This window comes from Brachionichthys hirsutus, chromosome 12 (assembly GCF_040956055.1).
Source record: "Brachionichthys hirsutus isolate HB-005 chromosome 12, CSIRO-AGI_Bhir_v1, whole genome shotgun sequence".
NCBI lineage: Eukaryota > Metazoa > Chordata > Actinopteri > Lophiiformes > Brachionichthyidae > Brachionichthys > Brachionichthys hirsutus.
In genome coordinates, this window is record NC_090908.1 from 5,975,572 (window position 1) to 6,119,750 (window position 144,179).

Below are 144,179 nucleotides of genomic sequence, written 5' to 3' on the forward strand. Positions count from 1 at the left end.
TCCAATGCAGACAGTCTATTACCTGCACTCTAATAAAGCTGTCAACGTTTTTTTCTCCAGAGATATATTTTACGCAACATATTCCAATGAAGGCTGAAGGTTGAAAGACACTCACTGGAATATTTTGCCACAGTACTATAATGGCTTCCATTTATTCCTTTTTAGCAACATCTACTGCTTTTTGTGAGAAGTACATGCTCTCTTCCTGATGCTAGTTACCCTCGCAATTGGGTCTGTTTGTCTGTTTTTACACAAGCAAGGTTCTGTCTGTGGCTCGGTCCTCCCCGAGAATTGTGTTGATCCGGATCTGGATCCAGATTCTAGAATTTTGTAAAGGATTCTTTAACATTGCGAGATAGGGCACTTTTTGAAATCTTTCTTAATTTCTTCAAAACGCATTGGCGGTATGGATCTGAAAAAAATCACACATAAGTACCCCTTAAAGGTCTATGACCATGACTAATTTCGGCCGGATGCGGATCACAATCCGGATCTGAGAGCTAATTTTCATTCTAAAATCTGCATTTTTCAGGAGTCCATCCTGACCTCAATTTTTGAGCTAGAGACTTCAAATTTGGTGTGCACACTCATAGTTCATTCTAGTTTCATATATGTTACAATTGTAGTTGTATCTTTTCCTGTTCCGGAGCAGCAAGCTAGCGCAGGTTTGGCCCCTCTGATCTGGAAGCCCTGTTTACTGTCTCACAACATCAAATAGTCTATTGGAGGCGAGGGTCTGCAATCTCTGATTGTCTCTTGTTGAACTAATGTTTTAGTTGTTCAGACATTTGTGGACAATGCCAAACTGTGTGCAACAAAGTCCCGTAGTTCATCAGTGAAACATACACAATCAGTAAATTTGTGTGTTTTCAGTAAATTCATGCCTTAAAACCTTACAGATGACAGTTCCTTCACACAAGACATTTTAAAAAGGTAAAGCCAACTTGGGTATAATAAATTAAATTAAATGAAGTTTTAATTTGCTCAAACTTACTGGATCAAATTATTAGATCAAAGAAAATATTATCAGTATCTGTTTTTTTTTCTGTTAATAAAAACTCTGTGAAACATCTTTTTGTGAATTTGTGATTTCTGCATCTGTTACACATTCTCTGGCCAAATAAAGGCTTTAAATTGGTTGTTTGTCTGTCTGTTAGCAAGATTACTTGAAAACTACTTGGCAGATCTTCCTGAAACATGGTGGGAGGATTGGACATGTGGCTGGGAAGAAGTCATTACAATTGAGACTAGATCCTAGCACAATGAATTGATTCTGGAATTACTCAGGTTTTTTTAAATGTTGCTAGCCTTTTTTTTTTTTTTAAATCTCTTTATAACAATTAATTAGATACTCCGTGGATTACCATGAAACTTCTGGAAGGAATAAGGGCAGATTCGTGTTTTTATTAACATTGAAAAACATAAAACACCATATATGTCTAATATTCTCATAATTACCTGTAGTATTTTGATAACTTTTTTAGACATACTATACAGCCCATTTCCTGTGAGCAACCATCGTAGGTGCTACAGAATTTGCGAGCCAGCCAGGAGCAGCAAACTGGAGAAAAGCCTGAAACTGTATAAACTACAATTTGATTCAAACTCTGAAATTGGCCATTTCCCGGCAGGAAAATGGACATTGTTGACAGACAGAAATTAAAAAATCCCAAACTCAGTCATCATTAGTGGCTTCACTAACGCAAGCCTTGATGAAGGTTTGGTTGATTTTCTGAATAGTTATGAGCGCATATCGAGAACCTTAAAAATTTATTATTTGCAGTCTCTATCATAACAATGCTATTGTAGCGTAAGAGAGTGGAGCTGCCTTCACAGCCATTGAACCCTTGCTGTCCTATATCCATATCAAAGCTCTTTATGGAAACAGTCACCAATAGTGCCACCTTCCGTTTCTTTTCTGAACTGCAGAAAAACTAACAGGCCAACCTTTTGAAGCAGTTTTGTGGTCAGGCCATCACAAATGACACTGATCAAACAGAAAATGAAGACTCTAACCAAGAATAAAAAGTCACAATACAACTGAAATTGAAAGTATGTGAAAAAATTACTGAAACCAATTCAAGAACAAATCAATCTGAACCAGACTGCTGACACCACAACCTCGATCATCCAACATTAGCCAGAGCTTCATACCTCATCCAGAGGTGCAAAAGGCTGTTGTTCAGCACATAGTCCGAAGTGAGTCCACTGTCTCGCAAATAAGTCCTTTCTTCCGTCTTCGACAATTTTCAGTCAGACTTCCTTGTCCAAGTCATGTGGTAGACTTTGACACATGGTGCAATAGTGTTGAGCTTGTACTCCAAGACCCTGACTTATCTGATCAAAGATCTGTCAAAGAACTAAAAGCGCGGATCGCTGAACTGCAGAGCCATCTTGCGAAACTCAAACCACCGAGTTTCTATGAAAAGAAAACTGACGCACCAAAAGAACTGAACAAACTCAATTGAACCCCCCAGTTGCTAAAAACAGGCCAAAGCCCTGGCACTGTTTCCAATGCGGTGAGGATGGTCATATCATGTCCACCTGCTCCAACGATCTAAATCCATCCTTGGTTGCTAAAAAAAGACAACAGTTAAATGTATTTTACAGTAAATCCTTTCAAAACACATTGAGTCATTCTTCAAGTGTGCAGCACTTACCACTGGTTATCCACTGCTTAGGAAGAGCCACACCCCAAAGACTGACAATGCCCAATACTTTGAGCCGCAAGTGGTCCTGGACAGAAGGAACTCAATTGAGAACCTCAATGTCCTGGTTTGCACGCTCCGTCTGGCCATTGGATTGGGGATGGTACCCTGACGTCAGCCCCTCCGCTCCGGCGAGGAAGGGCTACCCCAGGCTCCAGTCAAGTGGCTGCTGCCGCTGAAAGCGGGGCGGAAGGGGGTTAGTGAGTCATTCAGAAGAATCGGCGGACTGAATCAAGTTTAAATGAGTCACTCATCAGAGTGCTGATGCTATGTAATGGCAAAGTCAAAAAAGTCAAAACACCTTTATTGTCATTATTCTACAAACAACAAGACAGTAAAACACTGCGAGTTTCGACTCAGTGACTCGTACCTGAGTTCCGACTCAGTGATTCGTACAGGAGTACTTCCGACTCACTGACTCCTATGTGCTGAGGGAGGGAGGGGTGAACGACTCAGTGAATGATTCTCTTGTGTTGTGAGCAGAGCAGAACGGAGCTGAGTTGATGTTCGCTTACAAGTAACGAGTGTTTTCCTTCATTCACAGCTCATAGCAGGGGACGGTTTGCCAGGGGGAATGGGCAGTTTATTAAAAAACATGAAATGTTGCTTTTTTCACAATTATAATGATTAACTCGATATGTTTCTACAAGTTATGTTAGAACAGCAGTAATATACTGATTAGCTGTGCAGCTAACTAGCGGTAGCAGGGAGGAGTCAGTGAACGACTCAGTTGGGGATGAAGAATCATGACTCATGAGTCAGTAAAGTGAATCACAAGTATTGAACGATTTGTTCATGACTCGCACAACACTAATACAGATGTGTGCTGCAGAGGAGATGAGAAGTGAAGAACGAAACTAGAGGGAAAAGGAGTCTAAATTCGTATACATACTATTTTGGAAATCTGAAGAAGATGTATGGTGTTTTCTAACAAGTCGTTTTTTTGAATGGGACTTGGTGAGTGATAAACTTGCATTGTATTTCTGAAAGTTTCATTGTAAGTGCATATGCTCATTTTAATGTTATGTATGTTAGGCCAAATTAGTTGGGATGAAGATACGTCGAATTACCATTGGATTTGAAGATTTGAAGAGACTGTGTTTATGATCTGAGATGGCGAGCCTTCCCAAAGAACCTTGTGAGAACCAGTGACGAGTTAGGACGACACAGGAAAAAGAAGATCACTCCTCTGCTGAATATTGAACATTTTTTTCTGAACTGGTAGGATCCATCCACATATTGACCGGGGAAGTGGAGAAAGAATTGAACAGTGGAGGAAAATGAACTTTTGTTCTGTTATTGACAAAGTGTTCTGTCTTTTGCTGAGCGGATTTTGAGTACATTTTGTATTTTTGTTTTGATGACCATATACAACTTTGACTGTGAATTGTATCAAGAGCTGTACAGTTGCTTACTGTTGGTTTTATAAGTGAAAAGATATCCTACTGTGTTGTATGCTTAGACATACTATACAGCCCATTTCCTGTGAGCAATAGTCATAGGTGCTCAACAATACAAACCTTATTTCAGCATTTTCATCAATTACTTTTGGATTTTGTGTGAGAAGGAAAGTGTGTCATAGAAGGAAGCAATTCATTTTGAAGCAGAAAAAGGGGGTAACTCCATTAGTATTACTTTAATTTACTTTTGTCTTCTTTGACATTCGCCTTCCTATCAAGACATGCACAATCTGTAGTTTCACTTTATGGTCACTAGATGGTGGTGTGTAACATTAGTTTCCGTCGAGGACTTTCTTTTGAATAAACTGACATAAACAAATCTTGTCCGATGTACGTTTTAATAACTTTAACTTTTCGCAAAAAGGAGATTGCAATATTACATGACAATGTATGCGTGCAGCGTTATACAAATTGTAATAGTCCAAAATGATCTATACTGTACACCTGAAAAAAAGGAAATATTAAAACTTGATAAAATATGCCTGTATTGAGAAAAAACAAGTATTTTCTACTCATTAAAAATCTATGTGAAACGTATAATTTTAGACGTCAAATACAATAAATATGTTTTAGTCATAATTACGGTGGTTAGTCGCAGTCAGAGGATGTGATCACTATGTAACAGTCAAATAGTGACATGTTCCTTTAAGGAGGCGTCGCCTCTTATGACGTCACCCGGCTGCGCCTGGGTTGTTATGTTATTGTTATGTTTACCCTATGTTTTTCCGCTCCTCAAGCTGGTCGATATAACTTTAAATACAGATGTTTACTGTTACTTAATATTATTCCGTGGTGGTTTGGGTGCTGGCAACTATTTATTTCATGTTTGAGATGTTAGTAGCCGTACAACCGGGCTTAGTAAGGTTGGAGTTATTTTAATAAAAGACGAGCAGTTCGTGAAATCCCAGTACAAGTCTGGCTGTGAGTTTCTGCCTGCCGCCTTCCTCTCTTCACGGCTTCAACCGAGCGACACGCACCCAAAACCATTACAATTGGCGCCCGAACACTTTTTCCTTGGACTTTCAACGACGGCCAGTTTAAGTATTCAAAGTGGAACGAGTTTCGCCGGTTTTTTTTTTCCACCGTTATACTTAAGATTCAGGATCAGCCGCTCTTGTCGGCGACATCAAAGTGATTAGCAGAGCGAATGGCAGGAAGAGCAGTTTTGACTGGATTTTTCCGCCTTCTTTGGATTTACTTGAGTGCTACGTCACGGAGCTCCTCTGGCAGCTATAATGTCCAATAATTTGGACATTATTCATAACCTGCTGAGTTTTTTTTTTTCACTTGGTGTTTTCAAGAATTGTAAATGCAATTTCTTGATCATTTCTTGCCTTGAATTTTACTAAAGTGAGAATTTTCAGAAAAAATTAATATGGCAACTTATCCGGACTTGACTGATGTTGAAGAAGACACTGACTTTAACCCCCTCCCACCTCAAACTACTCTTTGTCAGCCGGCTGCTGACCTTAAATTAAAGGTGAAGATCCTGAAAACTGAGGTTGAGATGCTTCAGATGTGTCTGCGGGACTCTCTTGACCTACAGAAAAATATTTTGTCGGAATGGGACAAAAACACCAAGGCTAACCTTAGAACCCCCTCTGCTCAGCCTGCTAATCCTGTCCCAGTCGCTGCTTCAACACCCTATACACCCGACCCTTCCAGCAGGAGACCTCAATATCCTGATATGTGCTTACTCAATCACACTCCAATTTTTAAACACGCTTCACGCATTCAGTCGGAATCTCTTGAACTCAGCAATACTACAAGAATCCTTGCTGCTGCACTGCATCAAGCAAAAATTGAACCTCCTGTGTTTGCTGGAGATGGTGTGATTCAGCCAGAAGACTGGTTACAGTCTGTTAATACATACAGGTCTTCCCTTGACTTAATAGATAATCAAGTCCTCAGTGAGCTGCCACGCTTCCTAGCTAAGGAACCAAGGAAATGGTTCAGCGTGCTCAACTCTCATGTTCACACTTGGACTAACTTTTGTGAACTATTCAGGATAGTCTTCCTGCCTACTGACAATCAAGAGCGTATCATGAGAGGTATCCTGGACCGCATACAAGGACCTGGTGAACCCCTCCCCACATTTGTTGCACACATGCTCAGTGAATTCAAAAGACTTAAAAGTCCACCATCAGAGCATGAACAAATTGAACTCATCTGTAAGCATGCTCTTGAAAAGTACAGAGTTGCACTTAATGGCACATCTGTTGATTCAAGCATTGAGCTAATGCTGCGAGCACACGAACTTCACTCTGTTCTGGGACCTAACACTGCGCAGTCACCACAAGCAAAAGTAAAAAGTACGCCTGATAGAGAGACTTATTGTTTCAAATGCTCCATGCCAGGTTACACTTCCCGCCACTGCCCCAAGTGCTCTATAGCCCTCCAGGGTCCCCCACATCGACCTCGGTCCACTGTTGAGCTATCACATGCACAACCATCGGACCAAAGCCCCAACACAAATGCTGTGAGAGCTGAAAATTACAATGCTGTGGCGGAGACGGAACCATTCATTAGAAACCAGGGAAACTTCCAAGGGGGGATGACATTCCGCAGAGGCAACCCTCCCCCCAATCATTAACTCCGCCTCCCACTCCTTCACCCATCCCTAATAGACAGCCTGTTCTTGGTCATGCGGAAGATCTGATTTCAGAGTCAATATGGAACACCCCACTTAAAGAAAAAGTGTGCTTTAAAGGTGCAGCGATAGATGCAACGTTTGACACAGGTGCCACACTCTCAGCTGTGAGAGCAGACACAGTCCCCGAAAATATTAAGAACAAATCCTCAACCAAGACATGGTCAGGACCATCAATCCATCTTGCAACCCACTGGGGACCACCTGGTTGACCGTTGGTTTTATGGGCAAAGAATTCTATCACAGATTCGCTATAATCCCTGACCTCTCTTCTCCATTAATTATGGGAATGGACTTCATGAAACGTGCCTCAATCACGATTTATGTTCCTACCAGGACAGTACTTATGGGTCAAGAGTCAAACTACCTTGAAGAACTTGATGAAGACAGCCTGGACGCAATGTATCCAGAAAACAGAACTATGATGTGTCTCGACGCTTCACAACCTGCCCTTCATGATAAAGTGGAGCAAGCAAATTTGGATGGAAATGAAAAAGCAGAGCTATTAAATCTTCTGGATGATTACAGTGACCTGTTTGATGGACACCTTGGTCGAACCTCCCTCACAGAGCATGTCATAGTCACCGGAGATGCGAAGCCTGTCAACCTCCCCCCTTATCGCACTTCCCCTGCTAAGAAGCAAATAATTGAAGACCAAGTACAGAAGATGCTGCAGGATGACATCATCAAACCAGCATCAGGGCCCTGGGCTGCACCTGTGGTCATTGTGAAAAGGCCTCCTCGTGACCCAAGGTTCTGTGTAGACTTTCGGGGTCTCAACCAACTAACAGTGAAAGACTCCTATCCTCTGCCACGAGTTGATGAATCTCTTGACTTCCTGTCCAAGGGGAAGTTTCTCACCACCCTAGACCTTGCTCGAGGTTATTGGCAGGTTGCTGTTGCTGAGCAGTCAAGATCAAAAACTGCTTTCATTTCACACTGTGGCCTTTTCCAGTTCAAAGTCCTCCCCTTTGGCCTTTGCAATGCCCTGGCCACCTTTCAGAGGCTCATGAACTCAGTTCTTGCTGGCCTTATATACAAGTCATGTGCAGTTTATCTCGATGACATCGTCGTGGTCTCGCCCACCTTCGAACAACATCTGGCGGACCTAAGAGAAGTCCTTGACAGGCTGAAGTCAGCTGGTCTCTCTTTGAAACTGAGTAAGTGTCAGTTCTGCCTTAGTGAGCTGACCTTCCTTGGATACCGAGTGACCCCTTCGGGCATACGCCCAGACCCTGACAAAGTGAACGCTGTGACTGAGTTCAAAGTGCCGTCCACTGTATAGCAAGTGCGACAGTTTCTTGGCTTAACGGGTTACTACCGCCGCTTTGTACAAGACTACGCCAAACATGCTGAGCCACTCTTTGCCCTCACAAAAAAAGACGCCCCATTCAACTGGGACAGAAAATGCCAGACAGCTGTAGATCTTCTAAAAGGTAGCATAACTTCAGCGCCTGTGCTGAGATTCCCAGACTTTTCGCGTCCTTTCTTCATCCATACAGATGCATGTGACGCAGGCCTTGGAGCAGCGCTAATGCAAAGAGATGTGGAAAGCAGAGATGTTGCAGTGGCATATGCTAGCCGTGCACTTCATAAGTCTGAAAAACCATATTCAACTTCGGAGAAGGAGTGTTTGGCAGTCATATGGGCTTTGGAACACTTCAGGCCATATGTTGAAGGCCTCAATGTGACCGTGTTCACAGACCACAGAAGCCTCAAGTGGCTGATGACTCGTCCCAATCCTTCTGGCAGACTGGCCCGATGGTCTCTTTGCCTCCAGGACTTTGACTTCATTATAGTACATAAGCCTGGTGAGCGCAACAAAGTACCCGATGCCCTGTCCCGTAACCCTCTCCCCGCAACCGACACTCCCATGGACATTTTACCTGCTTATGCTGCGATTGGGAGCTTAGATCTCCGTGTGCTGCCCCCTGTGTTGCTGGCAGACCACTCACACATTCGGCAGCTACAGCTGGAGGATGAGGTAACTGGCGACCTGCTCCGTAGGTTGGATGATAACCAACAACACAGCGACTGTGTCCATGAGCACTCGCAGTATGCGACGCAGGATGGTCTCCTCTACTTTCTTGACCCCAAAACTAAATGCGGTCTACACCCGCTGAAGCAAACGAAGCTTTACGCCCCTACCGCCATTCGGGGATGTATTCTGAAGTATTATCATGATCGCCCCACAGCTGGTCACCTGGGCATTGCTAAGACTCTGGCGCGCCTGCGGCTCAGGTTCTTTTGGCCAAGCATGTCCTCTGATGTCAAGAATTACGTGGTCTCTTGTGGTGTCTGTCAAATGACCAAGCCAAGTCAAAGAAAACCAGCTGGTCTTATGGTCCCCATTCAACCACAGAGACCTTGGGAATACACCGGCGTGGACTATGTTGGCCCACTGCCTCGCACTCAAAGGGGAAATGCTTACATCATTGTCTTTGTAGACTACTTTTCCAAATGGATTGAAGTGAGCGCAGTGAGGGAAGCTAATGCTCAAATTGCATCTAACAAGTTCATTACTGACATTTTTGCCCGACATGGTGCCCCATCCTACCTCATATCAGACAGAGGAACGCCGTTTGTGAGTGAACTCTTGGAGCATGTTGTGTCCACACTGGGAACTGAGCACAGAATCACTACGGCCTATCATCCACAGACAAATGCAACAGAGCGTGTCAACCGTACTCTCAAAACAGCCATTCGTGCATATGTCGGAGACAAACACACGTCATGGGACAAATTCATTCCCCAGATCTGTTTTGCATTGAGCACAGCACCCCACGAAAGCACAGGTCTCAGTCCCTCCATGATGTTGTATGGAAGAGAACTAGACACTCCGCTTGACCTTGTCACTCAGCCCACCCCAGATGGTATGGATGACCCCGGCATCCCCTATCCAGAATGTTTGAAAGCTTCACTTCAAGAAGCACATGATCACGCTCGAGCAGTGCTATCCGAGAGTCACGATCGCCAGAAACGTTACTACGACCTAAGACGCCGTCAGGTCTCTTACAGGATTGGTGATCTTGTCAGAATAAAAACTCACCCAAAGTCGGATGCAATAACCAACTTCACAGCAAAGCTCGCCCCCCTGTATGCTGGACCATATCGCATCTCCCAGAGACTGTCTGACGTAAACTATAGTCTCACTAAAGTTGACACTGGAGAGGAGGCCGGAGTTTTTCATGTGGTGAATCTACAGCCATTCTACACGTGGACCACAGCTTCATCCAGTAAACGCAGTAAGAGCCCCGACAGACGATGCCCCAGCTTATCAGAGGAAAATCTTGTGCATGCTGATTATGTCCCTGACGCTGACTCTGAGCCCATTGACTTTACTCAGAACTCTGTTGACGAGACTGTTGGAATTACTCGAGACACTGAACCACAAGATATTGACCCACCTCTGACCGACTCTGTCCCTGACCCTACAAGTCACTACAGCCTAAGACACCGACAAAACCCCAGAGTCACCTCTGGTTGGTCGGACTGCAGGTGGACCAACCCATACCATACTGACAGATTGGATGTAAAGTAAATGTTTCCCGGTTCTTGTTAATATGTGTCAATGGAGTTTATTGCTTGACAGTGGTTTAAGTTCTTTATACTGCCTACTATAGATGAAGCATATTGTTTGTACACATTAAGGGGAACACTAAAGTTTATTTTTTTAAGAGTAATGTGATGTTCGTACTGTTAAAGGTTGGTTTTCGTTGTTTTAAAAAGAAAAAGGGGTTTCATACTGCAATTGTCTGTAGTGCCTAAGTTTATATTTTGTATGTTTTTGATGTCATTAAGGACTTTCGTATTATTTGGTACTGACATGTTACCTCATACTGTACTGTGCATTACCCTGTTTCCCTGTTCGGCCAACTTAACCGCATAGTCATGTGTGACGGTATATTAACCCTTATGTTATGTTAAGGGTCAATTTGACCCATTTCAGTTTTCGTGTTGACCAAAGTACTGGTTATCCTTTCTTTTTCGTCATACAATTTTGTGACTTTTCCTCATCTTGGGTCATGAACTTGTGTGTAAAATCTGGACACATTGATGTGGAGTATAATGTCTGTGCAGAGTTTGTATACAAATATGATGTTGGGGTCATTTTGACCCAGACACTTTACTGTGGGTAAGAAGCTGTTCAGATCCAAAATAAACATTGATGTCTTTGATGTCCTTTATTTAGATTGCCCAATTATTTGTATTTTGACTTCCTCTGAATAGCTATTTAGACACAGAGACCCAGGTGTGAGTAGAGGAGGAACTTTTTCTCCCTTGTCCTTGTCACTGTTCTCATGTCATCTCTTTGACAAACACACCAAAAATGAGCTCCAGTAGGTTTACAGTTGATGCTACTTTGGCACATATTTTGAACTGGGATAGTGATGCAGAAGAAGAGATTTCAGAGACCGAGGATTTTTCAGAGACCGAGGACAATGTTATTGATGATCTAGATTGTCAATTTTCCTCCAATGAGGAGGATTCAGAGGTCAAAATGACCCTAACATAAACAACGTAATTATTATTATTTATTTATTTTTTCTTGGGGGGGGCGACACCCATTTATTTCTGGCAGGATATAAAAATAGAATAAAATAAAATTAGCCCCAAAAGTCATCCAGCCCCAATCTATGAAACATACACAAAATCGACAAATATAACAGTAAAATATATAGTTAATCACAACATAGGATACAAATAAAGGCTAAAATGAAGATAAAAATAACTTTAAAATAGACGATGACAACAGATACTAAAATAGCCTACCTTCCTCAGCATGAGGCATTCATGAGAGGAAGCGGAAGGGGCGGGGCCCGAGTTTTTATAGCGGAGCCTCCAGATAACCAAAGAAGAAGGTCGGAGGACTAAACCAAAACCAGAGAAGAAGAGGGCGGAGGACTAAACCAAAATACAGGGCAATTAAATAAAATACAAATGCCAGGCAGCTAAATCAAATTACATAAATACATTTCGAAATATTTACAATACAATACAGAACAAAAACACAAAGCCTAAAACAACCAGTCTTTGTGACTGGTCTGTACGGCCAGTGACGTGCGGTGAGGTTCATGTCTGGTGAGGCACAGTCAGATTTACAAATAAATGAACCTACAGCTTGTTCATCATTTGATTGGCAACATTTAACGTGTTTTGTTTAAAAATTCGTACTATAATTTTTTACATATTGTCACAAACCTGGCTCATCAGTTTATGACAAAAAGGGGAGACCACACATAATCTCCGTATTTACAAGAGATTTAATAAAATTATTCAACTCTGCGTATCAGTGTGCGTGCCGACACGGAGCGAGTGAGTGGGTGAGAGAGAAAGAGAGAGAGAGAGAGAGAGAGAGAGCGCAGACCGACAGATATACGAGCGATATCGGAGGGAAAACTGGGCTTCATTTGACAGCTTATGTTCTCTAGAACGTTACAGAACACTCGTTCACATCTAATGGACTCTGTCAGGGCCAGTCCGCCGCGGTTCTGCTCGAATCGGTCCCGCAATTTGACTTTGAATACGCGCGGTCGCTGCTCGTGTTTGGAGGCTTCTCGGTAAATTCTTCATGTCGCAATATCCCATCTGAGTCCAGACATCGTCAGAAGTTGAGAAAAGAAGGCAAGAAAAGCAGAAAAGACGGGTTCTTGCTTGACGTCCAGACATCAAGACAGCCAGCGCTTCCGTGTTTACAAGCCCGTCTCGAACGAGTGGATCAGCTGATGAGTGCGCTGAATCACTCACGGGTCTCCTATGGGCTGCAGGCAGTATTACACATGGCCTCATTCTGCCGCTGAGCACAAGAATATGTGACGCACTAATTGTATTATTAAAAATGAAAAAATCATAAAATATATAATATAATATCACTGATGTTATATTATATATTATATGATTTTTATATTATTTTTAATAATACAAATACATGATTCTTATATGATTTTATATGATGACAGGTGAGGCTGTGCCTCACTTGCCTCCCCTGACTGCACGTCACTGTGTACGCCTGAGGACAGCCTTTGTCTTACTGGGGGGAATATGTAACAGTCAAATAGCGACATGTTCCTTTAAGGAGGCGTCGCCTCTTATGACGTCACCCGGCTGCGCCTGGGTTGTTATGGTTACCCTATGTTTTTCCGCTCCTCAAGCTGGTCGATATAACCTTAAATACAGATGTTTACTGTTACTTAATATTATTCCGTGGTGGTTTGGGTGCCGGCAACTATTTATTTCATGTTTGAGGTGTTAGTAGCCGTACAACCGGGCTTAGTAAGGTTGGAGTTATTTTAATAAAAGACGAGCAGTTCGTGAAATCCCAGTACAAGTCTGGCTGTGAGTTTCTGCCTGCCGCCTTCTTCTCTTCACGGCTTCAACCGAGCGACACGCACCCAAAACCATTACAACACGGTGGAATCTGAAGCCTGCAGAGTGAGTAAGCTGCAGCTGCGCTCTGCGGCTGATTCCTGATTGGGCAGAGTGAGTCACGTTTTCCGCGGAGCTGTCAGTCTGATGCTGCACCATTGTTCCCTGAGCAGCCGGGGGGAGAGCTTGTTAAAGCTATATGCTGCAAATTGAACCGGTTCATTCATTCATTGGTGCTGGGATTTAGTGTTCACACAGCGGTGGAGAGCTTCAGCGGAGGACACCCGTGACATGGCGTAAAATCAGCAGAAGTCCATTGCGAAAGGGCATCATTGACTGGCTGGATGATAGTGACCAAATGACCGGTGAGTAATCCTAATGAGACAGCCCTGCATTATGACACGTGCATGTTTACCAGGCAGAAAAATACAAACACGTGACGTTCGTTTTTGTTGCATCGATCAGTGGGTCCTAATACGGTAAGTTGTTTTGTTACGTGAATATGTTGGGACCATCCCTGCATGTTCTATGTCACCAGTCACCTCTGGACCACATTTTCTTTGTTCCTTTCAACCATTTGAATGTACAAAATTCACGTGTCTGAAAAAAGAGACAGTTGAAGTCTTAAGCCAGGGGTCGGCAACCCAAAATGTTCAAAGAGCCATATTGGACCAAAAAAAACAAAAAACAAATATGTCTGGAGCTGCAAAAAATTAAAAGCCTTATATAAGCCCTATAATCAAGGCAACACATGCTGTATCTATCTATATTAGCTATATTAGCCTACTATCAAAATTATTAAGTTGGTTACGAATACATAATGAGCCTTCATGATTAAATGTTTATTTTCCCTGCAGCGCATCCTGTGGAGAATGACGCACCACGTGACTACTCTGTTGTAGGACGCCGCCTGAAGTTTAACTTCAGTACAATATTATTATCTCCCGGGTTGCAACAAAACTTGCAGCAGTAGTGGAGTTTGGAGATGCAATCCACCTTATAAATCTATTTAAATCTATCAGCCTCAATTTGAGATTTTAAAGGTACAGTACACGCTGCAGGAGTCAATCAGCATGATCCATGCAGTGATGCAATCGCACTTTTTCTCTAACTCCCAACTGGCTACTCGGCTGCAAATGTAGCCTTTCCCTGGAAATGTCTTTCCACATGACTCTTTTTGTTATTTGACAACTTCTCGCTACGGAGCAAACATTCAGGCAATCCTTCCGCATTGGCAATGAATGCAAATGATTTGGTCCAAGAAACGTTGAATCCTCTGTTCTCCTCAGTTATTTTTCTCTTTTTACCTTTGGGGTCCATGGCCCATCACACACCCGCTGGTTTGTTTACAACAGCCACCTGCCTGGCATCCCGCCATGCTGATGTGTCGCAGGCGTTGACAGAAGTGTTGAAATTTTATATTTATTCTACACATTTTTACAGCATTGGAAAGCGTAAAGAATGTTTGTGTCATGTTTGTCCTCCTACAGAAACCATATATAAAAAATAATAATAATAATAATAATTTCAATTTCTTTTGAAAAAGCGCCAGGGAGCCACTAGGCGGCGCTAAAGAGCCGCATGCAGCTCCAGAGCTGCGGGTTGCCGACCCCTGCCTTAGGCTCCCTATGCTTTGACACATTGGCGACAGTTTACATGGAATTAACCTCTCTTTTCTGTTCTATTCACAGAACAGAGGTAGGTTGCTGCAGTATAATATCTTTCTCGGAAGGTAAGACCACATCTCCCTCTGCTGTCTAACAAAACCATGCTGCCAGTCTTCACAATACATTAACATATTGACTCCATTCCTGTGAGATGGTTCAAAGCTCGTGCAACTGTTGCTCCACCGCCAACAAAACACCCTCTAATAACAAGAGATGTGTGACACTGATGCAGAAGCTAGCGTTCACTCAAAAAAAGAGAGCAGCACTATTCCTGCTGGATGATACCAGGGATATGCCTGTGATATAAAAATGATGAAAATACTCCATATTATTTCGAGAGTGTGTTTTCTTCTTTATTTATTTTTTTGTCAATCAACCAGCAGAGCGCCAAAAAAAGAGAAATTACAAGCCTTGATGCATTTTGAAAACGGCATGTTTTTTTTAAACCGCTGTCTAACAAGGCTTGTAAATTTAATCAAATGGGAAATGTTTGCTTTCTTTACAGATTAGGTTGAATTTGACGGCATTATTGTTAACCCTTGCCTGATTTCTTTTTCCAGAAAGAGAAAGAAGCACCAATGTCAACATCTCAGTCAAACATGTTGCACATCATCAAACAATGATTGGTATATTTTTGATTGAGGTCTGGAGGTAACATAACATGGAGGGGTAGGTGCTGCATGTCTTTGGGGACTGGCGCTTCTTCTCTTGTGATTGTATTTTTATCTATATCCATCTGTCCATCAACATTCAGTCCTCAGAGGGGCAGAATTTTTTTAGTGTCACAGTACACTGAAACCTTAAGTAAATGTATTTACTTGTGAAAAACAGTATCATTAAGCCTTATTTGAATAAGTGATTCAGCCATGCTGACATTACATACTGTAGAACAGATGGCCAAAGCTTGATATCAGTGAAAGCGCTCCATTAATGATTTGCAGGAAAGGTGTTATGGCTCAACAGCACTGAGGAGTCTCTCTGCAACGGCACCTTTGCCGTTCAATCGTCTACCCAGGAAGGATCGCATGCACAGCTAAATCAATTTAGTAAATAAATATGCTGGAGTTATAATTGTTATTCTTCTATTACAAGTCCAGTGGGTTGTTTTCCACCTTGCTTGACCATGCCACCTCGGTAAGTGAGGAGAATACTGTTGACGAACATTGTGGAGTTTCTTCGTTTCATTTTTGCATTTCTCGTATTCATTGTAAAGTATCTTGACAAACAGAATGTAACTCAATAGAGCATTAATATGTTTTATCCTGTGAGAAATACATCCCTCTTTCATGCCACAAAAGGCTTTGACAATACACCAAATAAATCAATGGAGAAAATGATTACTCACACAGTAAATTGTGTTTTATATAATATAAAACATATATGATATAATTCAATTATTCTTAGATGACTGAACACGAAGGAGAAACCATAGTCACTCCTTTTTTTTGCATGACAAAAGAAAAATAACAAATTTTCCTAGATATCAGCAGAATTTACCCTTTTTTTTCTAAAATGTGATGCCCTTCAGGTTTTTATGTGATTAGATTATTTATTTTTAATTGTGAGGCTGGAGCTAACAGGCAGACAAAGAAAGGGAGTAACATTGTGCAATTGTTTGTTGAACAGTTGATGATGCAAACAATCACTGCCAGGCTCTGGCGCCCATGTTTTACATTAATTATCGCTGTAGATGATTTATTTGTTGTTTCTCTTCCCACATGCAAAATTAAAATTGCAAGCATCGGTGGGATATTCAGGTTTGTGGTGTGAACTAATATCAACCTTTTAGATTACAGAAGCACTATTGTGTGTCTCAGCAGGAATTGTGGTTCCAATTTAGAGGCCTTTGATATGACTCTTTTTATGTCTTCCTGCCTGAGCTCTGGGCTTTCCCAGTTTAAGATTGTGCTCTCTTGAGGTGTTGACATGACACCTTTTTGGAATCTCTTTTGTCAAAAACAGGCGGTTTTCTGGGTTTTATTTGTCAGTATAAATTCTTTATACAGTATGTTTGATTTATTTGTAAGTACATTCAGTTCAGATTATATATTTCCATTGATTGTTAAGGATGAGGAAATTAAGATTTGGATTAAGCCATTGTGCAGTCAGGCTCAGATTAGGTAATCTGGTACTTTGACCTTGAACTTAATCTGAAAATATTGCTGTGATGATGATGATGAATATATTTATTAGATAGAATGTTAGAGTACAAGTACAGTCAAACATCCCGTCTAGAGGAGCATTTCAAAAAAGCCCTTGCAGTCTTGATTCCGTTGAAAGTCCTTGGTACATAAATCATCGACATTTAACAATACCAATAAAATAAAAATAAATTACTCCACAGATGCAAAATAACAATAAATCAAAAAGACACATGATATGTACAATGTAGGTGGACAAAAGGGGGGGGGGATTGATCCGGAGAGAGTCGTGATGACTATCTCCGTTTTTTAATCCGTTTTTAGGGCCGTTTTGAATGAGGCCATTTTAGGCTAGCAAAATGTCTTGGAAGAAGGTGGGTCATGGGCCCCAGATTGAGAAGTAGCCGAATCAGTTTGTTTTGGGAAGTTTGGAGCTTGGTTTTCAAGGACATTTTGATGTTGGAATACCAGGAGGTGCTAGCGTAGTCAAAAAGGGGCTGAACGAGGGCTCCAGAAAGAGTCCGGAGAGCACTTTTGTTGACAAAAGCAGACATTCTGCCCAAAAATCTTGTTCTTTGATTGACTTTTTTGATCACCTTAGTTGCCATACTATCGCCAGACAGGTATTTGTCAAGAACACAGCCCAAATAGGTAATCTCTTCTTTGCTCGAGATTACTGTATTATCGACTGTGACCTTGAAATCATCAACATTTATCTCACTTAGGGTTAGGGTTAGGGTTAGGTGACCCAAAAAGAATAGATTCTGTTTTACCAAGACGTAGTGACAGTTTGTTATCGGTAAGCCAAATACGGATTTTGGTGACCTCAGAGCTGAGAGCTTCCTCAACCTGCACTTTGTCCTCTCCCGAAATTAGGAGTGCTAAGTCATCGGCAAACAGGAACAATTTGCAGTTACAGGCAGCACTCATGTCGTTAATGTATAGGAGGAACAGTGACGGCCCTAGAATGCTTCCTTGAGGAACCCCACAGCTCACCGGGAGGGACAAGGACATGGTTCCGTTTTTGTCCACCATTTGTTCTCGTCCCTCAAGATACGATTTCATCCAGTTTGTTGATGTGCTATCAAAACCAATCGCCCCTAGTTTATTCAATAGAATTGAATGGTTAATGGTGTCAAAGGCCTTTTGGAGGTCCAGCATGACCATGCCACAATATTTGCCCGAGTCTACTTCACGTTTGACGGAGTCGGTCAGGTATATGAGGCATGTGTCAGTGGGGTGGGATGTTCTGAAGCCCGATTGGAATTCATATCTTCACCTTCATTAAATGATTGACGGGGTCCAAAAGCTAATACATTTGACAGAAATGACACATGTACAGCTGCTGTCCAGACCTTTAAGCATTGTTTAACCAGATATGTGATTATTTAGTCTCTCATTTTAAAGGTGTACTGGTATTTAATAGCAATTCAAAGAAAAAAAGGTCATTAAAGAGAAACTATATTCTACTAAATTCAAAATTAATTCTGTTTTAAAAGTTTTCCTTTTTTATTGTGTCAGAATTGTTAATGTGGTGACGTTTAGAACAACTAGATACTAGAATAATTATTTCACAGCTACAATTAGAAACACAGAACATCTATAATAATAATAATAATACATTTTATTTATATAGTGCTTTTCTGAAAACTCAAAGACGCTTTACAGTGTACATAATATGAAAACAGTAAAGAAATACAGAAAATACAAACAATAAAAATGTGAACACAGATATAAAATCAATAAAATTTAAACAGTAAAATTATACATTAAAAATGAACACGGTTATAAAATCAATACAATTCCAACAGTAAAATTATACATTAAAAGCAATGTCAAAGAGATGAGTTTTGAGTTCAGGCTCATAGCGGTTTTGGTAACGTGTTCCAAAGTGTGGGGGCAGCAATGGAGAAGGCTCTGTCATCCCAGGTTCGGAGCTTGGTCCTACAGGGGAGGGAAAGGAGGTTGGCGTCTGCGGAGCCGAGGGAACGAGATGGGGTGTGGTGATGGAGCAGATCTGTGAGGTAGGGGGGGCAGATTATGGAGAGCTTTGAAAGTGATGAGGAGGACTTTGAACTGTATGCGTTGGGGGACCGGGAGCCAATGAAGGTTTTTAAGGACCGGGGTGATGTGTTCACGGGAGCGGGTGTGGGTGAGGAGGCGAGCAGCGGAGTTTTGAATGTATTGCAGATCAGTTCAGTTTCAGTTCAGTATCAGTTTTACATTCAGCTCAGGATGATTTTTTGTCACCTTTTTTTTTATATCACTCCAATTTCCTTTTACAATGACATGTAGAGCTGACCTACTTCCTGAATTTTCTCAGATAATAATAATAAAAAACAATAGGTTCCTTGAACTTCGTTCTCGGAACCTAATAATTTTGCATACAAACAATTATTCAAGATCTCAACATGATCTTGGCTATATATAAATGATAAGGCTTGTCTGCAGAATATGATCCCCACATCCCACTGCTTTCCCAGCCTGTGTGAGAGATGAAAGCAGCCCTGTTTCTGTGAAATGCTTTAGCAGCTCTGTTCCTGCCAGCCAAACGACTTTTACGAACTTTCAGGGGCATGGGAAAATACAGTCATAAATAAAATATAGAGCCTTGAATAATTAAGGTGAGCATTGTGATTGACATAAGGGTGAGAGTACCTGATTATGCCTCTGCACTGTGTAAATTGAATTGCAGCAAATCAAAACATCATTGTGAATGGAGAGCTCCCTCATTCACGCGTGTAGGCTAAGACATATTGTGATCACTGCTTGTACTAACAGAGACTGTCAGGATGCTGGTTGCCTTCTCAGAGTTTACATTTAAATTTAATTAAAATACTCATGCCGTCTGGTGTGAAAAAATTGAATCAAATCAGAGTAAAAAGACTTCACAAGCTCTCAACTAGAACAACAGCACAATGACCACAAAGACAGGCAGTTATTTCCAACTGTTCACCCCTTAATATGATTCTAAATCTCAAACAGCTGCAGCTGTACATGCAGTATTGGATTAATGGAGTCAGTATTCTCCTATTGTTCTATGAAGAGGAATAACAGATCAATGATTTCCAGCACTCGGCTGTACTGTAGCAGCAGGAGCGAGGCTGCAGCAGGAGGCATCACCGAGCTGCAGCTCCTCCGTGTGCTGAGCGCTTAGCAGTGGGCTCAGCCACCCCTCCTCATCCCCTCTTTCATGTATGTAGAGCAGATCCGTCTGTAGCCTCAGGCAAGTGTAAGTTAACAAATGTGCAGAGAACACATGAAGTCTTATTTGCATAAATGTGTGGATGCCACTGCGTGTCCTTAAATTGATTCCTTTGTGCTAAATTGTTGAATTTGACAATTAATGTTAATTGCTTGCAGAATTTATCCATCTGATCTTTACTGCAAATTAAGTTTTGTTTGGGTGTTATTTCACTGATTTTTAGATCTGTTACTTATTGATCACATTTGCACATGGATTTTTTCTGTTGAGAAAATAACAGCTTCCTAGTGCTTCCTTTTCAGGCTTGCACACTTTTATTAATACTCTCATAATATTAATCATCCATTGCATTTATTGATGTTTTCTGTGTGGTCTGTGTGGACAGGATGCAAATGACAATTTATTTAAGTATTTACTTCTTCCTACTCCCTTTCGCTCACGTAAATTGCATAGTTAGTGCATTATGGTTCTTATTTATTGTTTGAGTTATTGTTAATTAATATTACATGTGCTGCGTGTGTGTGTGAATATGTCTTTGCATATGTGTGTACAGTATATATGTGTATTTATGTTTATGTATATGTGTGCGCATGTATTTGGCATTGTTTTATCATTTTATTCTTGGTTGTTTACGTGGTCGAAATAAATAAATAAATAAATAAATAAATAAATTGTGTTATTCCTGAACATAATCGTATCTCACTCAGATTAAGGCAGGTGCTGGTCTATTCTCAGTGGCAAGGATCCTCCAGTGAAATTCATTTATAGCGTTATAATCATTCAGGCCAGAGACTCTCCTCAGGGGGACCAGCTGAGACCAAGCCACTTCCTCCATATCTATCTGTCTGGAATTCTCTCTTGTTCAAGGTTGCTGTGCATGGTGTGGTGTGACCAGGGCCGGCCCTAGCCATTTTGGTGCCCTAGGCGAGATTATGATTTTGCGCCCCCCCCCCCATAACGGCAAACATAATATATTTAAAACATTAATAACAACAGCCACATGACGGACCTTAAAAATTTAATTATTCTTCAAAACAACTAGCACACGCTATACAATACAAATAATAATTAAATAATAATAATAATAAAATAAAATAAAATAAAATAAATAAACAGAAATAAAACAGGGTTACTGTTCAGATTAAGAGGAAATTAAAAGTCCTGACAGCTTCCACACAAACAATGCAAAACAGATACATAGCAAATAATTTTGCCATGATAGCTTACATTTAAATTTTTACACATCTGAACTTGATGGTATCATCAAATTATACCTGTCTTGAAACCTCATGATTTATGCTTATTAAAGCAAGTCCATTGAGACGCTCTTGTGACATCGTGGATCTCAGGTAAGTTTTTATAAGCTTTAGTTTGGAGAAGCTCCTCTCTGCAGCAGCAACTGTCACTGGAATAGTGAGAGCAATTCTCACGGCCACCCACATGTTAGGATAAATCTCCTTCAGTTTCTTCTCCTGTATGAAACTGAGAAGTTCCAAGGAGGTAATTTTGGGTTTTGGCAAATCTGGGAATGATTGCAACTCCAGTGCCAGTTCCTGTTCATCCAGGTCGGACTACCCATTACAGCTCAGGGCACTGCTCAGGCTTTCACACGGCTTTTCCAGCTCTTCCTTGGGCAGCTGAGGGAAGTTGACAAGCACACTGAACCTTTTATCGACTTCACCCATTGTCTGTGATCTTTCCCTTAGTGACACAATGCAGACATCTACCACCATATTGAAAAAGCAAATCTCCATTTTCCTCAGTGCATCAGTCAGTTCCTCATCAGGAGCCTCATAGGAGAACTGTCTCTTAGTTTTGCGTCTCTTCTGCTTAACATCTCTTCAACGTTCATCTCCTCACACATTTCTTTGGCAGATGCTTGTGCAGAAGCAAATCCAGTGTCTCTGTGGTTGGTAAGAGAGGCTTCAGTTTTCTCCAGATCAACTGCAACATCCATCTGCATTGTCTCAGACTGCAATAACTTGTTGACATGCTGAATTTTTGTCAGGATGTCATCCCATATCACAGTACAGACAGAGAAACGGTATGATGCAACCTCTTCAGCTAAAGACTGTGCCTCAATTTTTATCACCGGATCTGTGGTGTGGTCTCTCACTTCCAAAAGTGCATCTCTGACTTTTGCAGCCTGGTATCTCACAGCCTGTACACTGTTGATCCGACTTTCCCACCTAGTATCTGACCAGGATTTCAGTGTTGTGTGGACATGTGTTTTTAAGATGGACCATCTCTGAGTGGAGGCAGAAAATAGTGTGAAAAGCTTCTGCAGGTAGCCAAAGTAACCACTGGCATCTGCAGAGCTTTTTGCCGCATCAGCTACCACCAGATTTACTGTGTGTGCACTGCGTGGCACAAACTAGAAAGACAATCAGAGATTGCAGACCCTCGCCTCCAAAAGACTATTGGATCTTGTGAGACAGTAAACAGGGCTTCCGGATCAGAGGGGCCAAACCTGCTCTAGCTTGCTGCTCCGGAACGTACTACAAGACTCCTTCTGGACTCTTTTTCCCATCATGCCATTCGTGTCCCTCCCTCTTAAAGTGGCAGTTTACAGCACAGGCACAATTCCAGATGAAAAATAAATCTAGAATCTGGATCCAGATCCGGATCAACGCCATTCTCGGGGAGGACCGAGCCACGGACAGAACCTTGCTTGTGTAAAATTCTCAAGTCGATTGGGTTACTAGTTTTTGAGTTATGCGCTCGGACAGACAAACAAACAAACAAGCAAACAAACAGACAAACAAACGGACCCAATTGCAATACCCTCGCCTCCCCTTCGGCGAGGGTAATAAAGCTCGATTTATTATGCTGTGTTCTTCTGGCATGTACGCACATCACTGAACAGAAAGAAGTAGAGAATATCTGTAAAGACAGATAAGCCACGGTATAATGGCGTTCTACCGTCGTATGGAGAGGGAAACTATTCCAGCTTCGACGCTGCACACGGAGATGACGCATTCAAAGGCGTCGGAGAACCATGGCGTGTTCACGAACATGGGACATGTGACAACTCACGTCAGAACGAACAATTATTGGCTGAAAACGCGTCTATGAGCCGTGCAACGCCAAACTAATAATATGGGCTTTCTAACATACGTTTATTAGTTTAATATTTTCCTTTTTTTTTATTTTTTATATATATATATATATGTTCGAGGCTTGGAGTGGCGCCCCCTCCAGCAGGTGGCGCCCTAGGCAATCGCCTAGCTCGCCTATGCCCGGTGTGACACCGGTGATGGATGTCCTTGAATACAATTTGAGATTGGCGAAATCACCCAGAATCTTTTGTTGTTTTGGGGTGTACTCTGTGATTCCATCAGTTGGTTTCACTAGGATACACCTTCTGTCACTCAGATGGGATCTGCTGCAAAAAGAAAAAATCTTAAATTATGAAAAGGAAATAATTAATTAATCTGCCGAGCCATCTGGGCTGTATAAATATGGCCTTCACCACTATCGAAAGCATTAGTAATCTGGTAGGCAGTCAGCCATATTGAATGACATATGCATTTGGCAGACATAGATAAAGAACAAGAAAGCAAATTTACCATCTATACCCACCCACCCTTGTTCCCACACACATACATTTGGCAGTCATTCAAAGAGTGTAATGTTTCCTCCTAGAAGAACTGTATTCCCTAAAAATATATTTATATGCAAATAAGACATTGATTAGTTATTTTTGCATATTCATTGGGAAAATCAAATACTACGGTAAGTGATGTTAATGTATATTAGAGAAGGGGAGACAAGGTTTCATTTTGACTATACTGAATACCAGAGTCGACCTTACATTTAAAGGTTAATTTGACAGTTTTTGACTATAACAGGGGTCGGGAACCTTTTTGACTAAGAGAGCCATGAAAGCAAAATATTTGGAAATTTATTTCAGTGAGAGCGATATAATATATTTTAAACGCGGATTCAACTAGTAATGAAACTAGTATAATAAGCCTCTGAACGTTACGGACTAACGTGAGCGGACCCCAGAAAGCAGAGAACAGAGATGGTGCGATGGTTGAATTTATCATTTACACCTGGAGCTGCACACAGGACGAGGGGCGGCTGGAGCCCAACGTAATAATACACAGCCGAGAGAAAAACCAAAAAGCAAGCGATGCCCTCTTGAAGCAAACGCAGGGCCCCGTCTTTTTCACACATTTATTCCAAAAGAAGGTCCCAGGTAAGAATACATTAAAATAGTAGTAATCTGGAATTAAGGTGGAGCCAAACAAAGTCCACTCTGCCACCGTGCACACAGCTGGCCATGCCCACCCCTAATGGCGGGATGACGGCCTACTTTTAAAGTGACAGCCCAGGCTCAGGGCGGAACCGTGACAGTGTGCTTCCACTCTTTGATTTTTCACAGCAAAATGCCAGCCGTGTAAAATGCCCCTGCAACACAAGCTCTACTAACAGACGGCGACTGGCTGGTGCCGCAAAGAAAACGGAACATAAGATCCAGACACAAGTGAACAAGTTACTTACAACAAAAAACACGACACACGACCTGGGCGCGCAAACCAGCTGCGGTCAGCACGGGCAAGGCGAGTAAAAAAAAATAAAAAAAAAAATATATATATATTTTTTTTATCTGAGCACGAGCCATGTGCGATCATCAAAAGAGCCATATATGGCTCGCGAGCCATAGGTTCCCGACCCCTGGACTATAGTGTGCAGAATGCATGTGAACTGATTCTGGTAATGATATTGATTAATTGATTTGGATTATCCATTTCCTAGCAAAACATTTTTTAAATATTTGTAATTTAGTGTTAATTTGCTAGATGCATAGCAGAACTAGAAAAAGACAATCAGAGATTGCAGACCCTCGCCTCCAATAGACTATTCGATCTTGTGAGACAGTAAACAGGGCTTCAGGATCAGAGGAGCCAAACCTGCGATAGCTTGCTGCTCCGGAACGGGAAAAGATACAACTACAACTGTAACATATATGACACTAGAATGAACTATGAGTGTGCACACCAAATTTGAAGTCTCTAGCTCCAAAATTGCCAAAAATGCAGATTTTCGAACGAAAATTAGCTCTCAGATCCGGATTGTGATCCGGATCCGGCCGAAATTAGTCATGGTCATAGATCTTTAAGGAGTACTTATGTGTGATTTTTTTCAGATCCGTACTGCCATGCGTTTTCAAGAAATTAAGAAAAATGTCAAAATGTGCCCTATCTTGCAATGTTAAAGAATCCTTTAGATAATTCTAGAATCTGGATCCAGATCCGGATCACCGCCATTCTCAGGGAGGACTGAGCCACAGACAGAACCTTGCTTGTGTAAAAATTTCAAGTCAATTGGGTTACTAGTTTTTGAGTTATGCACGCGGACAGACAAACAGACCCAATTGCAATACCCTCGCCTCCCCTTCGGCGAGGATAATGTGAAATAGTCATACTCAATACTCAGTTGTAGTTCACACATTCTACCAAACGTATCTTGTTTTGACCATGGATCCACAAATGCAACTGCAATGAGAATGCATTTCATAGAAAATGGTTCTGTTCTTTGTTTTAACCTTCTCAATCAATTCCACCTATTAGTCAGTAGATGTATGTTATAGTCAGACATTATATAAATGGCTATTGCATCTGAGCAGTCGTACACACTTATTTTCTGGTCTTAATTCTGTTGGGCTCTAAGGCTAAGATCCTCTATAAGGCAAAGTGACACTTGGTACATGTTCGGTGTGTCGGTGTGTGTGTTTTTTATTTTTATTTTATCTGCTATTGCTATTGCAGAAACGATTTTTGATAAGAAATACTGTCAATGTCAAAGTTAAAACAAAAGGCACACACTCTGATGATTCCTCTCCTGTTTCATCTTCGCTCATGCTCTGTAATCCAGGAAAAAGACAGGGTAATTTATTCAGTGTAATGCATTTGTTGTGGGAAGAGCATCTTATGTTTTACATTTTTATAAAATAAGATAATATGCTCATGAATGTTTAAAGCACAGGTGTCAAACTCGAGGCCCGGGGGCCAAATGTGGCCCGCCACGCCATTTCTTGTGGTGTGGCGTCCCTCTCAACTGTGAGATACCAGAGGAATGGAGGAGTGTGCTGGTGCCTATTTTCAAGAAGAAGGGAGACTTAAGGAGTTGTGGAAACTAAGGGGATAAAGGTAATGAGTCATACAATGAAGTTATGGGAAAAAGTGGTTTAGGTTAGACTAAAGTCAAAAGTAAGTATTTGTGACCACAGCAGGATGGCTTTATGCCAAGGAAGAGTACCACAGATGCAATGTTTACGTTGAGGCTAGCAATGGAGAAGTACAGGTCAGACGGAGCTGCATTGTGTCTTTGTAGATCTAGAGAAAGCCTATGACAGGGTGTCCAGAGAGGAACTGTGGTACTACATGAGGAAGTCTAGCGTGGCAGAGAAGTATGTCAGAGTAGTTCAGGACATGTATGACAGCAGTAAAGTGTGCAGTAGGTGTAATGGGAGTTTAGTGTAGAGGTGGGATTGGACCAGGGATCAGCTCTGAGCCCCTTTTTGTTTGGAATAGTGATGGATAGACTAACAGATGAGGTGAGACAAGAAGCTCCTTGGAATATGATGTTGGCAGATGACATTGTGATCTGCAGTGAGAGCAGGTAGAGGATAATTTAGAGAAGTGAAGGTCTGCTCTAGAAAAGAAAGGAATGAAGGTGAACAGGAGAAAAACAGAGTATATGTGTGTAAATGAGAAGGTTCCAGGAGGAACAGTGAAGTTACAAGGAATAGATGTAAAGAAGGTAGAGGACTTCAGGTACCTCGGGTCAACGGTGCAGAGTGACGGAGAATAGAAAGCCTTTATAGAATAGAATGTGGAAAGGAAGTGAAGAATCATGTGCAGGCAGGCAGGAACAGGTGGAGAAAAGTATCAGGTGTGCTCTGTGATAGGAGAGTGTCAGCGAGGATGAAAGGAAAGGTCTACAAGACAGTGGTGAGGCCAGCCATGATGTACAACTTAGAGACAGTGGCTCTGAGGAGATGAGGTCAGAGAGGAGAGACTTGGATGGTTTGGACATGTCAAGAGGAGAGATGGGGACTATATCGGTAGAAGGATGTTGAGGATGGAACTGCCAGGGAACAGAATATACATGGATGTAGTGAGAGAGGACATGAGAGTGGCTGGTGTTGGGGAGGACGATGCAAAGGACAGGATGAAGTGGAGAACATTGATTTGCTGTGGCGACATCTCACTGGAAAAGCCGAAAGGACAGTAGTAGTAGTAATTGTAATTCCTTAACAGAACAATCAGCATTCGTTAGCAGAATTATTTGTTTTTTGTTTTGTAAGTAGTGATTTGATTTTTTCATTTCACTTCTGATGTATAATAAATACTCAATATACAAATTAAAATACACGTAATTGTATAGAATAATTGTATTCATTCATTCTTAATTGTCGAAGACTCCTTAGACAGTTCCCTCCAAGAGAACTGCAGATGTTTTTGGCAAGTTAGAATTACTAGAGTGAACAAGCTGTCTGCAGAAGGGCTGTGATTGTAAGTTTTTCTCTGGAAGTGCAGGGCCCTTAATGTTGTCAAGCTGTCCTACTGAATTCAGAAATTATATAATGGCTCTCTGATCTCACAAGCTGAGGTCACATTAACACCATTGAGCAACTTTCTGGCATAGAAAATGTTGCGATCACTCTCTGTCCTCTCCAGTTCCACTCACTCTCACCCCCTCTCTTTTACTATTCCCCTATGAATCAATCCCCCTCCTCTCTGCATCTCTGTGGTCTCCCACCCACCCCCCTTTGTCACTGCCCTGCATCTCCCATATGCCCCCCATTCCATTTCTTTAACATTCGGTCTCTCTGACCCCCCCCCTTCCACTCTACCTCTGCCTCTCCCTCCCTTTCCCCTACTCATGTTGGTAAAAATATCTGCAGACAGCAGGAGCAGAGGCACGCCTGACTCTCTCTCTCTCTAGCAGACATCCCACCCATGTGATCTCACATGCTGCTTCTGCTCTGCTCCACTGTGTACCAGTCGGGCTCTTGCCTTTCAGCCGGCTACAGCTAATGAGCCTTTGTGTGGCCAAAGAGAGGGAGAGAAAGGGAGAAAGAGAGAGAGGAGCACAGTGACAGACAGAGAGTTCAAATGAGAAAGACTGTCATCTTGCAACATCAAACATACGGTACCGACAGTGCAGTCAGAGCTGGAAAATTACAATTCTCCCTGCACCCTTTTTTTCTGAAGCCCGTGGAGCTCAGGGCTGCAAGATAGTGGACTGAAACAAAATGGGAACCTCTTCATTCATTATGTTTCACCTTTTTTAAAGGTGGCTGTGAGAAGAGGTGAAAGGAGTCACAGAATTGCCACCGGATACAGGTCAGTTGTTCCTGCAAGGCCGGCAGCCACAAAGAAGTGCAGTCTGGTCATTGTAGGATTGATGTGTCATGACTTGCTCCAGATGCCATAGGCTTGTTGGCTTCACTTGGGATGAATGCTTTGAGCCTTGTGATGATATTAATTCTTTATAATTGTGGGAACCTTGTAAATGATGAGAGGGAATAGAATTGTATTCAGAATGCAAGTGTGCTTCTGTGCCTTGAGCGCTGTTGATTAAGGACAAGTGTTGGTTTCATCCTTTGATGAGTGCTAAGGAGGCGCTTTCTGAGCCAGCTTTTGCGACATTATTTTGTCTTACATTTTCTCCCATGTAGCACAGTGTTTGCTTCTCTGCTGAAATTAATGGTAAAGCAACTGCGGAAACAAAGAAAGAGGTATTAGAGAGGGGCAGGAATCTCTGGTTCTTTATTCAGCCTTGATGAAAGAGGTTCACTCTGGATTACACACAGCTCTCTTACGATTTATGCCAATGTTGTGTCGAGATTTTAAATTATAATTCTGTCTAACACTGATGCTTTCCTGAGGATGCCACACAGCAGACATGGTCATATGAGAAAGGGCTAGTTGAGGCAGTACATTAAAATCTCCATTTAGCGTCAAAGCCGAGCGCAGCATCAGCTGAAGGCTAAGCATACAACGAGGTTTCTAAAAATTAATTCATTAATTAATCATAAATCTAATTAGGACCCTCGCTAGGAAATTGACTAAAATTACAGTGGTGATTTCTGATGGAAATATCTGTTTGTTTTTCATCGAATGAACGCATGCACGCACGCACACCTACACACACACACAATATTTTTCACAAGACAAATGCATTTCAGTGCTTCATAATTGTAAGAGTATAGGAACTATTGGTTGTAGATTGATAGTTTCCTGTCATTGTTCTCAGGTGCTAACGTCTATAATTACTCTCATTCAGCATATAGCCTCTTGCACATTTCAACTACAATTGAATATAAATTATTTCTGAATATAACTCTTTACACTGAGGTTACCCTGACAGACTCTTCCCTGCAGTTTCTCCAAGATGGATGATGCCTCACATCCCTTAGTTGTAGGTAGAGTTGTTGACTCTAGAATTTCTCCAAATGGTAATTTCACTCAACAAACACATCCTCCTGTGGACAGTGCCCCTCTTGCTGACAGCGTTAGTCCTCTGTAGGTTGCACCTTTCTCTCAGGCAGAATTTGCATCTGTAATGACTCTGTCACAAAGCCCAGATGAAAAATTGTGGCTGTCTGTGAATGGAACGCACCCTCAAGCTGCACTGGCAGATTGACAGAGTGGGACTGGTTGAAGATGCATGCTGTCTTTACTGATTCCAATTTTCAAGAACAAAAGTGGTGAGGGAAAGCTGGCAGCCACAGTAACCTTTGCCATGCTACAGCAGCATTGCTTGATTTATTGGGATTATTTAGAAATTCTAGCTATTTCTCAAATGCTGCAACATTACAATGCATAACAAAATAATGAGGTTAAAGCTCTACTAATACAGAATGTACTGTATGTATATGGGGATGGGGCTCGGTGGGTTGGGAATGAGGTTGGGAAGCGGAGGGTCACCGGCTCAAGTCCCAGCCCAGACAGAAATACAGAGTGAGGACTGGTGACTGTTGAGGTGCCCTTGAGCAAGGCACCAACCGCTCTGGGTGCGCCGATCATGGCATGAGCCTCACCTTATCCCCTCTGCAAGCTATAACGGCATGCATGTTATGGCATGCCGTTCAGGAACTTATTATATATATATATCAAAAGTGAGGTCTGAGAATATGGACCGAACTCCGGAATATATATATGAAAACTTTGAGAATATGGACCGAACTCCGGAATATATATTTTGATATATATATTCAGACATTTCCATATATATATTCAGACATTTTCATATATATATTCAGACATTTTGATATATATATATTCAGACATTTTCATATATATATTCAGACATTTTGATATATGTATTCAGACATTTTCATATATATATTCAGACATTTCAATATATATATTCAGACATTTCGGCGCACGGGAGTACATATGAAAACCGCGGTGTAGTGGTTAGGGTTCCGTGCTCTCACCCCCGCGGTCTGGGGTTGATTCCTTTTTGGGGAGCTAGACCGGGTGTCTTGTGTCAGCTCTAAATCGAGTGCCCGCAATCCTCCATGAGGAGATATTGAACGCCCTGGTGAATGTGGACTGGTAACTGGATTCAATACTGTTCTACAGATGAAGAGCTCTTTCTAACCGTAGTAAAATCGACAACGAGCTAGAAGCTCATTTTAATCAGAACGAGTCGTCCTCAGGGTTGGACACATGACAGTGGTCTCTGTGCAGACAGCTGAGATTTAGGGACCGTCTACAAAGTGCAACGCTGTAAGGGGTTGCTCCAAACATATCCAATATAACTTCACTATTATACAGTATAGTGATACCAAAATCCCTTCACACATCAATGCTCATGTGCTACAACACTTATTTTGGAAAAATGTGCTTCTACATAAAAAAATAAAATTCAATTATATCCGTTTTAATGCGGGGTTGCACTTTGTAGACCCTGATCACTCTTCAATTGCATCTTAAGTATCACACGATGAAAAGAGAGAATCAACTCTTCATCTGTAGAACAGTACTGAATCCACTTACCAGTCCACATTCGCCAGGGCGTTCGTTATCTCCTCATGGAGGATTGCGGGCACTCGATTTAGAGCTGACTCTATTAATGACACAAGATCGATCTGGCCCCCGGACCGGGAATCGAACCCGGACCACGGGGGCGAGAGCGCGGAACCATACCCACTACACCGCGGTTTTCATATATATACTCCCGTGCACCGAAATGTCTGAATATATATATTGAAATGTCTGAATATATATATCAAAATATATATTCCGGAGTTCGGTCCATATTCTCATAGTTTTCATATATATATTACGGAGTTCGGTCTATATTCTCAGACTTCCATCCATCCATTGTCTTCCGCTTATCCGGGGCCGGGTCGCGGGGGCAGCAGCCTAAGCAGGGAAACCCAGACTTCCCTCTCCCCGGCCACTCTTCCGGGGGGATCCCGAGGCGTTCCCAGGCCAGCTGAGAGACATAGTCTCTCCAGCGTGTCCTGGGTCTTCCCCGTGGTCTCCTCCCGGAGGGACGTGCCCTGAAAAACTCACCAGGGAGGCATTCAGGAGGCATCCTAAATAGGTGCCCGAGCCACCTCATCTGGCCCCTCTCAACGCGGAGGAGCAGCGGCTCTACTCCGAGCTCCTCCCGGGTGACTGAGCTTCTCACCCTATCTCTAAGCCCAGCCACCCTACGGAGGAAGCTCATTTCAGCCGCTTGTACCCGCAATCTCGTTCTTTCGGTCACTACCCAAAGCTCGTGACCATAGGTGAGGGTAGGAACGAAGATCGACCGGTAAATCGAGAGCTTCGCCTTTCGACTCAGCTTTCTCTTCACCATGACGGATCTGTGCAGCGTCCGCATCACTGCAGACGCTGCACCGATCCGTCTGTCGATCTCTCACTCCATTCTTCCCTCACTCGTGAACAAGACCCCGAGGTACTTGAACTCTTCCACTTGGGGCAGGATCTCCTCCCCGACCTGGAGGGTGCACTCCACCCTTTTCCGGCTGAGAACCATGGCCTCGGACTTGGAGGTGCTGATTCTCATCCCGGCCGCTTCACATGCGGCTGCGAACTGATCCAGTGATAGCTGGAGGGCACGGACTGATGAAGCCAACAGGATCACATCGTCTGCAAAAAGAAGCGATCCAATCCTGAGGTCACCAAACCGAACCCCCTTAACGCCCTGGCTGCACCTAGAAATTATGTCCATAAAAGTTACGAACAGAATCGGTGACAAAGGGCAGCCCTGGCGGAGTTGAACCCGCACTGGAAATAGGTCCAACTTATTGCAAGCAACGCAGACCAAGCTCTGGCACCGGTCATATAGGGAGCGGACACCCCGTATGAGGGTGTCCGACACCCCATACTCCCGGAGCACTCCCCACAGGACTCCCCGAGTGACATGGTCGAATGCCTTCTCCTAATCCACAAAACACATGTGGACTGGTTGGGCAAACTCCCATGCACCCTCAAGGACCCTGCCGAGGGTGTAGAGCTGGTCCACAGTTACACGGCCAGGACGAAAACCACATTGCTCCTCCTGAATCCGAGGTTCGACTATCCGGCGGACCCTCCTCTCCAGTACCCCTGAATAGACCTTACCGGGGAGGCTGAGGAGTGTGATCCTTCTGTAGTTGGAACACACCCTCCGGTCCCCCTTCTTATAAAGAGGGACCACCACCCCGGTTTGCCAATCCAGAGGCACTGCCCCCGATGTCCATGCGATGTTGCAGAGTCGTGTCAACCATGACAGCCCTACAACATCCAGAGCCTTAAGGACTTCGGGCAGATCTCATCCACCCCTGGGGCCTTGCCACCGATGAGCTTTTTCACTACCTCGGCAACCTCAGTCCCAGAGGTGGAGGAGCCCACCCATGAGTCCCCATGCCCTGCTTCCTCACTGGAGGGCATGTTGGTGGGATTGAGGAGGTCTTCGAAGTAGTCCCTCCACCGATCTACGACGTCTCGAGTCGAGGTCAGCAGCGCACCATCCCCACCATACACAGTGTTGACCGTGCACTTCTTCCCCCTCCTGAGACGCCGGATGGTGGTCCAGAACCTCTTCGAAGCCGTCCGGAAGTCGTTTTCCATGGCCTCACCGAACTCCTCCCATGCCCGGGTTTTTGCCTCAGCAACTGCGGTAGCTGCGCCCCGCTTGGTCTGTCGGTACCTGTCAGCTGCTTCCGGAGTCCCACAGGCCAAAAGGGCCTGATAGGACTCCTTCTTCAGCTTGACAGCATCCCTCACCAACGGTGTCCACCAAGTGGTCTTGGGATTGCCGCCACGACAGGCACCGACCACCTTACGGCCACAGCACTGATCGGCCGCTTTAACAATGGAGGCACGAAACATGGTCCACTCAGACTCAATGTCCCCTGCCTCCCCCGGTACATGGTCGAAGCTCTCCCGGAGGTGGGAGTTAAAACTCCTTCTGACAGGAGATTCTGCCAGACATTCCCAACAGACCCTCACAATACGTTTGGGCCTGCCAGGTCTGTCCGGCATCCTCCCCCACCATCGGAGTTGGCTCACCACCAGGTGATGGTCGGTTGACAGCTCCGCCCCTCTCTTCAGTCCAAGACATGCGGCCGCAAGTCCGGTGAGACGACTACAAAGTCGATCATTTAACTGCGGCCTAGGGTGTCCTGGTGCCAAGTGCACATATGGACACCCTTATGCTTGAACATGGTGTTTGTTATGGACAAACTGTGACGAGCACAGAAGTCCAATAACAAAACACCACTCGGATTTCGATCAGGGGGGCCATTCCTCCCAATCACACCCCTCCAGGTCTCACTGTCATTGCCAACATGGGCATTGAATTCCCCCAACAGAACGAGGGAATCCCCAGAAGGAGCACTCTCCAGTACCCCCTCCAAGGACTCCAAAAACGGTGGATACTCTGAACTGCTGTTTGGACCATAGGCACAAACAACAGTCAGGATCCGTCCCCCCACCCGAAGGCGGAGGGAGGCTACCCTCTCGTTTATTGGAGTAAACTCCAACATACAGGCACTGAGCCGGGGGGCAATAAGTATTGCCACCCCTGCCCGGCGCCTCTCAGCAGTGGCAACTCCAGAGTGGAAGAGAGTCCAACCCCTCTCAAGAAGAGTGGTTCCGGAGCCCTTGCTGTGTGTCGAGGTGAGGCCAACTATATCCAGTCGGAACTTCTCAACCTCGCACACCAGCTCAGGCTCCTTCCCCGCCAGAGAGGTGAGAGGTGACGTCCCTAGAGCTAGTTTCTGGAGCCGAGGGTCGGACCGCCAAGGTCCCCGCCTTCGGCTGCCGCCCAGATCACATTGCACCCGACCCCTCTGGTCCCTCCTATGGGTGGTGAGCCCACGGGAAGAAGGTCCCACATTGCTTCTTCGGGCAATGCCCGACCGGGCTCCATGGGTGAAGACCCGGCCACCAGGCGCTCACCATCGTGCCCCGCCCCGAGGCCTGGCTCCAGGAGGGGGCCCCGGTGACCCGCGTCCGGGCGAGGGAAGCCCAGGACCATTATTCTCAGACTTTTCATATACCGTATTTTTTGGATTATACGTCGCTCCGGATTGTAGGTCGCACCAGCCAAAAAATGCATAATTAAGAAGAAAAAAACATATATAGGTCGCACTGGAGGATAAGTCGCATTTTTGGGGAAAATTTATTTGATAAAATCCAACACCAAACAACATATAGCACAAAGAACATGCTAACAAGTTTACCAAAATATCAGGTTTTACTCCGAATCACGAAATCCAAGGAAATCTTCATCCTCGGTGTCACTTTTGAACAACTCCCCCAACTCGGCAGGTAGACAAGACGCCGCTTCCTCTTCTACGTCGCTTACATCAGACTCGTCGTCAGTTGCAGTTCCAATTATTCCAGCCTTTCTGAATCCCGACAGGATGGTTACGGTTGTCACTGAAGCCCATGCTTTGTCGATCCATTCAATGACTTCCAGGAAAGTTGCATGGCGCATTCTCCCGGTTGCCGTGAAGCTGTGCTCTCCATCCGTCATCCACTGCTCCCACAGGTTACGCAAAACTGACTTAAAGCTCCTATTCACGGAGATATCAAGTGGCTGGAGTATTTTGGTTAAGCCTCCAGGGATGATGGCAGGTATGGAGTTGAAAACTTTTAATTTATTTTTTAACTGTGGTGTGATGTGCGCTCTCATGCTATCCATCACAAGCAGAGCTTTGCGTGCTCTAAAGAAGCCATCCGGTCGCTTATTGTAGCACTTTGTAAGCCACAAGTTCATCATTTCTTGATCAATCCACCCTTTCTCGTTCACGGCGACTTCAACTGAGGAGGATTGGATTTTTGGCATGGTTTTTTGTTTGAAAATGACCATCGGTGGCAGTTTTGATCCGTCTCCACAACATGCCAGCACCACTGTGAAGTGTGATCTCTCATGACCAGTTGTAACGATATTCACACTTTTTTGCCCTTTCTCTGCAACACTTCGGCCCATGGGGATGTCAAAAGTGAGGGCGACCTCGTCCATGTTAATAATATGATCCGGTGTCACGTTGTGATCACTTACATGCTTTTCAATGAACGCGCGGAAACTGTCAACCTTGGCTTGGAAGTCCGCTGGCAGTTTTTGGGACAGTGTCGTCCTTGCTCTGATAGAGAGGCGTTTGCGTTGCATGAAGCGGTAACACCAAGAAGGTCCTCCCGCAAAGCCGTTTATATTCACCTCCTTGGCAACCACCTGGGCGCGGAGACGCAACTGCACCGTTGACAAACCTCTCCCAGCAGCACGTTGTTCAAGCACCCATGCGTGAACTCGTTCCTCCAACTGCGGCCACCTAGCTTGTCGCCCGCGATTAGCTTTCTTTGTTTTCTTCATTTCAGTAAGCGTAACCTCCGCTTTTCGCCAGTCCCTTACAAGTTTTTCGCTCACTCCAAACTTTCTTTCTGCTGCTCGATTGCCGTTTTCGGCTCCATATTTCACTATCTGAAGCTTGTAAGCCGCGGAATATGACTTTCTTTTCGGCGACATTTTCATTCAGCCCTTCTAATTTGTGTTTTTAGATAACAGGTGTGACAGATAACTCTGAACCTCCAGAAACCGCGACAGATTCTGACGGGTCACAGAGTTCCCTGTAACACCTGTTATAGAAATGTGTAGGCTACTGTCTCTGCGCTCACAGATTTTGTAAAAAAAAGCATATATAAGTCGCTCCGATTTATAAGTCGCACCCCCGACCAAACTATGAAAAAAACCGCGACTTATAATCCGGAAAATACGGTATATATATATAGTGAGGTCCATATTCTCAGACCTCACTTTTGATATATATATATAATAAGTTCCTGAACGGCATGCCATAGCATGTATATATGCATGTATGAGTTGATTGTCAGAGGAGACGATAGTAAGGTGAAAAATAAAATGTATTTGTGTGTGTACCTGATATATTTCTTTCATATTTGGGTTTGACAGTCACAACGTAGTAGTTATTAGAGCTGTTTCCAATGCAATGGTGCTGCATTTTTCTGTAGCTGCCTGATTAGCTTGTTCTTTTTTATTTGTCTAATTGCATCATCAGTTAGGAAGAGCTAATGGCTTCTCTCAATTGACATTGAAGTGGTCCATAACACTTTTGACACAAAAAGCACGCACTATAGCCACAAACATTTAGCTGCACTTAAACAGTTACCAACAGAAGGGTGGTAGAGGCAAGCTATGGGCCCATTTTCACTATTATACTTGCAGTGTTATTAGGCCCGAGCGCCTATTCTAGGCGTAAGGGGCTATTGCTTTTGCAACGCAGAAGACGACAAGTTGAACCCTCGACAAAGTTGACGAGCACAGCTCGTCAACCCTCGGCATCCAACTTTGCCATGCTGTTGAGGACGACCAACACACCCACGCACACACACACCGACACTCAACAACACACACGCACACACACAGACATCGACAAACACAGTTGACGAGCGCAGCGAGTCAACTGTGTTTGTAACTGTCTTCCGATGGTTGACGAGCGCAGCGAGTCAACCATCGGGTGACCAACACACCCACGCCCACACCCACGACACTCAACAGCACACACACACACCCCGACACGAAACAACACACACATACAGACACACACAAACACGAGTTGACTCGCTGCGCTCGTCAACTCGTGTTTGTGTGTGTCTGTGTGCCCCCACAGACGCGTAGCCCTCGTCGAGACCATTCCGAAAATGTATTTTGTGTAAAAATCGCATACTCAGAAAAAAAGTTATATTGTTTTTGCAAAAATTCTTTCTTTTTCTTTTTCTTCTTTGTTCTGCTGTTTAAACGGCAATTTGACCCCCTGAACATGCTCGAAAACTCACCAAACTTTGAACCAAGCTCAGAACCGGCGAAAAATTAATTATTTTATGTGTTTTAAAATTGGGCATGAAAAAGTGGCGCGCTAGCGCCACCTACAAAAATCACAATGCATTGTGCCTATGGGGGGTCCGACGCCAACTTTGTCGGACAGCCACGAAATTCGGTACACACATGCGTCAAGTCAGGGCAAAAAAAAAAAAGTATTATGGCCACGCCCCCAGACACACAGGAAGGCGGCCATATTGGATATAATTTTAAAAACTGCTGAGTCAGCGTTTGCACACACACACACTCCAATCCAAACCAAATTTTAAACACTTATTGACCCTTCCTACCTGGACACTTTAAAAGGGAAACTTTGACAATCAGCCTTACAGCGCCCCCTAGAGAACGATAACAAAAATTGAATGGGAATTAAAAAAATACTTTGCCAGAAATGATTGAAACGTACCAGAAAAGTCCCTCATGTGGTCCCGATCAAAAAACACAATCGTAACCATGTTGTTGTTTTTACGCTGTTGCCATGGCGATGGCAACCCCTCCTATGGGGAGGGGTCCGACGCCAACTTTGTCGGACAGCCACGAAATTCGGTACAGACATGCGTCATGTCAGGGCAAAAAAAAAAAAGTATTATGGCCACGCCCCCAGACACACAGGAAGGCGGCCATATTGGATTGAAACTTAAAAACTCCTGATGGCCATATAATCCAAATAACGATTTGACTAAACTGTGAGCTACTAATGCAGCTAAAATCTAAACACTTGCGAAGCACTCAGGACAAAAGCGGCGTGCGTCGGCGGGTCAGCTCAACGGCCTGTCGGCCGGCGAGGGCCTACAACGCCGCTTGCGGCTTTAATTGTACTTGATTATTGAAGTAAGTCATAAGGTACATTATTTATGATGTCATAAATATAGATGTTTTGAAGTGACTGTAGCTACTTTCACCAGGGGCTTTCCTTTTCATTCTGAAGGAAGGGTCTGACCCAAAGAGGGTGTGTGTGTATGTGTGTGTAGATATACAGTATATATACAGTAGTCCCTCATTTTCCGCGGGGGTTACGTTCCAAAAACAACCCGCAATAAGTGAAATGCGCAATGTAGTAATTTTTATTTTTTTTACAATTATTATACATGTACATAAATGGTTTAAGGCTGTAAAACCCCTCACCACACACTTTATACACGTTTAACAGTCAGGCATTAATCTAAATAGATTGTTTCAGTATTATAGAATGAAACCAAAGATCAGAACCTGTTTTCAGAACTAAACATTTGTTGGAGAAATAAAAATATATAGTACGTACAGTAAACGTTTTCCTATTAATAATGTTAAGGCGTGCAGGTCGAGGAAAGAGCCGCTTGGAGTGCAAAAGAACAAATAATCTACTCGTGCTGTCTTTAGCCTCTCATGGGCTGCTTTATTGGATAGCTTAGCACAGCGGAACGGCAGCGCGGCTAGCCGGCTACATATATCAACAGGAAACGAAACCCAAAAGGGACGTGACGTTTATGCTCCTACAAAATAAAAGCCTCTTTTTACACAGAGAATAAGAGCGCTATGAAACAAACGCTTAACAAATAAACATGATAGCTTTTAGAAATAACGAATTTAATTTTAATGATCAACCTACGAGGTTGAACACATGAGAAATGATTAATAGCAACTCGCGCGTATTTCACAGTTCCTCCGACCGCGCCTCTTCGTCTTGCGCCGTTTCAAGGCGCGTTCAAGTGCAAAAAAAAAAACTGAAATTGCACTAAAAAACTCCGCAAAGCAGCGAAGTCGTAGAAAATGCACCGCATTATATCGAGGGACTACTGTATATATATGAGAGTCTTCCTTGCTGAGGGATATTGTTCTAGCTTGTGTTGGATGTGGATGCACATAGTTTCGTGGAAACCCATTTATTCGATGGTTGAGTTGACGAATGGACACTCTCTTGAGCTGCTGTTTTTGTGGTGGGTTCTGTATATGGTTTCTTTAACTTTAACTGTATTTCACCGCATGCCCTACAGCAGAGCGCTGTAGTTTGCATTTTATTGTCCGTTACTGTAGTAACGTCATAAATGAAGGAATCACTCCACGATATTCAGGTCGGGTTGGTTTATTCGTCACTCATCTCGACAGGCCAGTTACTCACTGCGTCATGGTTTTCTGCTTCCTGCATCCCAAACTCGTCCCCTTGGTCCACCACGCCCTCTGGTGGCGTGGGGTGTTGAAGCATGTAATTCACTATATTACAGTTACCTTTTCTTATTAAAAGTACTGAGAAAATGTGAGGCGTTAAACTGGCTTTTAAATCATGCGTGACCTCTCTGCTGTCTTTCTGTTTCAGGTGCAGGCTATGAGTGGAATACTGAAGAGGAAATTTGAGGAAGTGGAGATCTCCACCTCCCCATGCTCTTCCTTGCGGGAGTCTGATGATGAAGTCTCCTGCAGTGAAAGTGGGGATAGCAGCGACAGTGTCAACCCTGCCTCAAGCCCTTTCACTCGTGAGTATCTGTGCCTTTTACATTCATTCTCTTTGCTCAGTGTGTGCTATTGGCAGGATGATTAATGTCATCATTTCATCTCTAGGAAAACAAAGCTGAAGCACTGAAAGGAATTTAAATCAAGACGACAATAACAAAGACAGTCTGATTTATTTTCTTCTTCTTTTTGGCTCCAATGTAAGATGAATCCCAGAGAAAATGTATCCATTGAAAGGATCTGTGATTTAGATAGATGGATAGATTAATGTATTAATCCCCAAATGGGGAAATTAAAATGCCATGGACACCCAACATTCATTATACAGTACACACAACATTAATATGGACTCTGCTACAGCCCACTGGAGCATCGGTGCAACAGCTCATACCAATTAAAATAAGATTCACATTATAAAAACTATACATCTACATGAATAAAATAGCAACCAAATCAAATACTCATCATAAAAACCAAACTGGAACCATTTCAGATAACATTCTCATTGTAAAACCGTACAACAGCTGGAATAAAATAGTTCCTAAGATACTCAGTCGAACACCGGGGCATCACCATCCGCTCACTGAAGGAGCTTTTTAGTTCATTAAAGATGCTATGGATTGGATGGTCCTTTAAAGACAGACTTTTGTCCATAGTCATGTCGACTGAGTCCAGGCCTAGACTAACCACTGAACCAGCCTTTTTAATCAGTTTGTTGATTATGTTCCTGTTCTCCACGGCAGTGTTTCCCAACCTTTTTTGAGCCGCGGCACATTTTTAACATTTACAAAATCCTGCGGCACACCACCAAACAAAATGACACAAAATGACACTCTAGATTCAAGATTCAAGATTCAAGATACTTTATTGTCATTATGCGAACATAATAAAATCGTGAGAAGGCCCACGGCTTAAGGCACACATCATAACATAATCAAATCAATAACTAAATTCTCTCTATTTAAAGGAACAATATATATATATACAAAGAGAGTGTGAATCACAGGCAATGGTGCAAAATAGCAGCAGCAGCACCGCAGGACCGGCATAAAGCGTCCCAGATCGCTACAAGGGAACGACTGCTTTCACAGCCCGGGGGAAGAAGCTGTTCCTGAGCCTCATAGTGCTGCTTCTTATTGTCCTGAACCGCTTCCCTGATGGGAGCGGCACAAACAGTTTGTGGCCCGGGTGGGTGGGGTCTGTGGCGATGCGTCTGGCCCGCCTCTGGACTCTGGAGGTGTAAACAGAGTCCAAATCAGGCAGACGGTGACCCACAATCCCCTGAGCTGTCCTCACCACCCGGGATAGGTCCTTCCTGTCCTGCGCCGTGCAGCTGCCGTACGACACGGTCGACACAGGATGCTCTCTATCGTGGCCCGGTAAAAGTTTGCAAGCAGCACAGAGGAGAGTCCAGCCCGCTTCAGCTTCCTGAGGAAGAAGAGCCGTTGCATGGCCTTCTTCACCAGGTGTCTGGTGTTGAGTGTCCAGGAGAGGTCAGAGGAGATGTGGATGCCCAGGAATTTAATGTTCTCTACACGCTCCACTGCTTCCCCTCGTATGCACAGGGGGCGCGTTCAGTCTTCCTGGACCTCCTGTAGTCCACTATGACCTCCTTGGTCTTGCTGGTGTTCAGAACAAGGCTGTTACTCGAGCACCACAGCATCAGGTTCTGGACCTCCTCTCTGTAGTGGGTCTCATCGTTGTTGGAGATGTGACCCACCACAGTGGTGTCGTCCGCAAACTTCACAACCATGTTTGTGGAGTGGATGGCAGAGCAGTCGTGGGTGAAGAGGGTGAAGAGAGCAGGGCTGAGAACACAGCCCTGGGGGGTCCCAGTGTTCAAGATCAGAGAGGAGGATGTGGTGTCTCCTATCCTCAACACCTGGGGCCGGTTACTGAGGAAGTCTCTGACCCAGGAGCACAGCGGTGGAGACAGTCCCAGGCTGTGGAGCTTCAGAGCCAGCATGTCCGGTGGGACGGTGTTAAAAGCTGAACTGAAGTCCACAAACAGCATCCTGACGTAGGTGTTAGGCTGCTCCAGGTGAGTCAGGGCCGAATGAAGTGTCAGCGAGACGGCGTCCTCCGTGGAGCGGTTCCCCCTGTAGGTGAACTCCAGGCTGTCCAAGCCAGCAGGGACGGCATCCTTGATGTGTTTAAGGAGGATCCTCTCGAAGCACTTCATCACCACCGGAGTCAGAGCAACAGGGTGGTAATCGTTGCGGCAGGAGATGGATGATTTCTTGGGTACCGGCACAATGATGGAGGACTAAAGGCAGGCAGGGAGGGTGGACAGCTGCAGGGACAGGTTGAAGATGTCCAGGAAAACCCCTGCCAGTTGGTCAGCACACGTCTTCAGTGTCCGGCCTGACACGCCATCTGGTCCCGCAGCCTTGTTGATGTTGATCCTCGTCAGGGCTGAGGAGACCTGGTGCAGCTCCAGTACGAGTGGCTGATGCTGCACCTCAGGCTGGGGCAGATCCACAGACCTTCTGCTGCTCGGAGAGTTGAAGCGTGAGAAGAATCTGTTCAGGGTGTCAGGCGGGGTGGAGTCGTGGCTGGCGTGCTGTTCCCTGCGTTTGTAGTCCGTCACAGCCCTGATGCCTTTCCACATGTCACGTGGGTTATTGTTCTCAAAGTGCTCCTCAATGCGCTGCTTGTATCTGTGCTTTGCCTGCTTGATGCCTCTTTTTAGCTCACTTCGTGCCCAGCTATAGGCCAGCCGGTCTCCAGCTCTGTAGGCTGCACCCCGTGCTTTGAGCAGAAGCCGCACTGTGCTGTCCACCAACGGTTTCTGGTTCGGGAAAACCGTGATCATCTTTGTGGGAAGGACAGCATCAGTGCCGAAGTGAACATATGAAAGCACAGATGACGTGTTCTCCTCAAAATCTGCATTCATTCATTCATTGTCCCAACCACCTAATCCGTTATCGGGTCGCGGGCCAAGCTGGAGCCAATCCCAGCAGTCAATGGGCGAGAGGCAGGGGACACTCTGGACAAGCCGCCAGTTCATCGCAGGGCTCAAAATCTGCATCCTCTTTTAATACCTCCCAGTCCGTGTGCTCAAAACAGTCCTGCAGGGCTGAGGAAGCCTCCTCAGTCCAGACCTGCACGGTTCTGATGGTGGGTTTAGTCCTGCAGATCAGTGGTTTATATGCAGGGATCAGGTTCACTGAGATGTGGTCAGACATACCCAGGTGGGGGGCTGCTACAGCCTTGTAGGCCCCCGGGATGTTGCAGTAAACCTGATCCAGAATGTTTTTTTCTCTGGTGGGGAAGGTGATGAATTTGGGGGATTTGGGGAGCACAGCTTTCAGTTCCACGTGGTTAAAGTCTCCAGCTACAATCACAGCGGCCTCTGGATTAGCATCCATCTGGCTGCTAACCAGGCAGTACAGCTCCAGTAAAGCAGAGTACACCACAGCTTGGCAGCATCTGGAGGTGGGCATCATGGCAGGATGCACCATTTCCCCACTCGTCTTCACCATGGCCATGGAAGTCATTATCCGTGCATCTCGATGGGTGGTGGGAGGAGAGCGGCTAAAACCAGGCTTGCGCCTCCCTCCCATTAGGGCATACATGGATGATATGACCACTCTAACTTCAACCATTCCATGCACAAGACGGCTGCTGAGGACGTTGCAGGAGAACATCGAATGGGCCCGGATGAGGTTTAAACCGAGTAAGTCCAGGAGCTTATCTGTGGTGAAAGGGAAGCTATCAGACCAGCGCTTTAACATCGGCGAGGAACCCATACCAACTGTGTTAGAGAAGCCAATCAAGAGCCTCAGGCGTTGGTACGATGCAACCCTTAAGGATATGGTTCAAGTGGAGCAGCTTAGACGGGATGCCATCAGCGGTCTTCAGAGCATTGACAGGACCATGCTCCCTGGCAGGCTGAAGCTTTGGTGTCTTCAGTTTGGTCTCATACCTCGGCTGATGTGGCCTCTGACCATTTATGAGGTACCGTGCTCGAAGGTTGAGAAGCTGGAGAGGGTCATCAGCCCCTTTGCCAGGAAATGGCTTGGGCTTCCCAGGTGCCTTACCAACCTAGCACTGTATGGTAAAGGCATCCTGGAGCTTCCTCTATGTAGCCTCACAGAGGAATACAAGAGCAGCAAAGTCAGGCTGGAGATGATGCTGACAGATTCTCGAGACCCCTGTGTAGCTCAAACCGCTCCTGCAATTGCAACTGGGAGGAAGTGGACTCCAACTGTAGCTATACACCAGACTAAATCAGCCCTTAAGCACCGGGATATTGTCGGCCACGTGCAAATGGGAAGAGGAGGCATTGGCCGAGAGGAGAGTAAACCATCCTGGTGCAAGGCATCTCCAGCTCAGCAACGTGGGCTGGTGGTCGAGGAGGTTCGCCGAGAGGAGCAGGCTGCAAGGTGTGCAAAGGCTGTCTCACAAGGAAAGCAAGGTCAATGGATGCGTTGGGAAGATGTTGAGAAGCGCAAGCTCTCTTGGAGAGAGATGTGGGACATGGAAGCTTATCGAACCAGCTTCATCCTGCGAGCGACATATGATGTGCTACCATCACCACAGAACCTCAACCAATGGTACGGAGAAGATCCTACATGCCCCCTCTGTCCATCTCCAGCAAACTTGAAGCACATTCTAGTTGGCTGCAAGACAAGTCTTACACAAGGCCGTTACACCTGGCGGCACAATCAAGTCCTGAAGTGTCTGGCAGCTGCACTGGAGAATATAAAAATGGTCGTCAATGCCCTGCCCCCCCTTTTCTCCCATCTTACATCATTAGGACATTTTGTCCGTGAAGGGGAGAAACAACAAAAGAGATGTATTCCAAAATCACAGGTAGGACAGATGGGAGCAGCACGGGACTGGAGGCTCCTTGTTGATCTGGAGCAGAGACTCTGCTTTCCAGTGGAGATCGCCACGACCAACCTCAGGCCAGATCTTGTGTTGTGGTCTACCTCAATTCGAAGTGTTTACATCATAGAGCTCACAGTGCCATGGGAGGATAATATAGGCGAGGCCTTTGAGCGGAAGAAGCTTCGGTATGCTGAGCTGGCAGCGGATGCTGAACAACGGGGCTGGAAGACCACAGTCCTCCCTGTAGAAGTGGGCTGCAGTGGCTTTGTGGGCAGGACTGCTACTAGTCTCCTCAGGGGCATGGGAATCGGAGGCCAGGCCCAATGTCCTGTCCAGTGCTGCTGAACAAGCAAGCCAGTGGCTCTGGATCAGGAGGAGAGACAACAGCTGGGCTCCAAAATGACAGAGACAACATCAGGGGGTATAGAAGGGGGTAAGGCAGAGGGGGGCACACCCGGGACGCCAGGTGTTGCTGCTGAACCCTCTTGAGGTGTCGTGGGCCTGTTCAGTGAAACACTTATGATGGAGGGTGCCCACCTGATGACCCCAATGAAACCCTTAGCCCCTTCTATCCTGCCCTGTGATGACTATAATCCCTACCCATTTATCAAGGTAAAAAGGATTTTAACATCCAGTCCCACTCCGGTATGCAGTCAGACAAGTTTAGCTCAGGGATGAGGATGCCCCTGCTGTGCAGAGTCCAGTGCACTTTGGGTAATAACATCATATCCTGTGTTTGTATAACTCCAGCGCTAGCTTAGCATTAGCACGCGGTGGTATGTAGGCCGCTACGATCACAGCGGAGCTCAGTTCTCTAGCCAGTTTAAACGGTCTGCATTTCACTGCAAGATATTCCAGGTCGGGGGAGCAGAATGTTCCGATAACGTTCGTAGCAGTACACCACGAGTTGTGAATGTACAGCGCCAAACCTCCGCCTTTGGCCTTGCCTGAAGCTGCAGTCCGGTCGGCGCGGAACAGCGAGCGGCCCGCTAGCTCCACCGCTGCGTTGGGGATGTTGGCGTCCAGCCAGGTCTCGGTGAAGATCACCACGCAGCTATCGGTCCGCTTTGAGATGATCCTCAGCCGTATTTTGTCCATCTTGTTGACGAGCGACCTGGCGTTGGCGAGGAAAATGCTGGGTAGCGCCGGTCTGTGTGGGTTAGCACGTAGCTGAGCACGCACGCCGCCCCACTTACCCCTCTTTTGTTTACGGTATCTTCTTCGCCTCCTTGGCCACAGCGGTGGGATAGTGGGGGGTTCCGATGTTCGCTGGAGCTCGGGAAGGATAAAATCCAAAATAGACGGTATTCCAACCTGGTTTGTCCCCAATTCCCACAGTTCGGCCCTTCCATACTGAATGAGGGCCTGGATTCTCAGAATAGGCGAAAATATAAACATTACATATTAGATTAGATGAGCTTTATTATAATACATATAGTTAATAATATAGTTTTTAATGTATTTATACTTAGTGGGAAAGCTGGGGCTGTTTGGATGAACACAAAATGGATATCCTGGCAGTAATGGTAGAAAGACACACACAAAGCTCTTCCTCAACAGCTCTCAGTCTCTCTGTTTTTAGTTTTTATTGCCGTCGAGCTTGAGAAGCTCAGCTCACACAGATATGTGGTTGAAAACGGGAGAAATGTCAGAATAGCTTTGTTGGCTAGAATGGGGAACTCCTTGGCAACAGATAACCAGAAACTGTCCAAAGGAAGATTGGCAAAGTTTAGCTTTAAACCACGATCTTGTTTCAGTTCAATGTAGTGATTGGAATTCCGGCTCTTTTGGCTCCCAAGTGGCTCCTCAGATTTTTTTTTGTTGTTGGCTAAATTCATTTAATACCAAATCACGTGCATTGTGTAAAATTAGCTACTAATGTAAAAACATGCAATATATCAAATGTTGATTAAATGTCTTTATTTAAATCCTCTTTACATTGTTAGCTACAAAAAACATATAATATAAAATTCAAAACCAAACCAAACACACATCTCACAGAGAACAAGGTCAAATCTCTGCATGTAAATCTCTAACAACACAACAAGAAAACATAAATTTAAAAAGTGCAAAAGATAAAGCAGCATCCAGGTAACAGTTCTACTGTTTTACTAAAGAATGGTTAAAGAAAACCAAGCGGCTCAGCTTGGAGGGGCTGCTCCTGTTTCTCCTTTCTGTTATGATCTGTCCTGTTTTGGAGAAGCTTCTCTATGAGGGGACAGATGTTGCCACGATACAGTCTCCGTGTGTAAGACGTGGGTAGACTGAACACTAGGGGGTCTGCACTTCTTTGGATAAGCGGCTCCTCAAGATACGATCTTACTTTATTTTATTACCCTCGCCGAAGGGGAGGCGAGGGTATTGCAATTTGGTTCGTTTGTCTGTCTGTTTGCTTGTTTGCTTGTTTGTCTGTCCGCGCGCATAACTCAAAAACTAGTAACCCAATCGACATGACATTTTTACACAAGCAAGGTTCTGTCCGTGGCTCGGCCCTCCCCGAGAATGGCGTTGATCCAGATCTGGATACAGATTCTAGAATTTTTTAAAGGATTTTTGACATTTTTCTCAATTTCTTCAAAATGCATGGCGGTATGGATCTGAAAAAAATCACACATAAGTACTCCTTAAAGGTCTATAACCATGACTAATTTCAGCCGGATCCGGATCACAATCCAGATCTGAGAGCTAATTTTCATTCTAAGATCGGCATTTTTCAGGAGTCCATCCTGACCTCAATTTTGGAGCTAAAGACTTCAAATTTGGTGTGCACACTCATAGTTCATTCTAGTTTCATATATGTTACAGTTGTAGTTGTATCTTTCCCCGTTCCAGAGCAGCAAGCTAGCGCAGGTTTGGCCCCTCTGATCCGGAAGCCCTGTTTACTGTCTCACAAGATCGAATAGTCTATTGGAGGCGAGGGTCTGCAATCTCTGATCTCTTTTTCTAGTTTTGCCTTTGTGTCAGCTGCATTAAAATTTGTCCAGATTTTACTACATTTTCTATCGCTCGTTTTTTTCCTTACCCTTTCTAGCGCGTAGTTTGTCTCCAGTCTAAAGATCTCCTCTCTCCCTGCCTCCCTTTCGTTTCATCCACACGCTGTGCTGCGTGTGCGTAACCCCCCGCTGGTTGTTGACACGCAGACGCCCACACACATCTCGCCCAATCACGTTAGACTTTAACAGAATTTCTTATATCGGCTCCCAATGACGGGAACCGGCTCCTGTCGTTCACTTCAAAGTCTGAAGAGCGATCTATGGGCGGCACACACACTTTATTACAGCACGGACACCCGACAATGGTTAATTAGGTGATATTAGAAAAAAAAAAAAAACGTTTTTTTTTTTTTTTTTTAGGTGATATTGGAAAATTTATCACGGCACACCTGACGATCTCTCCGCCGCGGCACACTGGTTGGGAAACACTGCTCCACGGTGATGCTCCTGCCCCAACACAATACAGCATAAAATAAAACACTTGCTACGATACCCTGACAAAACACATATAAGAACCTCCTGCTCACGTTTAAAGATCTGAGCTTTCTTAAAAAGAATAGTCTGCACTGAGCCTTTTTGAGGACTGCATCAGTGTTCTTTTTCCAATTCAGTTTACTGTCCAGATGTACTCCAAGGTATTTATAAGTGTCCGCAATTTCAATGACCACCGGTGTGACTGTTTGTTTTTTCCTTCTAAAATCAATGATTAGCTCCAGAGGTTTTATCCACATTCAGCTGTAAAAAATGAGTCTCACACCTGTTTACAAAAGAGCCAATCTCCTCTTTTTAAGCCGGATCATCACCCTGAGACATCAGGCCCAGGAGGGCAGTGTCATCTGTCGATGTAGATGACAAGAAGTATAGCTGTGCCTATAGTCAGCCGTGTACAGTGTGAATAAAAAGGGTGTTAAAACAGTTCCTTGCGGTGCTCCAGTTTTTTGTTATGATCATGTGAGAACATCTGTTACCAAGTCTCACAAACTGGGGACGGTATAGAAGATAATCTAAAACAGAAGCCACAGTGGTGTTGTGCAACTTAAAACTCAATTCCTTAACTGACACAGGACCATCCTCTAAAAGCACTTCATAATGTGTGATATCAGTGCAATAAGTCTCAGATTAGACAGGGTACATTTGCCTTTTTCGGGATAGGCACAAGGCAAGAGGTTTTCCACATGGCAGGAATTTTAGCACTTAACAAGGACATTGTAAATAAAGAATGCAAAACAGACCCAAGTTGCTCAGCGCAGACTTTGAGGTTGCATGGAAAAACACCAACCGGCCCTGCAGACTTATTGGGCTTCAAACGCTTAAGCTGCTGTTGGACATCAAAAAACTATTTCAGGGACACGGTTTTCCATACCATCAGCTGCCAAAGCTGAAAACAATTTGTTGTTCATCTGTAAAATCAAGTTTATCAAATCGTGCAAAGTACTGATTAATTTCATTCACATTCATCTCTTTTTGTACACTGGATTGACCAGAACCATAGCCAGTCATAGTTTTCATACAGTCCCATAAACCTTTGGTGTTACAGTCATAGCTGTGCTGTGCTGAGAACAGTCTCATACTATAGTAAAGTGAAATGACACAAAGGCAATCTCTCTAATTAGGAACAGAGTTCAGGGAAGCCCAGACTTCCCTCTTCCTGGCCACTTCTTCCAGCTCTTCTGGGGGGATCCAGAGGCGTTCCCAGGCCAGCCGAGCGGATCTCATCCACCCCTGGGGCCTTGCCAACGAGGAGTTTTTTGACTACCTCAGCAACCTCGGCCCCAGAGATAGAAGAGCCCAGTCCCTGGGCCCTGCTTCCTCCCTAGAAGGCATGTTGGTGGGATTGAGGAGGTCTTTGGAGTAGTCCCTCCACCGATCTACAACATCCCGAGTCGAGGTCAGCAGCGCACCGTCTCCACCATATACAGTGTTGACCATGCACTGCTTCCCCCTCCTGACACGGCAGATGGTGGTCCAGAACCTCTTTTTTCATGGACTCACAGAACACCTCCCATGCCCGGGTTTTTGCCTCAGCAACCGTGGTAGGTGCTCTCCGCTTGGTCCGATCGGCCGCTTCGAAAATGGAGGCACGAAACATGCCCCACATGAATTCAATGTCCCCTGCCTCCCCCGGTACATGTTAGAAAAATACACCGAAATATCCCACACACTTAAGGTGTGCAACTCATGAATTATCACTTTAATTTGCTTATTAGGCCATCGTGATCCAGACATATCTGCACAAATTTAGTTTTTCCAGTAGTAGAGGATGTCTTTGTTCTCAAAAGTTTAAGCTTTCTCTTTGGTTTTAGTAGACACTTGAAAAAAATAGACATTAAAATCTGTTAATGCGTAAAACAAGCTGGTAACTGTTTGCATTAATGAAGCTCTGCTAAGTACAGTCAGACTGACAGCTGTATGTTTGTAATGATATGCATTGTGCATTGTGTGAGTTGGAGAGCTGTTGGAACCATGGGTTCTATTTGTCCTGTCTGTCTGCTGAGCAGTGAGTGCTGAGAATACTGCATCCGTGAGCCAGCGCTCTTCATCTCTTGGCCAGGCAAGGGATTATTTATGCCCCATCATTGCCCTGCTCTCTGACCCTCCCTGTTCTAGAGCTCTCCTAAAAGAGACATAGTAAGGTCTCGCATTCTCGGTGGAAGAACCCAGATGTGATGAAATCCATCTGTACAAGTCTGTGCTACGAAAGGTACAGAGGCTCACCGTGAAGCTGGAATGACATAATTTCATCCCATATCACAAGCATTTATCAACAAAAGATGATTACAAGTCTGTATCCCAGATATTGTTAAAAACGTCACTTATTTTAATGTGGATTACATGTTTTTGTTCAACTCTAGTATTAAAGAGTCAAAATTATTGATCAAAAAACAACTGCGCGATTCAACTATGATGACCCGTTCAAAAAGTGCCATATCTTATGATCCACTTTTTCCTGTGCAGCCAACTCGATACTGAAGACAGAGAAGCGCCTGCGGACACAGAGGGTGCACTTTGAGAATGTGACAGTGTATTACTTCAGCCGGCGTCAGGGCTTCACTAGCGTGCCCAGCCAAGGGGGGAGCACACTGGGCATGTCCAACAGGCACAGCTGGATCAGGCAGTACTCACTTGGTGAATTTGCCCTGGAGCAGGAGAGGATCCATAGAGACATGCTCAGAGATCACCTCAAAGAGGAGAAACTCAACTCAATCAAACTCAAGGTAAACACTGAAGGTTAGGAATCTCAAAGGATTTAATATGATAAAATTGCATATATGGAAAGACCTTCAATGGAATTTGGTCTGAAAGCTTATTTATTCAAAATACCTGTATGGCTCCTTGTTCCCTTGCCTATATTAAACGTCTCTGATTGATTTCTTCTTGTTTTCAGCTGACTAAAAATGGTACAGTGGAGTCGGAGGAGGCCAACACGTTGACGTCAGAAGACATCTCTGATGATGACATCGATCTCGACAACACAGAGGTAGACGAGTACTTCTTCCTGCAGCCTCTCACCACTAAAAAGCGTCGGGCGCTGTTACGCTCCTCGGGGGTAAAGAAGATTAATGTGGAGGAGAAACATGAACTGCGAGCTATCCGGATGTCTAGGGAAGACTGTGGCTGTGATTGCCGTGTCTTCTGTGACCCAGAGACCTGTGCCTGCAGCATCGCAGGGATAAAGTGCCAGGTAAATTCTGTGATGTTTTATTCTCACCCGTGTAAAGAGAAAAAACTAACTGTAGGGCCTACACATTACACATGATCATTTGTTTGAAATAAAATGAATCTTATGTTTTTCTTAGGTGGACCGTATGTCATTTCCATGTGGCTGTACAAAGGAGGGCTGCAGCAATTCAACTGGAAGAGTAGAGTTTAATCCCATTCGTGTTCGGACGCATTTCTTGCACACCATCATGAAGCTGGAGCTAGAAAAGAGTCGTGAGCAGCAGACGTCCCCCACCAATGGTTACCGTAGCGAAAAAAATGACATGGGGAGTGGAAACCCACTCATTCAACCACAGCACAGGTTAGAGTACTCCATGTCAGACGCTGTTCCGCAGACGGCCAGCATGCATCTGCAGCCTGCAGACGACATGGAGGAGCCACTAGATGATGATGAGGAGGATGAATATGATGAGGAGGAGGAGGACAGTAGCAGCGTATGCAGTGTACTCTCTGATTCCAGCACCCAGAGTTTAGCTAACAGTGACTCAGAGGAGGAGGAAGAGGAGGATGAGGATGAACAGAAATTTGAGAACTTTCAGGATGACCTGGTGAGCCCTGTAGTGTCTCATACTGAGGTGGTCCCTCTGTCCTCTGTGTTGTGTTATAGCGATGGCTCTGTGGTGAATGGTAACCGCACGAATGGAAACATTTATTCAATGAACTCCTCGGCTGAGTACTATCAGCTGGAGAGCCCCAGTGCCATCTCTAATGGCCAAACCAGCCAAACCAGTAAAGCCTACGGGGAGGCTTCTTCATTCCAAGAACCCGTTGGCACGACCAATGTCAGTCTGGGCGAAGGACCGTTCAACATGTCTCCTGAGCAGTACACAGACTACTCAAATCAGGCTGAGGAGCAATACGCAACTAATCGCCATTTCACTCTGACCAATGGTGCTTCCACCACCCCCATGTCCTGCTACACAGCTGATGAGAAGATTGCGTTGTCCAAAGCAGCATTTATGGAACAGCCTGACAACCGGAACCAGACACACTTTCAGAAGTATAACAACCAGAGTTCCTACAAGAGTCACAGCGCGTGCATGACGGCTGAACAACCACAGCAAGAGTCCAGTGTTAATGGACATTCTGACCTGACCTTATTAACAAGCAACAATACGAACCTCCCTTTACCAGACCAATGCCCTGAGGTCACAGCCATTTAGTGGGCCTCTCCTGTCTAAGTGTTCTTGCATTCTTACATCTTAATTCAATCCCGATTATATAAGAGAACGTAATCATGGCCTTTTTGCATTGTCTGACCTTAAATTTCAAATAAATTTACAGCACTATCATACATTTTCATCTGTAACTAAGAAGCCATTGGTTCGTGATGAAAATGTTTTTGATGAATTAATTGCTCTTGGGGGTTTTCTGAATGTTTCTGCAGGCTGGACTTCACTGCAAGAAGGATCAAAAACACTTAAAACATCAGTTGTATCATGCTGTGCAATGTTTCTTGTAATTTCTGATGTAAACCTCTAGTTTTACATCAGATGCTGTACTGTAGATGGAACTTTTCTATGTCTACTGTATGTGTCAAATGTGCAAAGTTTATTGTCAATTTATTTATTGTTTCTGAATTGCGTGTACTTATATATTGTAAATGTTTTGATAACAATACGCATGTTGTTTTTGCAAATCTTAGTAAGATTTAGAAATAAATTGCCATTGTTTTCTATACAAATGTGTTGCATTCATAATGTACATTCATCTTATTTCTTTGTCACTTTAAATGCTTTTCTATGGTTTTGAAAAGCATGACATGTGACCTGACGTATGATTTGTATGTTTGGAAAATAGTATCAAGAGCAAAAAAGGATGCACAGTCTTTTGCACTTGAGTGTGGGGGTCCAATGGCATGCGGTTGGATTTAACTGATCTATACTTGAATGGTAAAAAAATAAAGCCATCAGTAGCTCTCCATCAATGTTCTGGAGACATAATATTGACCCAAATTAATGTGTTATATAATAAATTGTTTAGTGGATTTCTGTATTTTAATGCTGTCTAAGTATTATTACACTGTCTAATGACTGAGATGTTTATTTATGTGGATCTAAGAATGATGTCAATTTGTTCTAATGAAGTGTTTAGCGCAGTAGTTCGATTTTTAATAAGAAAATCCCCAGGACAGTGGATGGAAATTACTGTTAATTGACTTTTATGGTAATTAATATACTGACTTAAAGCACTGTTATTTTAATTTAAAAAATGTTCCCTACAATTTTATATATATATATATATATAATTTTAGGGAACATTTATATATATATATATATATAATATGGGTTGAAACGAATGTTAAAGGTTGACAATCAAAGCTTATTACCGAACATTGTTCAATCCAATAACTAACAGTGACACAGTCCCATGAGCCTTTGAAATTGACTTAACAGAATAATTGGTTTAATCATTTTGTTTGATTAAAGTTAAACTTTAATCAAACAAAATGATTAAACCAAACCTTTCTTATGAGTGATTTCTGAAAAATTAGGTAACGTGTGATTATTATTGATACTGAAATGTTTGTCTTTGAGCTCATTGCTCTTGTATGAGTACAGTTATTACACAGGTATTAGTCACTCTTCCAAGCTTGCAAATATCTCCCATATTTTATAATCAAAGGGTTGGTACCTGACACTCATTGGTTCTGTGTGATAATGGACAGCCCATGTCACCTCAGTAGTATGAAAGAAATGTACCAACTGCTTTCAGGCAATCAGTTGCATCAATATGGACTATATAGTATACTAAATATGTGGGAAGGCTAGATAGCCAGTTAAGAATCGTGCTTTATTTTAATTTCTAGTATTTATTATGACATTGAAATGTGTATTGTCATTTACTAAAAGTCTGATTGTATTCAGTAAATTCATTCAATACCTTAGAACTGATTTTAACTTCATGCTGATTGTGAGTTGCATGTGCCTGGTATATTCTATTGCTTATTTTGTGAAAAGCATACTTTTTGCACAAAATGGAACAATGTCTTTCCCCCCAAATATTTCTCATTTTCATCTGTACATAAGACTGACTCAATTTTTTTAGTTTTAACATGATTTTGAAATAAATGTAATTAAAATTGCTAAAAATGTTACCCATCATTGTACAGTTAAGTAATTTCTTGTTATAAAGTGCCCTCTAGAGGTTACAGGAAGAAACGACACCATACAATTGGAGTATTTTTATTGACCTAAAAATAAGCCTTTCTTAATACCAAGGCAATCTGGCAGCAACATACGTTTCCATTTCAGACAAACACATTCAAATGCCTCATCCAGTATGACCCTGAATGTCATTTACAGTATTCAACAGCCATCGAAACACTAGTGCCTGCACCAGCAATTCATTAGTCTGATTAGATATTGGCTTTCAGACATTTGATCAACAAATAGAATTCCTTTGGAACACTAAAAAAAAGAAAAGCCATGCATCAAATGGAATAATACAGGTAAACACTGCAGTGGTTAAAAACAGAATGTTTCATCTCATGCGTAATGCACTGACACTGAAATAAAAATGCATTTGTCAAAACTGACAATTTTACTTTTGACAGGAACACTTGAAATCTGAACAAATTGTGCATAAACCATGTTTACGCAGTAGCTCAAATGCAGGTTCAAACTAGCATTAAATGTCTACACTCTGTTGCCAGCTTTATGAGGTAGGTACAAGCAGCAACTGTGGTGCAACATTCAACACAACCTTCACAATAACAAGTTAATACTAAGTTGAATCAACACCTCTGTAATCAATCCAATCATGAACAAAACCTTCTAAGCCTGATGAAAGTAACATTTACTGCAGTTATTGCATTTCCTGCATTATTTTAAACTGGGTGCACGGAATAAACTGACAACAGTGTGTAAATAATACAGATTTTCAATCTGAAAAAAAAAGGTTAGCCATAATGTCTTAATCCGTTTGTACGCCACACTGTAGAAAACATTATTCTACATCAATGGAAAACAACCCCATCATACCAACACCTATACCTCCACCACATCTCTGCTATTGTCAGCAGCAAATAAGAAAATGCATTATAAAAAAATAAAAATACAATTACGGGGGGAAAAATGCATAATCATTGTGGATACTTTAAGTCTCTTTGGTGCAGAGCATTTGGGGACTTGAATTCCAAGCTGAACCCTTTTTTGTGGTATCGCGTGATTGTTTTTGTAGGACTTTGTCTCACACAAAAAAAATTGATTGTTTTAAAAGTCTCAGTTCACAGTCTGATTGGGAGTATTGTTGTGTAAGCGGTGGCAGACTGTGGTTTCTCCCAAAGTCTACACTTCCCAGCAGCAACATTTAAAATCTAAAAGAAAAACTGCTTGTTAAACCGTATACAGCAAAGCATACGCATTTCCTAGGATGCCTATGCATACAAAGATGCTATTTTGTAAAGTGGTAGTTTGCAATCTCAGCCAAAGTTCCAGAGCTGGTATTTGTCTGTGGGGTCGCAGGGGGCCAGAGACGGATGCTCATCGCTTGCACTCAGGCACATTTTCAATTCTGGGATGTAGAGTAACTGGTTCTACAGAAGGAGAAGACAAAGCCATTACGCAAGAGATAACCCGAGTATTTAAACCCAGACAGTGGTGCGTTGAATCTCGACCAAACTTACATCCTTCAGTTCCCATTTTTGCTCTGCTCCGACAAATGTGCGGCTGCCTTTATACTGGCAGTCCTCCAGCTTCACAGCCCCCTCCTCCCCATGCAAACATAGCTCCTTCTGAATGTTGTGTCTAATCTCGTGATGCGTGGATAACTCAAAATACTACAGCAAAGGAGACAAGAATAATGCCATCAAACAGTTGAACATTAATATTTTAGTCAAGAGAGCTAGGGTGCTTTTTTTTCTGACCTGGTTTCCTCCGAGTCCATGACATGGGTACATAATCAGCTGTTTCCCTCCCTCATTGTTCTCTCCAGCATCCAGACATGAGTATTTGCCAACATTTTTCACCTACAGAGAAAGAGGAGGGAATGAGAAAGCAGTGAAAGGAAACAAAATGAAAAACTAACATCCAATGCAAGCTGTTCAAACAACTTTGGTCTCTGTAGTACTTTCAGTAGTGTCAAATTGGAACTGCTCAGTACCCACTGGAGATCCCAAGTGGAAATCCACTGTGGCTAGACAGAGCTCTGAGGTTTGGAGAGAGGAGCTGGTGGTGAGGCGTGTGTTCTTACCGAGCCACAGCGGAGTGGGTTGAGATCAGGCATGAAGACTTCGGGATAAATGTTCTTCAAATACCATGAGAAGCTCTTGCACTGCAATCCTACACGGAGGTCCACGCGTTTTGAGATGTCTCCAAAGGCCCTCTGTTAAACCAATAACAGACAAAAGACATTGCAGGCATACCAGATATGAACAGGGGTGCAGTCATAAGCAATGATGCGCCATTCCTTCAGATTTAGATAGTGTTTTTTTTTTTACTCCTTATCACTATTGTAAGATGTCTACTGAAAGTAATGACTAACAGTGAGGAAAGTGGTTGAGGCAGCATTTTGAGAAGGGCCACAACCACATGATTGAGAGGTTGGCTGTTTGATTCCCGGCTCCGACACATTTGTACACTGTTATTGTGTCCTTGTGCAAGACACTTCAACCACATTGCCTGTGTGAATTTGGTGAGCGAGTGAATGTCGGTGGTGGTCAGGAGGGCCGATGGCGCAAATTGGCAGCCTCGCCCCTGTCAGTCTGCAAGTGTGGAGTGAATGAATAATACACTATGTAAAGCGTCTTTGAGTGTCCAGAAAAGCGCTATATAAGACCAACGCTTTATTATTATTATAGTGCCACTCCTTTAGCTTTGTTAGTGTAAGTCAATGTTATAAAAGAAACATCACAAGTTTTGTGTCTGTACATGACTCTCACTAGTCTACTGCCCTGCCTGCCAGCAGTTCTGTAAGGTTGTACTTATGCAGTGATACCTTGAGCTGAATGCTAATGTTAGCATGCTAACATGAAGACGACTTGCAGGCATACATCTTACCATGGTCAGTAAAAACACAGTTGAAGCCACAGTGAATGTCAGAATTTCTGGTATCTGATCATAAATCAAATTAAGACTCTTTTTTATTACCTATCAGTTAGGAGCCTTTAGGCATCTAACAGTTAGACTACTTCACTCCATTTGAAGGAAGGGGTTTCAGATTACACAGTTCCTGCACTAATAATTAGAATGAACTTGTGTGGTTCTCTCTGTATTTTAGGTATTCTATGAGTCATCCTACAGAGTATATTCAGTCAGCCATGATAAAATTAAATGCTGACTTGTATGAAAGTTGGATTTGTTCAAACTTGTCTTAAAATGTAGGGCAGATGGAAGATAATGAGCTGTCTAACAACAAAAAAATTCCACATGTATGACTACGACCAATTTGCTGCAATTGAAAGTGTTACGGGATAGACATGCAGGATTTCAAAAGTGAACTAGAGTCACAAGGAGTACATACATCTTTTGCCAACTGCCCGGCTTGCTGGTTACGACGATAAAATATCTCTTTAAAGTCGTCCATCCAAACCTCTGCCAGTCGCACCTGATTACGAGCGATCACTTGCGTACCCTTGGGAAAAGTGTGGGGACTCTTGGTGCGGAAAACATGGCCGACAACAGAACAAGGGATAATCTCCAGCTGTCCGCCACACTGCCACACCTGCAGGTTAAAAGGCAGACAGGAACAAGCGATGCATTATGACACAAAGTTAGACATGCCCTCTCAACAATTAAGATATCAGAATGATTCAATGGTTAAAAAATGCATTGAATTTCTAAAAAAGCATGAAAATCTGCAAATCCAGAATGTATTATAGATATCTTACCCTAAATGACATTTCAATGTTCTCACCGCCCCAGATCTCCATTTCTTCATCATAGCTTCCAATGTGATAGAAATATTCTTTAGAGATGGAGTAGAGCCCACCAGCAAATGTAGGAGTCCTATAGAGAAATTTCATTGAAGGAATTTAATGACTTCCAACAAGAAAAAATGAGTTCATAGAAGAGTAAATGTTCTATAATTACTTAATGGGGTATGTTTCATCACTCCTCCTTTGTTTCTCGTGATCTGGAAGACTCTCCCAGCCGAAGGCAAGGCCCCAGTCAAAGTTTCCCCGGTTGTGGTTCTGACCGTATGGAGAGGGTTTCATGAACTCAAATGTGTTGAGATCAATAGTGGTTATATCAGGACTCACGACAGCAGTGTAATTCTCCGCTATTCGGGTCAGGAGAGGCTCCAGCCATCCATTCAAGCATTCACCTGTGAGCATGCAAAACAGACATAACATTGTCACAAGCGCTGCAGGTTGATTTTGCAATGTACAGCCAAGCCTAGGGAAGAACAAACATTGGGTTCTTGAGATGTGGGTGTGTGAACATGCAACTTGTTTTGATGTGTAATTCTCACAGTGGGCGTCGAGGAAGGTGAGCGTGTCACCGGTGGCAACGGAGGCACCCAGAAGGCGAGCTGTAATGAGCCCTTTCCGCTCTCTCTGGCGGACAACACGAACTATGTGAAGATGCTTCAAATACTCATCCAACTCATCCTTCAACACATCTGAAATTATGGGCAGGAAATTAGGACAGCATAATGGAAAGTCTGTTGAGACAACATAGATGTAAATCTTGCATAAAAGTCTCCTAAGGTCTCAGTGAGATTTGAATTCATAATATTCAAAATTGTTTGGAAGCTAAGTCTCAAACGTTTTCTTCCTTACATCTTCAACCTGACTGTCAGGAGAACAGCGACATCAACCTGTGTGATTCTGTGCAAGTGATGTTTAGACTGTCAGATAAGCTCTATTCTCTTTTTCCCTCCTACATCGGATCCATTTACAAGTGATAATTCATTCATTTCTGTACACAACCACCTAATTCCTCCACGGAAACTATTCACTAGCAGCCTCACATCCTGTCATGGGCCACAGGAGGAGCAGGGGCCCCTCCTCTGCACGTTTCATAGCACACCAAAGAGCTGCCCACCCAACATGCTGCATGAAATTGAACCCAAAAGTAAGCAGGGCAGTCCAGAAGGGCCCTATTGAATTTACCATCCGTACTGGCGTCGTCCACCAGGATGATCTCCTTGAGGAGAATGGCAGGGGAGGTGTGCAGGACACTGTAGACTGTCCTCAGCAGCGTGCTCCAAGCCTCATTGTGAAACACAATTATCACGCTGGTTGTCAGCAAGGGGGGGCATCGCTTGAAGATTTGCTCAATACATCTGCAGTGAGAGGGGGGGGGGGGGGGACACAAAGATTTGACTGTCCAATAGAGCTCCTGAGTGGCACAATTGTCTGCACCGCACATGTGTAGACTCTCCCCTGTGGGGTGTCCATTTCTGCTGTGACACTTATGTGACAAGCTCTGAACTATCACAGGAGGACCTTTGTAATTCACCCCAATAAGATGGCAAGTACACGGAGGGGCTTTGAGTCTGAGTCACGTACGGACTATATACACCGACATGCACCAGAAATTACATGTAATAGGATGCAATATAATTAGCCAAAAATAACCATGCTTCTCTCTGAACTGGCCACAGCAACTGGGCAGACATGCTGAAACAATCCCAGTCTGAAAAATCATCTTTCTGGTTTCTGCCTGACCTCAGTTACACAAAGCAAACATGATGAACGTGTTTAGGTAGCTTTGCATTCACCAGCATCCATACTCTGCAGCAGTACTTTTAGGACAGCATTGGAACTAATAATACACCAACAAGATGGTGCAATTAATGCTGTTTCTAATCAAAGTCAGTTGAACAATTAATCAAACATCAAGTACACTCTTAAAGCCATTCAGCGCTTCACTTTTTTTTTTTTGCACATTTTGAATGAATAATTAGGCAAACAATGAATTATTTCATGCAGCTTTGTCAAAAACACAGATTGCACAAAATGCCATACTCTGGTGGTCTTGTGTCTGCACCCAGGTCTCTGCTCAGGGAGATGCGGTCACTGGCATACAGGTTAAAGCAGTGTTTATCTTCACCCCGCTCCCTCTCCTTCTGCTCCTCGGGGCTTAGTGAGTCTGTGTGGAAAGCCTTCCCCGATGCTCCGGGAGCATGAGGGTTCTGAGGTGGCCGCTCCAAAGCCGGCTTGAGCTCAGCAGCAGTGTAGTGACCAGGAAGACATGACATGCTCTCTGGACTGTCCTGCTGTCGTTGGGGAGCTCTGATCTGCATTTTTGGGATCACATCCCTGAAATTATTGACAGCTCCAATTACCATGCCCAGCATGGCATCTCTCTTCACCGCCATCTCCTTCAGCCAAGGGTCCTCCTGCTGACTCTGGCTCCCTACTTCCCATTGCATGAAGAATACAAACGTGACGAAAACAAGGGCAACTATCACCAGTTTAAGCGGGTGCAGCCGCCTGCGCAGAAATCTGTGGATCATTCTTCTTGAATGGAGAGATGGCTGGGATTCAACTGCAAAAAATTAATTGAGAAGTTGATAACTGGCACATTATCAAATTAAACACATTGGTTTCAAAAGCAGACCCAACATCCCGTACCATTAACTACACACTCTAAAAATGCACTTTTCTTCTCATATTTGAATGAGAAACAATCAGCAGACTTAACTGCCGGGGAGAACCAAAGGAATGTCAGCATTCAGCGTGTGCTGCAGCGGACTCCTCCGTAGAAGAAGAAAACCACGTACCATGAACGTCAGCTTTATGTTGGAAAATCAATCAAATATCTTCCTGTAAAACTCAACGACCGGCATCTTGTGTTGCTTCGATAATCTCCATCTGAGTGCTTGCTTGTACTCCAGCTAAACTTCTTGGCAGACAAAGACTTCCGTCTCGTTTGATCCAGGTGAGCTCCTCTCAGGTAGAGGGCGGAGACGTGGTGGTGCGCTTGCGCAGAGATTTCTGCGTGCCCACCATACCGAGGACGCTGGAGACCGAAAGTAAACAGATCACCATGAAGATAACATTTTCCCTTTCACGTCACAATCTCCCCGAAACAGAACTCATCAAAATCACTGCTCAGTCCTTAAAAGACATTTATAAATGCACCAAAGGGGCGAGATGGCACCGACTGTTCGGACTGTTGTCTGAGGAGTTCCTTGGATTTAATAAGTGTCAATAATGGGATTTGCTCAACTGGGGCAGTTGCCGGGTTACAAAAACGTAGAAACGCGCTATACCCCCACACAACCCACCACAGCTCATCTATTTCCCGGAGACAACATCCTGCATGGAGAGCGAGCGTAATATGTAGAGACACTTTTGGGAAACTGAAAAGCACATGGTCGTGGAGAAAGAAGTAAAATCGTCCTTTCACTTGGACGCGCATCTCCGATTAATCACATCCGTGCATTCGAAGATAAAAGCAGACACTCACCAATGGATTCGGGAGTTTTAACGCATCCCTCGGTTTTCCAGGATTCCCCACATCGGATGGTCTTTGTAAGGAGTTGGGTGGCGTGAAGAGGCGGATTCCAGCCGCACGGAACAGGGTCTGATGCCTAGTTTTAAGTCTCTCTGCATTTGGCATGCATAGTAACTCCATCTGTAGTGACTCTGTTCCCCGGCACGTCCGACCCACGGCAGGCATCCAGTTTATTATGTCCATTAAAGCGTCCACGTTGAATCGCAGTTTTTTTTCCCAGTCACCCTTGTAAATTTCTATGTGGCGATTTTCTGTGGTGATACTTATAGGAAACGAGTTCTCTTTTCACAACACGTCTTAATAAAATCTTTAAGAGAGAGATCAGACTAAAGATCCATCATCGTATATCAAATTATTTTTATTTCACAAACCGGACAGCCTCAAATATCAGCATTTATTTACATCATTTCAATACAAGTCAACAGTTTCATGTAAATGAGCTGTGAGATTTAAACTGAGTTGCCCAACACAGAGAAGCACATTTGAAGTTGCAACTGCCGTTTTATTTCGACAGTGATGTTCCATGAGAGCTCACCGTTTAAACATTTGTCTAGAATAGTGAGGACAGAGTAAAATGCTTTCAGCCGAGGACCCCATCGTTTTCTCTTTTAGGAAAGCCAGAACACATACTTACGCAATCCTAAAAAGAAAGAAAATCTACAGCAATGTGCTAAAGGGGTTCCCCCAAGATATAACACAAATAGCTAATTATTTTAATTTGAGAGTAAAGGCCAATCAGAAAAAGTGGATTCATTCTGAACAAAGGCTTTTGTACGTCTCTCTCTCACGCACGCACAGACAGTTCCAACGCTAAGTTCTCAGGGCAGCACGGGCTTTATCCAGGAGGTCCTTTTTCATTCGGGGATAATTTGGATGAGCATCTAGAACCTGTGGAGCGGAAACAAAGATGAGTCACGGTGATAAAAAACAATCTTAACTTCCAAACTGTAAACATCCACAAGTGTCTCACCTTATGGCACACGTCTATGGCATCAACATACCTCTTTGCTTTTAGGTAATTGAAAGCAAGCTTGTATCCTGAAATAAAAACAGACATTATATGTTAGAAATAACATTTTCTGAGTTCCCTTATAAATAGCAGTAGACATGTGATATTGGATGACAGACCAATGGTCGGGTTTGTCCGATTTCCATATTTCCAAGCCAGTTCATAGTTGAGTGCTGCATCACGGAACGTCTGCTCCTTTTCCATTATGTAGCCCAGATATTCATAAGCTTTACAGCAAGACTATGAGAGAATGGCAATAATTATCACAAAAGCCTTTGTGTAGAGGAAAGCCACAACTTTACGAACTGACACAAATATCTTGAATAAGTGCAGAGAGATCTAAACTGTCTTTAAAGCGCATAACATTGTAAATGTGACAATATTTCCAGACCAACCTTGTTATGGTTGAGGCATCTCTTTAAAAGGTCTCCCGCCATGTCATACTTCCCAGAATGGATGTAAATGTCTGCCAAGAGCAGCCAGCTCTTCTCAAACTCATCGGCGTCAACAATGCTCCAGTTCATCTTAGCTATGCGTTTGAGCTGATTCCTTGCTCGAGGGCTTTGTTTCAGCATCATATAAGCTGTTGCCATGGCCAATAGTGCCGGCACGTGGTCTTTCTGAATCCGGATAGAGACTCCTCATTAGACAGGATGGATTGCTTGATACCACGTAAACCTCAATTCAGCCCGTAGTTAAGTGACAATTCAGTTATGCAATTCTTATCGTGCAGCATGTTAAGCAAACACTGACATAGCAAATGGAACGAGCGACATTAAGAGGGAGCCTGAAATAAAGCACACGTTGGAGTGGAGGCATGAGTTGCATCATGATGCAACTTATTCACACCATTTGGAGTTTGCTTACCTCATTGTTTGCTATTTCTGTGAAAACACTAAGGGCTTTCTCAACGTTTGCCTTCTGCTTAGTTGCCAGAACACAGTAGTTCTCCAGGATGCAGAGCTGCACATGTCCACCAGGGGTCTGAGGCTTTATTTCCTTCAGCAGCTTCTCGGCTGTTCTGACAGCGAGCTGCTCTGACTCCTGCTTCTCTGCGGAATTGCTGATGAGAGATGAGGTGAGGTGGGTTTAAAACAGAAACAAACATTGTCTAGAGTCTTTGTATGCTCCTACTGCCACTTACCCAATGTCACCATCTAAATTCTCAAACACTTCTCCTCCCATGGTGTCATTGTCAGGGTTCAGGTATATTTCAATCATGTTATAAACAGCATTCTGACCCCAGTCATTATCTTTTCGAGCTTTGTTGAAGTGTCGCAGAGCATCATTGGGTTCTCCTGTGAACCTAACAACAAGCACAAGTTAGATCTCTAATCTTGTCACCATATTCTACGTAACCTCTCCTCCAAACTTACCAAAGATAAAGTCCTTTGCAGTAGTGGAACCCAGGGTCAAACTTGGACCGAGTAGAATGTTTTTCTGCCATGTCAAGAAATTTGGGAACTTCTTCCAACTTCCCAGCTCTTCTCAGTAAGTCAATTAGACGTGACAGTGTTGGGTAATTGTCTGAAAGCAGCATGTTATAGTAGGAGAATAATTATACCTTCCAGTCAGTCAGAGTCACATTTACTGGATAATTAAAACAGATAAAATGTGGCTGTATTGCACCTGGTTTGCGCTCGAGGAGTTGTTGAAAGTGGACAACAGCCTGTTCGTATTCCTGCTTCCTAAACATAATGTCGGCCATCATCTAAGAACAAAAGAAATGCATATAAAAGTAGTTCCAATACTTGTTTGGTCAAAATAACTAAAAACAGTTTGAACAAACCAGAGTTGCATCTTCATTGAACTGGTCATTCTTCAGAATGACAAAACATTGCTCCTGGCATGCATCAAGCTCATCTAGCGTGAGGTACAGCCTCGCCAACTCTAGCATCACCTGGAAACAGGGAGCACATTCATTTGAATTCACGAGTCAGCTTACTTGGTAGAATAATGTAGGGTAGATAAATCAGACCACTGTCGTGAATCAAACTGTCAACAAATCAACATAAAATTTCAAAGACACGAGCGGCAGCCTCCGAAAGATAGCCGCTCTTTTTAGCCACAGCTGCAGTGAGCACACTGGATGTTTCTGATTTAGCTCAACTGACCTTGCTATCTGTCTCACAATACACAAGAGCGTCTTTGTAGAATTTGACCGCCCTCTCATAGCCTCTCTGACTCGCGTAGTGTTTAGCTATCTCTGCACTGATCTCTGCAGCAAGCTGCTTCTGCATGGGGAGGGCATCAGGTTGCTCCAACTGCACCCGCTTCAGCACCTTGGCCTGCACCTCCCGAGCCTTTGTGCCCCAAGAACAAACAACAATAATATGCATCATCATCATTGTTACCATAGGAAGTCAATATTAAAACATTAAAGTTCATGATATTTGCAGTATTTCAACCTACACTTTTTAAGCAAAGCAGTTTTTGATTATAAACAGTTCTGCAAAACATTTAGTAAAGAATGATTGAGAGACCTTCACAACTGGAACCACTTACCCTATGAAGGGAAAATAAAGATTCCTCGTTTTTGTCAACCTTATTGTGGATCTTTGCCAACAGGACCAGATAACGGCAGTCATCCGAGAGGGACAGCAGGTCATTTACTAGGTTTGAAGACAAAAGTGAAGTTAGAAAGACAACAAAATTATAAACAACTCACTCAGAGAGCACAGACCTCCACTCAGCAGCTCATTCCCCTCATAACTGGAATCGGAGTTGATGTGTATTTTTAACAGATTTTAAATCCGTAAATGGGGCTTTCAATGCTAAAATTTAATATTTTTTCCCGGATTAAATTTAGTGGTGAGATCGAGGCCCCCACCCTACATAACTGTGTCAAATCCATAAACATCGGTCAATAATCAACCGAGATTTGAGGAGCAAATTTTGAAAATTTCTATAATCCAGGATCCCTTCTAGATATGAAAATGTCATCAAGATCCGTCCAGAACTTTTTGAGTTATCTTGCTAACAGACGGAGAGACAAATGCCGGCAACCAAATAACCCCCGCCCCAGTGGAGGTAACTACAGCAAAGAGCTAATATTCTATTTATTACATAATGGAGAGACTAATATTTTCTATCTGTTATCTAACATTTATTGTGCATCATGACACCGTGACTAGAGTTGTTATATGATGTTGGGCACTGTATGCAACATCTTAAGTACCTGCTTCATGGGCCAGAGCGTCATGCAAGACCCTCTCACTGCGCTCGTACTGATTCATCTTCATGAGCAATTCAGCCAAGTCATAGCGCAGGAAGCTCTGCTGCTCAGTCTTCAGAGCTGCTTCATAGTAATTTATTGCCTGTATACCAGCAGACGTATGTCAAGAGTGTTTTCTTCCTCTGAGTGAATCATGTTTACAAGTAAATGAGTGTACTGTACAAGACAAACCTTGACATAGTTGTGAGTCTTGACCAGGGCTTTTCCAATCTTGCTGGCTAAAGCCCCATCTTTGGGGTTTTTCTTCAGAGCGAGCTCATAAACCTCGATAGCTTTTTCCGGCTGAGGATTAAACATGTGAAATGTTTTTATTTGGGAGAGATTGTTATTATCATAATCAGAATACTAATAAGATGCCATTATTTACAAATTATTATCTTGAACTTATTAGTTGAACTTATAAAAATATGGCCAGAATTTGAGGATGGCTCTAAAGATATGTGGGGGCAGTCATAAGACATGACATGTCACTGAGGTCTGCCTGGACCTGGACTGTGACCTGGAGTTATTGAGGGAATCACCACAGGCTCAAATTAATTTAGTTCTGTTGGCTCCCAGCAGACACCAGACCAGACCTGGACACTCTAAGACCAGTGGAGGAAAGTTTGACTACAGGGAATATGGTAAAGAGGTGATTTGCTGCTGTTTTCATAGTCTGATGAAGAATATAGTAAAATGAATGATGAAGGTGAGGCAGGCCAGTAGAGGAGACAGGCAATGTGATTAAAATGGCAGACTGAGCTGGAATCATTTCAAATCACACTCTGGGAATCGGGGATTTGTTGCTCCTGGTAGGGTCTCCCATTGCAAACAGGCCCTGGGTAATGGACCAGTTAAAAATCCCCCTTGAAGAGAAAAATATCGAAGACCGTGATGTCGCCCGGTATGGTGCAACCACGGCCCCGCCCTGGATCCAGTCCTGGGCTCCGGGCTTGAATGCGAGCACCTGGTGGCTGGGCCTCTGCCCACGGGTCCCAGGCGGGCTGAGCCTGAACGGATGGCATGGGCCCGATCGCCGGTGGACTCACCACCCGCTGAGGGAACCGTAGGCTTGCTTTGACTGCGTTAGATACACTAGGTGTAGGGGTGCTGGCTCCCCCATGTATTTATCGTTTCATTCAAGGAATAACTTTTAGTTAAGATTGCTGCTGTAGAGCCTGCCCTCTTATGATGATTTCTTTGATTTAAGCAGCACCCGTCAGCCCTATCTCCTTAGTTTGTTTATTATCTCTTTTGTTTGTTTCAATTCCTATGTTGTATTAATACATAAATTTAACAACCAATTACATCTGGTTTATGTTCCTTTTCCACCGCGAGACAAAGGAGCACGCAACATGGGTGCAATATGGATTAGGTGGCAGTTGACAGCAGGGAGCTTGACGACCCACACAGAAAACGACATAGAGCCTAGCTCTTGGGGCATGGAATGTCACCTAGCTGGGAGGGAAGGAGTCAAAGCGTACGAGGGTGTTTGACAAGTACCACCCACATCTTGGGCTCTGGAACTCAACCACTCAAGAAGCATGGTAATAAAAGCATAACGAAACTTAGTACAGGCAGCTCGTCTATTTTAAAGCTTTTCATTAAACCTTTAAGTCATCTTTTCATTAAACCTTTAAGTAATCGGATATCTGCATAAATCAGAGGCTATGAGATAAAAAAACAATCAGTCATAAGACAGGGATCAAGCAATTCTCCCACTTACTTCTTGAATGTTAATGTAGGCATCGCCAAGCAGGAGGTACGTGTGAGGGCTGGGCAGCTTCTCCACCATTTCTCTGGAGAAAAGACAGTGACATTACATTGCATATGGTGTACTTAATTAAGCAGACATACATTGTGTCTCTAGTGGTGTGAGGTTCAGTCGTTCATCAGCTGTTGAACATCAGCGCAGCAGAAAACTGGAACACAACTATTTATGTTTCTTCTTTACTGCACTTCAGTTAAAATTTGACTAGATTTACTTTGTGTCATGCAGTGGCGTCGTTAGGCCTATTTTAGGGGGGATAAAATAGCTAATACAGCAAAGAGCTAATAGAATAATAGCTCTTTGCTGTAGTTAACTCCACTGGGGCGGGGGTTATTTGGTTGCCGGCATTTGTCTCTCCGTCTGTTAGCAAGATAACTCAAAAAGTTCTGGACGGATCTTGATGACATTTTCATATCCAGAAGGGATCCTGGATTATAGAAATTTTCAAAATTTGCTCCTCAAATCCGGGTTGATTATTGACCGATGGGGCTTCAGCCCCCCTAAATAATTTGGGGTTGTTTTATAAAAAATATATATATATATATATATTTTTCTTCAGGCTGGAAAAAATGTCGACATATTCAGTTCCAGGCAATGCAGCCAGAATATGAGTTTAAATAAATAAACATGTAACCTGTCATTATTTACTTAAATCTGATCATGAATCAGTTTCCCGTCACTTCATGACATAAGGTAGAGAACCCGTTCCACCTGTTCCTATAGAGAATGCCCACATCACTGAAACTCCAGTCCACGTTTTCCCTGTGACCGCGCTAATTGTCGGTCCCTGCAGCGTGTTTGACGCACACAGAGCATAATAGAAGAGCTTTAGGACGTGAACGGATGGATGAAGAATGGATAAAAGAAAGATTTTCAAGAAAGTAAGTTTATCACTGCTGGTAGTAACATTTAAGCCCTCTGCTCATGTGAAAGGTCTTTTAGTGCACTGCGTCGGTTGCATTCCGGGCTGCGTCAAACAACGAGCCAGAAAAGACTTCACAGCCTTGCAGTCATGTCAATTGAAAAAGACGAGCTTCAGAATCACAACAGAGTGATCGACTCTTAGAAACAGACGGCGTTCTTTATTGTTAATGCTGTAAACATCCTGTTACTGTTTAAACATGCTTGTTGTTGTATTGTAGGGGCGACGGTGGCACAGGTGGTCGAGCGGGTTGTCCTGTGAGCAAGAGGTTGGGGGTTCGAGTCGGGCCGATGGCACAAATTGGCAGCCTCGCTCCTGTCGGTCTGCCCCAGGGTAGCTGTGGCTAATGTCTTACCACCACCAAGTATAGAGTGAATGATTAATGCACAATGTAAAGCATCTTTGGGTGCCCAGAAAGGCGCTCTATAAAACCAATGCATTATTATTAGTATTAAAAAAACAGATTGAAATAATAATAATGTATAATTTCTCAGTCCTTGTTAGCCGTTTGAGGTTTTGTGCTCGTTCGCTACATTTGCTCACATCCTGTGCATCTCCTGGGGGCTAAGCCCCCCCTGTCCTTAAAACCTAGTGACGCCCCTGGTGTCATGGTCTTCTAAATCCTACTACAGCTGGTCTAAACATTGCATGTTTGCTGGCTAGAGTTATGTATTTAATAAAGTTCCAGCTTTTACTGTTCAAACATTTAGAATATTTTAAGTTTGATGGATTTGTACGAAATCAACCGACTTTGCTCTGTCATGCCTTAGTCATAGTCTTTTTGCTTTCCTGTTTTATTTTGTACTTTTTACCTTGTTCCTGGTGTCAGCTTTACACTTCCTCCCTACGTGGTTCCTTAATCAGTGATTGTCTGCTCCACCCTAATGTGTTACACCTGTGCTTCAATCATCCTCCCTTTGTGTAATTAAGTTGTCTGCCTGTCCTTTTATCAGTTTGTCTCGATGTATCCAACAAGCAGCTCGGCTGTGCTTTCTTGAAACTTTGTATTTTGAAAGTGAATTTGAGTTTTGAATTTTGCCCTTTTTGTGCATTCCTGCATTTTAACTTTATTGGAGATTGTTTGGAGTCGTGCTCTTGAGTCGAGTACCATTTTCCTGTTAGTTCTTACCTGTAACAGCTTGCATAGAGACGTTTATCTTTTCGGTGGTTCAGATATATTTCTCCCATCTTCTCCTTGGCCTGGATGTAGTACGGCTGCTCTGGAGTAACGTTTCTGAGCATAGTCAGCGCTAGCTGGGTGTCACCACGTAGCAGGGCCAAGTCCGCATTAGCGATGGTGACCCGTAGCTCCTCAGGGGTTCCTGAAAACTCGTTGATGGCATCCTGCATCACCTTTGCTGCTTCATGCTAAGATAACAAATCCAGTCACAAGATGGCATGTGTAAATGACCATAACAAAAATTATCTATAGGCTTACATTAAGTTGGTATTTTTCAACCAAAACTCATAATTATACCTGTTCCCCATTCAGCCACAGGGCCTCAGCTAACTCCAAGAAGACAGAGACACAATCAGCAGGAGTCAGCTGAACCTTCTTATTTTTTGATTTGGGTGAGGATCCAGCTCTGCGGACGCCTGGGAGACTCATGGCCTTCTGCAGCGTCTGGATAGCATCTGTCAGCGCACCCATTTTCTTCTTTGTCTGAGCTTCAATAAGGTGGTACATCGGATGTTCTCGGATCTGGAATGGAGAAAAAGTCAGGCACATGCACCTGTTCTTCATTATTTATGCACGAATGAGGACTATATACAAATGTCACAGATGGATGCGGCAGAGTTTTTTTATATTTTTATATTTGGAGTGGGACAAATAAGAGCCTGAATGCAGAGTCTCAAAAATGATTAGCAGAAAATAATTACCGGGTATGTCCGTGTTGATGGTGATCTTACCTCAAAATTAAGGCTCAGACAGACTTCAAGAGACTGGGAACCCAAGGTGAAGTTACCCTGCAGCAGATGGATCTGTGCCATTAGCAGATGAGCATCTGCATAGGAAGGACAGTGGTCCAGGCAGTGTTGTAGGCTGCTCTGAGCAGCATCAATGTCACCTGAATGAACACAAAAGTCATTGCATTTAAAGGAGCATTTACAGAAAACAAATCAAGACATGTTTTGACTTCTACACTCACCTGAAAGATACCTTACTTTTGCAAGCAGGAAGATCCCTGGTGGGAGACCTGGTACAACCCTGACCACAGTGTCCAACAGTGTGGCACAGTGCTGGAGCTGAGGAGGGGGAGGCTGAGCCTGGGCTGGTGGCTAAGATAAAAAACAGTTCTATTTACTTAAACCATATATTTTAATGATTCTCATTACAAACGTGTGCATATCCCTATCGTGGCAACCTGAAATGTATGAACTAAAAACCAAAATCACATTTTAATAACCAATGAACACTGCCTCAGTCTTACCTTAGCAGGACATAGTGCAAGATACTCTTTGATGATCTCCAACAGGAAATCAGGGTTGAGCATTTCAAAATACTCCACTCCTACAGGTAGACCATGCAAGTTGGACAAGTGTGTCTCCACAGCATCGTTTAACAGTTTGGTCACCTCTTCTTGTGGTCGGTGTTTTTTCACTGCCAGAACAGCATGTAGGTACAGTAGCTCCTACATGGTTGGGGGGGAAAGAGAATGTAAATAACAAGAGAAGGACACATTTGAACGAAGGGGGTGCAGTTCAAGAAAAAGAATTAGGACTGAAGCATAAAAAAAAAGAATTTCTCCCAGAAAGAATTCTAAAGATTACTGAAAAACAGTTTTAAAGCTCATTAATTTTTCTAAATCATGATCTGCCATTCTTTCCAGGATGGCCTTAATATAGTGAAAAAATGTTTAATAAATGGATCAGCATTTATTAAAAAGTCCTTACTCCTGATTTTCCAATAGACTGTTGAATCTCTATGAAAAATTCCAGCTGCTGTGCGGCATCTTTGATCTGGCCTTCTAAAAGTTGGCAACGAATTATACCTGTGAATCAAAAATGAAAAAAATAATTAGTCATGCATATCTATCCATAATGAAAAGTATGGATATATATATAGATTGTGTAGACAACAAATCAAGAATTGTTGCATGTTACCAGTTAAAGCAGCAACACTTGTCTCATCCAGAGTCATGGCAGTCTTATACCACTTCATAGCCTCCTTGATTCTGCCCTGAAGCACCATCTGGTAGCCCAACTCGGTGGCTAAATCTGAATCCTTCGGTGCCAGAGAGAAGGCTCTTTCCACCATCCTGAACGTCTGCTCAATCACTTTTTCATTTCGTCCACACTGTTATAAAAGATTACAAATGCACAATCAATGCTGAAATTTAAAGTAAATAAGCAAAACTACCAAGAAGAAAAGGAAACCATAAGGTGCAGAACAAAGATTTCAGAACAATGAGGAACACTGTCTCACAACACGGGTGAAGGCTAGAGACATCCTGAAGAAAGGTTCTGGGTTGTGTGGTTCCAGGATCTCCAAGCTGCTGATGAGGTTTGAAAGCTGCTTTACTGACTGCCAAGTGGATATAATAACAGGTTATGAAAAGTCATCAGTGCTTTGCCCACACTCCACCATAAATGTCAGTATTTAAATTTGTATTGCTGCTGATGTACATTGCCATGAGCTCAAAGTGTGAACATGTGATATTTACCTCTGTAATATCTCCTTCTCTACATAACGAATGTAGAGCTAGCATTCGCAGTGCCTCTAGGTTGTTTTTATCCTTCTGTAAAAGTCTGAAATATGACACAAAGTGAAGTCCATCTTATACACTTAACAAGCTTGGATTTCTTTGAAAGCAAGACAACATTTGATACTGCTCCAGTACTGTGTTGAGCTCCTGAGCAAAGAACATTCAAACTAAAAGGACTTGAAAAGGCTGTCAAAGGGTGTAAGATTTACAGCATGCTGTTTGCTGTCACTTCACAGGATCCAGCGAGAGAAACTGCCCCAGCTAATTATGCCTCCTCTTGAGCAAAGCCGAAGTAGCAAATTATTACAATTGTGTTACATTTCTGCAACTCTTCTCAAAGACCTTTTTACGCTGTATTTAAATATGAATGTCCTTTTTTGATCTCACAACATACATTACAACCCTTCCAAAGGATTATTTTCAGAGTCTGTGGAAGTAGAACTAAGATAAGCTTACAGTAAGAGATGTGTATGATTTGGGACTTTTGCCCTCACCTGTGTGCTGCATCTACACTGTGCTCCCAATCTCGCACGCTGAGCAGCAGTTTCATCTTCTTAACAAGGGCAGGCAAAAACCCAGGAAAACTAACAATGACCTGGTTAACCACCTCCAATGCTCCGGGGTAGTTCTGACGATATTCATAGAATTGTGCCTAGGACAAACCAAACCTCACTTAGGCATCATAAAACACAAAACGTGATCCTTACTTGACAGTTCAGCTGAATTAAGTGTTGGAATATCTTAAAGTAATAACCCTGTCAAACAATGAAAGCAATACTTCGAAAGTTTCACTGACAAGGTGAATAAAATACTGTAAATATGCACAAAAATACATCAGTCACAGTAATGGCAAATATATAACATGAAATAAAACATTGTTCGTTTTAAAAACTTTTGGAAATATAAGAAATTGTAGGACTGTAACATTTTCAGCTGAGCAAGACTATTCAATATGGATTTATAATTTCCATCCCACCTTTCCCATCAAGCCAAAAGCATCTGCTCTCTCCTTCAGTCCCTCATCAAAGCACTTTCCAGCCTTTTTGACGTAGGCGTCTTTACCAGATGTCACATCAATCCAGGCTTTTAGGATTATACCCTGAACAACACATATCAGGGAAAAAAAGAACAATTACACAAGAAACCAGGTTTTTTGCTCATCAATATATAGAAATATTCTAATACATTTCAGTAAAAAGAAAAATCTTATGGTAATGTAATTCTCAAACATGATGGAATGCAAATGAAAATCTCACCTCTCGAGAGCCATTGGAGAGTTTGATCATCCTCTCTATGTACTCCCTTGCCTTATCATTTCGGCCTAATAACCACAGAAGCATCCCTGCATAGTACAGACTTTTAGGCGTCGCACTTTTACGATCCTCTTTCACTTTAGCATCGAGTTCTTGAATTACTTCTCTATCTGGAAAAACAAAGACGTCCAGCCACAGCGTCCAGTTTAAAAAAATAATCTGGGCGTTATCCGTGACTAGAATAAAAGGACTATGCTTGCTTACTTGGGCTTGTCTTCTTTTTCTCAGAATACACGAGGGCCAGTAATGTGCAGAGAGACACATCTCGACTGTCCCTTAATGAGTCCAGCTCCACTGATGCGGCTTCAATTTGATCTGTTGTAAAACAATTGCATAATTACATGCACGACAGATAATATGGACCAAAATGCAGGTTTTTATTCTCATCTGATGTGAGTTTCCAGACTTACCTTGCATTAGGGTACCATATGCATGGAAAAAACTGTAGACAGAATCACCTCTGTAAAGCCTCTGAGCAGCAAATGCGGCGTTCACGGCTTGATTGTAGTACTTTTCATAGCAATAATACGTGATCAAAGCCTGTAGGGAAACAGAGAAGACAGCATTTGTGGGAATTTGAAGATATCAGCAAACAAATAAACGCTGTCTAAATGACACTGTCACTTACAAGCTAGACGCAATGCTCTCTTCAAAAACAAAAGTAACATCCAACCAAGGGGCACCGTGTTTGTAGCATCATTATGCACATGGGTAACAATTCACATCATAAACAATGGCATTCCCCTGAATGCCCAACGTTTTGAAAAGGTCAAACGAATGGTTGCGTGAGTGAATGAGTGAAATTTGAACATTATAGCATGTGACGTTAGCTAGCTACCGCTAACTTAAAAGACTTAAGCACGATCGCTTACCAACGTCGTCTCTTCATCCTCCATCTTGGGACGCTGTGATTTTTTTAGCAGCAACGAATATGAGAGTTAGCGCCGATGTATTCTGTCCGCACCCCCGTCTTCAATGTTATTGCAGTTTCCGTTGTGTTTACGCCATTTTACTCCTTTAGCGTTACCTCGTAACTTGGTCACGAGCACGTATCAGGATTTCCCCCCCGTGCTTGTCCTTTCAGGCACCAGTTCCTCACGGATCAGAAGGGCCCCGCTTCTATTGTGTTCTTATCCTGCCACATTGGTGTGAATAGCAAAAGCAAACTCCAGCCACAGATTACACTACTTCGACATTCATTATAAAACTGTAATTATACACTACAGTAAGCGGCCACACCAAACTTGTCTGATACCTGACAGACTCCCCCAGGAAGAAATCTCCTTTCCGCATTATTAGTGGATAGATGCTAGTTTAAAAATGTAATCTCCAGGTGGCGCTATCAAGCTTTCATATAATGTGCACCATGCATTCAAACAGTACTATTACCTCATACTACTGCTGTTCAAAGCAAAATTATTATTATTAATAATAATAATAATAAAAATGCTTGGACGGAAAATGTTCATCTGTTTTACCATGCATCATGATTTTAAAAGGCATCTTATTTTGAATTCTTTGGGATATTTTAAATTCAAAATTGAAACTGCTCTGGATTCATGAAAATTGTTTGCGGATTACACACAAAGTGGTTGGAATAATGTGGTCAGTCGGCTTGTTGTTGGCTCCCAGGCCCAGTTTCCTCAGTTCAGGAAAGACGTTTGGGTAATGAAACCTTTGTCTAATATTTGATATTTTTTAACATATGCTGTATTAACCATAAGTTCATCACAATGTGTCACTAAAATGTTTATATACTTGTTACATGTTAATTCATCCTTACATAGTTTCATTCTGGAGTGGAAATTTGTATACACCCTACCAACCATAATTGCTGTACCAGTCTTATGTAACACCATGCATTGACTGTTAGGCGTAAACATTCGTTCATGTTTCTACATCGTTAAGTCCAGGGCAGTAGCAACCAGTGTCCAGCATGGGTGCAATCCATCCAAGAGAGAGCTTTCCAGCCATTGTCAGATACTATTTAGCATTCCCACTGGCACATAATCATTATTGCCTACCTCACACATCAGTGGAAGAGAAAATCAGATTGGCATTGAACTCAGTGCATGTGCAGCAATGGGAAATTATCTCACAGCATTGAACCTATATTATTAGCACTCACTGACAAGAAATTCAAATTATAAATTATATTATCTATGCAATATGAACTACGCTCTATTTATTAATGAATTTATCCAAATTAAATAATTGTATTTTCGATAATACAGAGCAGTTACATGGGTAGATAATGAAAGTGTTGCACTTTGCAAAGGGAAATAAATACTTCATGTGTTGTTGCACTTTCAAAGAATGCATTGAAAACCTATTAGAGAAAAGGCTGTGGAATATGTATCCCCTGGGATATACAAGTATGGCATTCTAATGGCTATATCCATTGTGGTTTGTACAGACCATTATTGATCAAAGAGCCATGCCAAATAGAACAAGCAGCTCACTTGCTAGTGAACTCTTTTATTTTATTTTTCCATATATGTTTCTGTACTGTATCTCATTGCACACATGAATGTTCCCTTGTAAACCTGAGAATTCTTATATATATGGCAGGTATTTTTTCTAACATAATTGTAGTAACTATATTCTTATATATAACGTCAAAATCTGGAGATTTTGTGCTTTTTTCTGTTGTGTTGCTACTTGATATTTTTGTCTGTGAACTGGAGTATTTGTGTTTGTGTGTGTTATTGTGACTTTCTGATGGAGTTGTTCAGCTGAAGTGTGTGTCTGTGTGTGCAGTTTAGTGGTTGAGACACAAAGTGAGTGTGTGTGTGCCTGTCTGTGTGTCTTTCTATTAGCACACTGGGAAGGTAGGGAGTACGCACCACTACCTAATCTAATGGGATAGCTGGAGCAAATAACATTACAGAGCTGTTATGGGCAGCATTCTCAGATTTCTCTTTGAATTGTTTTTCACTCTATCCCTCCATAAATGCCAGTGGCAACATCCTAAGACAAATAGACATCCTTCCACTTTCAACATGTCTATACGTATACTCTTGTCCAGTTTATGAGACTTGCAGGGTGGGACAACAGACAAATTTCTGACCTTCCACCCTAATGCAGTCTAACAAAGCAGCTTATGTCATGTTGCTGGGCAACCAGCAAGGAAAATCTGCAGAATCACTCTTGATTTACTGGTCATTAAAAAAAGAAAAAAATTAACTCCACTTGTTGCCATCAGAGGAGATGTGTTGTTTCTAGTCAGACAAGGATACTGGCTTTCATAGTCAAAATATATTTTTACAGAAAAATAATAATTTAAGTAATTTTTTGTTTTGTCATGCTGAAGAGTTCTGGGAATATGTCGAAAAACATTTATTGTGAGACGCAATAGTTCTGCTGACCTTGTGAGCCATAAAGCACCACGATTGGGTCTGGTGCAAACTGATAATCACAATCACTGGAATAATCATTGCTTTGCAATCAGGCTCCTGTTGACTGTCCTCAGGATTCTGCAGCCACAATAGGTAAAAGCAGTGTCAAACTGTAATGATATTAATTATTTATCAAATGTTCCATCCTCTCAGGATGCTAATAGTTTCCGGCAGGAGCCACAAAGCTCACTAAGAGACCAAGTTGTAGCTTCTTGCTCGATGTTTTCTAAAACAATATAGAAAACAAAATATATTCAGTTTCATATCTGAAGCTCCCTTCTCGAGCAGGATGACTAGAATGTGTTTGAAGACATGTTTGCATAGTGCTGCTTTGGTAATAAATTTGAACATATAGGAAATTAATGAGATTGGTATAAATTGAAAAGTTCACATTTCATGCACTCATTATGTTTTGCACGTAAAATGGAGTCAGACAACTTCAGCATTTCTTTGGAAATGACAGTATAGCTGGATCGGGATTTGGTTGTTATTACATTAATACAGTTTCAATAATAACACAAAAAGCAGATGCTTAATGCCTCTACGTGAGGTTTGCACTTTGGATCCATTTTTCAAAATTAAATTCCCTCTATCGACTGAGTGCCATCATGAAAATCTGATTATCAATAAATAAATAAAAATAAAATTAATTACACAATGGTCATAAATCGTAATAATAGTGTACCAATCAAAAATTAAGATGAAGTAGGATACTGGCTCCTAAAGAAATTCTACATTTACTAAGTGATAATTAATCACAATTTTGTATTGTAAAGAATTACAAATTTGGTGTGCAAATGTAATCGAACACAAGAATGTCTATAGAATGTTTTAGTCTTAGTTAGAGAAAGATTAAATAATATGACTTTGTGACAACATTTCACCAGAGACATTTTAATTTATGCACATGAAGAAAAAGGTAGGATATTTTTGACAATATATTTTTAAAGAGTTTCTTGTACTTCAGCTGTCACTCGTCCTAAAGCTAAAATTGTCAGATGAAGTTAGGCAAAGCATGGCAGGCTGCATGCTTTTGTAGAGTATGGAATTGTTAACCATTGTGATATACTGTATTACGGTAATTTGATTTGTTCCACATTCAGCCCTGCTGGCGTCAGCTTCTACGTTGCTGGCACCCTTTGAGGAAGACCCAGCTCTGCACAAGTTATTTCTCCACCTATTCAAAATAATGTAGGCATTATACACATTTAGTGATTGAGCAAATCAATCAATCAACCAATCAATCAATGATGCTCACAATGTTAGAGAAACACACTCCCTAAGTAATGATTATAAAAAATCATTAAAAAAAAGGAAAACATGGTCATTCTTACTGGAAAACAAATAAGGTAAAGTCAGCAAGGTATAATGAATTAATCTTTGGGCAGTTAGTCTGACTGTGTGTATTTTTCCTGTAATCAGGAGGATTATAGGAAATGTCTTAAACAGTCATTTCAAACAGGGAGCTATTAAATCATACTGGACCTTGACAACATAAACCTTTACAAAGCATGATAACATAAATAAGCGTTCACATACTCGAGGTGCATGTAGTCTTTATTCTTTTGGCATTTCAGTGAAATGGGTTATAAGAATGTCTTGCATGCAGTTTATTTATACACTACAAGCATTATGTATATGAATGATGGGAAAAGTTAAACTCTGTGTAACCAAAACATTCTTTCATTATGCATAAAGTATAGTGTAAGTACTGAACTTTCAAATACATGCAAAATATACTTACATGAATGGAATTATACTTTAATAGCATGGACCAATAGATGTAGTTGTGACACAGATTAGGGTGGATGTCATAGCTACGTGAAGCTGGCAAGAGTAGCATGGCTGCCACTATATAATGTAAACATAGGAAGGAAACAGCTGACGGCACGAGATGTGTGATGTCACGTCCTTGAAACAATCATTTGGTATATTCTGAGGCATTTTTCACTCAATTAAGATATTTATCATGAGAAATATTAAGAAATAAACTATAAAAACAAACAAAGCAACAAACAAAATATTTTTTCAAGGCACTATTTTAGAAATACAATTGGCTGTTTGAGACTGAATGAGTAAAGCTCAGACACCAGAGTCTTATAACATCAGCATTATTTAAACACAGGAAGAAAAAATATAATGAATATAATTATTTGGATGGCTCCAGCTGAATGCATTGAATCCCAGGCTTTATACAACCGAACATAGAGAATATATTTGGTTTCTTATCACTAGCAATAAAAACTCAACCATCATTTCCTAACAATAACATAATACACAGTGAGGTTTATCATTAAAGTAGCTATGAAAGATAACATGAAATAAATGAAAAACAGATGTGAAAAAAAATTGATGCACTTTTTGTTTTTGTTTGTTTCGTTGGACTTTAGGCCAAATCTGTTTCTGTAGTGTATTAAAAAGTGTATTTTGCATCATGAAGCATGATGGACACTGACAGAAAGCTACAATCTTGCATGCATAATCGTGCATGCAGGTCTAAATTTGTACTGAATCCAAACATCTCTTGTATTTGTCAAGTATTCCAAGTACTATCAGTCAGCACAGGTAGCTTTAAAATAATGCTACTTGCTTTAAAGAGTACCCCTGAAGGGACAACTTTGAAGAGTAAAAAAAAACTGTGTAAAAAGACATTAAACCAAAATATGAATCTTAAAGTAATAATATTAGAAAATTTGTATCTGCTTGAACATTTATTTGATGAAGTACTACAGTCAGTGATATAACAATAATTTAAGACAATGAATAGCAGAACTAGCTTCAATAGAAGTCGAAGCATAACTAATGTGTTCAGAACAATTTCCCATCCCTACGTTCAGCAAAAAAAAAAAGGTTTTTCCGTAACTCAGCCACTGCAGCTGGTGAGAGCCACATTTCTATTTTAGCGACCAGTCGTTGGACTAAAGTAAGCATGGTCAGTTTGGCATAGATATCCATTGTAAATAAGGGAGTCCAGTGGATGCCTTAGTCACTTTCAAAGGTTGTAAACATTTTGCTATTAATGAAAATATCTTTGTTCCATCTCCAGCATTCTTTTTCTTACACATCTTTGCCCACAACCTCTCTTTCACTTTTGTCCTTTTCGTACTTGTTCCTTCCATTCACCGTCTCACTGTTACTTGAAGGTTGCGGGGCCGTTGAGGGTGCCACTTCACTTCTATCAGAAATTTCTTCAGGCTTTTCTGTGAAAAAACTGTTTTTTTCACTCTTTTGAATGTTATTACTGAATGTGACAGAGGGCTTACCAGCTTGTGTTTTTGCATATTCTCTGTAAGCTCTCTGGATGACAATGGCCGACATGTCCTCCTGTTTGCGGCGGAGGGTTGTAGTAATGGGTTCATAGGATACTTTAGAGGGGTTGGATGCCATGAAGCGTTCTTCCATCTGCGCTCTTAGAACATCCATCTCCCCACCCTCACCCAGAACCCGTTTTGTGAATGCAAATAGGATATCCAGGCAGTGAATGCGTTCACCGTTCACCATGGGTAGATCCATAGATATCAGTTCAATTCTGTTAGGCTTGGCTATGCGTAACGGTGGCGCAAGAGCATCTGCAAATTCTGTCAGTTTATTGTATTCCACAAACTGCGTTGCATGAGGATCATACCTTTCCCATACCTCATAAAACATTTCAAAATCATCCTCACTTAGTGGGTCCGCACTCTCCTCGGTGGCTACACTGAAGTTCTCCAGGATGACAGCGATGTACATATTTATCACAATTAAGAAACAGATGATGATATAGCTCACAAAGAAGGCAATTCCCACAGGAGGATTGCCACAGTCTCCTTTCACAGAACTACCAGGGTTCTCTGTGTTGTTGCTGCAATCATCTGCATATTTGTTGAGAATGGGAGCTAGCAGGCGATCCCACCCTCCCGATGTGGTGATCTGGAACAAACAGATCATGCTGTTGCCAAATGTCTCAAAATTGAATAGGTCATCAATCCCTGCTTCCTTCTTGACATAAGCAAAATTTGACATGCCAAAGATGGCATAGATAAACATCACCAAGAAGAGCAAGAGACCAATGTTGAACAAGGCAGGAAGTGACATCATCAAGGCAAACAAGAGTGTGCGGATTCCTTTTGCACTTTTAATAAGGCGGAGGACACGGCCAATCCGGGCCAAACGGATGACTCTGAACAAGGTTGGTGAAACAAAATACTTCTCTATCACCTCTGCAAGAAAAACACCTGAGGAAATGAAACAAAACATGTTAAATGAAAAGTTAACAACACGTGCACACTGAAAACAATTATCACAAAACAGTATCTCAGTTATCAGAGTTGAGTCATACCAATGATTGAAAGGATGACGACGATGAAATCAAATACATTCCAGCCATTTGTGAAATAGTAATGGCGAAGTGAGATCATCTTCAACAAACACTCTCCAGCAAAGAGAATAATGAATGCTATATTTATGACGTAGAGAACTTTGTCCTTATCCTCTGACTGGTCAGCAGTTTCCACCATCATGGCCACCATATTAAGCCATATTAAAACCATTATAACAATATCAAATGCTTGTTTTGTGGTGAAGTCAAAGATGTATCCTTGAAATTTGTTCTGAAAAATACACAAAGAGGATAAATACATAAGTAATAGTTCATTACTCTAATACAGATTACACGCTGACAATTTAGAGTTGCATACTGCTGGTCTAGGAATAGGTTTTTGTGGTTTCTTTGACCCCAACTTTTTCATGGCATTGTAGTATTTTTTCTGCTCTTCAGTCATGAAGATGTCTTGACCTCCTAGGTAAAGAGGGGATATAAAACCTGTTAAATCACTGCACAAAGACAAAATGAGGGTCATTCTTTTCAATAATGCAATCATGTAAAAATAAATAGAAATGTAAAAGTTTGTTCAAAGCAAAGACTTGACACTTATCTTTTTCTTCTGCTGGTTGAAATTGTCTATGATGACACCAATAAAGAGATTGAGTGTGAAAAAAGCTCCAAATATGATGAAAACAACAAAATAAAGGTACATCTTCAGGTTGATCTCATAGGCTGGCTGTTCATCTGGCTATAATATTCAGAGAAAACTGAGTCATTGATATGCCAACAGGAATTAACAGCAAAAGCAATTTTATGCTACAGGTTCTGATATTCTCAAGGAGGAAACCAACCCTTGAGCTTGTATTTGTATTTGTTCAGAGCAACCCAATAATTATTGCAACTGCCATCGGATTTCATACTGTACAAAGTGTAACTGTTTTTTCCACAGACAGCAGGTGATCATAGTAAAACCATTCACCACTGAGTTATGATACTGCATTAACAACAAATAAAACTAATTTAAAGACAATTTGCATGTTAATTGCTATATATATATTACTGTGGCTCTAATTATTGGGGTTGAATAAGTCAGACAGGAGACAGGAGGGGGTACAGAGAGAGATGGAGGGAAAAGTCAGATGGCAGTCATAAGGAAGAAAAATGTATGTCTATCCTTTTCTTTAATAAATAACAGATACCCCATAAGAATTATGGCTGCATCTCCTGTTTAATAAGTGAATATATGTTTTGGCCTGTTACCTCTCGAGTTACAAAAAGGTATTATGGCTGGCTGGTTAGCGTGTTAATTTTAGTTGTCACATTTCTGTTGAGAATATTTGCTCATTTGCTGAACATTTTAAAATACAACCTGATGTAGGCTGATATCCATATCCTTGTCATTTTGAAGTTGTCCATGCCTGAACACTAAAATGAAGTAAACGCTTGTGCTGATGTGATTTCATTTAGTGTGGCATATGAAATGAATGTCAGTATGCAAATCAGTTCACCCAGATTAAAAAATACAGTGCACTTTATATTTAGTAAACTAACAACAGAGCATCTATGTGTTACTGAAATTATTTCTGTAAATGATTGATTTCTTTTTTAGCCATTTAAAGATTGGCATATGTAGAGAGATAACTACTGTAAGAGAACTAAACATATTTATAACTGTTATTAAAATATGAGGACCATAGATAATGTTTTGAAAGGATTATAAAACACAAAGAAATGTAACCTTGCTTTGAGAATCCACAGCAGCATACATGATGTCCGTCCAGCCCTTGAATGTTGCCTGTATAAAATTAAACAATATTCAAGAAAAAATACCGTCCTTGACCTTTTTATATTTTTTCCAACAATATCACAAACACAAATTCCTACATTCATCAAATATAGTTACTTACCACTTGTAGCAGTGCAAGATACCCAAAGCCAACATTGTCAAAATTTACTTTGAGGTTCTTCCAGCGAGCATCAGTGCCCAAGTCTAAACAGTCATTCTTGGTCTTCACCTCTGATGCAAGGAAAGGTGTATCTGTGGTTCTGTTGACACAAACGTGGAACTTCCCGGCAAATAAATTGACTCCCATGATGCTGAAGATGAGCCAGAAGATGAGACATACCAGCAGCACATTGAAGATGGATGGGATGGCCCCTAGCAAGGCATTGACAACCACCTGCACCACAATACACAAACGAAGCCTTTTTGTAGCAGGCATAAGCCAAATAATGTAGAATAGGTGCACGGCACAGTACATTAAAGGTCCCATATTATACACTTTTTCCACAAGTTAATGCAGTTCCCAAACACTTACTGTATATGAAATATCTGGGCCAGTCTTTGGTCTAAATAGCAAACAGATGCTGCATGACAGCGGCCCCCTTTTCTGTCTCAAACCGCTCTGCCAGAAATGCTCTAAACCCGGAAGCAAAAGTACGTTCATAGCGAGCCCACGCGCATGCATGCTACCATGGTAAACTGTGAGGGACGTTTTTAGCACACACAAAAACATTGCCACAAAAAATAAACGTTATCTACTCTGCTCTTCTTCGACTCATGCAGGAGAGAGAGCTGGACGTACGGAGCACAATCAGGGGGAGCGTGTCTCCACACACACGTGTGTCAAATGTAACATTACAATGGAAATGAAGGTAGCCTTACAGATGCACATGAAATAATACTGGATATTTACTGGCTTTCATGAGGAGAATTCATCATTCACAGTGGTGTAAATCTAGTGTCACAATATGAATGTAACTAATCAATATATGGTGAATTGATTTCAAAAGACTACAAACCCTCCCCCTTCAGTTACATAAGTATTCAAACCCTGATTAGAACATGCGTGCATGGCACAGCAATATATTGCAATGGTGTGAGGCAAGAATCTTTTTTATTTTGTGGTAATTGGTCATTCAGTTTAATTCTGAGTGAATGTCACTTTTTTTTTTGTAGTATTTATTAGGAAAAGTCAAGGTAAGGTTAATTTATCTTTGCATAAATAATATTTTGATAACGTGTTATATTCTATGTTTAATGTAAACCACACTACTACTACTACTACTACTACTAAAATAGTAGTAGTGTATGCCCATATTTCATCTCTGGGAGTAGTGAGTGAGTCGATTATTTTCCTTACCATAGTTTTTGTAATGATTGGACCAAATAACTGAGACATAACAAGTAAATTTCCTAGTATTAGATGTAATGGAAGAGTAATTTACTGTAAATGTATGACAGCAAAAGCTTTTACACCACTCCTGCTACCCTCTCTTAGCAAAGGCAACTATCTATTTGCTCTAGCTTCATAAATAACTATCTTGTATCATATTTGATACAGTTTTTGAGACTTCTACTACATCCTAAATTAGATTTTTCCCCCAATCTGCATTTTCCATGCAAAAAAGTGTGATACTGTCACCAAAAACATGCTGCTTAGGCAAATTGGTTACGCTAAATAGTCCGTAGGTGTGAGTGTGTGAGACTGATTGTCTATGTGTGGCCCTGCGATGAACTGGCGGCTTGTCCAGGGTGTACCCTGCCTCTCGCCCATACACTGCTGGGATAGGCTCCAGCAACACCCGCAACCCGGTTACGGAGAGAGTGGTTGAGAAAATGAAATTAATTAATACATCTCAGCAAGAAAGTGGATAAGCTCATGACCCAAAATGACAAACTATTCATCAAATTCCTGCAACATTGGTGCATATTTCGGTATAATCATCTTTTTAATATCTGATAATAAACAGCTGGAGAAAGAGGATAAGGGAATGACTAAAATGCTTCGATATGCAACAATATTGGGTCATCTTCCATCTGGGGCGACGGTGGCGCAGGTGGTTGAGAGGGTCGTCCTATGATCGCTGTGTCCTTAGGCAAGACACTTCACCCACATTGCCTGTGTGAATGTAGTGAGCGAGTGAATGTCAGTGGTGGTCAGGAGGGCCGATGGCGCAAACTGGCAGCCTCGCTCCTCTCATCTTACCAAGTATGGAGTGAATGAATAATGCACATACAATGTAAAGCGTCTTTGAGTATCTAGAAAAGCACTATATAAAATCAATGCATTATTATTATTATTATTATCTTAGGCTTGCAAAGTTATTCACTGCTCTTCACCAACTCAAGCAGTACAGCTAGCTGATGGCCGATAATGCATCATGGCTCTAAGTGGGTATGCAAATCCGGTGACTCTTACCCTCATGCCTTCGAACCGCGACAGGGCTCTCAGGGGTCTCAGAGCTCTCAGGGTCCTCAGAGACTTGATGGCACCGAGGTCAGAATATCCAATAGCATTGGCCACCAAACTGACCAGTGAGACCTGTAACACATAAATTCAAAGATGTGAGATAAGTGGATAAGTGGAAACATTTTCATGTTTCTGTGTGAGTCGTCCTTACATCAACAATGAGGAAGTCCAGCCAGCACCAGGCATTTGTGAAATACTTGGCAAAACCATATGCCACCCACTTTAGTAACATTTCCAGAATAAAGATGTAAGTAAAGATTTTGTCTGAAAACTCCAACGTGGCTTTGATAGTCTTTTTCTGCTCAATGTAGACATCTTCAAATGCCTGGAAGAGTAGAAAGAAACAGTGAAAAACAAACTGCAAACATAAACACATCATTACCACCATGAATTGAAAACAACAACATTATTTTCTATAGTTGCATTCAACCACAGCAGTGAAAACACACAACAGTAGGACACGCTGAAGAACCACAAATGAGACACTCCACAGTAACAGTAGCTTGAAAATCCTCTTCCACTCAAAAGGTTGCTGGAAATGTAAATACAGTAAAATCTGGCATTGAAAAACAACTGGATTGATAATTTTGTTCTTGCTCAAACTCACCAGAGCTCCGCTGCTAAGCAGGATCATGAAAATGATGAAGCTCTCAAACCAGTTATGCTCCACTATCTGGTAACAGGTCTTTCTTAGCGTCCACCACATCTTCCACCTGCCCACATCCACATTTACCTGGCAACACTGGAACTGTTGCACACAGCCTAGGCAGAGACAAAGGGATGATGGCCATTTGTGATATGAGGTGTCAAACACCTGGCTTGTACCAGGTGAACTGGTGGCAGTAGTTTTTGTGTTTACCATCAGGAAAACAGGCATCAGGTTCCATTGTGTCTTCCAGTTCAAAGTCGATGGACTCTCCGCCCTCTCCACCTGGTAGACAGTCCACTGTGCTCCCCTCAGAAGAGCTGAGCTGACCATCATCATCTATCATCTGCAGATGAAGTGGAGTCAAGGAGTTGGTATGGAGGACTTCATTGACATGCTTTATCATCATGTTTGAATGACACGTGTGATGCTAACACAATCAGCATGCATGAATGAGTATGTGCTGTAATCTTACATCTAAATTGTGACACCCTTTCAATAGTTGAAAGACAATAGAGACTCTGCATGAGAGTTGTTACTGTTATCTTGGCTTTTCATAATTTACACTCAAGGTAGGAGAACACAGGTAATTCTCTAATGCTGAATATTTCATTATCATTTTAAAGATGTCAATGATCTGTCATTATTTATTTATACGAAGAAGACTATAGAGATAAAGGCATTCTACAAGCATGTAAAGGATGACTTGTTTTAACTGTCAAACATTGGTTTAGCCGTAGAGACAAACAAAATCTGCACATTCATTCATTCATTATCCAACCGCTTATTCCGTCATCGGGTTGCGGGCCAAGCTGGAGCCAATCCCAGCAGTCAATGGGCGAGAGGCGGGGTACACCCGGGGTACACCCTGTACAAGCCGCCAGTCCATCGCAGGGCAACACAGAGACAATCAGTCTCACACACTCACACCTACGGACTATTTAGCGTGGTGGTGGATGAAAACAGCTCCAATATCTTTCTAGAGAATGCAGTACCACTAGGCTGTCTTGGGATAAGCTAATGAAGTGCAGGGAATGATGAAAGTATGTCACGGCCATGCACTGCGTGTCAAGTCAGTGTTGATGGTCCGTGCTTAAATACGCCATTCTGTTTGTGTAACACTATTATATTTCCTTCATTACTTTTTGAGATGGAAAATCATGTATGTACTGAGATCAAATCATCACACTCCACCAATGCGTTATCATCTCAATATGATTTTGGCTTTAAAAATATAACCTGGTTGGTTGTGTGGTGTATCATTGCAAAAATCCACTCCTGCTGTTTCTGAATCATTATCAAAATAAAATAAATTAGCAAACAAATTTTATTTAAATTAATTTAGTAAATTCAAATCACAAAAAAATTATGAAGAAACACTGAAAATATTCCCACATACTGGAAAATAAATAAGGATGACAGATCTGTTAAAAAGAAGTTGCCCGACCCTTGATGCAAATGAGAAATTAATTAACAATGTAAAATAAAGTGTAAAAAAATAATTTCCATGATGTGTATAGCAAGTGGTCATATTCATTCATATGCTAAAAGTTTGAGAGCAATCAAGCAATAACAATGAGTTTGCTTACAAATATTTACATACAAATATGTATGGAGGTTAAAAAAATATTTACTGGTCAGACACAATCTTAAACAACTAAATATTCCTACATTAAATAAATTAGAAAGGCTAACTTTTCAATAATCTAATATTTATAGTCAGTGTTTTCTTTCATTTGCATTCTGAGCTTTTCGCAAACACAAATCAAGCAGTCCCCTAAAGAGGAGTGTTTTTCTATCAAGCACTCAGATTTAAATGGCACATAATGCAATCTTCAGACTGGCATTTTCCTGTCTATATGGCTTCTACTCATTAAATAGTTGTGGTGTGGGGGCTCTTCAGCAGAAATGTCACGTCAGATGCTCATATTTCATTGCCATCTGCCTTTTCATTGCAATACTATAATAAAGTGTAATTGTACATCCGCTACAGTAGGTGACAGTGGCACTTTCACGTCTACATGTAGTGAATTAACTCACCATGATTGTTTATAGTTTACATAAGGATTTAAATTTCTTGAGGCAAATTCATGCACGTTAAATCTTTTTTGGTTCAGGCTTAAAACAAGATTAAAAAAGGTATTTTTTGTTTGATCTATAATCTTTATTTATTCTTTTATTTTAGTTTAGGGGGTTGAACAGAAAACTATTGAGAACCACTGAACTACAACAACATGTTTGTTAAAACAGATAAAAAGATGTTTGTTGTAATAGAGCTAAAATGACAACTTAGCAATTGGACTAAATGTAGCATGCTTACCACATGGCATGCTGCATCAGATGAGGTACTGCTGAAGTCCTCCGTGTTGAGGTTCTCAAAGTCAGACTCGCCCACAGCAATAGGTACGGTGACAGTCACACTTGGGTTGTTGATAAAGGACATTATAGAATCATCACTCCTGCTGCTGACTATATATTTGTTTCCACTTTTGTCCACTCCAGTCACATCCCCGTTGCCGTTCTTAGGAAAGTCTTTGATGATATGGTTAGGGACACCATTTGACCCTAAAGGTTTTTGGAGGTCATCCAGAGATTTGTCCTCACTCGTCCCTTTCTTCTCATTCCTGAGACATGCACTGTTGCAGCCGCTTCGGAGAAAGGACTTAGTAAAAGCAATTCCTCTCTGAATCCGTCCAATTGCAATTTGCAAATTATTAGTGTCACTGTCATCTTCTGTTGCTGCCAGGTTGTCGGCACTGAATGAACTCAACAGCAAGGCCAGGAACAAGTTCAGCACCTATCAGACAATGAGATGACTTCATGTAAGATTGATACATCTTTTTGCTCTTGTACCAACAACAAATAAGGTGTATCTATAAAAATGGATCTGGAAGTTAGACATGTTGGACTAATGAATCAACCATAAGAGATTTTAATGTACCACAAGGTTTCCAATAACCATGACCATCATGTAGACAATGATGCACATCGTCATCCCAGCCACCTCCATGCAGTCCCACATGGTCTCTATCCACTCTCCACAAAGCACTCGGAACACAATGAGGAATGAATGGAAGAAGTCGTTCATGTGCCAACGGGGCAGAATGCAGTCCTTAGAAATTTTACACACACAGTCCTTGTAGCTTTTTCCAAAGAGTTGCATGCCCACTACTGCAAATATGAACACGATGATGGCCAGCACCAGTGTCAGGTTGCCCAAAGCCCCAACTGAATTGCCAATAATTTTGATAAGTGTATTCAGAGTGGGCCACGATTTAGCCAACTTGAATACTCTTAGCTGTGAAAAGAAAAGAAAGACAAGTAATTTCACCAGCGTTTGTGCACCAAAATGTAAAGGTAAAATGTGAAACAGACACATCCATACATACCAATCTGAATGATCTCAGGACAGACATGCCTACCACATCTGCCAGAAAAAGCTCCATCAAGCTTAAACTAACAATGATTCCATCAAAAATATTCCAACCCTTCTGAAAATAATAGTATGGGTCCAAAGCAACAATCTTGAGGACCATTTCAGCCGTGAAGATGACAGTGAAGACCTTTGGCGGCGGGGGGGGGGGAAGATATACTAAACATCTGCATCTCTTGCAGTATTTAAAGTAGAGTTTCCAGAATTTGACATTTCAAAATCCACTTACCACATTTCCCACAGTCAGCATTCTGCTGAAACTCGGAGCCATAGGATGATGTTCCATTGCCATAAACAACGTGTTCAGTACAATGCATATTGTGATTGTTAAGTCTGCAAATGGGTCCATCACAATTAACTTAACCGCCTTCTTGATCTTCAGCCATAGTGGGCAACATTCCCAGATGAGGAAGGTGTGGGCAAAGTTATACCAGCATGGAGGACACTTTTGTCTTGACTCTTCAAGCTCTGATGCACATAATGAGAGAACACAGAAAAATAATCTAAAAATGCTGTTTATGTAATATCAAGACAAAATGTTAATACCAAGATGTGCTGTACCTACCCTCCATTGTGCTGGTTATTACACTAGCTGTACTATGAACTCTCTGTCTTGTCTCTGGGTCTTCAATGAAGTCACCAGCCTGTCTGTACTCTGTATCGGTGGTGTCAGCCTTAAGATTGAGACAATTGTTACAGACACAAATGTTACACGGGCTACAATGAATAGAACTCTGACCCAGTGGCCAGAAGCTGCAGTTAAGCTCACATATCACAATGGAATGATACGCGAAAGCGTAAAAGTACCAAATGTTTTTAAATTAAACAAATATTTGAAAAATAACTGCAAAATATCAATTTCTCTCAGCCTTCGTTGCAAGTTCTGATATTTTGCTTATTAAGAAATAAAATGATAATGTATGATGATGAACAGTACAGTCTTGGAATCGTTATAAACCAACCATGAAAATAAAAAGTGAATAGGAGTTGATGTGTATTTTTAACAGATTGTTTGAATCCGTAAATGGGGTTTTCAATGTAATTTATTTCTTACTGACTCCATTTTGGATCCGATCCAGATAAAATTTGGTGGTAAGATAGAGGTCCTCACCCTACATGACTGTGTCAAATACATAAACATTGGTCAATAATTAACTGAGAAATTGAGGAACAAATTTTGAAGCTCTATTGACTGCAATTACCAAAACGTTCAATATGATCCAGAATCCAGGATCATCACCAAAATCGTATCTACTGTCCCTGGTAAGATTCCCAACATTTCTTGAAAATTTCATCAAGATCCGTCCAGAACATTTTGAATTATCTTGCTAACAGACAGACAGACAGACAGACAGACCAACACAGGGGAGGTAATCAATAGAATCCAATGGCTGATCTTCAACATATAAATCATTCAACAACTACAAACTAGTTTCAGACGACAACAAAAACAAATACAATTGAATTTGTAGAATTAATAAATGAAATTTGAAAAACCAATCACAAACAAAAAGAAGAAAATTTAAAAAGATAAAGTAGGTTATATGCAAATCAAATCGTACTATCTGCTCCAAATAACCCTTTCTTACATTCTCTCCTTTGGAGGCCATATCTACCGTCACTCTAGGAAGATGGAGGCCCACAGGTGATGATGGGAGTGAATTCCCACCCACCAGAGACACAACCCCATTGCAGTCTACAGAGCTGTGCTTTATCCCACTGGATGGAAGTAGGAGATGTGATAAGAAGCTGTACTGGCTCATACTACTGCTGCGTCGATCACAACTCCTGGGGAGAAACAAAGAGCCCGTCCGTCTCAGGTTGTCCTCAAAAATGCTGCTCTCATCATCGGCAAAACCATTTTCGGAGCCCATGTCCTGTACTTGGCTTTGGAAACTGAAAATACTGGTCCTGCTGTTCCGTCTGGAGGAGAACAGGGGTCCACGAAAACTCAGAAAGGACTAGGAGAGAAAGATACTTCAGTGTATAGATGATACAAGCCAATTGTAAAAAAGCAAGGTCGGCGATGATGCAGACGAAGATAAAGCTTGATGATGATGATGAATGAGATGGTGTTGGCGATAATTATCAGAATCATTCAAGAAGGGAAACTGTCAAATAAAATAAATGCATCTTGAGAATGATTGACAAGTATAGAAGATGCTCATGAAGACAATGAAGAGGATGATGATGATGATGATGATGATGATGATGATGATGATGATGGCAGTGAAGACAGCAATGAGGATGAAAAAAATAAGTCATTTCAATCGTAGAAATGAAAGGAAAGGAAAAGTTGCATCCGGTTTAACTGCATAAGAAATGGCAAAACCTGAAATTATTCAATCTAAATGCTAAATAACCAAACACATGAAGATCAAACAACTATCTTCTATTAACTTGGTGATCACAGTTACAGAAATAATAATTTTCTTATAATTATTTCTTCTTCTTCTTCTTCTCACGGATTTAACTTTTTATCTTAAAATTTTAAATATATTGTGGCTACTGGAACAGGTATAAATTTCAAGCTCTGTTGTCAGTAATTGAATCATTTTTTTTTGCTTTGCCTTAGGAAAAAGAAACTGTAGACAAGTCATGTCTACTCATCCAACTGTAATGCACAATCTGATCTTTCTAATAGTTGTTGGAATTTTATCATTTGTGGCTGATTCATTTTTACCATATTGAAGACGGTAAAAGTAAAATAATTGAGAAGAGAGAGTACTCTTCTCAGGTCAACACATAAAGATAGTTATGCTGCGGAGGTCTGACAGAGTATACTAAACCTGATGTGCTGGAGAGAATTTCATGTCATTGCTGAGCAGGTTTCCATCCACAGAGAAGCGACAGCGTGATTTCTTCATACTGTCCTGTGACTCTGATTTAGGATCATTCTCATCAGCCCCTTTGCCCTCATCTTCTTTTCTTTTCCTCCGTCTATTGCGTCTCTCTTTGGCACTTTTTGAGCTGAGCTTGGAGGCTTCAGAGGAGCTTTCAGCACCACTGGCCTTCCATTCCTCCTTCGTCTCTGCAGCAGCTGCTGTTGCTGCTGCCTAGAAGAGGAAAGAGAGGACAATGATGATAAACAAGTGGGAAAAACCTTTAAGATTCTTCTGAGGTTTAATTGCATAGAGGAGATGGCATAAACACTTGAATGTAATGACTTCTGAAACATAACATTTTCAAACGTCTTATTCTATTCAAAGATATATATGTGGTTCAATGAAGTACCGGTATTTGGTTTTCAACAAAATACTTAAACTCCACAACAGTTCAAAGGAAATACTTTTTACTCCACCTCATTGATTTTTTTTTCATCTTTAGTTAAGGGTCAACATCACTGATGTACTGAGTAATTTTACTTTGTATTAAAGTACAGATTGGCATTTACAGTATTACTGAATTATTCCACTATTTATGAAATCAATACATTTTCCATTTATACGGGAATATAAACTGTATGACCAGTTAGCTGGTTACCGGTAGGTTAGACTCATCAATGTGATACTAGTTTGCATGCAGGTTCACCACCAGTTGTCCTGTTTACACAGTTATAAGAAGACCATCACACAGTAGAATCTATTTTTTTACACTGCCCAAACAAAGTTAGTACAATGCTGACTTAGTGTGTAGATAGCATGTCAGGAATCCACTAGCAAAAGAGCCATTTTGTGTGACATAACAGTCTGCTTAACATCTGAGGAACAACAACCTCATTGGGGAGCTGGAATATCAGTGCCTTGAAAAGGGTTTGTAGAAGGGGGTGGATATATTTGCTTCACCTTTTCAGCCCTCTTCTAGTATTAAATACAAAGCTCATCCCAACGTAATGCTATTCATGTGGAGTTTATGGTTGTTAGGAATCAGTGTGCAAAACTGTGATATGACTTTAAGCAACATGGGACTCTAGGGATTGTGCTTTACCTGAGCTTCCTCTTGCTGCCGTTTCAACTGTTCAAGCATGGCCTGAAACTCCTCCTCTTTCTCCTTAGCCTCCTTTATAGTAGCCTGGCTCTGCTCCTCATAGGCCATGGCTACTACAGCCAAGATCAGGTTGATCAAGTAAAAGGAACCAAGGAAAATCACCAGTACAAAAAAGATCATGTAGGGCTTCCCTGAAGCCCGCAAAGTCTGGGGGGGGGGGGGAGAGAGAATAAATTATTTTACTGTGCTGAGATTATTGATTATCAGGTTGGTTAAAACAAACATTAAAAATGAACAAATGCCAAATATCACTGCTGGTATCACATGCTGACTACGAGATCACTTGTAGTCCACATCAGGTAATGCTTCCTAATCAAACAGTACTACTCATGGGAGCTTTGCTTCTGAATGGACCTCTGCTCATCGTAGTGTCCTATTCAATGGACGCCTACTTGGGGCCATTCAAGTTGTGTTTGCATAAGACATGATGGGACTCTTTGTTCCGTCTGACCATTATGCACCTGCACTTCATTTAGACGTTTGTTTGAACACTTTTTATACGAATATTGTAATGTGAGAATGCTTTGTCTTTGACAGAGCCCCTCCTTAATACAGATAGTATGACCTGCACATGTACTGAATTGTGAGAAGAAGTGAATACAAACAGAGCATCCTCCACCGCACGTGAAGTCAGAGTCCATCAACCTGCCAGCATACATTTAATAGGGTTACCAGGAAACCAAAGGAACAAGGAAGAACCAGAATGTCACATGGAGTTAAATATAGCTGCCAGGACATAATGAGGAAATTATCTTTACAGGACCTTTACACTGAGTGACAAAAACTTTAAAAACTAAAAAAATGGTTCGGAATCTCATCATTATATTTTCATTGGTTGCATTTATAGCTCTTTAAAAATAATGATTTTGGTTTAGCATAAAGTTAAATTACCCACTTAAGATATACTTTTTATAGATCGATCTAACACTATTTTACAGATAACTACTTAAATGTGTACTTCTTACACTTTTTTAAATTGCAGTGCAGTACCTGCTGGTAAAGATTTTCCCAGGCATCCTGTGTCATCAGCCTAAAGAGAGAGAGAAAGGCCCAACCAAACGAGTCAAAGCTGGTGTAATCGTAGTCTGGGTTCCTTCCCACTCTAACGCAAGCGAAACCTTCTGGACACAGCCTGTAACAAACACAGTCCATGAAGTTCACAAGAAATCATCCTGACTGTTCAATGTGTAATCCTGGAAATTGATGTATCTATTCAAGAATGATATGCTATTCAGTCTTTTGGGAGTTGCGGAATAATCTTACCCAGCTCCACTGCCATTTCCACAAAGCAACGGATCTCGTTTGCCTGGGATGTAATAATGATTACCTAGTAGGAAATGAAAGGAAATCATAGTCTGGCGGATATGTCCAATAAAATACAGCTTTATTCAATCCAATACAAGAGTATGTGAGGTGGAGAAAATAATCTATTGTGATAATATTGTAGAGTTCAATGTTATGAGTCTATTGCTTCTTATAGAGGGCAAAACAATACACCTTACAAGATAATGATGGAATTAAGCATGCATTGAAAAAAAACAAAAAAAAACTAGCAGTCTAATCAAAACATTTTGACACAACCACAACAAACTCACTCTGATTGAGGGAATACTCAGTCCAGTTGAAAACGTTTGACTGGTCACTTCCATTCACATGGGTCACATTATGTGAGGTGGAATTATCATTTATCGGCATCAACACACACTTCTGCTTTAAATGACCCATGAACAGCTGTAATCCTATGAGGGCGAAGACGCTCAAGCAAAACACAGTGAGGATCATCACATCTGCAAGTTTCTTCACTGACTGGAACAACGCCCCGACAATGGTTTTCAAGCCTGTCAGACACATGATCACTCGTTTCACTGACAGCACACAATGCAAATACAAATACCGGTAATAACATATACTAATACTTAGTTAGCCCTGAAAAGTGGACTCCTATAACTTTATTGAAGTCAAAATAGTCATTTATAATAAAAGACAAATCTAAAAATTGATGCAGCAGAGCCAAAACACATTGTTTTATTTTTCTATTTCCCTATATCTAAACCTGGCACCCACATTACCCATAATGCATTATTTGATTATTATGTTAAAGATTCGAATGTCCTTGTTCTGTGCAAAATAGTATCAAAAGTTATCTCCTGGCACTTTCAAAATGTTTACACAATCCCCATAAACAGAAACATGGAGACTGAGATCTTTCTCAAAAGTAGAAATACTTAAATAAACACATGTTTGCAATTATTTTGCAAATATTGAGGATTGTATCAGTCAAAATGGGATTTTTATTCAGATAAATTAAAATAACACAGGAAAAAACAAGGCTGATGTGATAGACATGCTATAGTAACAGGAGAGTGTTATGCCTTCATAAGCAAATGTCACAGCTCTCATGAATGAAGCAACTCTCTGTCACACCTGTGACGAGGAGGTGGAAAGGTGGGGTCAATGCAGGAGACGGGGCAGGAGGAAATCAAGCAAAAGGTTAACTGACATGCACTTACTCCAACTGCTTACCTGGGATCACTGAAATAGCTTTAAAAGCTCTCAGAACTCTGAATGTCCGAAGAGCTGAAAAATTGCCAAGGCTTACAAACTCTGTTACGTACCTAAAGGGAAACAGAATTATTATGGAATATTCACATAAACAAGAACTCATAGATGTAAAACATAATAAAGCCAGCAATTTTAACTAGATAAACAACATGACTGGTATAGTTAGTGTCTGCTGAAGCTATCGCTGTAAACTGAGGCATGCTCATTGGAGATGTTTTAATGGAATCTAATGATGTCAATGTGATAAGACATAAGATACTGTATCTAGCAGGTGCTCCAAAGTTAAAGGACAAACCTGACAAGATTCCATATTTTACTTCTGGTGTATCATTGTCTGGTTATTTGTTGACTGAAAGCCAAATATAGAATAACACCAGCCTACGTCCTAAAATTAACTGATTCCTGTTCAATAGGTAGTCATGTTAGTTTGGTTTCATTTATTTTTCAGGCTTCAGTCTAGTTTCTCATTTTTCTGAGAAATAAGCATTGCATAAGGGAGTACAAAAATTAATTGAAGTAATTGTTTGCTCACATGACAATCCGTCCTTGATAGTTGTATGTATATGTACTACTTGTTTAAACTAACCGAACTGACTGATCGTGTGACTGAAGTACTTACGCCATGACAATGACGCTGAAATCCAGCCAGTTCCAGGGATCCCTCAGAAACGTGAACTTTCCGATGCAAAATCCCCGAGCTAAAATTTTAACGAGGGATTCAAACGTATATATTGTAGTAAATGTGTACCTGTTGAAAAGAAATGTAGTTGTTAAACTAAACTGCATGTATTTCCTGTATTCAATGTGTAATTGTTGTCAAACTTACTCTACATTCTTTGCCCACTCAGGCTGTTTACTCAGTGTCATAAATACACAGTTGGCGATGATAGTGCACATGATCACAACACTGAACATTTTGGAGGCAGTTGTCAAGGAAACCAGTTTTGGGAATTGACACTCATCTTGGAGGTTATTCTTCACACTTGTATTTGTTTGCTCGTTTGTTTCACTGTTAACAAGGTTACACAAAAACTACTTGATGGATTTTCATGAAACTTGGCAGAAGGAAGGACCCATTAAAGTTTGAATTGAAAGCAAATACAACTGCAGACTTGTTTTTTATTTATTTATTTTTTTACATGAACTACCGGTGGTTGATAGATTGCAAGACACAGACAGGAAGTTAGGGCCTTGAACAAATGAAGAAACCAACACATTTTGTGGTGGAGCCAAATAAAGGACCAGATTATCTTCATGAAACTTGATGGAAGAGTGAGGCATATGCCAAAATGTGACATGGTAGTATAATGCCTCATAACAACAAGGTCATGTTGGTTTAAGGTTTAACTCTCGTATTCCCAACATGGCCTTTCTGTATAGAGTTTGCACATCTCCTTGTCTGAATGGGTTTTCTCTTTGTAGCTTCATGATCAGGATGAATGTTTTAAGTGTAATTGTTGAATATGTGTAGATGATGATTTGTGCTGCGACACATAGAGACATTTTCAGTTGTCCATTTGTGATTGGATCTGTGACATGGACCTTTCCACGGTCTACAGGTGTTAATCAGCATATTTGCTACAACCTGGTACAAATGCACCTTTGCTACATGGTCAATGTTAAATTTTACACTGTCCCCGTATAAAAAAAACCCATATTTCTGTGTCTGTAATTCTTTTTTCTCAATTTCTTTAACATTATCAACCTAACGTTACTGGGACAATCAAACATCCTTATTTAGTTAATTTGTTTAAATGTATTATTATTATTATTATTATTGGGTCCCCAATTCATCTTCAAGATAGTAACCACAGATTTTTAGCATAGTTCATGCTTATCACACTAATGTCTCATTTAAAGGATATGAGTGTACCAAAATCTTAATTGATATTCTTCTGAGAGGGTTGAACGAGCTCAGGAGGTACAAGGCAGGAGTGGCGTTGAAGCGGTAGATGAAATTTCCTCTGTTTAATACTATGAAAGTCTGAGAGAGAGAGAGAGAAGTAGAGATATGACATTCTCCCATTTACCCCTGGCAGACATACAAAATGTCATCATAGTTTGGAAAACAACAAATGACAGGTCATGGGTTTATCACGGAAAAATTAAACCCACTAATCATACATCAGTTGAGCCCCATGATTACCAGCATAAATCACAGATCACATTGGGTTAATTGTTGTTAGCCCTACTAATCATTCTTCAGTGGCCTTGTTCTTGTGCCAACTAACAACACATGATAATAGTGCTAGATGAGAGAATGTGCATTTCTGGGGAACTCAATATTTTTTTTTATGGACAATCTTTCTCAACCTTTAGTAGTAGTTTTATGCCTTAGGCATCAAGGTCAATTTTGAATTCACAAAAACCTACTTTCTGATTATAGTAGTGGGGATCCAGGTCCTCCAGCGGTGTCGACACCAAGCCTTTTGCAACATCACCATAAAGAAGAGGGAGCGATTTGCCCGCCTCCAAATCACTGCTCGGCTTGATATCATTTTCCTTTTTGAATTTCCTCTTCTCTCCTTTCGGCTTTTTGGCATTCTCCTCGGCAATGCGTGCCTCGATGGCTTTGAGCGACTCACGAGTGAAAAGCCGGAAGCTGTCTGGACCTGGTGGTACAAGCAGCTGTGCCATCTTTTCATTCTGTACCTTCAGAATGAACAGCTGGCCTCCAGCAAGAGAAAGGCCTGAGAGATTTAGACAAACAAAGGACTAAGTTAAATCATTTCTAGCAGTAAGAGCTGCTTCTCATGCATGCAGGAGGGACATACAGGAGGGTGTGGTTCCTCTCTTTAGTCCAATATAATGGGATTATGATCTCAGGAAGTGGCAGGCTATAATGAGCCTTGCTAATTTGTCAGGTCTGGTAAAATTAGATCTAACATCACTTATGTAGATACAATTATAATTTGACATGACAATGATCAACTACCAGGTGTGATTCTTGCCCTTCTCTTAAAATACAGCAAGTCCACTTTTCCCTTCGGGGCTGAGACAGAAGATTCATCCTCCTAATAGGACTGACTGGTGTGATGGCAGACCTGTGCAGTATTAAATATGAATGTGCTAGAGACTGCACTGAATCTATGGGTCTGATGTAACTGTAATAGTGTAATAGAATACTTCAACACACGGTGACGCAAGAAATCAATCACAAACACATTGGTCAATCAACTGCCCACAGCTCTATGTTGTACATGTATGATGCAAATGTAACAGCAGCAGAAGGTGCGTCTGGCTTTTAATCTGTGTCTGGGTGCATTGGTTTTTATATCTACAGTACTTAAATGTTCAAGAGAGAGGCGAATTAGTGACCTGATCAACTAGGAAAACAGTGTACAATTAACAATAACTAATTGTATTTAAATATGTCCAATAATGTTTAGCTGTGAAATTTTGGGAATATATCTTACAACATTTTGTGGTCACTGTGATGATGGAAAAGTTTCCCCAGTCTTGGTATCAGCCAATGTCTTGGAGCCTGATCGCTCATTCACACACATAGTCAAAATGATTAGAAAAATACATCGTTTTCCAAAGTTTTCCATAATTTGTGATCACATTTCCTGAGACGCACTGCTTAGCATGTTCCTTTGAATGACTAATGTCGAGCACAAGTCATGCATTCTACAGGCTTTGTCTGGGTTTCAGTAAGTGGTTCATCTATACACACTAATGGGTGCGGATGTTCTATGGCTTTGTATGTGAAATATTTAATGAATGTTTAAAGTGTACTTACCCCCACAGTTTACACAGCAATGTATGTAGCCCTTTGTAACAGTGCAATACAGTACATGTCGTTTACAATATATGCTACTCGTGAATTTCTTTTGTTGCTCTGATATTTAAAGACAGCAGATGCTCCATGTTACCATTGTTCGTTCGATAAAAAGGGCACAATTGAGACAAAACAAAAAGGTAAACTTATCGCATTGTATGATGACAACAAAATTAACCTTGATCTGATCTTCACCCAACAAAGTCAGCCTGCAGTGACGAACCTTTAAAGAGGTATGCATCCTCCTGTCAATCTGCTCTTTTCACACAACTCCAGATAGTGCTGCCACTTTGAAGCTTCAAATAGTCCTACTTGCTTTTATCTGCAGCCTGTCAGCATTATGAACTGTGTCGGCCAGTTGTGATGAGCTTTGAATGATGACTGATCTTCGCCTCCTGATTCACACGTATATTATTAACAGAGTCTCAGCATATAAGTAATGCACATTAGACATTAGTCTTGAATCAAAACTTTATTTCACTAACCGCAAACTATTTTGTATTAATTCAGAAAAAATAAATCATGACAGATTATTTCAGGAGCTCAAAACAGAACCGAAGCAACCAAGGGTGGAGCTACTGGAGATACTCAGTCTGTTATTTTGACAGAATCATAAGATTTCTCTTATATGGAATTATGATTTCATTTTTTTTTGTAAACAGAATATACATTTTTAATTCTGTACAAGCTAGCCCAAAATCTGGAAATTGTTTATTGAGAGAAAACGGTCACACCTATCTAGGCCTTGAATATTATTATTATTATTAGTAGTAGTAGAAGTAGTAGTAGTAGTACACATGAAATAATAAAGATTGTCAAAAAGCATATCACAATGTTTATTTGGGTACGTAAAGGACTGCAGCTAGAATTTTTGGGACAGGCCTTAAAAAATAGGTTCACATTTGTTAAAGGCTGTCTAAACATTATACATGATGCTGCAAATTTATTGAGTTATTGAGAGTTATTTGTAATATAAATATTTCTTACTGTTGTACCAACTGTTAAAAGATGCTTTCCTTCCTGGGCTTCAGTGAAGGCCCCATGACATAATATGTCTGTAATAAAAAGACTAATTTGCCGGAACTTTGAGAGAGGATGGGTTTTTATCTCTGATAACCACAATACAGTAAGTGATGTCCACTGGAACTGCATGGTAACAAACACTTTCAGTATAAATGTGAGGGGTCTAGTGGGACCTGACAAATATGAAGCTGATTTTTAAAGCGATGCACTAATAAATATTTTACTTGTTATCTTAAACTTAGCTTCCGGGATGCATGCAGTCTATTACAGGAAACATCATAGCTGAGTCTCGGTCAATCATTTCCAATTATCCCATAAAGCAGAACGTACTGAAGCAAACTCATCTCATCGGCATCTCATTATAGAGTTAGATAGAAACACCAGGTTCTTTCAATTTAAACACACCTTTAGAGTGATCACAGTTCAGTATCTGTGGGCTCCCAGTAGACCAACACACTCACAGCTCCAAAGTGCTCACAACTAATGCCTGCTGCTGCCTCTCAGACTACAGGATCCAGATCAGACCTCGATCATTCAGGGCGTTGGCAAAGTAACCGGCGATGAGTGGCTGTTAACATAGTTGTCTCAGGAATAAATGCACATTTTTTACTTAAACGCTACCATACTATACTGTACACTGCATTGCACGGGCTACATAGAGCACAAACAAGACAACATCATCTCTGACTGAGAGCAATCTAATAATGATGTTGGTCATCACTGAGCAGGATGTCTTCAAAGATTGAGTGTGGGATGATAATTGCTGCCATTCCCATTAAGCTTCTGTAACATACTGTAGTACAAAATATGAACTCTATTCTTCCTCCATATGAACTGCAATCAGTTTTTCCATACAGGCATTAGAGCTCAGATATTATCATTAAAAATATATGACATGTAATAATATGATAGACAGTAAAATACAGAGGCGATAGATAGATGATAGATAGATAGATAATATTATAAAACATCACACAGCCTCTTAGTTAAACCGTTTCAGACATCATTGAGACAATTAAATGACTTTGATGTTATTTCAAACACTCTTGTTTTTTTCGTTTTTTTACACTATTATGAAAGTTTAGCAGAATCTGTTCACTCACCATCAGTTTTTCATCCTCGATAGGAGGATACACTCTATCTAAAAGTCAGCTCGTCCGTGGGTGGAAGTGTTCGGCTTGGTAATTTCCACGGTCTGAGAGACAGCTTGCGTTTGTTTCATCCACCCCTCTGTGCAGCAGCTCTTGGACTGTTCTTCCGGATGTTCCTGTGTAGTAAGTGAGGACACAGATAATATGATGGTGGATATTGTTGAGCGTAATTGTCGGAAATAGGTCACATATTTGTGCAATCGGGCGTGAATCAGAAACTAAAAGCTAAAGCCACATCACATTGCGCTGCAAGTTAATAGCTCTCTCTCTCTCTCTCTCTCTCTCTCTCTCTCTCTCTCTCTCTCTCTCTCTCAGAGGTGAGGGTCAGCTGTGTTACACCTTAACGGTAACATCCGTTAAATCAACCGGAGTCACATGTCGTCAGTGAGAAAACGGACTCCTTTAACGCCTGAGGATGATTTATTCCTGTTGATGGATCAGTGACCGGCCCGAGTGAGCCGGTCCGGGACATTCACTGCGTCTCTTCCGCCATCTAGCGGAGAAATAGACTTAGTACATGTACATCGCCTTTAATGGCCAGATATGACACCACAATTTATAACATTTATACACTTAAACTAATTCACAGATTTTTAGGAGACCCGAATAAAATGCGGTGCTATGATTTATGATTATAGTGGAAATATTATTTATTTCTCGCCGTTGGTTATTTTTGTTACAAATATAGAGGCTGGGCTGTTAAATCCAGTTTTACTTGATGATTTGGGCGGAGACCCGTAATTCATTTCCATAAAGCATTTTCACAACGCCACATATGTATCCTGTTTACATTCTGTATATCTCGGTATGATGATGAGATGATTAATGCGCGTTATCTCGATCTGCGTCACTAGATTTGTGGTGCGTAAATTGCGTACATGTCTCTCCGTTTAGAGACGCACGTATCGGTCCTTTTGCTGCGTGCTCGCCACAGTTCGGCTCTGAACATGAATGAATGACAAACTGGATGCAGAGGGTGGAGCTCAGCCGAACTCCTGCCCAGCCTTACTCAAAAACAGAGACATGTTGCTTATAAAGGGGCGCTGTTGAAATGCTTCAACACCCTTTTGTTTCGTGAAATTAAGAGATTAACAAATTTAAATAAATCTCACAGCGGAAATGTGATCGTAAAAGACGAAAAAGACGTGGACGCAGAGGAACTCAATCCGAGACCGACAAAATGGCTCAGCAGGTACGTCAAAGTGGGGCTGTTGTGGTAGGACACCAAATTACAGACTGAACTTTTTTATTGTTTGTTTCATATTTTGTTATTTTACAGTCAAGCAATGAAGAAGGGACAGTGTTAGTTCCGCCACAAGGAATGCCAAGACGCTCAATGATAGCCGCATCTTTTAATTTCAGCAATTCCATTTTAGGATCTGGAATAATAGGTAAACACTCACCTAATAATGTAAACACGATTTGGCCTCACCAAAAATAAATAAATCAATATAATTATATATAATTATAATATATATAATTATGTGTAGTCAGTTAGATGGATTATTACTTAAAACGAATCAAACTGACCTTTATTCTTAACTAATTCAGTCAAATATTCTGATCTTAATCTTGGCATAACAAAGTGAGGCTTTCAAACCGTTCTAGCCCTGCAGTGGTAAAACCTCTGGATCACATGACCGGCGCCTGTTGGCCCAAATTCTCTGCTTGTCTTTAAGAAATCTGATATGGTCCTTGACCTAGGGTGCTTATTTTTTCTTAATTGTTTATTTATATAGTATCATTTTTACCAGGTTTACCCTATGCATTGAACCTGGCAGGACTCCCCTTTGGTGTTCTTCTTTTGATAATAACTGCATATGTTACAGGTGAGTGTCAATAAGTGTCTTTATGGAAAAGTATAGATACAAGTTTTCAGTAGAAAAAGCTGATAATGTGGCCTTTGAATGTATTTGCAGACTACTCAATAATCGTATTGATAAAAGGAGGGAACCTGTCAGGTACAAACAGCTATCAGTCTCTGGTGCAAAGCACATTTGGTTTCCCTGGATTTGTGATTTTAACTGGACTGCAGTTCCTTTATCCTTTCATCGGTAAGTCATACTTTATGTTGAAAAATATTAATTGTAAGAATTCTTTTAAATTCATTATGTCCTATTTTTGCTTTTTATCTTTTATTATTTCTGACATTTTTTGTGTTTCCTGAATAATACTACAGATTAACATAATAATAGAGTGACACTTCACTTTTTTCCCCCTCAGCTATGATTAGCTACAACATCACAATTGGTGACACACTGACGAAAGTATTTCAGAAAATACCAGGAGGTATGCGTATGATACAAACAGCATGTGTGCAATGATAAGACGTTCTATAATGTAAACCTATATGGTGAATTTACACAAATGAAATGAAGAGTTAATATATAATGTCCTGTGTTATTTGCAGTTGGTCCGGATCACATACTTGCAGAGCGTCATTTTGTGATCTTGCTCTCAACTGCTGTGTTCACGTTGCCTCTCTCGCTTTACAGAAACATTGGGAAACTTGGGAAGGTATGTCTATATGTTGCAGATTTTTCAGTGTGATTTAATAATTGTAAAGATGCCTTGTAAAACATCATGTGTGTTTCACCAGGCGTCCTTTCTGTCATTGGCACTGACACTTATCATCGTCATCATTGCAGCCATCAGAGCAACTACTTTGGGACCCCAAATGTAACAATGAATATATCAGACTTTTCTAACCTACAGTGATTTTAATTTATTCATTCATTCATCTTCTGAACCGTTTTGTCCGTTACCGGGTCGCAGGTTGTGCTGGGGCCTATCTCAGCAGTCAATGGGTGAACGGCGGGGTACACCCTGGACAAGCCGCCAGGTCATCGCAGGGCCACATATAGACAGACAATCATTCACACACTCACACTTATGGACAATTTAGTGTCACCACTGTTACATAAAGTTGCATGTTTATGGTGTTGGGAGGAAGCCGGAGAACCCGGAGAGACAGACACGGGGAGAACATTCAAACTCACCTGTGACCTTCTTGTTGTGGGGCAATATCGCCAACACTGCGCCACCGTGCTGCCGATTTTAATTTATTCTTTTTTATGAACCATTGGGTTCCTTTTTAAACATGCTGCCACTGGAATACAAGCTAAATAATGTTGTTTCTGTATTCTGTTCCCCAATTACATTCTCTAGAGCCCCTACAGAGGAAGCATGGGTATTTGCAAAGTGGAATGCAATTCAAGCTCTTGGTATAATGTCTTTTGGTGAGTTTGTCTGCATGTTACTGATGATATTTTTTAGCAGAGTGTCATTGGGAGACTGTATTGCAGACATAAGTGCAATAACAAACACATTCTAAGCAGAAGAGCACTCGGTAGACTGTATACCTCCATCAACCCCCAAACAAAATCGTTTAATTTTATCCAAATTCAAATTAGAAATGTCTGACCGTATTAACTGCATTGGGTCTGTACATGAAATTAGCCAAGCAACATAAAAAAATGGATGTGTCGGAAATGTGTAATTTTTATGGCCAAAATAAAATTAGGATATGAAAAAAGCAAACAGACATTGAGCCCTTTGTTAGGATATTCTCCAAAATGTAATGCTCGGTTTTTTGGTGTATAAATGGTCCAATTCTTTAAGTACATGTACTGATAAACTCACATCTCAGAATTGAAAAGGGAGTGCAAAGAAAAGCAGTTGCCCCCTTATTCAAGCGCTAATGGTTTCTTCCTTTCTTCATTGCTAACCCTTCCACTAGGTTTCTTGAAAGTCACATTTCAAAACAAACCCTGTGAGGGACGCTCCGGATCGTTTCGAGTCCAGCTTTACTTCCAAACTGTGCCTCTGAATCCAGAGCCCTCATATATTACTGCTACTGTTACATATGAGCTCATATTGTGTTGTACATGCTCTTAATGCAGTCCTGTGTGACTCAAGCCATGGCAGGGAGTTAGCTGACTCTCAGTCTTAAAGGAATAAATGCTCAAATTACCATCAAATCTGGACTGCAGTTGAGCAGCGCCCCCCATGGGTCATACAAAGTAGTGAAAAACTACAAATGAGATATATTCAGCAGTCTGCTCAGACCTTATATTGAATATGTCTTTCAGCCGAACTGCACCTGTTTGTCTCCTCAGCCTTTATCTGCCACCATAACAGCTTTCTGCTCTACGGCTCTCTTGAGAAGCCCACACTAGCTACCTGGTCTCGGGTCACCCACATTTCTGTTGGCTCGGCATTAACCGTCAGTGTTGTATTTGCTGTGGCTGGGTACACTACCTTCACTGGCTACACTCAAGGTATCAGTATTAGAGGCATTGAACTTCATACATTTCTAAAATGCAATGAAAATATTTTTTTACCTTACATTTGCACTTTGTAGGAGACATATTTGAGAACTACTGCAGAGATGATGACATGGTTACCTTTGGGCGCTTCTGTTTTGGCCTCAGCATCATAACCACATTTCCACTGGAGTGTTTTGTTACACGAGAGGTCAGTAATTCTTTCTTATACACCAGCCTGTATGTCTCAGTAAACCATGTACATATAGTCTTTAAGAAACTGAATCTGCCAAATAATGAACAAAAAATGGACTGTAATGTAAATTACACTGTCTGTTGTAGAGACCTGTATCTACATCATTTTTCAACATGTGAATATATTTTGCAAAATGTCACAAGTAAATTCACATGTGTGTAGCATGACCAACTCTTTTGCATACTCTTTACCTTCTCAGGTGCTAGCCAATGTCATATGTAGTAGGGATCTGTCACGAGTGGAACATTTTTCTTTAACGGTGCTCATAGTTGCAGTTTGCACAGCAATATCTTTGGCCTTCGACTGTCTGGGAGTTGTTTTGGAACTAAATGTAAGTCACCTATGCAAATATCTGCTTAATGAATGTGCTATAATTTAATGCTGTTCATTTCCTCTGACCAGGGCGTTCTGAGTGCCACACCTCTGATCTTCATCATTCCATCTGCTTGCTTCATCAAACTTTCCACCAGTCGCTTGTTCCATGCTGACCACCTGATGCCCGTCATCTTGATAGTAATTGGCTTGTTTGTCATGGTCACTGGCTTGATCTTAACCGGCCTCTACCCTCAAGACTGTTCACATGGTGTGGAGATGTTCTACTGTGCAGACGCCAATTCCTCATTCACTGTGCCACCTGTATGAGATAGACATCCACCAAGTTTAAATTCTGTTTTGATGATGTATGGTGGATATTAATGCTTGGACATTGTGATTCTCTCAGGCTGAATGATGACAAAGTGCGGCAAACCCTTGTATTTTTGTGGTGAAGCTGAGCTGTGTCCAAGGAAGCCCAGGATAAAGAGAAGTCATGCTGTGCTGTAGACTTACGTGACTGGCTTCATTCTAGACTCCACCTGAGAGCAGAAATGCCCAAATGTCACTAATGTGTAGCATTAATTTAATGCGTTTTTAAAATAGCCAGTAGTTTTCACAAAGCTTCAATCTTCGCACCTATCCTAAAACCCCTCCCGGCTGGGACCCAGCCCCATCAATGGTCAGCCAAGCAGCACTGCTGTCATTAGGGACTTGGAGTTTTTTTTCCATTTCAACTAAATATAATTTTTTTAAGAGCCAAATTGGTCCAAATTGGACACTTAAAACAGAATCATTTTCCTAACCAGATGCTAATCTGAAATTGACTGTTTTTCTTACTCTTAATTTCAAACCAAATTACTGGTATATCAGTCAGTTGTGGTGTCATTGACTCTGTGAACCCAAACCATCAATGGTTCACTTGGGCATCATAGTTGGAGTTGGAATCTATCTGTTACAAGGAAATGTGTCCTTTTATCCATTGTCAAAGTGCTTGTTTATGTGGGACAATTTGGGATCTCAAGGAGCAGGTCTTTCCCTGCTCTACCTGGAAAGTGCCTTGAAATAACTTTTTTGTAATGACCTGGCGCTATACAAATAAAACTGAATTGAACTGAATTTAATCTCAGATGATCAGTGGAGGAGCACTCAGCACTTGGTGCATTTCTTGTGCAGATGTACTAGGTTTAGACTAATGCAATCCAAGACAATGCTAGATTAGAAAGGCTATTCCCCAAAAGAAGAGATGCTTGTAATAGATGTCAGGAATCACCAGCTGAACCCACAGACATGCACTGGATGTGGCCTTGACTGACAGACTTTCTGTCCAATGTATAATACATTAATTGCTCCCAATTGATAGCCCACTTTGGCCTCCTTCCAACTCCAAATGTACCCACTTCAACACAGGGCACCTAAATTTACTATCTCACTGGCCAGATGTGTTGATCATTTTAAGTGGAAACATGCCTCCTCTCCAGCAATGACAGACGGATGTAGGAATGATGCATAAAACTTGGAGAGACTGAGATTCTCCATTAGATTATCTCTTAAAACTTTCCACAAGACTTGGAATCACATTCCTGACTTATTGATAGCCATTCTCTCCCACATGAAGCTGATGATGCAGCCTGACTGTGTGCTCTTCTTCCACCCCTTCCTTGTTCCTGTGAACAGGAACAACCCTTTAATTTGTTCAGTCATTTTAAAATCAGAAAAAGGCCTCTTCTTTGACCAGGGGTTGAAGGGCTGGCAATTAAAAAGTGTTATTATGTAAAGGATTTTTCTTTCTACTTTTCGCTGCTGTTAAGAAATGTTATGAAAAGAATTGAGGGGAAAACTTGCCAACAGAATCTGGGGGCTCATGAACGCCTACTCCTCAAGAGGACAGGCTTTGAAGTCATTTCATTTGTTAACACTAATTTTTCTTGATGTCCACCAACTTGCACAAATACTCCTGTTTAAGACATGATTAAAAGGCCTGAGATGTCCTTTCTTATTAAGATTATTAAACATTATAGTCTGATTGATTAATATAAACACTCTTCTGTAGTTATGACCCAAACAGTCTTTATGTACTAACTGGGATTTGTGTTTGGGACATAGCCTCACTGATCCAAATGGAGGGAAACTACCATGCAATCAGTTTAGATATTAATGGTTGTAGATGAAAGCCTTCCAACCCGGCAGCATGACAGTGTAGCCATGCACAGAGCCATAAAGTAATGTTTCATACATTTGGTGTGAAAGAACTTTACAGGCAGAGCCTTAATCCCAACTCATTTGAGATGAACAGAGCATCAACTACAACTCCAGTTTTATTTTTTACTGGTGCCAAAATATTGCTGTAATAGCAGTGAGGACTGATGAGAAGGAGAAGAATCCTGTGACTGATGTTAATCTGTTAAAACACTGAAATCAGTGATCAGTCGATTTGTATTAGTATTTATTTTTCATCAGGGGTTCAAATCTCGTTTGTTCCACCATCATCCACACGATGTCGCTGCAGACAAATAACGCCTAAAATAAAAGGAAGTACAAAACAACAACAACAACGATGCGGTTTCTTGCCCTTTGTTTCAAACTAAATGTGCTTGTTTTCATGGCGTGGATTGCTGCGTGTTCAAGCCCAGGATGCGAACTTGAACGCGGCATCGCATTGCAGATGCTTCTTTAGATCCTGCAGGGAAGTTAAACGGGATCCGAGAGACGCCCCTCACTTTTTACAGCGCTGCGATGCGCTGCGATGCGAGTCCCGCGGATCCACGGAGGAAAGTTGGCTGAGTCGTCCACGGAGTCGTGGGCAAAATGATTTAGGCAGGAGTAGTTTAAAAGGAGGAGAGACGTCCTTTATCGCACTAGAATGATTTACGTAAAATGCGCAATAGAGGAACTCCAATGGAAAGTATGGGTCGCTTATCAGTTTGTAGCAGCCGACAGGCAACGATACTTCAGCAAGACTGATGGAAACTGACAACGACGTCGAAAACCAACCACATTTATGGTAAGACGTGAAAAGTATGCATTTTTAATTGGGAAGCGTATTCCCTGGAAAACCGGTTCCGATGACTGAACGGCTGATGACCTCATGTGGGATTCGCCCATATTTCTGTATTTGCCAAATTTGCATCCCTTGCAAACAGGTTAGAGCTTTTGCAGTGTTTAATCTGTGGCTAAAATTAAATGTACTTTTTGTTTGTGTTTGAATAGCCCGAAGGATTTTGTTAAACCGATGAGTCTAGTCATGGAGGATCGTGGATCCCTGCCCCATCCACGGAGTTCTGGTCTGAGGTATGTGCAACTATCAGGATTAACAGCTGACACAAATATGCATTTGATCTGCCAAGACCTCCGACTGCTTGTCCAGGAATGAAGAAAGTAACAATAACCAACATTTGATTTTAACTGAGGCAAACCCTTATGGTCTAAACATTTTTGTTGACAATCAGAATAATAGAGAGCAAATTGTAGAAATGTGTTTTTGCTTGTTCCCGTTAAGTGGAGATAATGCCACAGTTCATGTGTTGAGGTCACTGTGTGGTGCTAACTTCATCTAATAGGGAATCCGCTGTTTTCTTACCCACCTTGAGTATAATGCCTATTTTGTTAAAATTGCATCTGCAGAACCAAATTTTAAACATTTTGCTTTGCACTTGGTGCATCTCAGTGAAGTATCAGTTGATGCAGACGCGTCCACCTTTGAACTCTCCTCATTTCCTGCTTTCTCTGGGGTTTGCTGAGAAACGGCCTCGGACCATATGGAGGGGTCATGGGAAGTATTTTGCAGGCAAATAGCTCTGCCTCTTCTGACTGTGGTGAGTCTGATGGTCTTGTGGAAATGTCACATTCACTAGGACTGAAACTGATATTTTATAAAATACTGAGTAAAAAGTACTGCGAGTGTATGACAAGATGGAATTTCCCATCAGCTTTGGTTCAGGGTCTGAGAGATGATGTCAGCTGCTTGTATTCCAGTGGTTGGAATCATAAGAAAGAGGGAGTGAGTTTCCAGAGTGTGTGTGTGTTTTTAAGCAGGGTAACTACTCACTTCTTTGGCATTCAGAGGAGATGTTCAGAGTTTGTAAATCTAAATTATAGGTGCGATGGAGAATATGAACATATGATAGTTTCCAATCCGGTATTCCGTATGGCTGTACAGAGTTTCCAGAGCTGCCCTTGCAACTGCAATTTCCCCTTTGTAAAAATAGCATTCAGCCACATCAAGTACAGTACCAAAAAAAAAACTGCTTTCCTGGTTGGTCTTGCTTTTATATTTCATAATCGTTCTGTATTGAAGCCATGCTCTCTGGCAATGGAGAGAAGCAGACTTCTTAAATCTGCGTGGTTTGTTTTGGGAAAGAAAACCACACTCTTCCATAAGCTGCTGTTTATGGGTGGGGAAAGGCATATGCTCTTTGTATTACTTGTGGCTTCTTATATTTAGAGCCAGTAAACCGTTGCTTCTCAGTTTTTCAAATACATATATATTTATGACTCTTTAATATGACCTGCAACACTGCGTCCAAATAATGACCATGGCCTTAACGGCTGGCTTTTACAGCACACAAACAAGACAGGCGGTGTTGATTGTAATATAAGCTAGTCTTAACAACAACTTAAAAAAACGAACTTTAGCTCATGCTGTAAAACCAACAGTCTGATAGTGAGCTGCGTGGAACTGGCCTTTCTAATTGGACACACCTTGGCTTTCGCCATGATCTCACATGGCTGGCTTTCCTGAGGGGCAGAATGTGGAATTAGTTAAGGTACTGTGAATCCTCACAGCTGTTTCCCCACATGCAGACAGTCCAAGGGCACAGCTGCTCGCACGAGTGTTCAGACGAAGAGCATGGCGAGACTGAGTGGCGGAACTCAGACACGAGTGTTCAGATCCGGCAGCTTGTTTTTGCTGTGACTCCTCACAACATCTTGAGGCTATTCTTGATCCGCCCTCTGGCTCTTAGTCTGTTGATGACAAAGATGAGATAGACAAACACAAGACAACCTCTGAGTGCGCACAACACGACTGTGTTTACTCAGTGTAAAATAGAATTTTGTTTCAAGGTAGCTGCCCTCAGGAAGCCCACTTGGATCTTCTGCGCTGAAAAGGCAAGATAAAGGGAGTCATTCAGGGTTCTCCTCCCACTAGATGCAGTGAAGCCAGAGGGAAGCCAGCGCCCAGGCCCATTGTCTTTGGAATGCGCTTGTGTTTCGTTTGAATACTAGGATGTTTATGTCATGGATGTTTTTTTATTTTATTTTATTTTTACCTCAAAGCCAACCAACAAACAGATAACAGGGTTTATTGGATTGTTTTTTTTACCGTACTGAGGCCACCACACAGACTGTAAATACCAGTGATACCAGTCAATACTTCTCACCTGCCAATTAGCGGTACGAAAACCAATTTGTTGCTGTTGGTGTGAATTCTCATTCGTCCACGTCATGGTAACCCTTGATGATTGAATCTGAAGCAGCTGGACCTTTTGTCAACTGTTGATTTTTCTTCACATCCCCAAAGGTAGTTTTGTGAGTTGATACTGAAGTGATGAGTTTATGCACCGTTTCTGTCTGAGCTGAACAGACTGGACGTCTTTGTGTTAGTCGGATTCCTCCCACTCTCAGCCTGTGTACCATTCAGATTGACCTATCATGAATTGCTCCTTTGTGTGTTCTCAATAGAAACCTTATCTCCAATTACATTCAGACATGTTACATGACAAAGGAACAAATCGCCGTGATTTGCTTGACCATTATTATCGGCATTTGCCTTGTTTGGATGAGATATTGATCAGAAAGGAATTGTTTGAGGTCTGGAGAAAAAGGGCAGGTATACAAAAGGAATTGGAGAATGGCACACATTGAGATGATTTTCTTGGTGGCCCTGTCGTTACTAGTTTCCTTTTTGCTGTACAAGTACCAAAATTAGTTCATCGGATATCCTGGAGCACCAACTTTCCGGCAAAAGAGGAACATATTAATCAAACTGGATAAATGTTAAATTTTAACTGAGGATTACAGGACTAAATTGAAGAAAGGCTCAGAATCAGAAGGTGTTCATTGCCATTGTCAGTGAGGGTTCACAGACTAGGAATGTTGTGAGGGAATATCAACACAGTATTGGATTAAAAATGGATGAATAAATAATGCAGTGTTTTATACAAAGAAGCCGCAGCGCTGGTATGTCCGTTGTCTCATCCAGTGATAGCATACTGTAATTGTTCTCAGGAAATGGTATGCAGATGTTTTAGTGCCCGTGTTTTGGACATAGTAAACATCCCACATACTGTTTTAGTATAACAGATAGCATGTTAGGAATAACTTTAGAATGGTGTCAGGTGTTAGCTCAGCGGAGGCTAATGCTAGGAACAGATGTCTCTCACTCTCCCAGCATTCAGTTGCCCTCTCTCAAGGTACCAAGATTTCGCACTGACTGATGGAACACTGCTCATTAATCCCATTTAGTAGTAATGTTTGATTGTGCCCTTACAACCCTGTAGGAGACACAACGGCTGTCAGTTTCAATGCGCTTTTCATCCTGAGTATTTGAGAAGAGGGCAGAACTACCGGTATTTGTATTACATGTCTTGTCATTTATTTTCTATTGCAGCATAGCATGGCTTCTTCTTTCAGTATTTAAGTAATTAAGGAACAGCCTTGCATAAATATGTAGGTCACTTGCTGTTGTTGTTTTCAGAGGGGAAGCGGAAGGTGGCAAAGCTCCTCTGCGGAATGCGACAGTTGTGTTGTTCTTGTCTTAGAAAAGACAGTTAGTGAGTTTGTTGCTGTCACATCTCAAATTATTCAACCAGCTATTACTCAGAGTGCACAAACTGTACCTCCAGGAGCCCCACAGTCAATAAAACTAAATTATTGGGTAGTGGTGGAAAATCATGGGTTGTCCATGTCTGGGTGTTTTATTTTATTGACATGTGATTATTTTTCATATTGATGAAAATGTTGAAAAGACCTTGCAGAATCCAGAATTCTGATCCATCTAAGCATGTGTCAGCTCTACCTTGTTCTGTGATGGACCCGTCAATGTCATTAAAGTCTGCCTGCAGCTTTTCAAGATATTTTACAGACAAGCAAATAAAACCGGGTGATTATATAACCTCCTCCAACTGCTCGAGGCTTGATAAAGACATTAGACAGAATTTGTTTGTTTTAGTGCAGATGCAAGGCTCAATCTTAAAGTCAAATATGCATGTTTGAACATTTCTGTCTGTGTTTGTGCACAGTTTCTGACGGCAACACCGTCACCGCTCTATTATTGAGGACAATGTAGAACAACAAATGTGCACAGACACAATGGAGAAGACATTTCCTCTAGTAGTTAGAATAACAAAAAAACCACGTACTAAGGGTTGGCAGTAAATAAGCAGGGATCCAAAGTTGCTCTTTGAGAAGGTGAAGTCAGCTTTGTTCACTTTTTATTCAACAGGTTCATAATTACTTACCTTCTCTGTTCTCATTGCTGTTTCTTTGACTCTTCGTTGCCCTCTTCTGGATTCCTCTGTTGTGCGTAGAGCATGAATGAGCCTTTACTGTGTGCATACGCTCATAAGACAACTTCAGCTCATGTGATCGGCAGAAATCATTCCGGCTTGCCTTTAGAAAGATGCCCTTCTCTAGACAAAGCAGCTTTGTTTGAAATGAAAGGACACAGTGTGATAGCTCTGACTCCAGGGGAAACTTTCTTCCCCAACAAGTTATTTCTAGAGGATATATTAGGAAAAACTCACTTTTCCCATGTTTCTACACTCTTAATTTGGTGGTTTTTGGTCATTACCCACCCAAAAACAGCAAAATGAAACCCTCCAGTCAATCCTGCGTAGTTTGCGTAGTTCTGTAATCAAGTATTGAAACAAGTCTGGCAGAAAGAAAGAGATTTCTGCCAGACCCGTGCACAAGATGTGCATGCGTCCCTGTGTCTGCGCTCTGGACGTCCACACACACACACACACTCTCTTCCCATGGCTCGTTCGTGACTCGCTCCATCACGGTACTAGAGAGTAGAGCGGGGTTTTTTGGCTGCACTGAACAACAAAGATCTTTACACCGCCTCCCAGCTTCAGAGGACAGAAGTGGATAAAGTTTATTTTTGGTGGTGATGTACCAGCAAAAATTGACCAAAATGTCTTAGTGTGTGCTGAACACTTGACTGCTTTAAGAAACTCGGCCAATATAACACTGGACTAGCTAAGAAACTTTATCTCAAGTGGAGATGAGGCAGCAAATGTGAGTATTTTAATATTATTTGTGCTCTATGCTCGTGGAGCTGCTTAGTTATGGGTAGCTACATGCTGTATCTTACTTGCTGGCTGCTACAGGAGGAGCAGAATACAAAGAGGATCTCTTAGTTCAGGCCAGTAAGATATTTATTTCTGTGTGACAAGAATGTAGATGAGGGGGAAGTGTAAAATAAAGCCTTCATGATTCAAAACATTTTGTTATTATTCGTGTCACCCAGGTGCTCAAAGCGCTTTACACGAGGCCTCGCATTCACCCATTCACACACACATTCACACTCCAGTGGGCGACTGCTGCCAGACCCACCGGGAGCAATTCGGACAGTCAGAGCTGGGATTCGAACCGCAGATTCACTGATCACTGGGCGACCCACTCTACCAACTGAGCCACAGCCGCCCGAGTGCGCACGGACACTCTCTGCCTGATTGCGCTCCACACGTACAACTCTCCTGGTGTCTCCTGCATGAGTCGAAGAAGAAGAATAGAGTGGATAAAGTGTATTTTTTGTGGGAATGTTCCGAAGTAAATTCCCAAAGATATTTTAGTGTGTGCTGAAAACGTCGCCTCACGGGTTACCATGGTAGCGTGCATGTGCTCGCTATGAATGTACATTTGCTACTGGATTGAGAGCGTTTCTGAGAGAGCTTATAATGGAGCATTTAAAAAATATCTTGTAAAATATGGATTCAATTCACTCACCAAAAATCAGTCATAAAGGGGTCTGATATGCACTATCATGAAAATGTCTTCTTGATCTGATCCAGAATGAGGTCAGGAAAAAATACTACATTTTAACATTTATGGAAACCCCATTTATGGATTCAAAAACCAGTTAAAAACACTGTTTGGCCCATCTTATTGCCTTACTGGATGGCAGACCTCCTAGCTTACCTCGACTGCAGTCGTATTAATGAATTTGTACTACAAGAATAAGCACTAATACTGAAGGAGAAGGAGGCAGATCACGACAGCCATGGTTGTAATTATTATCAGAACTTAGCATTCTTTTTCATTATAGCCCTGAGATTGTGACCAGGACTGTGCATGAGGATGCTGTGGGAAAAAGTATTTGTTTTGTTAGTCCTAATAAACAATACACATAGGAAGTGGGAAGTTCTCATAGGGTCTTGTCCTCTTTTTCTCCCTAATCTCTTTCCATCCCACATTGCTTATGAAGTAATGGCCTTTCCAGACCCTCTTCAAAAAGTTCGTGTTCACTGTGAGTGACCTCTCACCAAATTACCAGCTGTGGCCCTGGTCCTGTGTTTTGTCTTTCCTCAGGGACCCTCCACCCCTCCATCTTCCTCCTCCACCTTCCTCCTCATTTTCAACCCCCCATTCTATGCAACTCCAGGATTCCTTAACTCCACCTCCCTGGACTGCACTTTTACACTAACATCTCCTTTCACCATTTGTGTTAGCAGTGTTTGTAGAATGAGCTGCACAAGTGATACTGCAATACTGATAAAGAACTGCCAGCGAGCGATGATTTCATCATGGAAAGTAGAATTTATTGTTTCCGTACCACACTGTACAGATTGCAAAACCGTATCTTTTATTTCGAATCAGGGACGTGTGTAAAATTGGCAGAAACCAACATTCATGCTGTTGCTGGGATATCATGCATTTTGTACAAATTGGATAAACGACAATTTAACTAGTCGATGTACCTTTACCCCCCCAAAATTTCTATGTGTAGTTAAAAATAAGCCATGTCTTCCTTCAGCACGTCAGGCAATAATGCATTTTCCCATTTACGGTATAATATTTTAAATCTTATTCCATTGCAAAATGTTGATTTTTGATCAATTAATTGATAAATTAATAATGACCAGCAGAAATTGTATCAGTCAGAAAATGTAAAAAAAAAAAAGGTTCCTGTCTGAAAATACTTTTTAAAACATTTCAATAATTTCATTGTGCAAGTGAGAGGGGAAAATTAATTGCAATCTAAATGGGAGTTGAGCTGCTTGGAAATATGTGCTGATGTCGTACTTCTGTGAAGGCATTTGATGGTGTAGTTGTCATAATGGTCAACCGTTAAACCGCATAATTGTGGAATGAGTCAGTTCTGCAGAGGTAAGGTGTGGTTTTTAAAATATGGCTGTGTACAAAAAGCACGCATGGGACAAATACCTGATTGAGGGTTTGGGGAGCAACCAGAATAAAACACGCAAATCTGTGGCTCCCTTGCGTGTTTTATTCTGGTTGTCCTATGCCATCATTGTGATTAAAATATAGGCTGATTCATAACTAAAACATATTTGTTTAATGTCCTTTGCTACTGTAGTGAGCACAAGTTGCCGTGTCTTCTGTGCACTGTTGCCTCTCTGGCCCCACCCACAGGTTCGTGTCTGCACAGGGAGGCAAAGCTGCTTACCTTCCACTCATATCCGCAGGGTGAGTGCTACCTTCGGATACAGTCAGGGGCCCGACTGGGTTTAGGTCGAACGTGGGAGGACGAGCGCTTTCTAATGCCACAGCTTGGGCGTGCCATAAAGGTGGACCTCTTTGAAGCTGTACTCATTAGTTTAGTCTGTTTGTCTACTCGTGGAAGGCACACAGCAGAATGGAAATTATTTAAGCAGAGTCAACCTTAGGCAAAGAGGTAAGAGTCTGCACTGAAGCGTTGGCAAACTGAGAGGAAAAGCAGGTTTGCCACACCTGCTCTCTGAATTTCTTCTCCTCTGTTCTTGTATTCCTACTAATGTGAGCTTTTACGGTGCAGCAGTTCTACCACTAACTTTCTCTCTAATAGTATTAAATAATTTGTGTGTCCAAAATGTTTTTCTTCCGATTGGTATCTGTGTGTTTTGACTTGAAGCGGAAGCTGTGTTGAACTTGAGCACTGGCATGTTTGAGCCTGTACATTTTGGACACGCAGCTGCTCAGATCTGCTCATTGGCTCATGAGAGTGTTTTGGCCATTGGCACGTTGACCTGTTGCTCTACTTTGTTTAAATATGAGCAGGATGTGGTCAGAAATTGTGACCAGAAGGACCTCTTTGAACCCTCCATTCCTCATGCCGTCCTGCTATCCAGCAGCTGCTAACATACCACAGTAGGCATGTTTGCTAATCCTGCGGTTTTTCAGAAAAGTTTGATTTCTATGAATTCTTGGAATTCCCCCCGCCCCCCCCCCCCTCCTTGCATTTGATTCAGGTTTTGTCTGCAGGAACTTTAATTTACTGAATGGAACTAAATGCATATTGTAAAAGTCTTGCCACCTGGAACAAGGTGTAATGGTATGTAGTTAAAGAATACACACATATTCATTTGTTATTGTGTGTGGATCCTTGACCTTTAACGAAGGACGGATGCGTATGTCCGCTTTGTTCAAGCCCTCACCCTAAACTCTTTCACACATAACAATTACATAAGCAAACAGCATCTGGATGACATACTAGCCTTTAACATTTAGTTGTTAGTCCTTGGAAGAACAAAATATCCTCCTGAATAATTTCCACAGGTATGAGGCAGGTGATTAAAAATAATTTAGTTTCATATTCTCACATCACAAATGTTTCGATGGTTGCGGCTGTGAAGATAATATTAACATACCATACGGTGTCTATTAAAGTTTGTTTCAGAGTCCACTTGCTTGTGCTGTCGGCATTCACAAAATGGTTGCATAATGGGTCATAACAAAGGGAACAATGACCACAGGCCTATTATTTCCTGTCTGTGACCATGTCCTCTGATTGTTGACAGGCCTGTATGTGAGTGTCAGATCTCCCAGGGAAACCCTGTGGATGAGGCGTCAGCAAAGTCAAGCTTCAACACGTCTTTACAATCACAGGCCAGGATGACAGAAGCAAAGCAGACGGTGTGTCCGTGTCTGTCATCTACTTGGTGTGTTTTGATGACACAGCTGTATAAACTGGACTGACCCTGAACCGGAGGCGTGGTTATTCTTTTGTTTTGTTTATATGCTAATTTATTGTTTGTTAGGGCTAGATATCATGCAAGGCCTTTTTTTATTATTATTATTGGAAGGTTGGTGGTTCAAGCCCCAGTCTACATGCTGATGCATCATTGATCAAGATTCTCCCAGGCACCATAAGGTGCTCCTGTACCCACTGCTCCTCAGAGGTGGGTTAGAGCAGTGGTCCCCAACCACCAGGCCGCGGCCCGGTACCGGTCCGTGAGGCATTTGTTACCGGGCCGCACAAAAAGAATAACTAATGTACCGTATACAATTTCCGTTGTATCAATTATTAGCGTATAAAAGGTGTTTTATTTTGAAAAACGACCGGATTTTCTCCAACGTAACATTCGCCTGTGAATTTTCATGCTTTACCTGATATGTTACTAAAAACAGACGTGAACTAGTGAAAATTAATTAAAAAAACAAACGTGTTTGGAGAGCTTCTTTGCTAATAGGGAAAGTCCAACTGAGAAGGAAGAAAAGAAAACTTATTTTAACAGACAAACCAGGAGTCAGACTTAAAACTCTGGTTTATCTACAGCTGTCTGGCTTTGTTAACGAGGCAGTGAAGGGTTCAAAACTGCTTTGACACGTAGAAACCAAGAACCCTGGATTAAAAAACACAAATGTGGAATTTATGATACAAAAAACGTGAACATGAAGGACAGAAGCGATTATTGAGACCACAGTTTATGGTGAGTAGATATTGGTGTAATACTTGTCTCATCGTTATTACAAGTGCTTAATATAAACTTTATTGGTAAGATCATATTCCTCTTTATTTTTATTTTATTCCCCCCCCCCCCCCCCCAGAAAAAATTGCCTGCCGTGAAATCGGTCCGTGGCAGGAGGGTTGGGGACCACTGGGCTAGAGGACATTTTCCTTCAAGGATTAATAAAATATATTTTAAATAATTCCCTTGCCAACTAACGTGGTGCCATCATTTGCCAAAACCGAATACTGTATAACAGCAAATGCCACATAAGTCGTCCATAAGTAAGTTTTCTATTGGGCAAAAATGGTTGTGAAGTTGGATGATGTAATAATGCATATAACTAATGAATTTGTTGTGTTAAAACTACATTTATTTCCCCTCCACCTCCTGGAAGCAAAATTCAAAATTGTGATGATCAATGAGTTATCTGCCGCTGCGTGACTCAACGTCGGTGCTTGATGTCGTAAACAGGAAAACTTAATGCATACTGCCACTATATGTGGAGATGCTGTAGGAGTGATTTGGGTTTCTATTATTAACTGCATTGGTTGTTTCCAAACACACCAAAATGGTGAACATTTCTGTAATACTGCAGATCATTTATCATTATACCTGTTTTTAGGTTTCAGTCTTTGTACCCTGGTCTAAATGTAAATAGCATACATGTGGAGAGTGGTCGAAGCGGCGTCAATAACATGCTCTTATTTTAGAATTATAAGCTCTTATTTTGAAAAGTATGTGAGACTAAAGTCAAGTCCTTGGCTCAGTCTCGAATTTTGTGCTGCGTTGATTTGTCAATTTAAAATCCAAAGAATTAGAGGCCAAAATAGTTTGTAGAAAAGTGTATATACAATCTAATTATTGGAACCAATTCAAAAGCAACCATCTAATAACAGTTCATAAATGTCAGGAGGAATAATTATAGTTTATTGGTAATCCTGGGTTGTTTTGTTTAAAGAGACTTTGATAATTCCTTTGTTGTACATGCTTCCTCCTGCCCCCCCCCCCCAAACTCGACACTACAATAGTCTCTAATTAATTAAAATGTGAGGTCAGAAACAGAATTTGTTCAGTATCAGTAGGGCCATTGTTTTAATGTCTTTCTTTCCTTCTTTCTTCTGACGAGCCATCCTTCACTGGAAAAGGGTCTGTTGGTTTTAATTCACTCCAAATGATTACTTTTTGAGGAACAGCAGTGCCTACAATTAATCATGTGAAGACTTTCATAATGGATTCACACTCTGCTGCAGAACCACGCGATTATTTAGCGATACTTGCTGATATTAGAAGGAAATGGACCATTTTCTGTTTAGACCAAGACTAAATTTGTATCCGGAATACACTGACGGCACTGCATTTTCCATCCAATCAATAAATGGGCCCACGTATTTGTAGAATGTTGCTCCAGTTTACACTTCTGTCTTCAAATTGCACTTTTCAAAACAAATTTCTATTGTTTGAATGACTATTTTAAGGAGCATGAGCGAGACACGATGTGTGCATTCTTATTATAGGGTTATTCTAGTGTAATTTGTTTTCCTGTAATTAATATAGCAAACTATTTTGTCATAATTAGCAGATTAACAAGACTATGGTGTCTCTGAACTAATTAGTCTTGGTGTTTGCATGTCAGTGTAAAGGACAACCCCCCCAGCAAGACTAATAATCCTCCGCTAGGCGTGTTTCAGTGGAGCTGGTGACCTTGCATTGTTCAGATTCCTCTGTTTGAATACGCAGTGCCCCCACATGAGTCTGTGCAGGCTGGGATCGGTAAACTCTGTTTTATATTTACGCTGCCTGAATGACGTGAAGGAACTGCAGGACACGGCCGAGATGTTGACGGAATAGATTTATCTGACCTGTTATCACATTATCTAAGCATGTACACAGAACAAACTTTTTGTTAAGACTTTAATTATGTCTTTTTTAGCCCTCTTTGTTTACAGACAGCATGTTTTTATCAACACCGCTCAGGTACATTGTGGGAATCTAATATTTGTCTGAAATATAATGTGTCACAAGTTTATGTAGGATGGCTAGTTGATTGCAAATCTATGGATGAATGGGAAATTAGTTGTAAATAAAGTCCTCAGTAAATGTTTTTTATTCTCAGATACCTGTTGGGTGTGTCACATGACTGCCACTGCTGTCTCACACACTGTATTGACATGGTTTTCAACACGGTTAAGCCTTGACAAACACACTGCAACAGTGAACTGTGTTTGTCACAGTATAAAAATGTTATCGCACAAAGGGATGCTCACTGAAGCGTGGGCAAGAAAAAATAACAGCACACTATTTCTACCACACTGTAAAACACAGAAATGTATTCTCTATCATCATCATTAGTTATCAGTCTTTCACAGATCTGCTCATCCAGCCATTTCTTCAGGCTCAGTGAGTAAATCTGTCTACTCGTTTGTCTTGTGACCTGTTTGCAAAGTGGACTCGAGCTCTTTCATCTAATAGCACCAGTGCTTTCTGAAACCTGAGGGAGAAAGGATTCCTTTCATTCTGTCTGGTGCATTCTGACTTTCAATCAGTCAACAGACTGACAGAGGAAAAACGCTGACTTTAAATGTTTTATAATGTCCTCATATGTGTTGGAGTAAAACCACCCACTAAAATCTCCAATCTGTTGCTTTGTCTAGCTGTGCTGAAACTGTGTAGTTTATAACTTGCACTTTGTTGTCCAACTACAGGGAGTCGACCAAAAGCAAAGCACCATCCCCGCCGGGCCTGAAGCAGCTGGATTCCCCAAGTTTCTCACAGTGGTACCCAGAAAACCCTCATTTCACCATGGACCAAAAGGAGAACCCCACTAACAAAGACGTCTCTCTGATCGTGGTTCTGCCTGGCGGAGAGGAGAAGATAACTACAGTCCATGGAAGGTGCGGTTGAGATCACTGTGTCTCATTTATGATTTGAGCAATGTTCAAATTGAAGAAAGACGTGATAAGTCAGATGTCACACACACAGATAGGTGGAGTAACTGAATCAGTGTGTTGACTTCATCGTTGTGCAACAAAGAAAAATGAATTCTATTCTTACCATTGTTGCTCTAAGATTGTCTTGTCATTAAGTAAGTGCTTCAGTGGAATGAGGACACATACAAATCAGCATTTCAACTAAGTCCTCTTCTCCTTATCAGATCAACATGCCAGCATGCCTTTGTTCCAGTTTTTTAGAACATGGTCTGAGGGTGTTTCTGACTGCTCAGTCACATGGCTCAGGCTTTCCATCAACAGAGTTTACTCAAGATATCTTTATCTCTCTCACAATGCACAGAGTTTACAAAAATTCATCTAAGGTGCACCTTGGCCTCTTGGGAAAGTGGAGTGTAATCTCATGCAAAGATTTAGAACTCAATGCGTTACCTTCTTGCCCTCTGAACCTGGTTCAAATGGCTAAACAGCAGATCTAATGCTAATGTGTACAAATTGTATCATCAGCATTAAGAAAGCATGAAGAAGCGACAGCTACTGTAAATGTGCTCGCTGTTTTGCTATATTCTGCAGGTTCTTTAAATAGTATCTTTATTTTGAATCAGTTAATGCATCCAGCTACAGTTCAGCTGTTGTCTCCACATTTGCCGACAAGCAGTGGCAGAGGAATTTTTAGGTTGATTGTCTTTTCCTTCATCCTTGTGAATACGATATGTCAGGAACGCCTGAAGGGAATTTCATGGTACAGTTGTCCACTTGGAATCAGGAGTGAACTGATTAGAATGTAGTGGTCAAAGGTTATTGTGACCTCACAAATTAACATTTTGGCCACAAGCCAAGAATTCATCTGCTAATGATGACAACATTTCACAAAAATGTTTTATAGGAAGAAATTTACAGTCAAGGTCAACTTCACTGTGACATCATACGTTTTGGCCATTATTCAGTGTAATAATTCAGGAGAAATTGTATAACTCTTATTTGATATTTGCTTTATGGGCCAAGCATGCAAACCCATACAGGGAATATTTATTTCTCAATCAAATGATGAACTCCAGGTCATTGATCTTTGTTAGCTCTGTGCTGTACTGTTCTCTGTACGTGAAAAGCAAGGATCCCAATGATACCTTCAATATAGCTCTGAAAAGATGATTAGCATTAAGATCTTAATACATAATCATCTCAGTAAATTACAAGTCAAATTGTCAATTTCAGACATTTGAAGATATCTTCTTGGACAATGGTTTGTTAACTGGGATGGGTGAGAACACTAGAATCAACTTAATTAATTTATCAATTAATTGATAAATGAGGCAGATTTAATGCCCTCTCTAATAAGATTATAATATAATGAGTATAATGATATAATTAGATGAATGACCATCAAAGTACATACTGTACACACATTCTTCTTTCACGTTGGATTTTCTTTGTTCTCATTAAGTAACTTACACATGACCAGCTTCCGTGTCTCCCACTCTTTTACAGAGCAAATTATGTTTGTCATTGTTTAATAGTGTCCACCGTGTCTTTTAGCAAACCTTTGATGGATCTGTTAGTGGCGCTTTGTGCAAAGTATCACCTGAGCCCATCAAGCCACACCTTAGAACTGGTCACTGCTAACAGCAAGAACACAAAGCTGAAGCCCAATGCTCTCATTGGAAGTGTGGATGCAGAGAGGATCATACTGAAACCAAAAGGGGAGGATAAAAATAAGAAGACCGGTCCGCAGATGCCTGAGGTACAGTAATTAAACTATAGCGTGCTGACGTTCTCAGTTAAAACCACTATTTGCTGTTCATTTTGAGTAAGCAGAGTTTTATTTGCACTTTCGTATTATTCAGGCAACCGTTCGAATGGTGATAAACTACAAGAGGACCCAGAAAACAATATTACGAGTCAATCCTCGTGTTCCCCTGGCTGAACACTTACCAGCCGTCTGTGAGAAATGTGAATTTGATATTGAGTCTACAGTTCTGTTGAGAGATATCCAGTCACTGGCCCCTTTGGACTTGTCCTGTTCTCTGAATGATTATGCAATAAGGGAGGTTTATGCACGAGACTCCAAAAGTAAGCAGAAATGAATTAAAGACGTCAAACTATGTTGCATAAGACATTACATTTTGTAGATTTTAAAATATTTGATGCTCAGAGTTTTGCTGCACTAAATCTAATGTGTATTGGCTCTGTAGGACAACCTGCGTCTCCTGTGTCTCCAGTATCACCAACTCATGCAGGTTTATCACTTTCTAAACTACTTAAAATCGACAGAGCTGTCAAGTGTTGGACTACTGTCATTTTGCTCTGGCATTTATTTGTATTTGTATTTTTCCAGTGGCAATCTTCCCAGGAAAAAATAAAAATCAGAAAGAGGAAGAAAATAAAGGCCTCCTCAGCAAGTTTAGGAAAAGCAAGAAAAAATCCGACCAGGTAATGCAGTATTAAGTACCTTATAATCCTCGGAGGGAGGTTTGTGTACTTTAGCTTGCTATTGGTTGGCGTGACTGTTTGGGACCAGGCTTCTTATCTTGTTCTCATTGGATGTTTGTTCTTTAAAGGCAGTGACATCCAGTGCTCCAGCTTCTCCTGTGCTTGTGAGCAAGCCTCGACCGCTCAGCATGGCCTTACCTAGCTCAGACTCATCTCTGTTTGGCTCCCCGACGACATCCACAGATGTGCCAAAGAAAAGACGTGCACCCCCGCCGCCGATCCTTGTGTCTCAAAACTGTCCCTTGGATGCTGTCACTCGCCGGAGACTACTCTCTGAACCTATCACCCAACTGGACAGGGACCAGGTAAGTGGATTGATTTGTTGAGCTCTATAACATCAGCATGATAATTTGACAATATTGGAAGAAGGATAGCCGAATGATTTTGATGATGATGCAATATGATGTATTATTGAACTTAATAAAATCCTGTTGTATACTGTAGGTGGCTGGGTTAAGTCGTGGGTCCTCAGCAGAGTCTTCACTGAAGAGAACTAAACGTAAAGCTCCTCAACCCCCCAGCCCTGTTTTCCAAGAAACTGTTCATGTGGATGAACATTTGCAAGGTTTGTCTTTCTTTAACTATGTACTGTACCTTCCATTCATGTTGTTTGCTATTGTTTGTCATATGGTGTTAAAGACAAAGACAGATATTTTCACAGTTGGCCGCAGATGGCTAGATTTTGTATTATATTTGTCTCTTCTGCCACCTAGTGGTCATTGTCAAGCAGTGACTTCTACCAAAACAAAAAATACTGGACACTGAAGAGGAAACGAACTTTGGTTATTTTTTAAATGATTGTCGTTTTGGAAATTGTATATTTTTCTGTGGTGACGTATGTTTAACTGGCTTTAATGTAGTTTCCTGCCGTTGCATAGACATTGTAAGCCTTGTGCTGTCGGGGAGACGCCATCCTGCCTGCGTAGAAAATTATTTAAGGTGCAAAAAAACCCCAAAAGTTAAAAAACAAGGAGAAAAAATTTATGTCTGATGAACAAAGAATGGAATGCATATTTAAATATACTGTACATTTTGGCTTCCGTAAATAAATATATAAGAATGAGCGAAAAAATTATATAGAGTTTTTTTTCCTCCAAAAGGTCAGATCTCACAAAATACAGGGGGTATATATTCTCACCTTCTATATCATGTTGTCATGCATTTAGTTGTCTTTTTTCTGCTAAAGGTTTTGAATGCAGTTATCCTGACACATCACAATTTGAGTTGAACTGACTGATGCGCCCACGAATTGAAGACACATTTGAAACCCATTTTCTAGTCTGAATGTAATGTGTCCTTTTTTGCCAGTTTGAGCACAACAAAGAAAATTAACTTCACTCCAAGTTTTTTAGTTTTCAAAACAAAACAAGAGCTATCACTCTTTTGTTATTCTGTCTTCATCCCTACTGCTTTGTTGCACCTTTAGCAATCACATTTGTGATCTATCATTTCTAGAATATACTTCTTAATAGAGGTGATCTTTACTAAATTGTAATCACAGACTTGTTTTAATCAGTCTTGCTGTTTCCGCCCTCCATTTGCTTCAAACACAGTGAAAAATGGCTTCCACAACAGCTTCATCCCATAGATAAACAGATGAGATGCTGAGAGCAGTGAGAAGCTGCAGTGTTAAATATTGTTTCCTTTGAGTGCTAAATATAAAGCCGGGGGGGGGGGGGGGGGGCATATAAAATGTTTAGCATCCAACTATATTTCCAATTAAGGTTTTTTGTGATTAAAACGGTTATTCTGATGAAGGTATTCCACTTATTTTCTCAGACATGTTGGACAAAATAAGGTGTAAAAAACAAATCAAAATCTGCTTACATTTTTGCCAGCTAATGGGGGGAAATGGTTTAATCATTACAGCGAATGCACATGATTCCAAAAATAGATGTAACATGATGGGTACCCCACTGATCACCCAGTAACATTCCACCTGTACTGATGCTGTTTTCTAGCGGGGGCAGCTGCTAACACACTGGAGGAGATTATGGAACAAGAAGAGTCAACTGTTTCTGTAATGTCTCCCAGTGGCACCCAGGGAGGGGACAGCAGCCTCACCATGTCTGCTGATATTGCGCTGCATTCCCCGTCCCCAGACACTGACAAACTGAGCACAGTGTCTGTTGAAGGCAATGGGGAAGATCATTCCTGTGATCTGTCCTCAGATGGCAAGTACGAACTCTATTATGAATTATTGATCCTGAGCCATATTTTTTTCCATTAGTTTTTGCAACACATTTACTTCCCTCTTTATGCTTGATTTTTACAGGCACCTGCCGAGCGCAGTGATAGACCCTGTCACTCTGAGTGATGTAAGCACGACTGATGTCACAGGCTCTTCTGAAGGGGGAGCTACTGGTGAGTCTGCACTTTGATTTTAGTGGTACTGTTCATATCTATAATAATAATAATGCGTGGTCTTATATAGCGCTTTCCTGGACACTCAAAGATCCTTTACATTGTGCATTATTCATTCACTCCATACTTGGCGGTGGTGAAGCTACTATTTTAGCCACAGCTGCCCTGGGGCAGACTGACAGTTGGTGTTGAGTCTGCCGATGTTATCCTGTTTCACTTGACAAGTGTTCTTTTCTCTCCAGATGTTAACCCGTGTGAACTTCAAAAGGAATTGACACCTGAATGCGTCAAAGAGGCTTGCAGCACAGCACCCAGCAGCCCCCCTCCACCTGAGATGCAGAGTAAAGAAGTACAGGCCTCTGTTCAGACAAACACTGAAACCTTCTGTCAGCACAACAATGCGGTGGAAATCCCAGTGGCCACCGGCCCATCACATCCAACTGCAGAGGATGCCAAAGTGCAAACGGATGACATGCCACTACCATCGCCTCCACCTCCACTTCTTTTCCCACCTAGTGCGGATACCTTTGAATCAGCAGGGAAGAAAGATATGGCTACTTTGACGGAAGAACTGGACCTGGCAGTTCTCAAACATGCCTTATCTCACAACTCAGAGACCTCATGCCCAGACTCAGCACCAACTGCCCCTGCCACAACAAAGGCACCCTGTATTTATTCCACTAATTCTGAGCCAAAGCCCAAGCCTTCCAACGAGCTGACAAGGGACTACATCCCCAAGGTGGGGATGACAACCTATACCATTGTGCCTCAGAAATCTCTTGAGAAACTTAGATATTTTGAGGTTGCACTGACATTGGAGTCGCCTCATGTGGCTAAAGAAGATGGACTTGACATTGGTTCTCCTGGACTGAAAGAGAGCACGGCACAAAGGAAACAGACCAAAGTCTCAAAGGAAAAAAGTGAGCTGCACTCTTCTGTACCCAGGGAAGACTTACTGACTCGTGCTACTACTACTACTACTACCCACACTGTTAATGGAAGCGCACCTGAATCCATGGATTCCTCATCACCAACAATTGTACCCAAAGCAGATGCCAAGAATTCATCCTCAGTTGTCGCGATATCTCAATCCAGGTCAGCAACCGAGGTCAAAGAGGTGAAAATTCCACCCACAACTAAACCTAAGCCTGGTTCTTTCCGCTTGGCACAGCATAAAATAACAGCTGGGTACTATGTAACTTCAGCAGCAGAAAAGAGTCTCAATGCTAGTCCTGGCTTTGGCCAGAGGGAGGCTCAAGGAAATTCAGAGAGAGCACTGTTACCATCCCCTCCCTTTCTGCGTCCTAAAGATGACACAGTTCATGCTGAGCTTCGACCGAAAGGGGATGACAAAAATGTAGGCATCATGCGAATCACCAGGCAAAGCAGTCTGCCAGCTAAGGAGCCAACCTTAGGGCTAAGCTTGGAGAAATTAAGGAGCTTTGCAGCCCCGCGGCCCTTCACTCCTGTGACCCCAACCCGCTTCGCCCAGGCAGTGTCCTCTGCTGTGAAGAGAAGTCAGTCCTTATCCCACAGGCCAAAGTCGCCTCACTCACCATCGTCCCGATCCCTGTCTCCAATAACAAGTCACTCATCAGCCGAAGACACGAAAGAATTATCAAGGCTCAAGGTAAGTTGAGATAGCATATCATGCTTTTATATAAATGAAGATAAAGGTAGCGCAGGACAGTTTTCATGGTGCCTTTCATGCTTCAACTCCTACACCGCTACAGGAATAGTTGAGGAGGCGAGCACTCAGCACTGCTGATCAGAGATCGGTTTCCCCTCAAAAGAAGAGTGGGCCCTTTCCCACTGCTGCTCCCGTTGGAGAGTCAAACCACTTGTACAACTACTGTGACGCTTCTTTCTGGTGCTAAATAAGCCATTTGTACTGAAAGGGGTGGTCAGTTATTAACAATCATAAAGTTTTACTGAGAAGCTTTGTAGTTCATGTGACGTATTGATCTGAATCAACACACTTTTGATATAAGAGGCCTATCAAGGCAATGGCAGTCGAAAGTTGGTGTTTCTTTACTTGACTGAATTATCCTGTTCACAAGCTGATGAAATAAAAACCTCCAGGCGCCTCACAGACCATTAAAAAGTCAATTCTTTTTGGACTCGGTATAGTTACTTTATTGGCCCTTAAAATACATAATACTGAGTGCTGTTGCTGATTCCTTTAACCGCTTTATGTTTTCAGACACAGTAAGTTTTATGTTGCATCTTTATTTTGTATTTTTGTAATCACAGGAAGGTGAAAATGGAGTGGTGGATGCTGGCAGTGGCTCCAGTCTGCAGGCCTTTGAGGGTGAAGCTCCATCTTTTAGAGGGGTTGCTCTCATGAAAGGAGAGAGCACTCCATAGTAATGCCTTAATTCTCCTGACAGTACATCACCAATTCATTGCCACAAGATATAAAACGTGTGCACAACATATGCATTGAGCATTTTTCCCTTCCAACTTTAGTATCCTTTATCACATCACACAGGAGCAGAAACTGTATTTTGTTTTACCTCTTGGTTGTGTCCAACAGTGTACATACATTTTTATGTATTTTGATAATTGCCACATTTTGTTTATTTCCTAATATGTTATTAAGCAATATCTCGGACAGATCTACACTTGTTATTGCTTCTCCTGCAGTTTGTGTGATGGCTATTTTGCATTTAATGCATTACTGTTGAGAGAGAACAAGAACATTAAATGAGAACAATTCTATAAATTATTAGATTCTTTCGACAGTTGTAATATTATGAGGTTTATGAATGATAACTGATGATCAGGACAGGCCAGTTCTGACCTATGGTACTTACCCATGGTACTTCAAATCTATATTTAAGTATTACAGAGTTTAATTAAGTTAAGCTATATGCAAAGTTATACTGATGTGCACACCCATTGTTCTTGTCAGTGTTCTTATAAATAAAGCTTTTATTAATTCCTGTGTCTTTATTAAAATAATTTCCTTCGTTTAGTGTTGAGTCTATGTTTGTCCTCATTACATTAGGAAAGGCCATTAAACATGAAGAAAAAACATTTCTGATTTTCTGTCAATAATTTCTTTAGACATGTTAAGCATTGAACGGGGCCAAATTGGCTCCAAAGTAAAAAGGAGCGTTTTAAGTGTTGAACTTGGCTCCTTTCGAATGCAGCGTGATTCTCAGGTAAATCATATTGGTGACGTTTGTAATGAGATCACGAGGACTGCGTGGCTTGAGTGGGAGACAGCTTGGAGACTCACAAGGTAAAAAAGTTTTACAAACACAGGATATGATGTTATTACCCAAAATGCAGGAAGAACTAGGGAAGAACTGGCCGATCACGCTGCACCTAGCATCAGGAGTGTACCGCCCTCTTTATTTTATGGAATTGCATGTGTTCATAATGGGAAAACTAAAAAAGCTGAGTTTTTGACACCAAGCCATTAAAGTTTGCACTGCCTTCAGTGGTTCGTGTAATGCTGTAATCTGGCTGCAACAAATGGAATGTGGACCTCGGTTTCTTTACAGATGGGTGCATAAAGGTATGGAGCCACAGGAGGACAGTGATTTGTGGACGTTTGGGTGATTAAATTAGAGGGGACGTATATAAGTATTTTAAGAACAGACTAAAACATATTTTTCTGCTCAGCAGGACTAAATGGAGAAAACTGCATTCGTTTCATGATGACCTCGTACTTTGGGGGTGTGAATGGAGGCGCTATGAGTTTTTTTCAAGTTGGGTCCTCAGTACTATAAATGTAAATGTACAGATTACAGCTCTTTAGAGATTAAATCGGACTTTAATATATGGGTAATAATTGGAAATGATGACTTTGAAAAACTTCCTAAGAATTGACTAAAATTGGCACATATGTGTAGTCTTATAAATAAGGTAATTAACATCTCAAATATTCTATTAGAAGGTGATTTACACATAATTGGGATTACTGAAACTCATCTGGATTCCAAATTCGAGGATTCCAGAGTCGCGGGTTGCCGACCCCTGGTCTAAACCATATACTTTGATTGACCACTTTACAAATTCTGGTGATCTTACAAATGCCAGACCAGTCCCAGGAGGCTGTAGCGATCATAACCTTAATATTAATGGTGAGGAAAACTAAAGTTCCTAAAGGTGGGCACAAATAGTTCTTAACATTCCTCCAGATTAATGCGTCTAAAACAAAGGAGGTGTGTATAGACTTCAGGCGTACATCCCCTGTTCCTCCTTGCAGCATTATCGACACTCAACCAGTGGAGCTGGTGCTCAAATACAAATATCTGGGCACCATAATCGACAGCAAACTTAAATTTGATGTGAACTGTGAGATGCTCTGCAAGAAAGGCCATCAGCGACGATTCTGTCTGAGGAAGCTCGCAAAATTCCAGGTGGACAGGAACCTGATGAAGATGCTTTATTGTGCCTTCATTGAATCCATCCTCACTTTATCTGCTATCTGTTGGTATGGTAACCTCTCCATCAAGAACAAAAACTGCCTGAGGAAAATTGTAAGTGTAGCATCAAAGGTTGCCAGGGTGAAATTCAGCAGTCTGGATGAAGTTTTTCAACTTCACCTGCTTAATAAAGCCAAGTCTGTCGTGTCTTTATGTTTTAATAAAGACTCGCGTGGAACAAACTGTGAGCTGATGTGTTAACTACTTTATTCAACAACCGTGACGTTTCCCAACCTAACTCACATGACCCCCTTGGCCTCATCCCATTGGTCCATAACCATTCAGCATGCCTTCCCAGTATGCATAGAAATAGAATAGAATAGAATAGAAAGCCTTTATTGTCTTTGCATAGGATATACAAAGAGATTAGGAGCACTGCTCCGTTCGGTGCGTAGTACAACATACTAACATACAACATACGTGACTCGTAGCATCAGCTACGAGTGACGTTCAAGACCACAACTGTCATTTGTTAACAAACACCAACACCACAAAGTCAATTCGCAGGAAAAAAACTAAACGTCTAAATCCAGAATACCAGCTTCTTCCATCTGGTGTCCATCTGGCATTCCCCCAAGTTACTAACAAGAGACAATCAGAGATTGCAGACCCTCGCCTCCAGTACCTCAGTTTTATTTAGATTTAATAACAGGAAGTTCTCGGTCATTAAGGCACGCCTGAAGTCTAACCAACTGATCGGCTTTGTCTGGCTGAACTGACAGGCATAATTGTGTATCATCTGCATAGCAGTGGAAATGTATGCTATGTTTCATAATAATGTTACCTAAGGGAAGCATATACAGCGTGAACAGAATAGGTCCAAGCACTGAACCCTGTGGAACTCCATATTTAACATCAGTGTACGTAGAAGATTTATCATAAACACGTACAAACTGAAATCTATCAGATAAATATGATCTAAAACAGTTCAATGCAAATCCTCTACTGCCAACATATTGTTTCAGCCTCTGTAACAGAATCTGATGATCTTGTATCAAAGGCTGCACTGAGATCTAATAAAATAAGCATGGAGACCAGTCCATTATCAGATGCTATTAAAAGGTCATTGGTGACTTTAACTAATGCTGTCCCTGTGCTATGATGAGCTCTGAAACCCGACTGAAAAACCTCAAATAACTTATTATTGTCTTGTAAGAATTCACACAGCTGACTGGCAACTGCTTTCTCTAGAAGCTTTGACATGAATGGAAGGTTTGAAATTGGCCGATAGTTAGCCAAGACATCAGGATCAAATGTTGACATTCAGAGGTTATGACAGAGGTCGTGTTCTAGCCATCAACCCAATTGAGTTTTCTCCAGAAATGAACAAATCTGTGTCTTTTGACATAATTTAAAGTTTTATTTGAACTCTTTAGATTTTTTTTTATTGCGTTGTATTGCGTAGGTACTGCAAAAATGACATACGTTGTATACGTTCAATACACACACACACATACACACACACTCATTGTATGGTGTTGTTTTATATTTTACATGTAGCCTGGCTGCCTGCAAGGGGACACTGCTTACGAAAAACATTGCAATATCATTGTCTGGCGTAACATTTGCTCTGCATGATGGGTGCTGATATTCGCTATCTCTGGCTGTTTTTAGACAGATTTACATACGCCCACGCCCAGAGGTGGGCACACACCAGATACTTGCAGCCACACACCACTGCACATCTCTTGTTTCTTTTGAAGGCTCGGTCAAGGACGATGTGTCTGGAGCTGACTGTGTTATGGGAGTTGTGGAGACTCTGTTATCATACTGGCTCCAATATTTCCAATTCATTATAGTGCATGATAAATAGCAGCATCAGCTTGTCTGTGCTCTCAAGTCAGTGAGATACACAGAAATCTGCTGTGCGAGGTTCTTCTTTGTACGTTTGTTCTCATGAGTTTAAAGAGAGGAAAATGACTGCTGAACAAACTTTCACATCCAGTGTTGTGAAGTTAACTTAATATACCGATGATGAGAAATAGAAACGCTTTTAATTTGCCGACAAAATATCTGCGTAATAGCTGACTCCTTCCAGCATATTGAATAAGCTCACATATCCGCAGTTGGACAGATTTCAACCACACTAATATATAAAAAAGCGTAAAGAAGACATATCTTATCATGAAGGATGCATACAGTCCAGTTTGCAGGGCCGGATGAGTAAGAACGTGTGTGGTCATTGTAGACTCTACAACACACCCTGAACTTCAGGCTCCCTGTGATCTGACTGCTTCCTCCTCACAAAACCATTTATTGAAATAGCTTTCACGGCATCTGGTATCATTTTACATACACAGTTCTTCAGACTGGTGCTTTATATAGTACTTCTACTTTATTTTGCTCGAGGACCAGATGAATGTTACACGGCTGTTAATCTGCTGTCAGCACATTTACATTTACTCCCATGGCTTTGTCTAGTTTCTGGTGAAACATATGTTATTGACAGATTTCTGCCTTGTGGGCTTATATGATGAAGAAACAATGTTAAACATTGACACAAACAAAACTAGATTTTCTGTTAAATGGATACTTTAAAAAAAAAATCTTTCTACATTTTAAGAAACATTTGTATATCTACAATAAAAGACAGTTTCACTATATAAATTTAAAATCAAACATATGATAATGTTCTTGCATAAACACATTAAAACAGTTTAATATTTTAAATTAAATGCATGCCAGATCCGAGAAGAAAAAAAAGTTATTGTAGAAAACTAGGCTTGATCTTAATAACAGGCATTTTGTAATCTCATAAATTCAGTTTTTGGGCTCCACATTTACAAAAAATCAGGTTGTTGACAATATAACAAAAATAGAAAATAAAGTGAGAAGTAGGGAAAAGAGGCATGACTTATCAAAGGGGTGTTCAACTATTACCCCCCAGGTACAAAAACCTTAGGATTTTCATTAACTGAGCATTTACTAAAACGCTTATCTAAAAATAACCCTGTTGTGTCTGTTAGGAAAAAAGAGCCACAACAGTCTAAAATGTTTCCATTTTGTTTCTTTCTTTTTTCATTTACTTTCTATCAGTGCTTGAGCTTTTTCGAGCCTTGTATACTGTAAGTCTTTCTACCATGATAACTTTTTTTTCCCAGTTTTGTTTGTAGGAACAGCCCTTCTAAAAAGAGAGAAAAGGGAAAAGCTTTTACATTCCCAAGGACAAAGAAGGACTTTGTGAGGAGGGGAGGCAACATACCTTCGTTTCTCACACTTTCATCGTGAAGGATGTCAGTATAACTTCCAAAACTATTACCACATTAAAAAAAGGCTTGTCTGTAATAATTACTGTATTATACATTTTTCATCAGCAATAGAACTACAATAAATGTTATGTTCAGTTATTATGTAGTGCTATTTTTTAGTATCTAAATGTACATCTAAAGCAGAAGCATGAATTTCCATGCTAGAAGAGTCACCTTGCCTGCCATTACACCACTTTGTCTGCAGAAGCGGGTAGGAATCTTGCATATCCTTTGTTCTCTCGACTAAAATCTTAATGTTCTTTCCCTCTGTACTAGCAAAGCGCTGTCCTCTGTTCATTCTAAATGTAAATCTTTTATATGGGGCTGGATAAGGGCCATCCTCATGTGAGTGTGCCCGATGAACGAGCTCCCTATGAGCCAAACTTTCCATTGCTTTTGTCCTTATGAATACCTTCATATTCTGTTGCTATCTTATGGTCATTATGTGCTATTTTCTAAATCTGCATTCGCAGTGGTAAATAATGTTGACAATAAATGTCAGCAACACAGCAGTTTGTTTGATTGCCATTTAAACTTGGGAAGCAGTTAGCCGTTTCTTGACTATGTAAATGCAAATTAAGGTAAAGTAATATTTGCACCCGTTAAATGCAGAGCAAAGGATTCAGTCTATGTTTTTCATTTGTATTCTGTTTTAGTACATTGTACATGTGGACCAGTGCTTCACCTTGAGACTTGTCTTACTGCAGTGTTGGTTCTATGATTTTTAAACTTGGTCATGTCAATAATATCATGTCAATTTAGATTCTGATTAAAAACTGCAGCATTTTTTAGTGATAGATTAGTGCCTTCCATCTTAATTTCCTATGTATATTTTGCCATCTGTTAAATTGAAATGTATATCGAGGTGTAAAGATTATGACACCTTCTTTTTAACCTTCTTAGGGGTCTTGAGATTACAGTGCTGTAATATTACAGGATAATGTCAGTATTATTCCTTATGGCTGAGTGAGACATATCTGCTAAAGTCATTCAAAATAGCTGAATGGCAGTTTTGATATATTGTAACAGTGGACAGGCTGCAGAAGCTGTACTATTTCTGTGTAGAGTAATAACTAGCTTTCAACAACTCTTATCTGTGAAGTTTGATAACATGTGTCTGTTGTTGTATTGTGCTGTTTCTGCACTCCATTTCTGCACCATGTCCACCAAAGATGTTGTTGACATTGCAACTATTAATGCAAGATGAGCATTTGATTTACCTGTTAAAGAGAAACTCCTACATGAGGTTGAGACGGGGATTTTTCCAGTATTTTTCTAAGGATTCGGGGATAGACATGACTCGAAGCAACCCCTCACCAGCACTCAGCGATAGAGCTGCAGCTGTGGAACTTCAGATCAAGGTTAAACCAGAGGAGTCTAATTGCAAAAGGTTCCTCAAGATAAAGTCTAAAATAAGAGTTATGGGCAACAAAACTATATGTTAGTGTGTCATACTCAATGTCTGGATTTACCCTGTCCAAATTAGGACAGTCTTGGCTTATGATTTAATAATTTCAGTTTACTCATCCTGTTCTTAGGCGTGCCCTGAGGGAATACTTTTCAAATGCTCAAACAATTAAAATTTCAAGGATTAACTGATTAGACCGTGTCGGCCAAAGGTCAAGGTCATTGTGATATGTCCATTTTTTCTTCTTCTCAAGATCGCCTCTAGACTTTTACAACATCAGGACTTCAATGCTGCATCATGATGATTCTGTGGTGTTTGGTTTGAGATGTGCTTGAAGAATTTGCCTTTTTGAGTTTGAAGATTGCTGACACCAACATCCTTATCTGCGTCATTATCTGCCATCAAAGCTGCAACCTATCGGCCAATCACGAGCTGTAGTAAACCATCACAAGTTCAATTATTTTGCTGATATTTAGCTTTAGGTAATTTTGTTGCACCATGTGAAAAAACTCTCTATTGGTCATTTATACTTAATATATTTAAAAATATATCTTTCTGAAGACAGCATTTTTCCTATTGGAAATGTATTCCCCAGAATCCTGCATTTTACATTTTAGTAAACTCAAATGTTTATTTTTATGACTGTTTCTCTGTTCTTTTTACTAAGTTCATGATTCTGTCTGTGAAATGTGAATTGTTTGTTGCTCAAATGTACCTAGATCAGGCATGGGCAAACCCAGGCCCATATGCGGCCCGTTGGTCTTTTTGACCAACGGGCCTTCCTGGAACTTCCTGGAAAAAAATAAGCAAACATGGTGCTCCTTGTATAAATAAGAGCTACAAATATAATGATACTAGTACAACAACACTTACCAACCATAAATTATATAACAAATGGTAATATTCATACTGTATATGCAGACTTGGTCAGATTAACTTCATAAATGAATCAATATGACATGATTATATGATCAGATAAACTATTCATACGTGTCCATTGTGTTCCCCGTTGAGATTGTATTTATTTTATGAAAGTTATGGGGTCTTATTTTGCTCTAACTGCAACATATCCTTTACTGAAACAGTTTATCACAACCGAGCATGTGAATACTTGCACTGTTGGTCTATCAGACGAGGAACTGTGCTTGTTTCTACAAAAAAAGTGTTCTTGATTACTATCATGAAGGCGGACATGAATGCCATTCAGGTGAAAGTATGTGTACATTGGGATCAGGGTTCCTGCTGATGAATGCAGCTCTGTGTTCACTGATAAAGACGTCAGGCTTTTATGAAGCGTTCTCCATTCCCTGGTCATTCATTAGAAACTTCTAACCATTGATTAACAGTACCCTTCTTTCTCCTCAGTGCTTTCAGTCACCTGACCTGACTGACAAAATAAATGCATCATGATTTGTACAAGTCGAAGTCTTAATGTTCTGAATTTTGTAATTACTTTAAATTGCTATAATTACCCTCGCCGAAGAGGAGGCGAGGGTATTGCAATTGGGTCCGTTTGTTTGTCTGTCTGTCTGTCTGTTTGTTTGTTTGTCTGTCCGAGCGCATAAGTCAAAAACTAGTAACCCAATGGACTTGAAATTTTTACACAAGCAAGGTTTTGTCCGTGGCTCTGTCCTCCCCGAGAATTCTATTCTAGAATCTGGATCCAGATTCTAGAATAATTTTTACATCTGGAATTGTGCCTGTGCTGTAACATGGGAGTGTCACGTTAAGAGGGAGGGACAGGAATGGCATATTCTATTCTACACTACATCAGTGTATAGTGTACAAGCATGGCTTCCATGCAACATGTGTCATATGCTTGGGTCTGGGCAGAGCCCTAGCCATTTTGGTGCCCTAGGCGAGATTATGATTTTGCGCCCCCCCCCCCCCATACACGGCAAACATAATATATATAAAACATTAATAACAACAGCCATATGACAGACCTTAAAAGTTTAATTATTCTTCAAGACAACTAGCACACGCTATACAATATAAATAATAATAAAATAAAATAAAATAAAATAAACTAGAAAGACAATCAGAGATTGCAGACCCTCGCCTCCAAAAGACTATTGGATCTTGTGAGACAGTAAACAGGGCTTCCGGATCAGAGGGGAGCAAACCTGCTCTAGCTTGCTGCTCCGGAACGTACTACAAGACTCCTTCTGGACTCTTTTTCCCATCATGCCATTTGTGTCCCTCCCTCTTAAAGTGGCAGTTTACAGCAGAGGCACAATTCCAGATGTAAAAATAATTCTAGAATCTGGATCCAGATCCAGATCAACGCCATTCTCGGGGAGGACCGAGCCACGGACAGAACCTTGCTTGTGTAAGAATTTCAAGTCGATTGGGTTACTCGTTTTTGAGTTATGCGCTCGGACAGACAAACAATCAGACAAACAGACAAGCCGTCACATTTTAGAACCCATTGTGGCCCGCGAGTCAAAACGTTTGCCCACCCCTGCTCTATAGTCTCCCAGTCGCTTCATGTTAGTGATATAAGTGGTTGCTGCATCAGGCTGTGCTCTGAGTAATATTTTTTATTGCCTTTCTTTATTAGCTCTCAAAGTTCTCTATTGGTCATTACTGTATTCATTCATTCATTATCCAACCGCTTATTCCGTCATCGGGTCGTGGGCCAAGCTGGAGCCAATCCCAGCAGTCAATGGACGAGAGGCAGGGGACACTCTGGACAAGCCGCCAGTCCATCGCAGGGCAACACAGAGACAGACAATCAGCCACACACACACTCACACCTACGGGCAATTTAGTGTCACCAATCAGCCTAGGCTGCATGTTTTCTGCATGTTTTTGGTGGTGGGAGGAAGCCAGAGAACCCGGAGAGAACCCACGCAGACACGGAGAACATGCAAACTCCACACAGAATGGCCACAAGATTTGGGCTTGTTTTAACACTTGCTGATATATTTCACATGTTGGAGAATATAAGTTATATGACCTGGTCACATGACCTCCCTTTTAGTTTTTAGGACAGAAAACAGTTTTCTTGGAGCTTTAATTCAACTTTGCTGGACAGTCACTGTTTCTTCTTTCACCTTTTGCCTTTTTTTTCATCCATCCATTTTCTTGTTGGCGAGACAACCTCAATCGTCCAGTCCGGTGGCGTCACTAGGTTTGAAGGACAGGGAGGGCTTAGCCCCCAGGAGATGCACAGGATGTGAGCAAATGTAGCGAACGAGCACAAAACCTCACAAACGGCTCGCAAGGACTGAGAAATGATACATTATTATTATTATTTCAGTCTGTTTTTTAAATACAGTACAACAACAAACATGTTTAAACAGTAACAGTATGTTTACAGCATTAACACGAAAACATATGGCTACAATTATAAGTTACTTGGTGGATGGAAGCATCAAAAAATGCTGCCTGTTTTTAAGAGCGGCAAATCGGTCGATCACTCTGTTGTGATTCTGAAGCTCATCTTTTTCAATGACTGCAAGACTGTGAAGTATTTTCGGACCCGTTGTTTGACGCAGCCCAGAATGCAACCGACACAGTGCAACCGACGCAGTGCTCTAAAGGACCTTTCACATGAGCAGCTCCTTACAGGCACCGTTAGGGCAACTTGGGTAGAACCTTCAGAGAGGGAAACATGTCTGAATCAAGGAGGTTGTGCACAGACAATATATCTTTGGGAGAACATCCAGCCTCTGTTTTCTGGCCACCAGAACCTCCTCTGTTTTCAGGCTGGAGTGTTTTGAGAGTTCATTCAATTGTGATCCACTCAAGAAGTTCTCACATTTAGGCCTGCGTACCTGGATGCCTTTTAGTAGCTCTGCATCTACTGCAGAATCTGAACTCAAGCTATCATCCTATCCACACAAGGGAAAAGTAACTCTTTTCACTGTGTCTGAGTTGTTGAATTCAGTAGGTGAACCTGCAGGTGCCTCCATGTTCTGCAGGTCTCTGCCCCTGATTCAGGGAGACTGTGGGCGTGGCAGAGGGCTGTGGTTCTCCCATACAGCTCCATGGCTAATGCGTGTGTCACACTAACTAAATGTTACTACCAGCAGTGATAAACTTACTTTCTTTAAAAACTTTCTTATATCCATTCTTCATCCATCCGTTCACGTTCTTCTCCTAAAGCTCTTCTATTATGCTCTGTGTGCTTCAAATGGAGCTGCAGGTATCGACAATTAGCGCGGTCACAGGGAAAACATGGACTGGAGTTTCAGTGATGTGGGCATACTCTATAACAGGGGTCGGCAACCTTTACAACTCAAAGAGCCATTTAGACCCATTTTCCACAGAAAAGAAAACACTGAGAACCACAAAATCCTTTTGACATTTAAAATTAAGACAACACTGCATCTTTTCATCATCGTTTTTTACCTTTATATATGTATAAACAAACTATAGTGTGTTACATTTATGAATCAATGAACTGTTACAGAGAAGCGAAATTACATTTGTGCACACAACAAAAACATTTTGAACTCCGAAAAAAGACGTTGGGTTGAAGGTTACTTTCAAATATAATACTCAATGTCTATTTAAAAAAAAAGAATATTTGCAAAATGGCAAATACAATATTTATCATCTGGTTAATGTGATTTCTGCAAAACTAGCATATGTAGCTGAATTTGTAGATTTCATTCACTTCATAAAATTATTTTTGCTCTGATTAGCCTTCCGCATCAGTTCCAAAACGGCTCTTTTTCTCTCATCTCCATCCGGATATTTTTGAGCAAAGTCTGTGTGTTTATTCTGGAAATTTCTGGCGACATTTGACTTTTTGTTGTTTGCTAACGTCTCATTACATATTAAGCATACTGGTAAACCCGTCTCATCAGCAGTGAAGGCGAACGAATCTGCTCACGTATCATTAAACGTTCTGTTTTCTTCGGACACTTTTCTTAGATTTATCCATAGTTGTCCTACGGGGGGGTCGAAAAATTCAAGAAATCGCATGCAATTTGACGGTTGTGACCGGATATACGTTCACTGTCGATGGTTGTGACGTATATTATGAGTGACAAAAAAATTGAATACGTTTTATTTTGTATTATTTATAATCACCATAATCTTCAAATTTAGAGTTACATTTAAAAAAAAGAATGAACTAAAATAAAATACATTGAATTAAATACTCATTATTTATTTTCTAAAGCCACAGGGAGCCGCAGCAGAGCGATGAAAGAGTCACATGCGGCTCCGGAGCTGCGGGTTGCTGACCCCTGAACAGGTGGAACGGGTTCTCTACCTTACGTCATGAAGTGAGGGGAATCAGATTTATGATGAGATTTAAGTAAATAATGACAGGTTATATATTTATTTATTTAAAATCATATTCTGGCGGGATTTTTTGCACACTGAACAAAAAGAAAATTGTAAAATATATATATATATATATATTTTTTTTTAAACAACCCCATATTATTTAGGGGAGCTTAAGGATATTTTAGGGGGGCTGAAGCACCCCCTAAAATAGGCCTAACGAGGCCACTGATCCCGTCTATAGCGGCTTTAGGGTTAGGTGCACTTTTTTGATTTGGGCTTTCTGTATTTGAAATCAGAATAATTTTGCACTGCGTTGTCAAATTCTCATCGATTTGCCTCTACTTCAAAAGCATTTTAGATGTCTAAGCTGCAGTGTCATGCATTGTCACTGGAGCATGGAATAATATGTTTCATGCAGGCCCTTGTCTTTGTTAGACATCGTCAAACAAAGATGTTTGTTTTGTGATGCTCCTAGCAGGCTGATTAAACACTCAATGGTTTGCACTCAAGGGTGACGTCACAGCTCAAGGCTCTAATTCTAAGAACTCCTTGAAGACAGAAGCCTAAGCCGTGTCTGAGAATACTGTCTCCTTTCTCTTGACAAAAAGCATCATGCTGTTCCAAACACTCCCCACGCCTTTCAACCCACACATGCTATATGGATCAACTTTAGGAATGGCAAGTGGTTCCCCTTGCCATTGCTCTGATGGCTGAGAGCTGTGCATCCCATGCGAATGTAAAGGAAGTTTGAATTGTGTGAACTTTTACAGATGCATCTTTATTCATTCATTGCTTTTTTTAAAATTCTGATTGGCATATTATTTTTCAGATATAGATGAGTTTGGCACTGAAGTTTGTGATAAGATGGTTTGAGAGCATGCTTATAGTAGGAATACTAATTGGGAGTAGAGGGAGGAAAGTGTCCTCACTTCTCACGATTAATTGAGCAGTTAGATAACTGTCATATTTATAGCATTAATGGAAATGTAACTGGATATGAGTGCTGTATCTTTCTGACTCTCTCACTTTCTCTCCCTCTCGACCAATGCTTAATGTTGGAGGAAGTTAACAGGTGATTTGGTATCAAGCTCCAGCAACACAGATATGAGCAGTTGGGACAGCCCTCTGCTAAGTTTTGACTGATTGCCTCTTTCAAGCTTCACTGCAAGTGAGATAGGAGTAGAAAGAGAGAGAGGAACAGAGAGAGCGAGAGTAGCAGAGAGAGAGAGAAAGAGAGAAGCAGGGAGAGGCTCCTGCTTCCTGGCTGCCACTCACTGTGTGTTTTCCTGTTTCCTGTAATAAGCTGATTTTTGCCATGCTGTGCACTCAGCCATGCATCAGCTACAGAGCTTGCTTAAACTCAGAACAATGCTTAACTCCAAACAGCGGGGTGAGTTCTTCTTTCAGATGGATTCAAATGTTTGATGTGTCTGTGTGTTTTTTTTACTGGTTACTGGTGAATTTGGGTCAGTGGTTTATTTGTCTGACACTTTTTCCCACATTTAGTATTGTTCACTGCATTTCTTGCTTCCCCTCCTCACTCCATCTTTTTGAATTGGTTCTTCATTCTGTGCTTCTTTTGCAGGTAATAAAAGTTTATAATGAAGATAACACTAGCAGAGCAGTGGAGGTTCCTACTGACATCACAGCCCAGGATGTTTGCCAGCTGTTCATCTTGAAGAACCTTTGCATTGATGACCACAGCTGGACACTTTTTGAACAACTCTCCCATCTGGGAATAGGTCAGACTTTTACAATATTTAGTGTCAATTTTTATCTTTGAATTATTACGTAAATCTCCTCACAGTGATTCAAAAAGGTTTATTGAATTTAACAATGAACTGAATGATAATGTACAGCAGCAGTTCATGTTGCAGGCTGTATGCACTG

At 41.5% G+C, this 144,179-nt stretch overlaps 7 protein-coding genes across 7 annotated transcripts in view; 4 read left to right on the top strand and 3 right to left on the bottom strand.

Annotated features, from left to right (window-relative positions):
• The first annotated feature begins 39,863 nt into the window (after positions 1–39,863).
• Positions 39,864–52,700, top strand: csrnp3 (cysteine-serine-rich nuclear protein 3). The gene is made up of 4 exons (XM_068746629.1): positions 39,864–40,011; positions 50,773–51,032; positions 51,203–51,499; positions 51,615–52,700. The coding sequence occupies exons 1-4, from the start codon at positions 39,864–39,866 to the stop codon at positions 52,698–52,700; spliced, it is 1,791 nt and encodes a 596-aa protein (XP_068602730.1).
• Positions 52,701–54,714: 2,014 nt separating this feature from the next.
• galnt3 (UDP-N-acetyl-alpha-D-galactosamine:polypeptide N-acetylgalactosaminyltransferase 3 (GalNAc-T3)) lies at positions 54,715–60,942 on the bottom strand. The gene is made up of 10 exons (XM_068746092.1): positions 60,452–60,942; positions 59,594–59,766; positions 58,951–59,100; positions 58,569–58,803; positions 58,367–58,484; positions 58,000–58,200; positions 56,731–56,862; positions 56,405–56,506; positions 56,165–56,317; positions 54,715–56,074 (listed from the first exon to the last, which is right to left on the bottom strand). The coding sequence occupies exons 1-10, from the start codon at positions 60,940–60,942 to the stop codon at positions 55,961–55,963; spliced, it is 1,869 nt and encodes a 622-aa protein (XP_068602193.1). The 3' UTR covers positions 54,715–55,960.
• A 1,356-nt stretch (positions 60,943–62,298) lies between these two features.
• ttc21b (tetratricopeptide repeat domain 21B) lies at positions 62,299–74,860 on the bottom strand. The gene is made up of 29 exons (XM_068745935.1): positions 74,755–74,860; positions 74,293–74,422; positions 74,087–74,197; positions 73,826–73,992; positions 73,546–73,668; positions 73,064–73,221; positions 72,528–72,612; positions 72,290–72,388; positions 71,968–72,160; positions 71,758–71,855; positions 71,295–71,495; positions 71,013–71,142; positions 70,774–70,931; positions 70,340–70,564; positions 69,992–70,230; positions 67,896–67,968; positions 66,362–66,472; positions 66,134–66,272; positions 65,461–65,567; positions 65,070–65,258; positions 64,745–64,855; positions 64,585–64,666; positions 64,332–64,482; positions 64,100–64,261; positions 63,823–64,018; positions 63,351–63,575; positions 63,075–63,195; positions 62,917–62,984; positions 62,299–62,834 (listed from the first exon to the last, which is right to left on the bottom strand). Exons 1-29 carry the CDS (start codon positions 74,776–74,778, stop codon positions 62,757–62,759), a joined length of 3,954 nt encoding a protein of 1,317 aa, XP_068602036.1. The 5' UTR covers positions 74,779–74,860; the 3' UTR covers positions 62,299–62,756.
• Positions 74,861–80,337: 5,477 nt separating this feature from the next.
• LOC137901903 (sodium channel protein type 2 subunit alpha-like) lies at positions 80,338–99,101 on the bottom strand. Its single transcript, XM_068745934.1, has 26 exons — positions 98,838–99,101; positions 98,328–98,448; positions 97,291–97,378; positions 97,084–97,212; positions 96,426–96,517; positions 95,498–95,740; positions 95,166–95,229; positions 94,893–95,034; positions 93,843–94,049; positions 92,705–92,971; positions 91,538–91,876; positions 90,481–90,589; positions 90,145–90,383; positions 89,872–90,045; positions 89,424–89,780; positions 88,803–89,279; positions 86,696–86,807; positions 86,444–86,598; positions 85,988–86,161; positions 85,786–85,908; positions 83,491–83,763; positions 83,322–83,378; positions 82,190–82,331; positions 81,957–82,057; positions 81,599–81,869; positions 80,338–81,494 (listed from the first exon to the last, which is right to left on the bottom strand). The coding sequence occupies exons 1-26, from the start codon at positions 99,099–99,101 to the stop codon at positions 80,338–80,340; spliced, it is 5,877 nt and encodes a 1,958-aa protein (XP_068602035.1).
• A 4,498-nt stretch (positions 99,102–103,599) lies between these two features.
• slc38a11 (solute carrier family 38 member 11) lies at positions 103,600–107,582 on the top strand. The gene is made up of 12 exons (XM_068746640.1): positions 103,600–103,611; positions 103,699–103,810; positions 104,174–104,248; positions 104,339–104,473; positions 104,643–104,708; positions 104,830–104,936; positions 105,019–105,098; positions 105,588–105,658; positions 106,538–106,699; positions 106,783–106,895; positions 107,140–107,271; positions 107,343–107,582. The coding sequence occupies exons 1-12, from the start codon at positions 103,600–103,602 to the stop codon at positions 107,580–107,582; spliced, it is 1,305 nt and encodes a 434-aa protein (XP_068602741.1).
• Positions 107,583–110,317: 2,735 nt separating this feature from the next.
• On the top strand, positions 110,318–130,913 carry LOC137902300 (cordon-bleu protein-like 1). Its single transcript, XM_068746382.1, is given in 17 exon segments — positions 110,318–110,374; positions 110,376–110,395; positions 110,463–110,547; positions 115,091–115,098; positions 117,796–117,905; positions 118,503–118,569; positions 122,851–123,039; positions 124,630–124,834; positions 124,938–125,163; positions 125,286–125,330; positions 125,429–125,523; positions 125,652–125,888; positions 126,028–126,148; positions 127,545–127,761; positions 127,859–127,947; positions 128,190–129,577; positions 130,201–130,913. Coding segments are annotated over 17 exon segments (3,273 nt in total). The 3' UTR covers positions 130,315–130,913.
• Positions 130,914–135,782: 4,869 nt separating this feature from the next.
• grb14 (growth factor receptor-bound protein 14) overlaps positions 135,783–144,179 on the top strand; it is a 24,235-nt gene continuing 15,838 nt past the window's right edge. Inside the window, exons 1-2 of the mRNA XM_068746075.1 lie at positions 135,783–135,845; positions 143,875–144,031. Coding sequence (XP_068602176.1) covers positions 135,783–135,845; positions 143,875–144,031 — 220 coding nt within the window. The remainder of the gene's footprint in view (positions 135,846–143,874; positions 144,032–144,179) is intronic.

Coding starts and splice junctions, on each gene's coding strand:
- ttc21b (XM_068745935.1), bottom strand. CDS start 74,778: ATGGAGGATGAAGAGACGACGTTG. Junction 72,613..73,063: donor AGTGTAGATGCAGCACACAG/GTGAGGGCAAAA, acceptor GTCATATTTCAG/ACTTTTACAGAAGGATAAAA. Junction 66,473..67,895: donor CCTACATTAACATTCAAGAA/GTAAGTGGGAGA, acceptor TTTAATCCTCAG/CCGGAAAAAGCTATCGAGGT.
- slc38a11 (XM_068746640.1), top strand. Junction 104,249..104,338: donor AATAACTGCATATGTTACAG/GTGAGTGTCAAT, acceptor ATGTATTTGCAG/ACTACTCAATAATCGTATTG. Junction 104,474..104,642: donor GTTCCTTTATCCTTTCATCG/GTAAGTCATACT, acceptor TTTCCCCCTCAG/CTATGATTAGCTACAACATC.
- csrnp3 (XM_068746629.1), top strand. CDS start 39,864: ATGAGTGGAATACTGAAGAGGAAATTTGAGGAAGTGGAGATCTCCACC. Junction 51,033..51,202: donor TCAACTCAATCAAACTCAAG/GTAAACACTGAA, acceptor TCTTGTTTTCAG/CTGACTAAAAATGGTACAGT. Junction 51,500..51,614: donor TCGCAGGGATAAAGTGCCAG/GTAAATTCTGTG, acceptor TGTTTTTCTTAG/GTGGACCGTATGTCATTTCC.
- galnt3 (XM_068746092.1), bottom strand. CDS start 60,942: ATGATCCACAGATTTCTGCGCAGGCGGCTGCACCCGCTTAAACTGGTG. Junction 59,767..60,451: donor GCAGACACAAGACCACCAGA/GTATGGCATTTT, acceptor CTCTCACTGCAG/ATGTATTGAGCAAATCTTCA. Junction 56,318..56,404: donor ATGGACTCGGAGGAAACCAG/GTCAGAAAAAAA, acceptor CCTTTGCTGTAG/TATTTTGAGTTATCCACGCA.
- LOC137901903 (XM_068745934.1), bottom strand. CDS start 99,101: ATGGCACAGCTGCTTGTACCACCAGGTCCAGACAGCTTCCGGCTTTTC. Junction 98,449..98,837: donor CCCACTACTATAATCAGAAA/GTAGGTTTTTGT, acceptor TCTCTCTCTCAG/ACTTTCATAGTATTAAACAG. Junction 86,162..86,443: donor TGCTTAGCAGCGGAGCTCTG/GTGAGTTTGAGC, acceptor CTACTCTTCCAG/GCATTTGAAGATGTCTACAT.